The 144,179-nt window shown below is 35.8% G+C and overlaps 1 protein-coding gene across 1 annotated transcript; it reads right to left on the bottom strand.

Annotated features, from left to right (window-relative positions):
* Nucleotides 1-13,958: 13,958 nt before the first annotated feature.
* Nucleotides 13,959-109,454, bottom strand: VPS13A (vacuolar protein sorting 13 homolog A; the record flags this gene model as incomplete). The annotated part of the gene is made up of 73 exons (XM_079548343.1): nucleotides 13,959-14,009; nucleotides 16,629-16,703; nucleotides 17,544-17,667; nucleotides 18,335-18,420; nucleotides 27,893-28,007; nucleotides 31,844-31,967; nucleotides 32,167-32,212; nucleotides 32,546-32,709; nucleotides 32,819-32,894; nucleotides 33,275-33,388; nucleotides 34,034-34,115; nucleotides 34,233-34,378; nucleotides 34,906-35,019; nucleotides 35,505-35,610; nucleotides 36,079-36,148; nucleotides 37,481-37,562; nucleotides 38,079-38,225; nucleotides 39,058-39,211; nucleotides 40,714-40,949; nucleotides 44,226-44,355; nucleotides 46,287-46,420; nucleotides 47,053-47,181; nucleotides 48,208-48,246; nucleotides 51,069-51,215; nucleotides 51,310-51,414; nucleotides 52,011-52,406; nucleotides 53,561-53,858; nucleotides 55,155-55,258; nucleotides 55,691-55,851; nucleotides 56,738-56,999; nucleotides 57,115-57,273; nucleotides 57,694-57,795; nucleotides 58,570-58,926; nucleotides 59,430-59,522; nucleotides 60,958-61,190; nucleotides 62,282-62,502; nucleotides 63,139-63,308; nucleotides 64,167-64,291; nucleotides 65,903-66,050; nucleotides 66,807-66,954; nucleotides 67,809-68,116; nucleotides 68,763-68,930; nucleotides 69,395-69,498; nucleotides 69,593-69,709; nucleotides 71,621-71,777; nucleotides 71,856-71,915; nucleotides 72,143-72,222; nucleotides 72,478-72,634; nucleotides 74,100-74,272; nucleotides 75,405-75,483; nucleotides 78,128-78,266; nucleotides 80,851-80,968; nucleotides 81,772-81,904; nucleotides 83,903-84,039; nucleotides 86,286-86,400; nucleotides 86,487-86,688; nucleotides 88,881-89,023; nucleotides 89,807-89,901; nucleotides 90,629-90,764; nucleotides 94,107-94,169; nucleotides 94,549-94,720; nucleotides 95,030-95,136; nucleotides 95,343-95,470; nucleotides 97,462-97,519; nucleotides 97,962-98,042; nucleotides 98,271-98,330; nucleotides 99,493-99,552; nucleotides 99,831-99,940; nucleotides 100,491-100,592; nucleotides 100,868-100,963; nucleotides 101,965-102,007; nucleotides 102,557-102,600; nucleotides 109,355-109,454. The coding sequence occupies 73 exons, from the start codon at nucleotides 109,452-109,454 to the stop codon at nucleotides 13,959-13,961; spliced, it is 9,618 nt and encodes a 3,205-aa protein (XP_079404469.1).
* Nucleotides 109,455-144,179: the final 34,725 nt, after the last annotated feature.

Raw genomic sequence — 144,179 nt, forward strand, 5'->3', positions numbered from 1 at the left:
TTAAAGGGGCAAAAAGTGGGGAAATCTAGAGTAGGAAGAAGAAAAAGGTTTCAGTTATGTGCTAATTCATTCCGTTTTGGACGGAAAAGGATAAGAACGTACTACACAGAATATAAAAATCTGCCTCTCAAGAGAAGATGATGATAATGCAAACATTGTCTGTATGAAAATTATAATACGCTTTATAGAAATTTCATCTGCTTCATGAGACAAACATTATAATTAAACCCATCCTACCAAAGGTGAAGGCTATCATCTGTATTCTGCTTTTGTTGGGATTGGTACAACAGAAGTTCGTTCTGCTGTCTTGTCACAGGTGGGATCTGACTTGTCAATTTCTACTCACCAGATTCTGAGTAACAGCATCACTTGTAAGAAACAACCAACCAACCAACCCCCCAGAACCACAAAACTATTTCATGTAACTTGTGTTGAGTAGACTAAAGAATTCCCTGCGCATTCTGGAGCACTCTTGTTTGTACTGAAAATCCTTGGTTCACTCGCAAGCAAAAAGAAACAATCACATACCTCTTGCCTCCATTCCCAGAAACTTTGTTTCTGCATCTACCAAGCAAACGATCAAGTAATTGAACTCATGTTCATCAGAGATAACAGGGAGATTATTCGTATTTTATGAACAATGAGAATTTTGTCAGTGTAACAAGGAACACGTTCTTTTCTTGTCAGCACTCAAGTTAGAGAACAGTCCTTGCACTTTCTAAGCCAAATGCAATAAGGGATGACTGTGACCATATTTTGATTTTACCTTAGCATCTTCTGGACTTCTAAAGTTAATAATTGTTCCAAATTCTTTGGCATGGAACACAGACTTTACTCGTTCCTTTAAAAAGAAAAAAGGAAAGAATGATCAGTTGTTTTCTTCAAAATCGGTAGGACAAGAAAGAATGGTTTTAAATTAAAAGAGAGAAATTAGATTAGAAGGCAGTGGGAAGTTATTCACATAGAAGAGGTGCTGGAACAGGATGACCTTGAGGATTTCTGCATGCCTCATCTCCAGAGGTATTCAAGACCAGGCTGGACGCAGCCCTGGGCAGTCTGATCTAATTGGGAGGCTGGATCATTTTTGAGGCCCCTTCCAATTAAGCAATTGTGTGACTCAATGAAAATAGGTAAGAACTCCTCACCAGTTATTTAACACTAAGGCAGATATGGTTCAGACAGTACCATGTGCCTCTTATACGAATCTGAGTGTGTCACATCTTATGCACACACCCTAAAAACTTTATTTTCTGCATAAAGGCATAGTAGACAGGAACTGTCCAGTGGTAACAAACTTCTTTATGCCGTGGAGCCACCAAAGGTTTACCAGGGAAATAAGTATTTTCTTTTTTTTCTTCCTTTTTTTTTTTTTGTTTTTAATAATCTTATCATTTACCATCATAACTCATCATTTTTAAGGCATCACTGGTAAGTCAGTATTATTTTAAGGAGCAAGATATTTTAAAATTCCTGTTGTAAGCAACGTGGTTGGAAGAGTCGGGTAAGGGTAAGGGTAAACCTGCTGCACTTTTTGGGAGCGTATCTTGGTGTTTTTAATAATGCCAAAACCCACGGCATGTTCTAAGAAGCATTACAGAAGCTTATTTATTCTGATTTTTACATAGCCTTGCATTTCTGTTTAGGTGTCTAATAATTGTAGTAGCGTACCATTCGTTGTTAAAGACTGACAGATGTGTGTCTCGGAGTTAGTTACCCAATGGAATTTCCCATCTTGTTGAGGGAAGAAGGGTTTCAGCAGTAAGGTATGTAATAAACGTTGTGAACGTTCGCTGCTGTAGAGACCGGTGGATCACCCACACGACTACCTTGGGATAATCCAGTCCTTACATGCCTTCTAATCTAAGTCCATGTAATGCCTTCAAATCAACAAAGTAACTTGCACTATCTGCTTTGCCAACATTGCATTTTCCCACCGCTGAGCTGCGCAGGCCGTTTTGCATGGATTGGAGAGAAGTCAAACCTCTCATCCAGACATTTCCAGCCACCCAGCATTCATTCTGCTCCAAAACTGTGCTCAGATTCTCTTGGACTTCTTGTCTTGAAATCCACAGATACTGAAGTTTTAGGTTACTTCAAGACTTCCAGGTATGAGAACAGAAAAGGACTAAAATGCTAACTTTTTCTGGGGCAGCAGATTCAGTGGAGGAAGGCACATAAAATATCCAAGTGAATGAACTACTTGATTTTGGCAGAATTCTGGGGAAAAGAGTCTACTTAGATTCTCAGCTTCATACCTCAGTCAAAGTTTGCTGTCCACCTGACGAATACGCCGATGGCAGGAAAGCAGGTGTTGGCTTTTGCTGGAGTGCAAGCAAGGCAGTGAGCTCACATTTCACAGGACCCATCAGTATGAGCTCTTGTTTAACACTTTGCAAGCAAGGCTGTAGGGCGTCTTTAAGGGCACTAATGGAGACGTGAATCTGCACATAATACTCAACATGCACGATACAAGAAATGAAAACCCATAAAGGTTAATAAACTCGGGAGAGAACCAGCGAAATGAAAATTCAGAAAATTCACTCCCTTTTGGCTGTCACAGTCCTATCATTATGCCTGTTCTAGCAGCCACATTTGTTTCAGCCTTTGTGCATTACTCAGGAGATGAATGAACAAAAGCAAACAGTGGGGACGTTCTTTTGCTCCTTTGCAGTAGGAGGAGGACACTTAAAAGTGAATTTACTCCTTTGAAGTATTAAGACAAAACTTAGAATTCTTTTACCAGCTTTGCCCTGCAAACCAAACTTCTGTTTTAAAATCTGGTGTCTGCTGCAATCGGAATTTGAGACGCTAAGATCTCACTTAAGAGTCACAGAAGCAAAACCTGTGACAAAGATTGAGATTGCACTTCTTGTGCCAGACAGTAAAACTTAAGCTCTTAGGTGATGCGTGTATGCACACATATATGACCAGGAAAGTCCAAAGGAATGATATCAACAGTCAAATCTTAAAGGGGCAAAAAGTGGGGAAATCTAGAGTAGGAAGAAGAAAAAGGTTTCAGTTATGTGCTAATTCATTCCGTTTTGGACGGAAAAGGATAAGAACGTACTACACAGAATATAAAAATCTGCCTCTCAAGAGAAGATGATGATAATGCAAACATTGTCTGTATGAAAATTATAATACGCTTTATAGAAATTTCATCTGCTTCATGAGACAAACATTATAATTAAACCCATCCTACCAAAGGTGAAGGCTATCATCTGTATTCTGCTTTTGTTGGGATTGGTACAACAGAAGTTCGTTCTGCTGTCTTGTCACAGGTGGGATCTGACTTGTCAATTTCTACTCACCAGATTCTGAGTAACAGCATCACTTGTAAGAAACAACCAACCAACCAACCCCCCAGAACCACAAAACTATTTCATGTAACTTGTGTTGAGTAGACTAAAGAATTCCCTGCGCATTCTGGAGCACTCTTGTTTGTACTGAAAATCCTTGGTTCACTCGCAAGCAAAAAGAAACAATCACATACCTCTTGCCTCCATTCCCAGAAACTTTGTTTCTGCATCTACCAAGCAAACGATCAAGTAATTGAACTCATGTTCATCAGAGATAACAGGGAGATTATTTGTATTTTATGAACAATGAGAATTTTGTCAGTGTAACAAGGAACACGTTCTTTTCTTGTCAGCACTCAAGTTAGAGAACAGTCCTTGCACTTTCTAAGCCAAATGCAATAAGGGATGACTGTGACCATATTTTGATTTTACCTTAGCATCTTCTGGACTTCTAAAGTTAATAATTGTTCCAAATTCTTTGGCATGGAACACAGACTTTACTCGTTCCTTTAAAAAGAAAAAAGGAAAGAATGATCAGTTGTTTTCTTCAAAATCGGTAGGACAAGAAAGAATGGTTTTAAATTAAAAGAGAGAAATTAGATTAGAAGGCAGTGGGAAGTTATTCACATAGAAGAGGTGCTGGAACAGGATGACCTTGAGGATTTCTGCATGCCTCATCTCCAGAGGTATTCAAGACCAGGCTGGACGCAGCCCTGGGCAGTCTGATCTAATTGGGAGGCTGGATCATTTTTGAGGCCCCTTCCAATTAAGCAATTGTGTGACTCAATGAAAATAGGTAAGAACTCCTCACCAGTTATTTAACACTAAGGCAGATATGGTTCAGACAGTACCATGTGCCTCTTATACGAATCTGAGTGTGTCACATCTTATGCACACACCCTAAAAACTTTATTTTCTGCATAAAGGCATAGTAGACAGGAACTGTCCAGTGGTAACAAACTTCTTTATGCCGTGGAGCCACCAAAGGTTTACCAGGGAAATAAGTATTTTCTTTTTTTTCTTCCTTTTTTTTTTTTTTGTTTTTAATAATCTTATCAGTTACCATCATAACTCATCATTTTTAAGGCATCACTGGTAAGTCAGTATTATTTTAAGGAGCAAGATATTTTAAAATTCCTGTTGTAAGCAACGTGGTTGGAAGAGTCGGGTAAGGGTAAACCTGCTGCACTTTTTGGGAGCGTATCTTGGTGTTTTTAATAATGCCAAAACCCACGGCATGTTCTAAGAAGCATTACAGAAGCTTATTTATTCTGATTTTTACATAGCCTTGCATTTCTGTTTAGGTGTCTAATAATTGTAGTAGCGTACCATTCGTTGTTAAAGACTGACAGATGTGTGTCTCGGAGTTAGTTACCCAATGGAATTTCCCATCTTGTTGAGGGAAGAAGGGTTTCAGCAGTAAGGGATGTAATAAACATTGTGAACGTTCGCTGCTGTAGAGACCGGTGGATCACCCACACGACTACCTTGGGATAATCCAGTCCTTACATGCCTTCAAATCAACAAAGTAACTTGCACTATCTGCTTTGCCAACATTGCATTTTCCCACCGCTGAGCTGCGCAGGCCGTTTTGCATGGATTGGAGAGAAGTCAAACCTCTCATCCAGACATTTCCAGCCACCCAGCATTCATTCTGCTCCAAAACTGTGCTCAGATTCTCTTGGACTTCTTGTCTTGAAATCCACAGATACTGAAGTTTTAGGTTACTTCAAGACTTCCAGGTATGAGAACAGAAAAGGACTAAAATGCTAACTTTTTCTGGGGCAGCAGATTCAGTGGAGGAAGGCACATAAAATATCCAAGTGAATGAACTACTTGATTTTGGCAGAATTCTGGGGAAAAGAGTCTACTTAGATTCTCAGCTTCATACCTCAGTCAAAGTTTGCTGTCCACCTGACGAATACGCCGATGGCAGGAAAGCAGGTGTTGGCTTTTGCTGGAGTGCAAGCAAGGCAGTGAGCTCACATTTCACAGGACCCATCAGTATGAGCTCTTGTTTAACACTTTGCAAGCAAGGCTGTAGGGCGTCTTTAAGGGCACTAATGGAGACGTGAATCTGCACATAATACTCAACATGCACGATACAAGAAATGAAAACCCATAAAGGTTAATAAACTCGGGAGAGAACCAGCGAAATGAAAATTCAGAAAATTCACTCCCTTTTGGCTGTCACAGTCCTATCATTACGCCTGTTCTAGCAGCCACATTTGTTTCAGCCTTTGTGCATTACTCAGGAGATGAATGAACAAAAGCAAACAGTGGGGACGTTCTTTTGCTCCTTTGCAGTAGGAGGAGGACACTTAAAAGTGAATTTACTCCTTTGAAGTATTAAGACAAAACTTAGAATTCTTTTACCAGCTTTGCCCTGCAAACCAAACTTCTGTTTTAAAATCTGGTGTCTGCTGCAATCGGAATTTGAGACGCTAAGATCTCACTTAAGAGTCACAGAAGCAAAACCTGTGACAAAGATTGAGATTGCACTTCTTGTGCCAGACAGTAAAACTTAAGCTCTTAGGTGATGCGTGTATGCACACATATATGACCAGGAAAGTCCAAAGGAATGATATCAACAGTCAAATCTTAAAGGGGCAAAAAGTGGGGAAATCTAGAGTAGGAAGAAGAAAAAGGTTTCAGTTATGTGCTAATTCATTCCGTTTTGGACGGAAAAGGATAAGAACGTACTACACAGAATATAAAAATCTGCCTCTCAAGAGAAGATGATGATAATGCAAACATTGTCTGTATGAAAATTATAATACGCTTTATAGAAATTTCATCTGCTTCATGAGACAAACATTATAATTAAACCCATCCTACCAAAGGTGAAGGCTATCATCTGTATTCTGCTTTTGTTGGGATTGGTACAACAGAAGTTCGTTCTGCTGTCTTGTCACAGGTGGGATCTGACTTGTCAATTTCTACTCACCAGATTCTGAGTAACAGCATCACTTGTAAGAAACAACCAACCAACCAACCCCCCAGAACCACAAAACTATTTCATGTAACTTGTGTTGAGTAGACTAAAGAATTCCCTGCGCATTCTGGAGCACTCTTGTTTGTACTGAAAATCCTTGGTTCACTCGCAAGCAAAAAGAAACAATCACATACCTCTTGCCTCCATTCCCAGAAACTTTGTTTCTGCATCTACCAAGCAAACGATCAAGTAATTGAACTCATGTTCATCAGAGATAACAGGGAGATTATTCGTATTTTATGAACAATGAGAATTTTGTCAGTGTAACAAGGAACACGTTCTTTTCTTGTCAGCACTCAAGTTAGAGAACAGTCCTTGCACTTTCTAAGCCAAATGCAATAAGGGATGACTGTGACCATATTTTGATTTTACCTTAGCATCTTCTGGACTTCTAAAGTTAATAATTGTTCCAAATTCTTTGGCATGGAACACAGACTTTACTCGTTCCTTTAAAAAGAAAAAAGGAAAGAATGATCAGTTGTTTTCTTCAAAATCGGTAGGACAAGAAAGAATGGTTTTAAATTAAAAGAGAGAAATTAGATTAGAAGGCAGTGGGAAGTTATTCACATAGAAGAGGTGCTGGAACAGGATGACCTTGAGGATTTCTGCATGCCTCATCTCCAGAGGTATTCAAGACCAGGCTGGACGCAGCCCTGGGCAGTCTGATCTAATTGGGAGGCTGGATCATTTTTGAGGCCCCTTCCAATTAAGCAATTGTGTGACTCAATGAAAATAGGTAAGAACTCCTCACCAGTTATTTAACACTAAGGCAGATATGGTTCAGACAGTACCATGTGCCTCTTATACGAATCTGAGTGTGTCACATCTTATGCACACACCCTAAAAACTTTATTTTCTGCATAAAGGCATAGTAGACAGGAACTGTCCAGTGGTAACAAACTTCTTTGTGCCGTGGAGCCACCAAAGGTTTACCAGGGAAATAAGTATTTTCTTTTTTTTCTTCCTTTTTTTTTTTTTGTTTTTAATAATCTTATCATTTACCATCATAACTCATCATTTTTAAGGCATCACTGGTAAGTCAGTATTATTTTAAGGAGCAAGATATTTTAAAATTCCTGTTGTAAGCAACGTGGTTGGAAGAGTCGGGTAAGGGTAAACCTGCTGCACTTTTTGGGAGCGTATCTTGGTGTTTTTAATAATGCCAAAACCCACGGCATGTTCTAAGAAGCATTACAGAAGCTTATTTATTCTGATTTTTACATAGCCTTGCATTTCTGTTTAGGTGTCTAATAATTGTAGTAGCGTACCATTCGTTGTTAAAGACTGACAGATGTGTGTCTCGGAGTTAGTTACCCAATGGAATTTCCCATCTTGTTGAGGGAAGAAGGGTTTCAGCAGTAAGGTATGTAATAAACGTTGTGAACGTTCGCTGCTGTAGAGACCGGTGGATCACCCACACGACTACCTTGGGATAATCCAGTCCTTACATGCCTTCAAATCAACAAAGTAACTTGCACTATCTGCTTTGCCAACATTGCATTTTCCCACCGCTGAGCTGCGCAGGCCGTTTTGCATGGATTGGAGAGAAGTCAAACCTCTCATCCAGACATTTCCAGCCACCCAGCATTCATTCTGCTCCAAAACTGTGCTCAGATTCTCTTGGACTTCTTGTCTTGAAATCCACAGATACTGAAGTTTTAGGTTACTTCAAGACTTCCAGGTATGAGAACAGAAAAGGACTAAAATGCTAACTTTTTCTGGGGCAGCAGATTCAGTGGAGGAAGGCACATAAAATATCCAAGTGAATGAACTACTTGATTTTGGCAGAATTCTGGGGAAAAGAGTCTACTTAGATTCTCAGCTTCATACCTCAGTCAAAGTTTGCTGTCCACCTGACGAATACGCCGATGGCAGGAAAGCAGGTGTTGGCTTTTGCTGGAGTGCAAGCAAGGCAGTGAGCTCACATTTCACAGGACCCATCAGTATGAGCTCTTGTTTAACACTTTGCAAGCAAGGCTGTAGGGCGTCTTTAAGGGCACTAATGGAGACGTGAATCTGCACATAATACTCAACATGCACGATACAAGAAATGAAAACCCATAAAGGTTAATAAACTCGGGAGAGAACCAGCGAAATGAAAATTCAGAAAATTCACTCCCTTTTGGCTGTCACAGTCCTATCATTACGCCTGTTCTAGCAGCCACATTTGTTTCAGCCTTTGTGCATTACTCAGGAGATGAATGAACAAAAGCAAACAGTGGGGACGTTCTTTTGCTCCTTTGCAGTAGGAGGAGGACACTTAAAAGTGAATTTACTCCTTTGAAGTATTAAGACAAAACTTAGAATTCTTTTACCAGCTTTGCCCTGCAAACCAAACTTCTGTTTTAAAATCTGGTGTCTGCTGCAATCGGAATTTGAGACGCTAAGATCTCACTTAAGAGTCACAGAAGCAAAACCTGTGACAAAGATTGAGATTGCACTTCTTGTGCCAGACAGTAAAACTTAAGCTCTTAGGTGATGCGTGTATGCACACATATATGACCAGGAAAGTCCAAAGGAATGATATCAACAGTCAAATCTTAAAGGGGCAAAAAGTGGGGAAATCTAGAGTAGGAAGAAGAAAAAGGTTTCAGTTATGTGCTAATTCATTCCGTTTTGGACGGAAAAGGATAAGAACGTACTACACAGAATATAAAAATCTGCCTCTCAAGAGAAGATGATGATAATGCAAACATTGTCTGTATGAAAATTATAATACGCTTTATAGAAATTTCATCTGCTTCATGAGACAAACATTATAATTAAACCCATCCTACCAAAGGTGAAGGCTATCATCTGTATTCTGCTTTTGTTGGGATTGGTACAACAGAAGTTCGTTCTGCTGTCTTGTCACAGGTGGGATCTGACTTGTCAATTTCTACTCACCAGATTCTGAGTAACAGCATCACTTGTAAGAAACAACCAACCAACCAACCCCCCAGAACCACAAAACTATTTCATGTAACTTGTGTTGAGTAGACTAAAGAATTCCCTGCGCATTCTGGAGCACTCTTGTTTGTACTGAAAATCCTTGGTTCACTCGCAAGCAAAAAGAAACAATCACATACCTCTTGCCTCCATTCCCAGAAACTTTGTTTCTGCATCTACCAAGCAAACGATCAAGTAATTGAACTCATGTTCATCAGAGATAACAGGGAGATTATTCGTATTTTATGAACAATGAGAATTTTGTCAGTGTAACAAGGAACACGTTCTTTTCTTGTCAGCACTCAAGTTAGAGAACAGTCCTTGCACTTTCTAAGCCAAATGCAATAAGGGATGACTGTGACCATATTTTGATTTTACCTTAGCATCTTCTGGACTTCTAAAGTTAATAATTGTTCCAAATTCTTTGGCATGGAACACAGACTTTACTCGTTCCTTTAAAAAGAAAAAAGGAAAGAATGATCAGTTGTTTTCTTCAAAATCGGTAGGACAAGAAAGAATGGTTTTAAATTAAAAGAGAGAAATTAGATTAGAAGGCAGTGGGAAGTTATTCACATAGAAGAGGTGCTGGAACAGGATGACCTTGAGGATTTCTGCATGCCTCATCTCCAGAGGTATTCAAGACCAGGCTGGACGCAGCCCTGGGCAGTCTGATCTAATTGGGAGGCTGGATCATTTTTGAGGCCCCTTCCAATTAAGCAATTGTGTGACTCAATGAAAATAGGTAAGAACTCCTCACCAGTTATTTAACACTAAGGCAGATATGGTTCAGACAGTACCATGTGCCTCTTATACGAATCTGAGTGTGTCACATCTTATGCACACACCCTAAAAACTTTATTTTCTGCATAAAGGCATAGTAGACAGGAACTGTCCAGTGGTAACAAACTTCTTTATGCCGTGGAGCCACCAAAGGTTTACCAGGGAAATAAGTATTTTCTTTTTTTTCTTCCTTTTTTTTTTTTTTGTTTTTAATAATCTTATCATTTACCATCATAACTCATCATTTTTAAGGCATCACTGGTAAGTCAGTATTATTTTAAGGAGCAAGATATTTTAAAATTCCTGTTGTAAGCAACGTGGTTGGAAGAGTCGGGTAAGGGTAAGGGTAAACCTGCTGCACTTTTTGGGAGCGTATCTTGGTGTTTTTAATAATGCCAAAACCCACGGCATGTTCTAAGAAGCATTACAGAAGCTTATTTATTCTGATTTTTACATAGCCTTGCATTTCTGTTTAGGTGTCTAATAATTGTAGTAGCGTACCATTCGTTGTTAAAGACTGACAGATGTGTGTCTCGGAGTTAGTTACCCAATGGAATTTCCCATCTTGTTGAGGGAAGAAGGGTTTCAGCAGCAAGGTATGTAATAAACGTTGTGAACGTTCGCTGCTGTAGAGACCGGTGGATCACCCACACGACTACCTTGGGATAATCCAGTCCTTACATGCCTTCAAATCAACAAAGTAACTTGCACTATCTGCTTTGCCAACATTGCATTTTCCCACCACTGAGCTGCGCAGGCCGTTTTGCATGGATTTATTAAAATAATTAAAAGTAATATTAATGTATTACTTAAACCCATCCTACCAAAGGTGAAGACTGTCATCTCTATTCTGCTTTCGTTGAGATTGCTACGACAGAAGTTCACTCTGCTGTCTTGTCAGAGGTGGAATTTGACTTGTCAATTTCTACTCACCAGATTCTGAGTAACAGCATCACTTGTAAGAAACAAACAAACAAACAACCCCCCAAAACCATAAAAGTGTTACTGCGTTGTATAAGGAATAAAAGAAATGCAATAATCACATTCCACTCAAAATTCATTTTGCTTTATTGAAGGTGGAGAAGAGACAGGATCGGGGCAGCAGGAAGGCAGGATAGAGGGCAGAAACCAAAAAGGAGTCATGCTCTGGAAAATGCATGCAGCTGAACAAAGGAGATGCAAGCATTTATTAGACTGTTGATTTTAGAATACTGCATAACCCAGTCACCTGCACTGTTTGTCACCATCTTTGATTCTCAGTTTGGTCACTCCTTCCAGATAGGCAATTTAACCAGTAACAAAATACTTCTGAGAATCTAAATGACATTTTGAAAGGAACTAAGTTTGAGTAACATTTATGTGGAATAGAAATGACTCTTCATTAAAGGCCATGGGATTCTTTCATGCACTACAGTGGACAAACTTAAACGCCTATATTTTTATTTTTGTTGAGATTCTCATGTATGTTTGCACATAAGTGTTCATTAAAAATTAATACATCTGTACTACATTCTTATTGGAAAAAAGTACATTTTGTAATATGTATGAGACACACCAGAGTCATCTCAAATAATCTGCAAAAAGCAACCCAGTAAACTACACAGTAACATAACTGAATACCTTTCTCCTCTTCCCAAATTGGTTTACAAAGAGAAATTGAAGTCTACTAAAAAATGGCAAAATTCACTCCTGACTGTATGGAGAAAGCATAAGGAAAAAAACAAAGGAAAGAGATAAAATTAACAGAGTAGAAAAATTGTGCTGTAGAAAACCACATTATCATAACGTGCTGAGAGAAGGAGGGAGGCGTGGAAGGCTTCTGCATTGAATTTTATACATTCTGGATGCTGATTGTACCAGCACACTTTGAGGTTTCTAATTCTCTTCTTAAAGCTTTCTGTTAGCACAAGAACTCAAAATAATTTATACCTTATGGTAAAGTTGAAAATGTGGGGGAGATGTTATATTTTCCGAAGCGTGATCTTAACCACAGACACGCACACCTAGGATAACTCCTTCAACTTTAATGACTAAATTGTTCAAATACCCCCGAAGAACCAGCTGCAATTTTAGCAACAGGAGTTTGTGAACAAAATAAAGACAACCATGCTAACAAGATGAAACATTGAAACAGAGCCTCTGTGAAGAGATATTAGAGTAAATTAAAGAATAAACAGATGGGAACGTACCAAATGCTTGCTTGCAAGAGGCATCAGAAGTGAAAGGTCAGATACAAAAGAAGCATAAGGGATATGTGAGAGGAAGAGGCAACTATAAGTACCAAAGAACAAAGATCGTAATGTGGCTGTCAATTGAACTATCACACCTACAATTAACACATATTAAAACAAACAAACAAACAACAACAAAAAAAAAAAAAAAAAAAAAAAAAACAGTGTTTTGTCAACTAGTGACAATATTTATCTAAGGCAAATTATTATTTTGGCATGATTATAACCTGAGTTAATGGTCTTGGTATCTGTTTTTTTGTACAAACAAGTGGAGTAAGACAATCATTGTCATAGTACAGAATTCAATTTACAAATTATGGGAAAAAGTACAATAAAATATGTGTTTTGTAATCAATGACATGGTTACGCAACGTCTAAGTCAAGACGCAGAGTAAACTAAAAGGTTGCAATTGCAGGTCAGCATGCTCATCATTTTAGATTTTACAATAATGCAACAACCTGGATCTCTCCAGCACCACCAGCGGTGTAGGAAGTAGAAAATCTCACACAGATAGACATTCCAAACACTTGTTAGGAAAGGATATTTTGGAAGTACATATTGTATATGCCATTAATTTTGATGACTTTGAAAATGGGAACTTATGGAAGCCTTCATGTAACACTGTGTTGCTCCCTGTATTTTCTTACAAACTGCAGTTGACCATTCATTCAGCAATACTATGACTAATACATCTGAAAAGTAAGCAGCATGGCACACATTCTGGCTCTACCTATTAAACTTCTGCTGCCTAGGTAAGAAATAGAAGTTCCAGCGGACAAGAAGAATTGAAAAAAGCAACTGTGAGATACTGTATTTGTTATTTAATATAAATCTGACTTTATTAGTCCCTTGCTTAGCACACAATATCCACAGCAAACATTTTTGGTATGCAACAGCACTCTTATCACCCGAAATCTTCCTTCTTCAGTTGCAGATCTGCTATGACTTTTATTTAGAATAACAAGCTTAAATTCATATTTCTAGTGCAGACACATATTAATTATCCCCATTATAAGTTTCTGTAAACTGTTATATTTTCTCTTAACGATAAAGGTGCGACATTTCCTTGAGTAGGATACAAAAAAGTTTACACTAAAAGTGATACTGTAATGAAAATTCATTGTGACCCGGTCTATTCATTTACAAAAGAAAATAGTATTTGGTAACTAAGTAGCCCCTCCTGTGATTAACTAAGTTCTGGTGAACAGATTCCATAGGGCTTGAGCTTTAAAACAGTGATAATTAAGTCAATACTTCCTTCGAAAGAAGTTTGAATTTCAGCACAGGCTCAAGTTATAAGAAAACATAGAAAGAAACTCAATATTGATTTTCACAATCAAATGCAAATTATTTGTTCTGAACAGAGTCATAAGAATTAGTCCAGATTTCAGTTTCAGTGCCAAAAGTCATGGTAAAACAAATTCATATAAATTTTATTTTGGAAAAAAAAAAAAAGGCTGGAATTTTTGAGTTAAAAAAAAAAAAAAGCTGAAACTTGGCAAAATTTTTCATCACTTGAGGTTTGAGGGTTTTTAAAACTTAATAGTAGCTTTCTTTTTATGATATATCTGTAGATTGGTGTGACAATTAATTTCATCAATCATCTCCCTGTCCTTTTTCATGTTATTTGCAAAATATTGCTGATATGCAACTAGTTCTTCTTGTTCAAGAGGAGTTAGAAGGTAGCTGCTCAGTTCTCTTCATGTCCGGTGCTTCTCCATTCATTATGATTTTGGCCGATTCTCTCTCACTTCTTCCAATTTAGCAAGGATCCACTGTGTGGAGGAAAAGAAAAAAAAATGAAAATGTATCCTTGGTAAAAGCCGTACAGAGCAGTTGAAAATGTGATTAGGATGACAGACCCTCTATTACCTGGTATATACTATCTACTATCTCTACTATCTGTTCTCTTCCTGAGTTTTAACGTTTTTCCGTTGTAGATGCTAAATCCTGATTTTAGCACATGAAAAAGATAACGTTGGCATGGTGGCACTGAAGCAGTGTCACTGAAGTGATCATAGAATCATAGAATCACCAAGGTTGGAAAAGACCTAAAAGATCATCCAGTCCAACCGTTCACCTATTCCCAATAGCTCCCACTAAACCATGTCCCTCAGCACAACATCCAGCCTTTCCTTGAACACCCCCAGGCTCGGTGACTCCACCACCTCCCTGGGCAGTCCATTGCAGTGCCTGACCACCCTTTCTGAAAAGTAATACTTCCTCATGTCCAGCCTGAATCTCCCCTGCCGTAGCTTGAAGCCATTCCCTCTGGTCCTATCACTAATGACACGAGAGAAGAGGCCGACCCCCAGCTCACTACAACCTCCCTTCAGGAAGTTATAGAGAGCAATGAGGTCTCCCCTGAGCCTCCTCTTCTCCAGGCTGAACATTCCCAGCTCCTTCAGCCTCTCCTCATATGGCCTGTGTTCCAGACCCCTCACCAGCTTTGTTGCCCTCCTTTGAACACGTTCCAGGGCCTCAATATCTTTCTTGCAGTGAGGGGCCCAAAACTGGACACAATACTCGAGGTGCGGCCTCACTAGTGCTGAATATAGGGGAACAATCACCTCTCTGCTCCTGCTTGCAACACTGTTTTTGATGCAAGCCAGGGTGCCACTGGCCTTCTTGGCCACCTGGGCACACTGTCGGCTCATGTTCAGCCGAGCATCAATCAGTACCCCCAGGTCCATTTCCTCTACGCAGTCCTCCAGCCACACCGCCCCAAGCCTGTAGCGTCGCCTGGGGTTGTTGTAGCCAAAGTGCAGGACCCAGCATTTGGCCTTGTTGAAACTCATCCCATTGGCTTCAGCCCAGCTCTCCAGCCTGTCCAGGTCCCTCTGTAGGGCCTCGCTACCCCCAGGCAGATCCACGCTTCCAGCCAATTTGGTGTCATCTGCGAATTTACTGAGGGTGCACTTGATCTCATACCCATTACTGAAAAAGACACCAGTTTCATTTTTACTATTACTAAAAGGCTTGCCTCAATTTCTTCTCTATTTATCAAGCATAAGTGTAGCATTTGTAGAAGTGACTATAGGCTCAATGGCACAGAAACAACTCTCAAAGACCTTTTTTTCTTTCTGTAAGTTAGCCTCCAATACTCCAATAATTTTTGATGTATCTGTAAAGCATTCCTTCACTATGATAGAACCACCATTCATACCAAGTCATACTTGCAGTCCTGTTGCTTTCCTGAAGTACATGGGCATTCCTAAAAAGGGCAAGCCTTTTTTTTTTTTTTTTTTAAAGTACGCTCAGCTTTTTCAGCTTCTTGTTCCTTAAGTTCCTTGCTTAAGACTTACAATACACATGAAGCAAAAGTTTAATTTTTGGTATTCTTCCTCGCACAGCTGGGGCACAGTTGGGACTCCCCTCCCACACAGATTCCTGGTCTCAGTTCAGTGTGGGCTCCTCTGGGATCTTGAAAGTATTTGTGATGCTTTTTGAGGAAGGGGCCAAATGATATGACTCAAATGTGGTTGTAAGCTACCATTGTGAGAACAAAGGCTACTTAAACTTGTTGAGAAGATGGAACTTTCACAATATGCTTCATATCCATATCCCACTGATGTACACACATGCAAAATTAATGTATTGCTTGTGAAAATAACAATTCACTCTGATAGAAATAAGAGAACTTGAGCTACTAGAAATAAGAGAACCTGCTACTATGGAGGTCTGGTAGCAGACCTGAACCACTCTTCTGCAGTGAAAGTTAACAATGACAAAATGAAGAGATCTTGTAGAACGTGTCCATTAATAACATGATGTATCAAATAAACTCCTTTATTTTCAACAAGGATTCTTGCTCATTAGTCTGGGGAGAGTTCACCAATAATACTCTATCAAAACTTACTGTTTTAGTTCATATTCTTGACTGTTTACTTTTGTTGGCAATACTGTTAAATCAGCTGCCTGGTAGACAGTAGTAATTCCTAAGATTTCAGTATAGAAAACTTTAGTGTTTGGATCAAGTATTTCTGATATTCAGTACTGAATAGGCTATTGCATACGGTTAATCTGTACAAGCTGTGTGGAAACAGAAAGCCATTTCATGTAATTTGTGTTGAGTAGACTAAAGAATTCCCTGCGCATTCTGGAGCACTCTTGTTTGTACTGAAAAACTTTGGTTCACTCGCAAGCAAAAAGGAGCACATACCTCTTACCTCCATTCCCAGAAACTTCGTTTCTGCATCTACCAAGCAAACAATCAAGTAATTGAACTCATGTTCATCAGAGATAACAGGGAGATTATTCGTATTTTACAAATGATTTTGTCAGTATGACAAGGAACACGTTCTTTTCTTGTCAGCACTCAAGTTAGAGAACAGTCCTTTCATTTTCTAAGCCAAATGTAACAAGGGATGATTGTGACCATATTTTGATTTTACCTTAGCATCTTCTGGACTTCTGAAGTTAATAATTTTTCCAAATTCTTTGGCATGGAACACAGACTTTACTCGTTCCTTTAAAAAGAAAAAAAAAGGAATGATCAGTTGTTTTCTTCAAAACTGGTAGGACAAGAAAGAATGGTTTTAAATTAAAAGAGAGAAAATAGATTACAAGTCAGCGGGAAGGTTTTCACATAGAAGGCAGTGAGGTGCTGGAACAAGATGACCTGAGAATTGCTGCATGCCTCACCTCCTGAGGTGTTCAAGACCAGGCTGGATGCAGCATGACCTTGAGAATTTCTGCATGCCTCACCTCCAGAGGTGTTCAAGACCAGGCTGGATGCAGCCCTGGGCAGTCTGATCTAATTGGGAGGTTGGATCATTTTTGAGGTCCCTTCCAATTAAGCAATTGTGTGACTCAATGAAAATAGGTAAGAACTCCTCACCAGTTATTTAACACTAAGGCAGATATGGTTCAGACAGTACCATGTGCCTCTTATACGAATCTGAGTGTGTCACATCTTATGCACACACCCTAAAAACTTTATTTTCTGCATAAAGGCATAGTAGACAGGAACTGTCCAGTGGTAACAAACTTCTTTATGCCATGGAGCCACCAAAGGTTTACCAGGGAAATAAGGGTTTTGCTTGTTTTAAAGAAAAGTATGAAATTTGGAAATGTTAGACAGACTGGCATATGTTAGCTAGAATATACCTGAGACTCAAGGAACAATTTCAGGTGCAAACACCAAGTCAGCATTTTGCTTAAAAATAGCCAGAAAATTGTAACGTAAGGGTTGCCAACACCACGTTGAGACACCTTTGTCTAAGTACACCTCAACTTGGCGAGAGATCAGGAATTCAGTTTTACAAATAAGCACTAAAAGGAAACAAAATGCAATCAGGTTAACATACCTTTGCTTCAATGCGTAATCTCCTGCCATCAACAATGAATGGTTCTTTTGTAAATTCGTCATAAGTGTATTGCCACTCACATGTCAACTGTCCAAATGTCCCTTTTGTCACAAATAAGACGCCACTAGGGGAAAAAAAAAAAAAAGAAACTCATACATTAAAAATGAACGTGAAAAATATCTGAAGTTATCAAGTTAACTCTAAATCTAGCGGCATCCTATATTTGTTCTGAAACATGTCATGTCTAATCAGATGTGACAACTACGCTGGATTGTTTCTGAAAGTCTGAATTTTGAATGCTCTCTCTTAAATGAGTTTCACAGCAAAAGCAAAACAATATTTCTAGCTGTGTTTCTGCAAAAAGTCACAGACTTAATTTATGAAGGATACTTGATGCTTAACCATTAAACATACATTGCTGACCCTCTGTTCCTAGATTTTCCTTCATTATGCCAACATCTAAGAGAATCTCTTAGATTAATTCCACTGACCACAGCCTTATCAGATTTATTATCAATCTTGCTGAGCTACAGAAATCACAAAACCAACAGTCTTTTAGTCTCCTTAAATAGGAAGGTTATCATGACACTCAAATAACATACTCTCATGCTGAACAGTGCTGCTGTGAAAGTGATTAACAAAAAGCACACTAAGCATGCCTTCCCCAGTACTCTATCCATATACGTAATGACCCATGTCAAAGCAATGTTACTGATTAAGAATTACTAGGACATGCCCATTTTTGATGATAGAGGTTTACTTACTTCTTACTCACAGTCAAAACTGCTTACCTCTTTGTCACCATTAACAGATCTGTACTGTTGACCATAGCATGTGCAATATATCTGAGTTTTGCAAATCTTCCATTTTCAATTTTCTAAGAGACAAAATTTTATAGCGTGAGTATGCAAGTATAAACTGATGTGTTTATTATTTGTTTAAAATGTATTATGTCCCAGAAGAATAAGCTGTAACAGCATTACCGCATACTTTTAAGTAAAAGGCTTCATTTATTACTCGGAATATGGCTCACAGATCTGTGACAGCTAAGAATTACACTATGCAGAATTATTTGGTCCTTAAAAATGCAAATATGCAAACAGAAATCAATCCTAGCAAGAAGTGGCAAGGAACAGTGTAATTGTTACATATTGTTAGCACACTCCAAACTATCGCTCATACAATTCAAAGACAACGCAAGAAGTAGGTATAGGTTAAGATATACCTAAGGAGACTCATTTTTTGATTTTTGCGAGGACTGAACTCCAAAACATTGGAGTCATTAACCCTGGGTTCAATCCATACTTGACTCTACAAAATCCTACTTGCCATACATACAATGAAACCCAAATATGCATTTGAGGTAACACTTATCACTTCCATCTATTCCTTCATTTCCCTCTGAACTTGCTTAATTTAAAAAACAAATAAATGAACAAAATAACCCCACAATGGCTGTGAATATTGTAGCTGAATATTCCTTACTAGGCAACAAATTTACACCACAGTGACAGCAGATTAGTGGCTTGGGTTTTGGTTTTTTAAACAGAGACTCTGCCATTTTAACAGAACTTGGCAAACAAAAGAGTTCTGACTTTCCAGGCAAGTACTGATCAGGTTATTGATCACATTAAGATCAGTGCATCTTGTCTGAGAGAAACAACATCCTCAACTGCTTGTCTGCTTTCCATATGTTATATTGGATGTAAAAATAGATCAGTATAAACAAGTATAATTTAATAAATAGCCAACTGTAAGCACACTGAAAACATAGGTTAGCTGTCACAATAGTTAAAATGCCAGAACACTTAACGATTATTCTTTACCAGTGACAAATATTAAAGGCACTTAACTAAGGCTACACTAAGACTAGAAATCTGACAGCACAGATAATTCCACTTGCCTAGTTTTCTAAAAATGATGCCTTCCCACAAAGATGCTGAATCTTTCATTACTGAAATACAAGAACATTTGAATAACAGGTTCCCAAAATAGATCTTTCCAGAATGAACATGAACAGTGAATCAAAATTGAGATTATTTTCCTATCCCCATGCATGTTGGGCTGCAAAATCATGACTATCGATCATGATTTTGCGCCTCCCTTTTTTAGTCACTGCGCAAGTTCATTAGTGTTAGCATCAAGGTCAGGGAAAATACATAAAAATGAATGGCATAATAAATGTAGAATTAAGAGCTTAGTAAATGGGAAATTTATATTTTATTTTTTCTCTTCTAGAAAGATGTTTGAAAACTCTTTAGTGAGGCTATGTATGCCTAGTTTTGTCACCAGAGGAATCAAGTTTTTCCCTGCATCTTATATGATGTAGAAGCTTGGACCACTAAGTAATTAAAAAATTGTCTCACAAGACAGTTCCTATGTTATTCCAGCAATGCAGAAAGAGAAAGGATAATTGAACTGAGGCAGTGGCATTTAAACTTGTAACAGTCACAGCACGTATTCTGAATGTTGGCCAGCAATTTCTCTTGCTGGTCTCTTGATCAGTATCTCTCTTCTACTAACAGCAGTTACAGAGGAGAAGCATTTAGAAATTTAGTCTCATCATGATGATCTCCAGTCTTTCTCTCGCATCAAAACAAGACTTCCTTAATTTTCATGTAGCATTGGAATAAGTCCTGACTTGGACTAATGAGAACCAAGTTACCTCTTTTAGACTTCTCACTACTTTGCTAGGCAATTTTTGACAAGTCATGTTGCTCCACTGTAACTCATTCAGTTTACTGATAATGTACTGAGAATTACGATTTATGTAAATGCAGTTCTTAAGCATCACAGAGGTTGAAATCCTACAAGGTGATTATACATACGTCCCAAAAATTCCATAGAAACTACTAAAATTCACAAAGCAGTGACTCTCAGCGCTGAAATATTGTTAGCATATGGTGCACAAAGCTATTTAGATAGCTGAACTGAGATTAAACTACTACTCATTGTTAGCTGTAAGTCAAAGACCATAAATTCACAATATCTATGTTCCATAGTTTTGTAGACAGCAGATGTTAACTGGGAAATTAACACAGGACAAGTGTTGTGCAACTACAAAATATGCATCTATACCAATGCCTATGGTTACTTAGGATAGTTCATTTTCTACCTTTTTTCTTTTTTTGCAAATCTCTTTTTGTATTAGACGTGCACCCATCCATCATGAAATATACCATAGAAGGATAGACCAATCTACTGCTGATAATTCTCACAGAAAAAGCAGTACTATGCTCTGCCTGCCAAATAGCTGATAGAACTGAAGCATACAAGGGTATAAAATTTATCTCTCTAAAAATGTATAAATGAATTTTAATTTCACTGTACCTAGCTATTAATTATCTCATACCAACTGTTTGATGATGCAAAACTACAAAACATTGGTTAATCCCTGTTCAATATCAGTTGCACTACTATAAGAATCAAAACCTGATTTTTAAAACAAAACTTCCATGCTTCAGTTTAAGAAATATTGAATACTATGAATGTTCTGATTCATGAGTCCACTTTGAAATTAAATGAAACAGTTGAAAAAGGGCACTTGAGCAGCTGTAAAATGCACAGCAATAAAAGCATAAATGCACTCTTTAGAAAATTATTCTTACCTGCAATTCAGATAATTAGATATCTCTGCAATAAACTAGTAAGTAGTAAATTTGATCATCTGTGCAGGGGAATGCAAATATGCCCAGTGTCTACAAGTGGCATCTCTGAGTTTAGAAAGACTCTAAACCACAGTACATGCCTTTAATTCACTGGAAAAGAAGCACAGAGGCCTTTGATTATGTTAGAAATGAGAAGAAAAAAGAAAAAAGTAAGCAGGAGAACAAGATTTAAAATCTATGACACTTCTATTATAGCTCTGCAAAACGTAGTAGCAGTATGTGAGAAAAAAAGTTGCAACGTCTGACATCATTTTTGAACTCCTCAACTGAACAAAGTTTGTAAAAAGTTTGTAAAGCCTTTCTACTTAAAAAGTAGTTATGCATATGTTACCCAATCCTACTGATGTTCAGATCAACTTTATTTTTTACTAGGTTTTTAGATTGCCAGTCCCTCACTGTACTGAGTCCAGCCGCGATTCCAGAGAGGGCAATAGGAATCCCAGGGAGAGGGAGGGCAATTGCCTTAATACCCCATTCCCTTTCCCTTTTTTCTCCCAGCTTTCATTCCTGAGCACAGTGTATGATGTTGTGCAGTCTCTTTTTGATCAGTTTGGGTCAGCTGTCTTGGCTGCATTCCCTCCCAGCCTCTTGTGCATTTCATGGTGGGACAACATGAGAAATCGATAAGACTTTGTCTAAGACTTTCTTTGACACTGCAAGTGCAGGTCAGGAAGAACTAAAACATCAACACTTTTGATCACAAATCCAAAACATAGCATCTTGTGAACTACACAAGAATATAAAGATATAAATAATTCTACGCAAAACACTTGAGTAGAGAAAAAAGCTTGGTTGTATTTTTGCTAGAGACTTCAATGTCGACTTCATCTTTCAGCTCGTCATAAACTGACTTCTTCAGAACTTGCAGAATTACCATTTTCAGAAGGCTAGCTTGATATGACTATATATCCAATATTCCCCATAGATATATTAGTTCTAAGCAGCATTTAGGTTATTTGTTAGATTTAGCTTAGTTGTTTGAAGAAAGAAGAAAAGTTGTTAACCGAAACAACACAGAATAAAAGCATTCATTTTTCTGTGTGCAGAATTCTCTCCTCATCCTGTATTAATGACAACTAAAATTAATCTATTATCTTCTCATTCCAGCTGTCTGCTGTCTACAATGCCTCTTTACTGAAAAACAAACAACAAAGCTGAGGCTTCTGTACAAGATCTATTACCTGTAAACTTTAAGATTCCACTGAGGCATGCTGAGCATTAACCCAGAGCTCAGTGTGCTTCTCTTATGAGAAATCTTTGGTCAAGGTTAACATTTTCCCCTAAGGCAGGATACAACAAATCAGGACAATATCTTTCTTTTAGGAATGTTTCCTTCACAACAGAAATTTAATTTGTCTATGTAAACAGAATATCTTAGCATTCTAATCAAAAACTGACCAGGAGATTTCTTTTCATGCACTGAGCAGAGAAACCATACCAATCTATGAGTTCACTTTGATGACTGCATCCAAATGTTTTTCATGCTTTCTGCCAACACAACCCAAGTCCTTCAGTATGTAGCATCTGAAGCACTTGAATGGTTCACCTGGTAATCAGGGAAAAGGACTGCAGTTCTCTGCATTTTCTGACAGCCAACAAGGTTGTATATACTTTGCTTAGGACACTTCAATTTCCGCCGTATGTACTGCATATATATATAAACATATATATGTGAAGCGTACACATAGTTTTATTTTAGCTTGAGATTGAAGCATAAGCCACACAAGCTTCCATGTTATTTGTAAAGAACTAGTATTAGCTTCAGTCTCAAGCAGCTTGTAAGTATATACAACTCATCTGACTGGGGATGGGTAATGATTACATGATTATATTTAAGCTTTGTATGTATAGGTGGGTAAAGTTTCTCTTTAATCTAGACACAAAAGGCTTTCCTGGAAAGGAAGGAAATCTCTCAACTATGGGATTGCATGATAGCAGATGCCTGGGAAGGTTCAGGACAATGTAGGGAAAAAATAAGTTATTTTCAACCTCGGGAAGTATTTCTGCCTATAAGTTTAAGAAATAAAATCTCAGTTTTAGGGTACCAATCTACTAGAGGAAATGGAAATTTTTATTTGATGCAAACTTAAGGCCAGTAGACATGACGGAAAGAGAATAAAGGAGTATGACACTTTCTTCCACCCCTTGACTGTTCTTTTTTGGCAGATTGGGCTTTGAATACTAAGATGTGTTTGGAGTCTTCAATAACAGTACTGGAATTCAGATTCACAGAATTGCAAACTGGCTGTGGTCGGTCCAAATCCTCCTGCTCAGATAGGGCCAGGTGGCTCTTGGAAATCTCCAAGAAAAGAGAAATGTGCAAATACTCCACCCCCACCCAAGGACATGAGTTCAGAGCAGAGGGAAATGTAATTCTAATATAATAAGTGATACAGTTTGCTGTGTTATATATTTTCCCTATATATATGTATATAATATATATATGTATGTGTATACAAACACATTGCTTAAGACAGAAAAAAACTTCTACAAAACACTTGCTTTCATTTAAATAAAGTTTTTGTAGTTATTTCAAAAATACAACTAAACTCTACGAAGGAAACAAAATAATTAAAAGTATATAATCATGATTTACTAGCTTTTTTTTTTTTTTTGAGTAGCATTCTAAATTTTGCAATTCACACTAAGTTTAATTTTCACATTCTATAATGATTTATTTGTAGTAGTCTATATTTAGAAAAGCTAAAATGGTCAACTTGAGATGGGAAGTGCATAATCTCTAAAAACCAAGTTCTTTTTTGGGAGGGATGTTTCTTCTGTCAGAAATGTTAATCTTATGGTGTTCTGAAATGCAGAAAAATGTTTTGTTATAAAACTGACGTGCTATTTTGTTAGACAGATCACTAATGAAGACACAATTTTACAGGATATAAGAAGAAAGAGCTCTAAAAATCTGAGAAGAAGGAAACTTTAGATAATATATTTAAGTTACTAAACTCCAGTAAAGTTACTAAAAGGCGTCAGTAACCATTCCAGAAATTTGAGCCTAGAAATGTCCTCAACTTTTTGTCATGACATGGTTTTTTTTCAAGATTGAAGATAATTTCCAACATTCTTCAAGCATTTATATTTCTGATATCCACTGATACCTAAAAAATTCCCAAACTTTCCAACAGTGTTTCAATCAGTAACACAGTCTTTAATCTATTTCTTCATAACTTTGTGATGCTATTATTACAAACTAAATAGATACACAATATAAATAGTGATCTTAAGCATCAGTAGCTTAAAATAAAAAAAGCTCTCAAGTAGAGTTTTGCCTCCTTGGATCAAGGAGATTACAGGTAAATGTATTTCTTGGCCCACTGCACAAGAATCAGCAGCCTTTAAAGGCACAGAGACAGAATAAACACACTTAAAAGGTTTTAATAATTCTTTCCTCAGAATTTTGACAACTGAAAGACAACAAACAGTGAAACACAAAACAACATGGAATAAATTTGAAATCATCATAGAAGCTCTTTTGCTTGAGAGCAGTTTTAGCTGAAGAGTTCTTTCTTGTTATGGTAATTACAGTTATAGAAATATCTTTTGCAAGGTACCTTTAAAATTCAACACAAAAATATAATTTTGAACAAATGAACAAATCACATACAAAAAAAAAAAAAAAAAGAAAAAAAAAAGGAAAAGCCTTCCAGTGAATTCAAAATAAAACAATTCTAGAGAAACAAGTAATGCTGTTATTTAGATTTTACAATGCAAAGTTGTTCAGTGTTCTTATTTAGTGCTCTTCTATCTAGCTAAATAATATTCAAAAGCATCTACTTTCTTCTTATTTACGCTTTTATGCACAAAGCCTTATAAAATACAGGCATTTTCTGAAGTTATCACTGATTTTACATAGGGGTTTTCACTTTTTATTAGTGTTGCTATGAAAGGAATATAGACATTAAATTTATAACCAAATCACTTAAGGTTACAATTTAAAACAACTAATCAAACCCTTATATTTCATACATCTGAGGATTCCACATGACACATAACTTAAGCACTTAAGAGTTATGGTAAAACAGATGATGAATGGAAGTATAAAAGCATAAGTTAAATGTCACTTTCAAAGTAGATGCATTTTGTTTTTAAATACTTTTGTGGCTACTGTTTAGTCATAATCTAGTTTCTGGAAACATAAACTGTGATGCTGGAACAGAGCAGATGAATCCATTTTAGAATAGTTTAGATGTGTTTATTGTTCAGAAGAAAAGCAGACAAAATAGTTTTGAAATATGAAATAAATAGAATTTTAACCAAACAGTATTATAATACTGACTATACAATACTGACTGTACAACTCAATGAAGTATTACTAAGCATATTTATGATCCTCTACCAAGTTGTAAATAAGAACGCAAAAATATTAAATACATATTGTAGAAACACGTGGAAATAAAAGCTAAGTAGTGATATTACCACATAATTATAACTTTCAGCATGATTTTCACCTAATATCCGGTTATATATAACAATAAAAATTTCTAGACGTAGATTTTTTAATATATATTTATATATGCAATTTGTGTAGCACTCATCATCATACACTTCATTTAAGTTTCCTCCCGTCCCCCCACTTTTTTTTTTCCCCTCACAGTTTTAGAAGGAAGTTAGTATCAGTCAACCCTGATTGCTCAGTGGGAATTGTAGCAACAACATTTAATACTGAATGATCAAAAGAATAAGACAAAGGCCACTTGTATCTATTACAGTACATATTATCCTAACTGTCATCATCATCATCACTGCTATTGTGAGTCTTAGTCCATTCCCTGTAGGCCTGTCTTTTCTGAAAGCATGACAAGAGAAGAAGAAAGCAGTATTAGTTTAGATTGATTTGTTTGGCTGGAATTTTTTTTTTAATTTAAGCAAAATAATAAGACAGTAATTCTGAAGTGACAGTACATGGCAAAGTACAAGCATGTTGAATTGCCTCATATATTCTATTCATTTCGGCCAGCATTTACAATCACTAAAAGGAGTTTTATTCGGATCTAACATGACATTATGTTGAAAACACTACTGCACATTAAGTGCACTACCAATGCAGATCTATATGCAAAAAATAAATAAAAGGGATGGGGTTACTACTCTTTTTCCTCATAACAAGACATTATGCTATCGAAAATGTTGCATACAGGGTGGTTTGTAACACAGTCTCATGCAGGAAAGAGGCACATCTCTCGAATAAAAAAATGTTAAGAATCAAAAATCCTGGTTGAAGAGAAATAGGATAAAGGACTGAATACATATTCTATGCCACAAAATCGTCAGTAGTAAATTATAACATGAAACACTGAAATCTTTAAATTTTAGTTACTTTCAATGGTGGCTGCCATCACGAAATTTGACAAGCTTATTAGTTACGCACTTATAAGACGGATAATTAAAGGTGGTACTAATGTACTCAACAATACAACAGAGAAAAACTGGCGTTACATATGACATTGCAGAATTTCTTGAAAGTTCCTTAAAAAAAGAAAAACCAAATGCAAACATGTAAAAAAGATTAAGAAAAAGTAAAAATAATGCGATGTCTTTACAAATATTTCTATGTTAGAGCTGAATCTGTTAGCCTGTTAGCATTTGTTTTAATGATAATTTTTAAACAGAAAATCAGATGTTTTTTGAAGTCCCTTCTCTTGACAGAAAGAAGAGGAACATTAACAACCTTACACTGTTCATTAGTGGTAGCTTCCAGCTACACTATACTTAAGGTATTGCTTTTACACGCTGCTTTCAGTTACTTCTCAAAATCTAAAAAGCCCCAAAGTCAACTCAATTATTATCTAAATCTCCCTAGAGATTATTCTTGTACGACTGCACCAACATTTGCACAGTGAGAATCCTTCAGTTATTTAAAAATAAATTTATTGAAAAAATCTATTTATATATTAGATATAAATTATATTATTAAAAATAAATATAAACTGGAGATGCTTACATCTCCAGTTTCCATTAATGCAGTTTCTAAATACTTCCTTATCACTTACGTGCAAGTATTTTTTACAATGCGATTTTATTTATAACAGAGGAAAAAAACATAAACTTTGTATGCTGCATAATAATGGAAATTATTTTCACTTTTACATCTAGGTCAAATTTGCTTCAGTGGTATCTGAATGAAAGAATAAATTCCCAAACCATTGCTCAGCATGTTCTTCATGCAAATAGTATTCCACTTCAAAAGTGTTTACATTCTTTTAGTGGCTGTAAAGTGACATAAATGCAGCTATTTCAAGTACACTTATTAAGTATATTTAATATGTTATTTTATATAAAACTGTGATGAAAAAGTCACCATTTAGAATTTGTATAACAAAGTGACAGAAAAATATATTTTATATTTATCCCCGCTATTTATCAAAAATAAAAATTTAGGACAGCTTATTTAGTTATACATACAAAATATTTTCTTCTTTTAAAGTATTCCATATCTTCCACAAACCTCTACAGATACATTGGCATAAGTTATGATGTCTTTTTCAAAACTTACATCATGGATATTAAGTCACCACAATAGTCATAAATCTATGAAATTATATGGAACTTCCTTAACTACCGAATTATTGGGAAAGAGGGTGACAGGATTTTTTTTTTTTTCCCTAAGGCTACTTCTAAAAAATACTTAGTTTAACATATTAAGAGTTAAATTTTATGCCATTTCTTCACCTGTAACATTTGACTTCCGGTTCCATCTCTTAATCTGTAAGGTCTAATAACACCATCTTCACCAAAGAAGCGAGGTGGGCGTAGGCTTACCACATCTTCTGACGAATCTGCAACTCTGACAATAAATCAGATTTAAGTTAATAATCAAATTTAAGTTACATATCAGTATAGGTACTTAGCTATAATATTTAACCAAAGCGTCTATTTTATATTCAAAATATTGTAAATTCATGTACAACAGCTGTTGTTGTCTGTATAGACATTTGACGCATAAACAGAAAATAACCACTCTGTGAAATAATTAAAAGGTTTCTAATTAATACAATTATTTCAGAGAATGACTTCTAGAACATGAGATAACTCAAAGCAGAACACAACTGGAATAATTCATTGAAGAAGAGAACAGTTGAGGTTGGAAGGGAACTGTGGAAGTCATGTAGCCCACTCCCCTTCTCAAGAAGGGACACACAGAGCAGGATGCCCAGGACCACAGCCAGGCAAGCCTTTGGAGATCACCAAGAATGGAGACTCCACAACATCTCTGATCAATCTATGCCAATACTTCATCTCCCACACAAGGAAGTATCTCCTGATGTCAGACAAAATTGTTTTCTAGTTTGTGCCCATTGCCTTTGGTCCTGTCACTGGACACCACTGAACAGAGCTAGGTTCTGTCTTGTTGGTACTCTCCCTTCAGGTATTTACAGATACTGATAAGATCATCCCACTAGTCCTTCTGTTCTTCAGACTGAACAATCCTAGCTCCATCAGTCTTTCCTCAGAGGAGAAATTCTGCAGTTCCTTCATCATCTCTGTGGCCCTTCGCTGGATTTTCTCCGTGAGTCACTTATAGCAAGTAGCGAAGATGACACAGCACTTCAGGTATGGTCTTCTCAGTTGAGGGAAAATCACGTCCTTTGACTTGCTGGCAAATACTCTTCCTAATGCAGCTCAGTATGCCATTAGCCTATTTTGCTGCAAGGGCACCTTGATGGCTTGCATTCAGTTTGGTATCCACTTGGATTCCATTGGGCATTTACTGCAAAGCTACTTCCCATCTGAGTGGACTAGCATGTACTGGTGCCTGAGACTCTTCCGCTCAAGTTGCAAGACTTTTCACTTCCTGAACTTCAGGAGGTTCCTATCAGCCAACTTCTCCAGCTTACCGAGGGCCCTCTGGATGGTAGCACGACTCTCTGATCAATCAGACACACATCCCGATTTTGTGTTATCCAAATGTACTGAGTGCACTCAGTCTCACCATGCAGATCATTAATGAAGACATGAAATGTGACTGCACCCTGTATGACCCCCAGGGTACCTTTATTCATTGCTGGCCTCCAACTAGACTGTATCACTCACCACTACCATCTGGGTCATTCAGCATAGTTTCTTCCCACCTTAATGCCTGAGTTTCCAACCCATAATGCAAAAGCTTCTTGGTGGGCAGTGGTGCCAATGGCCTTAGTTAAGTCAAGGAAGATAATGCTCTCCTCTCATCACTTAGCCTAGTGCTTTCATCACAGAAGATTATCAGTTTGGTTATACATGATTTTCTCTTCATGAATCCACACAGATTATTTTTGGAAATTTGCTTATCTCTCGTAAGTCTGGAAATTGTTTCCAGTATGACTCCATCACCTTCCTAGGAGATGAGGTAAGATTGACTGACCTCACTACAGTTCGCCTGGTATTTTTTCACACCTTTTTTGAAAACAGGAGTGATATTTGTTTTCCTCCATTCTTCAGACTTGTCTTAATCATCAGAATAGATGAAAGATTATCTAGAAATGCCTATGACAGTATCTGCCAGCTCCCTTAGCACTTGTGGGTGCATCCCACCAGGGCCCATAGGCTCATAAATGTTCTGTTTGTTTTAAGTATTCCTTGATATGTTCCTCTTCCACTGAGATTCTTTCTTGCTCCAGCATTTGCCCTGGTCTGTGCGAAGTGGAATTCCTGAAGGCCACTCTTGCTGCTAAAAACTGAGACAAAGAAGGTGTTTTGTTCATCAGTTTTTCACTGTCTTATAATCAGGTCTCTTTCTTCATTCCACATTTTGTCCACTTTTTCCCTCATCCTCCTTTTGCTGCATACATATTTATAGAAGTCTTTTTTTTTTTTTTTTTTTTTTTTTTTTTTTTTTTAAATACCCAGATTCAACACCATTTGGGCTTTAGTTTTCCCTAGATTTCATCCTGGATGCTTGGACAAGGCGTCTGTACTCCTCTCGATTTACGTGTTTTTGCTTCCACCCACCATATACTTCCTTTTCTTGTGTGCAAGTAATATCAGGAGCAACTTTTTCATCTCTGTAGACTTCTGTCATTTTGCCTGACAGATTAATAATATAATTACTTAATTAATGTCTGAGTATTCTATTTAAAAACTTGATGATTAAAGACAACCAAGCTTCTTCTGTTTTCTTTGCATTTCTCTACAAAGAAAGTCAAAGGGTAAAATACACAAGATACAGACAAATTTATGGTAGCAAAAATTAACAACTGTTATCAGCAGGATTTATGAAAAGCCCTCTCAAAACACATTCTCCAACTTACTTACAAATTGTAAATCTGTTATCATAAGCCCATTTACTATAAAGTTGAAAGGTGGGCCCTTGTAAACCTAGTAAGGTCCAACAAAAAGTGCATAGTTTTTCACTTGGGTTGAAGTAATCCCAGATATGTTGACAAACTGGGAGAAGTCCTTGTGAGTAGCCCTGCTGAGAAGGACTTACGAGTTCTGGCAGATGACAAACTCATCCTGGGTTCCATCAGAAGAGGGGTGACCACGAGGGTGAAGGAAGTGATTATCCCCCTCTACTCTGCTGTTGTGAGACCCCAGACCCCAGCTGGTGTAGTGAGACCAAGTCTGGGGCTTCCATCACAGAAAAGATGTAGACCTTTTGCAGAGGGATCAGAGGAGGGCCACAGATGTGATCCAGAGCTTGGAGCACCACTCCTATGAAGGCTTAAGGAATTGGGCTTGTTCAATTTGGAAAAGATAATGCTGTGGTGAGACCTCATTGTGGCCTTCCAGTACTTAAAGGGAGTTTATAGACATGAGAGAAATCAAATGTTTATACGGGCTGAAAGTGACAGGACAAGGGCAAGTAGTTTTAAACTAAAGAAAGGGAGATTTACATTAGATGTCATTTTTTTTTACTGAGGGGTTCATGAGGTTCTGGAACAGGTTGCTCAGAGATGTTGTGGATTCCCCACCCCTAGAGGTGTTTAAGGTCAGGTTGGATGGGGCCCCAGGCAACCTGATCTAATACTTGATCTAGTAGCAGGCAACCCTCTCTCTGGTAGGGGTGTTGAAACTTGATGATCCTTGAGGTCTCTTCCAAACCAAGCCATTCTCTGATTCTATGATTAAGGCTAATTATAAGGGAATGAGATTATCACATTATTCAGCATGCAATTCTGTCAGAGTTCTCAACTGTAGACTGCATCAAAAAAGGGGTGGCCAGCAGGTTCAAGAATGTGACTGTACCCCTTTAATCTGCCCTTGTAAGGCCCCATCTTCAGTACTACGTTCAGGTCTGGGGCTCCCAGAAGAATAAACACATGGAGCCATTGGAAAAGGTCCAGAAGAAGCAATGAAGGTGATCAGAGGGCTGGAGCACATGTCCTGCCTACAAAAACAGTCTGAGGAAGCTGTGCTCGTTCAGCTGGGAGATGAGGAGGCTCTGGTGAGACTGGCTTTTCAGTACTACAGCCTTAAACTGCAGTTGAGAAGATATTAAGTTCAGAATGAAGGTGGTGATGCATGGGAACAGGTTGCCCAGAGAAGCTGTTGATACCCTTTATCCATGGATAGGATAGATTTTTCATCTGCATTAATATTCAAGATTTTAAAGAAACACTAACATAGTGGTCATACAAATAATCAACATACCCCACATTTTGATTCATGCCATATGCCATTCTTCATATTAATTTTACTTACTTTTTGATACCCTGAAATGTGCTGCTTGCCATGTCTATGATTCCTCCAGTAGGCCTAGCTACTGCTCCCACTAATCCTTTTCCAACACCTTTGAAAAAACCAGCTGCTCCTTCTTTCTGAGCTCCTAGAAGGATCAAGTTTAGCAAATTGTTAAGAAAAAAAGACCATTTTACAATATTATTTGTAATTACATTTGTTCTTATTTGATGCACAACTACAGTCACTCCCACATTTAAATTAGAAGTCAGTGAGAACAAAGTCTTGATAAATGCAAAATCTCATCAAATATTGAGATTTTGAATCATATGAAGACCTAAACTTACCTCTTATTGGTTTTGTAACTATTCCAGTTATGCCACTGACAAAACCCTACCAAAAAGAAATGAAAGAGTTGTGACAAATGTTTCCACATTGTGCTTTTTATTCTTCTAACATTTTACTTATTACTTCTTCGATGAATAGTCAGAAAGTGTGTATTTTGTAGTATTCTAAAATCCACTCCAATTATCAGAATTAGAAGCACCTTCTTCGCCATTCTTATCATCTTGTCAATCCGCATATATTTTTCTTCAAAACTATCATTCAGTTGTGGCCATGTATTGGCAAACCAGAATTAAGTGGAACAGCTCTACAGAAACCTCTACATTTGCTATTTTTACCTCTATAAAAATCATTAAACTTTTTATCATTTTTTATTCTTACGGAAACTAATCCTTTTCCTCCACGAGTGATACCCTCTCTCAGACCAGTGGGCTGTTTATTCATGGCTTCTCTCCTTTTTTGCTGGTAATCCTCATCCATAGTTATTGCAGCAACACCTTTTGCCATAGCACCAGTGATTCTTGAGGCAGCACCTGCTAATCCACCTATGAGAAAAAAAACAACAACAACAATGTAAGTAAAATGCCACTGCAGCTTAGAAATACCTACGTTGCTTGCTACTGAGCATGCTGCTGTGATAATGTTAAAACCTACCAACAGCTCCCCCTACTAGTGCTTTAAGTCCTAGTGCCATTCCTTCTATAAATTCTTCAGGACCCTGGATGGCTCCCTGAGGAGGGAAAAAAACAAAAGAGAGCATTTATGCTATTTATATAAGTTGCAGATGGTATATATACTTAAACACCTATGTTTTTATTTTAATTCATATATATTTAACAGAGAGTAAATTAGATCTCTATTAAGTTCATTCATGCAGCATTAATTTACAGTAAGTACTGCAAGGAAAAGTCAATTGTGAATTAAGGGAAGTAATTTGTTTTTATGTCACTTGAGCTTTTCAGTAACTTTCCCTAATACTTTCACTTTGATTTTTTCAACTCTAGATCTCACCTTAAAATCACAAACATTATTTGTATACCCAAATTTTCAATAGAATTTATATCTAGCAGTTTTTGCAACATTTCACAAAAAGCCTGAAGAGATTGTTACCTGATAAGGTTCATAGAAAAATGCTTCTACTCCTTCGGATAAGCCTCTTATGAATCCAAATGGATTGCCCAAGACATCAAGACCAAGAATAAGAACATACATCTGCTTAATAGCCTAAAACAAAAATGGACATTCAGTAAAAATATTTCAGAAAGTATACTAAAAGCATTAAGGTATTGCTGCTTATTCAAAAACACAGAAGATGAATTTAATATGAAGAACTCAACATTTGGAAAAGTAGGTACAGATGTTTTAAAAATGACTGTATGGTGAGAAAAACATACTAAAATCAGTCAAATAATTCTACTGCTTGCAAGTATTTCACAAATAATTGAGATTTTGAGATTTTCCAAGGCAAGCATATTACCCAGACTTCACTCATACTGTGCAGCTACAGGACAAAATTTGGTTGTATGCATAGTGTAAGAGAATTTTGTTCACAATGACTGCAGAACAGTGAGGTGTAGCAGAGCTGCATTGTGCTTGCTTCCACTGCTGATTTCTGAGTTGCTTTGTTATGCACACTACTTTTCTTATTGTAAGTTATAATTTAGTCAAACATAATCACAGTTTAGTAACATAGTTGCCTTAGTAAAGGCAAGAGAACCTAACTAATAATTTTTTATGTTTCTTATGTATTTAACCAATCTACAAACATACAAGACTGCAATTAGTTATTAATTTTCATAGAACCAAAGCACACAGTAACACTTCCAAAATATAAATTTACTGGAATGTTAAAATTTACTTAATTCCAACCTGTTTTGAGTAATGCTTTGTCACTGCTGATTGGAGCTGCTGCGTAGTACAGAAGTGATAACTGAGTTCAAAGAATGCCAACCTATTAAGAAAGATTTTTAGAAAATCCATGTTATTCAGACCATAATACAATATAACATTGATTTATAATGTTGAACTGTTCTTAGAAGTAGTTATTACAATAATATTTTGAACCTACTTAAAGACAACATCTTGCACATCTGTGAGGGAGGCACCTATGCTCTTCAGAAGGAGATTCAAGGACTGAAGTGGTATCAGTTCTCTCTTCCTTTCTTCTTTGTTACTATCTTCACCACCAGTACTGAGTGAAAAGCTTAAGTGTAACTAAAAAGAAAGTTTAGAAATTAATATGAGTGTATATTAGAAGTACCATATTTTGTATGACACTTCTAATTGTGACTGAATTCAGACTTAATAACACGAACACGCATATACCATATATATATACCATGCATATAACTATAGCTCATTTCAAATATATGTTGATCTAGCTTTCTTTGCACACTATTTTTTTTTTCCTCCAGAAATGGTGCTGTTTCTCAATCCACAGCACACTGCCTGCACATGAGAACCATAGCATTTTGCAAAAATAAATAATACAAAAGAATTACTGCACATGAAGAAATTTGTGGACAGAAAGGAAATAATGAATATTTTAATATTTATGAAGAGTTTCATAAGTGTATACCACAAATACATCAGTGTTAACAGTAAAATCATTATTCCAGAACATTTTTATGTTGTTTCTGATTGCCTCAACATTTTCTCACTTCACAGAATGTATATTCTACAGGAGACAAAAAATCCTTTAATTAGAGCATAAGCACAGATAATAATATGAAAAGTTTTACCTTAATTGGAGAGATATGGAAGTATTCATACAAGCTGATTTGTGATGTATCCATGGATGACACACTCATCAGTTCTTCCTGAAGAGATTCTACATCCTTTTTGAAAAGTTCCAGCTATGAATGCATTTTCAAAAGTAATGTTACTTTAAAATGTAGAGTGTAAAACACAATAACATAATCTATCATGACTCCACTGTATTTATCTCAAGTTTTTTTATTACTACCCAAGCAAACCACCTTAAGCTTCATACAATTAAATCTTATTTCTGTTCTTCCTATATATAAAATCCTTGCATTCTCCCTGTATAATGATTCAACTATCTTCCACTGCCCGTGGCTTTTCAGAAAGTATTAGAAATCTTTCTTGTACCTTATACAATATGAAGATAAAGGAAATTTTACTCTATGCCTCAGGAAAAAAGCTTTATGTTAGTTTCAGGCGCAAGACTTGACCATTACCATAAACACCTAACATTACTTTTTTTAGTGTTTGTTGTTCTGTTATTGTTTTTCTTCTTGTTTGGGTTCTGTTTTTAAAAGCAAGTTGAATGACTAGAAATTTTATATCTACTCATCTGCAAACAACAGAAGGATTCTACCTGTTGGACATTTGGTACATCAGTCTGTGTAAAAAATTCAACCAGCGCATTCAGAAAGCCAAGGTCTAATCTGAGATCCATCTCTTGAATCAGGACCTTAAAGTATCTACACATGAAACGAAAAACTATTATTAAATTGTGTTTTTTTTCAAGTATTTTTCAAGTAAGGTGAGTAATAAAACTTAAACATCTACTTATATAACTTATTAAGACACTTTTTTTATTTGACAAGTTCATTATCAGTCATAAAATGTTTCTTATGATGGGCAAGACAAATACATTTTCAGTAATCAGAATTATTTTAATAAAGTAGTGACATTTAACAGTATAGACAGCTTTTTCCGCAAATTGCTACAAAGACAAAAAATCTACTTTAAAAGAATTAAGGAAATTCTTTGTTTATTCTGCATTGAAGTAAGTAAATAAGAAGGGCACAGTTTTCAGCTGTCCTAAGCACTCTTATCTGGATAAATTAGCTGGGGTAAAATTACCCTGACTGCATGTTGATTTTAACTTTTAAAGCTTGAGTAAACATGATAAGTGGCACAGAGATGGAACATGTAAAAATACTTACTTAATATGAGATATTTGTGAATGTCCTGCAGTTCTCATAACAATACTGACATCAGTAAATGGTTTTGGTGCTATGAAGTTGTAAAACAAAAAGAGATAAGCACAGATCTTTATGTGATAGACATAGCTTGCCATTTTTAACATGAAAATGTCATATATGTTCCAGATTTTTTCAATCCTGTGGAGTAGGATTATATAATGGATGCGACTGGGAAACAAAATCATGGAAAAGGTCAGGAACAGAAAGTCATAGGAAGAGAAGGATGAAATGGAATATCGAAATTCTATTTCACTTATCTCCAAAAATGTATCATTTCCACTTAAAAGCAAATAAATGCTAGCGATGGAATTAATTTTTTTTTTTAGGGAATAAATTCCCTAGCCATGGAATAAAATTTTCAAACAATGATACAAAAATATAAATTAAAAAAGTCCTCATATTTTTGAACTCTAGCTCAAATTTGACTCTATTTAGGATAAATAACCGATATTTCATTAGCTTTGTGAACAAATTTGCAGACAGTCATTGTTGTATCAACTCAGAATCTCTCCTGTCATTACTCTGATGTTCCAGATGAGTTTGACCTAACTGAGAGAATGGAAGATTATATCTCAGCACATAGTATACAGAGTTGGAGGTCTGTACTCCATACCATGGAGAAAATGGAATGCTACAAATTAAATATAGAAAGCACAATTTCTTAAGGAGCTGGTATATAATACGGTGCTTCACTTGGTGAATTTGAGTTTAGTCTAGCACTGATTTATGTTTTTTTCTCATTATTTTTGATAAGTCAACTAGGCCACTGGCTCAAATACTGCATACCAGCAAATAAAAAAAATAAGCTCTTTAAAAAGTTTGATTACTATGAACAATTTATTTTGGGCCACAGAAAAAACTGGGCTAATTAAGATGAAAAGTGAGTCTTATGAAAACTCACTGTCCCCTAAAAAAATCCAAATGTGAGTAATATAGAAAGAGTGCAATAGATTGACTGTCACGAGGACTAGCAACTGTTTGAAGTTTTCTTCTTTCAAGAGGTAAAAGAGATAAGTACTTTGCTTTAGATTTGGTCTCAACGCAATTTTTGAAAGCTCAACACAGATTTAACTTACACCGTATAATCTCCAAGAACACTGTATTAGTGTCTCAGAAGCAGGTACTTTTAAAAGGTATATTAATGGGTGAAATAAGTTCATGTTATTATTGTGATTTTTAACTTTAGATGGCTTTATCTGTACTCTCTTTGCACAGAAAATTGCTTTCTGATCTGTAACATTAGTACTTGGATTCTTTATAGTCAGTAATCATACACAGTCTTCAGATGATAAAAGTGGCAGGGTTCACTTTGTTAAAAGTAAGTTAGCATAAGTAAAGATTATTTTAAACTAGAACTACAAACCTGAATCCAAGGTGATGGACTTTGGAGGTTTAATAGGATAGAACACAAAGGGAAATATGGCTCCAGGAATCTGGTTTTGAATCTAATAGGGGTAAGGACAGGACAAGGTGCAGCACATTAGCTTTTCAGTAGTGAAATATTTCACAAGTAGGACAAACACGAGAATTATGAACCACCAATTCAAAAGCAGGAGAAGAAGCCACCACAGTAGTTCAAAATATTTCTACTGTCCAAATGAAACTATCCAAGCCAAATAATCTAGAAAAGGTGGAAAAGGTTCTCCTAGTTGGTGTTCATAAGCAGCCCCCCAAAAATGTTGCAAATGTTGCTTATAACAAATTGACCATATACCTTGCTGAAAATAGTCAATTATACCTAATTTTGAGTTGACTGTAAATAAAAGACACACACACAAAAAAAAAAGCACAGAAGACGAACAGCAACTGCTTCTCCTCAAGTCATGGGTGACTTTTTTTTTTTCCTTTGAAATGAAGTAATTTCAAATGAAGTACTTCATTTCAAAGGCTGAGAAGCACTCAAGAACGTGAAAAATCCAGACAGTTCCAAAAATATATCTAACTTTACATAAAAAACTTACTTGTATCCTGTAAATTTGAATTCTGAAAGATTTCTGATGTGCTGATGAGCTGTATTCCACTTTCACAGCTGGCAAGTAATTCCTTCTGATAGGAATCTCATTGGGTTGTTGAATCTTCATGTCATTTCCAGTAGGAGTTAAACACACCTATCACAATATTAAGAAAAAGTTGTTATTCTACATGATATAAAAGAGGGCTTTTTATAATAGACTTCAAATTAACAATTTCCACTAACATTTAAATGAAAGCTTAAGGATAAAATCTTTGTCTAATTGTTAAATTTCAACACAAGCAAAACAACATAAGGAATCTGTACATTTCGTTATCAAGAGAATGTTTAGCTTTTTTGAACATGGCTTTCCAGAGGTCTATGACCAAGATAGAAACTGAATGAACTACATTCATTTAACTACTACACTGTTCTAATGAGTATGTGGAATTAATCTATAGACAAGAAAAGCAGCATGCAGAGCACAAAATGCTTTTACTTCTCATAATTATTTCAGGAATATGTATTTTTTTAATATTTATGTGGTTGAATGGCACGGCTGAATTTTGTGTGACTACGAGATATCACAGTCAGATAAAACACAAGACTTTGCGTCAAAACAATCTCCCAGTCTCAAAATAACATCCTTCTTCTCTCTTGATATGACATAACATATTGTAGCTTTGTGCATATTTAGTCCCATGATCTGTAAAAACATTATAATTCAATTTCAAAATTAGAGACAAACAAAATCAGGCCTTCAGCAAGCTTTTAAATATTTATGGATTATATATTTTTTTCTAGACAGCAATGATTTTTTTTTTTCTAGGCACAAATATAGAAATGAAATTTTAAATGGATTGTGTAAACTAATCATCTCCTAATTTTCATTGTTTTTCAGAGACTACAAAATAATAAATGATCTGTATACACCCATACATTCCTGTATACACCGATAAGAAATAAATTTATAGAATGATTAGTATTACCAAAACATTTGGTTCCAATTCGACAGTCTTATTTTCTGATGGAGTTAGCTCACTGTATTCTTTGAATTCTTGTTCTAGCTTATCTGTTTGCTTAACACTCAACGGTTTCCATCTAGACTTCTTTTTGGGTTTCGTCTCCCAGACCACATCAGAACTTTGAAAAACAAACAAAAGATCAAGAGAAAATAGTTAGCTAGTTCAACAGAAGTGTTATGTATCTAATTACGGCGTTTAATAGGTAATTACTACATAATGAGGAATAAAGCCATAAAGCACTAGTGTGGTAAATAAAAATAAATCACCCACTGCATTCTTGATAGTAAGTGGAAGTTACTGTTTCTAATGCAACTGAAGAAAAGTTAACAGAGTTATTTTTAGTGAGGTTTTGCATGTAAGAAACCTTTGTCAAGAAGACCGAGTTTCAATAGTGCTGACATCCAAAATCATACAAACTCAATGCAGGGTTCCACACATACTCCTCTGTACCTTGTGGCACAGCTGAATTTACTAGAATTTGAGAGCTTTTCAAGTCTACAGGAAGTGCCTGATGAAGTGCCACTTATTTTTGACATTCTATTCACTAAATCAGTAGAGTACATTTCAGTTTGTACATTTACTTTACTGATTTGATCCCTTAGGGCTTTGAGTTCTCGTTATTGTTGTTTATGTGTGTGTGTATGCTTTTCTTTTAATGGTATACAAAATCAGGAGTTTTTCTTTTATTCTTTCTTATTTTTATTATTAATGAAACAACATCATTTATCATCTTTAAATGGTGCCAGATTATTTTCTGCTTTTCTGCTTTGTTATACTGCTTCTACAAGAAGCTCTTACATATGATTTCATCTTACAGTCCAATGCAATACATGATATAGGACACAAAGTGAGAACTATCAGCCAAGTGGAAGATATTTTTTCTTTACACAAGTTATTACAGTTCATATATACACAGCTAATCAGATGCAGCTCCCTATAATCCAGTTTGTTTTAGCTGCATTTGTGTTCACACCCATCAGTAACAGAATGATCTTAAAGTAAAGGTGATCTTAAAGAAGAGGGCAAAATTACCACAATAGCTGATTTGTTCATTAGGGTTGTTTTATTTTTGTTGTTCTTAAGTTTGTTTTCCCTTTCTTTTTCCAAATGTTTCTGCAAATTAGATACACTGTCTACTGCAGTATTTTTGCAAGACACTTATGAATGGTAAATTTCCAAGTAACAGTCTTTTTGTGTGTGTATTTTTCTCCAAGGATTTATCTTTTTTCTTGGGAACTGCTTTCAGAAGTTTGATACCAACAACAAAATAGTACCAATTTGTAGCAGTGCTAGATTCCTAAGTACAAATGACCTGTTCCTAAAAACACTGATTCACTGAAATATCTACTTTGAATTTGGACATTTAGCTGTCATTTTTAAAATAGTTATTTACACTGTCTAGATAATCTTCTGAGCGCAGCTTCTCAAGTGAAGAAAATTCTATCACTCTCAGGAATGGCAAAGGAGGTTATGTGAGGTATACAGATACTTCAACTTTCTGCTTGTTTTGCAGCACAGTACAAAGAATTAAGAGAGAAAAAAAAAAGGAAAGGAAAAAAGAATCAGCAGCATGTTTCTGTAACAAAGTTAGAAAAGTTAGTTATGTTTTTTGTACATTACCTTGTAATTCCTATGTATGACACCTCCTGCCTTGTATAATTATTAACCAATGAAATTCCAACATCTTGTAAAGACAGAATAATTTCTTGTTCTGCTAGTTCTGCCTGTACACTTTCATAAGCCAATTTAAATACATTCTTGTCTTCAGTAATTAGGACAATACGCTGCAGACCTTCAAAAAATGACACTAAATAGACCACCTTTCTACAGTCCAGGCTGAGTACTTCTATTTTGTCCTGCAAACAAGAGAAGAAAGGTTTTTACAAATCTATTCGTGAATAAGCAAATGCAAGCCTTAACAACAAGAATACAAACACGGGAGATCATTTTAAAAGGTACAGGAAAATAAGGTTTTTAAATAGAAAGTTATATTGTAGTCTCTTTCTCACATGCAATCTGGCAAACACAATTGTTACTGTTCTGTTTGAACCTTGTCTTTGAAATTCTTACTTATTACATAAAGAATTATGCTAATACCAATTACAGACAAAACAACAGTTCTTGTTCTTTCCCCAACAGAAGCTAACTAAATGGCAAAAATACCTAGCACTGTCTTATCCACCGAAATCCACTAATGCTATAAAAGCAGGACTTGAAAAACACCTCAATTTTATTTGATGTGCCTCTAAAGTATATATATATACACAGTATTTACCTAGACATTGAGGAATTACATTTTTATGGCAATAACTGCAACCATTTTAAAATACTTCCCTACTTCTGAAACTACATAAATGTGTTCTGTACTTTATTCACAGATATAATAAAAAACAACTTCAACATATATTGTCTCAGTTTTTACTAAGAAAAAGTCATCACAAAGGGAAATTCTTCTCTCAGCCAGATATCAGACACCTCCAGGCATCCACCAGGTCCTTCACAAACAGCCAAAAAAAGTTAACTTAGTTCTTTATCGCAGAAAAGATTTAGAAAATAGAGCAGCTCTCTGGAGAAGGACTTGGGGATTCTGGTAGACAAAAAAAACTCGACATGAGCCAGCAGTGTATGCTTGCAGCCCAGAAGGCCAACTTCATTCTGGGTTGTGTCAAAAGAGGGGTGGACAACAAAGTAAATAAGGTGATTTTCCCCCCCAGTTTGCCCAGATGAGTCCCCACTTTTAGTGTTACATCCAGATCGATGGTTCCCAACACAAGAAAGACATAGAGCTATTGGTACAGATCCTGCGGAGGGTCACAATGATTATCAGGAGCACTTCCTCTACAAAGAAAGGCTGAGAGAGATGGGCTTGTTCATCCTGAAGGGAAGACTTCAGGGAGGTCTCATTGCTTTTTTCCAGTAGTCAATTGGGAGCTTATAAGCAGGCAGGAAACTAACTTTTTACATTGTCTGATATTGACAGGACAAGGGGAAGTGGCTTTGAACTAGGAGAGGGGAGACACAAGTTGGATGGAGGAGCTGTGCTGGTGGGCAAAGTAACCATAAAACCATAAAATGACTTCTCTGCTCCTGGTGAAGCAAGGAAGGGAGGTCAGCAGAACTGCTACCTTGGACATTCAGAGGACAGGTTTTTGTTCAGAGAATCTCTTGGGACTGAGTTTTGAAGGACAAAGGTGTCCAGGAAGGCTGGTCATTCATCAGAAAGGAAATTTTAAATGCACATGGTGTCCCCAGTGCTATAAGATGTGCCACTGGGAAGAAAGAGCAGCCTGGCCGAGGAGGGAACTTTTGCTGAGACTCCCAGGAAAACAGAGTTTATGAATTTTGGAAGAAAGGACTGGCAAATTGGGAAGACTATAAGAATGTTGCTAGGATACAGAGTGAAAATGAGAAAAACAAAAGCCCACTGAGAATTTCATCTGGCCACTGCTGTTAAAAACAAAAAGTGTTTTTACAAATATATGAACAGCAAGAAGTAGGTCAAGGAGAATATGAATACTTTATTGGATGATGCAGGGAACATTACCACTGAGGATGAGAAAAAGATGTAGACTCTCAATCCCATCTTTATTTCCATCTTTAATAGTCAAACCAATTATCCTGAAGGAACATCAGAAACTGAGCTGGAAAACCAGCATGGGGAGCAGAATAAATACCCAACAATTCAGAAGGAATCAATTAGTGACCTGCTAAATCACTTGGACTGTCACAAGTCCATGGGATCAGATGGGATCCACCTGAGGGTACTACTGGAGCTGGTGGAAGTATTCAGCAAGCCACTTTCTGTTATTTATCAGCACTTCTGGGAGGTTCAGAGGTACTAGAAAGGACCTAGACAACTGGAGGTACACCGAGCTACAAGAAGGGTTGCAAGGAGGATACAGGCAACTACAGGCCTGTCATCCTAACCTCAGTATTGGGCAAGTTTATGGGACAGATAAGATGATCTCGAGTGCAATCTCACAGTATGTATGGAACAAACAAGGGATCAGGCCTAGTCAGCATGGATTCATGAAAGGCAGGTCCTGCTCAACCAATCTCATCAACTTCTATGACCAGACAACCTGTCTAGTGGATGAGGGAAAGTGTAGTGATAGACCTTCTATCTGGATTTGAGCCCTATATAAGGATCTGGACAGGGTAGATCAATAGGCTCAGGCCAACTGTATGAGCTTCAACAAGACCAAGTGCTGGGTGCTGCCCTTTGGTGGCAGCCCCATGCCAGATCGGATGACCTATTGAATGTCAGGGCTAATTGTGTGAGTAAGGTCCCTTTGAACATACGTGATTCTATGACTCTATGTACTCACAGGAGAAAACCCCAAAACATCTAAAACACTTTACTTACTTTTGCTTTAGTTAAAGAATTAAAATCTTACTAAGAAAGTGATGAACATGAAAAAAATATCTTCAAGTTCCCTTTTGAAGTAAGATAGCACCAAGGAATATCATTATTTAGCAGTTATAGCGGAACTGTATTAGCTTCAGTAGTTAGTGATTCTAAGATCAGTTAGTCATAGTTGTACAAGTCAGTACATTTCACATACACATCTAAAGCAACTCTTTTTTTTTTTTTTAATTTATTGAGCTGTTCCTAGTAGACTAAAATGCAGTAGGAAATGCAATGTGATGTGATGTGACAGGCAAAACAAGTCTTGATTCAAAGAAATGAGATTACTCCCACATCAACTATCCCAGAATTTAATTAAGTCTACTACAAGACTAAGTTCTGGTTCTGAAGGTGAAAATCTTATCAGTGCTGCAAAGGCTGGCAAATACATCATTATCCAAACTTAGCTATTATTCTAATCTTGAATATAAAAACCTCAAGGAAATCACAGTTCCTCCTTTTCCAGGAAGTTCTATGTGTGAATAACAAAAACATGCATACAGGTACATCCAACAGAAGCATCACTATGAAAATGAATATTCCTGGCTCTTGAATATGGAGCTATGGAACATTCATCTTTACTGTGATTTGAATCTCCTCTGCACAGCACTTGTGTCAGAATAATGCCTAGATTTGTTAACGATGTAGGAGAAGAAAAAAAGAAAAGAAAAGAAAAAAAATTGTACAGAGAAGAATAAACAGCATTAAAAGTAGATCTACATACTTCTTTTGGTGTGATTTCCTCAGTTCTTTTTCCACATTTCCATGTCAATTTTCTAGAGCCAGCTGGGTCTGCCCAAGTATACAACACTGCCTTGTTTGGCTGAAGACAGCCTTCTAATTCTCTGAGGGAACTAGAACAAATTTAAAAAAGCAAGAATATTTACCTTTTCAAGTAATGAAAGTGAAAGCTGGAAACAACAACAAGCAGGTAGAAAAAAAACAAAAAACATACCAAAAATATATTCAGCACTATAATAAATTCACTAAACTTCAAAAATACATATTAATACTTATTAAAGTATGCACACTAGATTTGTAAAAACCAATTTCTTTCCCACTTGTGAATGAAAACAATTAAGTATAGAAAAAGTAGACAGTGGTACTTAGAGATTGAAAAGAAAATTCAGGACTTGTGCTAACAAAATTGTTCATAATCTTTTGTTTAGGAAAGTTCTCCTTTATATGATTTGCTAAAGCGAAAATAGTTCTTGGATACAATGAGTATTTTCAGGCAAGCCAATTTTAAATTATATTACCCTCACACACAGTTGAAACAGGTAGACTCTTTTTCCATAGCTTTCTGGTCTCTTTCAGGAGCCTGTCCATTGTCATGTATGTAACAGAAGTTACATATATATGTATTAAATCACAGTGGGGAGGCCTAAAATCCCACCAATAAGATGACTGATTTTTACAGATAAAAACCATTCCTTAACTTCAAACAACATTACAGCAAGAGTTTAAGTGAAATCAAGACAAATTTCCAGTGATTGCAGATACTCAATCTAGCTTAATTCTTACACAACTACCTGTTAGTCTATTAGTCTCTGCTTTTCTGTAACATTTTAGCTCACAAATTTTGCTAAATCTTCACAAAACTTGGCAGCAGAGGACAACTTTGAAATCTAACTACATTTCCAGGTCAACTATTAGTTATTCTCTGACGTAGGTTCATGCATGGTTCCAGAACAGCTAAATAAATCCTTTGCTATTAGAGAGGAAATGCAAGTGTCAAGGACATAAAATTCTTAAGAAGTGGGACCATTGCCTCTTTAGCTCAGAAAACAACTTAATTACTTCCAGAACCAGGTGCTTTGTGCTACGTAACATAATTATTGATATTTATGTTCAATTTATAAAGCAAAAAATCTTAGGTACTCTAACAAAAACAGATATTCAATTTCTAAGAAATACGCTTTCTTCTCCATTATTTCAGCTTAGGTAGTTGAAATGAAAAGAGAATTCTAGATACAGAAGTCCATCTAGACCTTCATAGATTGCTTATACAACTAAAAAAGCATGTCCCTGTGTAGGAAGATGAAAGTGCTTTATAATCCATCAGATAAATGCTTCTCTGCATGGCACTTATTTATTTTCTCCATTATTAAGCAAAGAATGTTGATGTGTATATTTTAATTCTGCATGTAATTTAGTAAATGTACACAACTGCCCTAAAAGCTTGTAATGGAAGGCTAAAAGCTTGAAGTGCAACATTAAAACAGTTCCATACGTATATAATATACACATGCGTAATAACAAGCTATCTGGAGAAGAGAAGGCTCACTGAAGACCTCACTGCACTCTACAACTTCCTGAAAGGAGGTCATGGTGAAGAGGGATTTGGCCTCTTCTCCCAGGTAACAAACAGAACCCGGGGAAATGGCTGCAAGTTGTACCAGAAGAGGTTTAAGTTAGACATGAGGAAAAACTTTGTCACTCAGACAGTGATCAGGCACTGGAATGGCTGCCCAGGGAGGTGGTGGAGTCTCTGTCCCTCACCGTGTTCAAGAGGCGTCTGGATGAGGAGCTACAAGATATGGTTTAGTGGTAGCAATGGTGATGGGAGGATGGTTGGAGTAGATGATCTTATAGGTCCTTTCCAACCTTGTGATTCTACGATTCTATGAAGCTAGCCTGAACTATCATCATCACAAAAATCAAACTGCAACAATAGTTACTGTTGCTTATTTACCAGTAAGCAGACATGGTTATAATACATTAAATAATAAGTGGCATAACTGCTTGTAGACATGCACAGTAAAAAAAAAAAACTCTTACACACCTTTGTCCATACTCAATAATTTCTTCTTCAGTATGGTTTATTAACAGAAATGGTGCTGCACCATCATGGTAATCAGAAAAGGTAATCACTGTAGAATGTTCAGTCAAGTTGACATCCACTGTAATCCCTCCAAGCTATCAGATGTAAAAAATTGCATAGTAAATAACAGCAGAATTCTCTTCTAAAAGCAAATATAATTTAAATATTTCTAAAAACTTGTATAAGATGAAACCATCACACGATAAAACAAACAGTATGTTTTAACATGCCTATTATATATTTTCCTAACTATAGCATTATTAGAAAACAAGCAATGCATTCAGTAACTAAAACTATGGAGAATTTCTATAATCCCAAAATATAGGCTACTGGTAGCACAATCTTCCTTGAACCACTCATATGAAATAATATCCCACAAATATTCTACTAATAAATATCAAATATTTTAAATTGGTGCTAGATGAGGCTAAATGTAAATTTAGTCACATCTAAGTCACTTTTCAAGGTAGCAGTTTCATTTTACAACTAATGTAAACACTTCTCAGTCTTTGCTAGGGAATGTTGACAAAACCTTTTAGCTTCGATAGTTCATTTCTCAGAGGAAAACTTATAATGAAATATCTACGTATATCTTCGTGTTACATACACACACACATATACATACAATTTTTCCCTAGCTAAACTTTGTAATACTTCATAGAGTAGAAAACATTGCAGAATGGAAGTGGGACATGCCTTTATGTAGTTTTCAAAGGTAACTATTTACCTTGTTGTCTAAATGCAGTAAAAGACAGTTTTCTTGCTTATCAAAATTTATCTTCTTTGGTGGGAGATTTGAATTTTCAACTCTAACAAGCAGTTTGTTGGCATCATTTTCAGGCCAAAAGGGAATACACTAAACAAACAAACAAAAAAACCCAAATATTTTGAAGTAAATGAGAAGACAAACTAGGTATTAGAAGGCATTCCACTTCAGCCCAATGTTCTTTCCTAAAATTTCACCCAAAATTGTAGTTGAATTTGATCAGAAACTGTTACAACACCTGAAATTAATTACTTACCTGAACACAATGAGCTGATTCACAAATAAAATGGATAAAATAAAATTCAGACACGAAATGGATAACATTTTTGAAATCCCAAGTATAAAGCAGAGCAGAGCTAAAACACTAGTGGCCTTGCTTGTTATAAAAATAAAAAAATAAAATAAAAAAAATGCACAATCACATTTTTTTCATTAAAAGATTTTTTGTTAAATAAGTATAAATTAATTACAAGGCAATTTCATAATGACAATCAATGACAAAATATATTCACGTAAATATACTGCTACAAAACTTGAGTAAGCAGAGTATTGGCTCACTTTCTAAACTTTTGTAATATATAATACATATACACACTCACATATAAACACGTGTATATAAAACAGAAATAAAATATGAGCCTTAGGCAATTAAACCAAAGTGTACATTCTGCTTTTTTCATCCACAATTGAAATAATCCCCTCTGGATTTAAAAATCAATAATGAACAATATTTTAAGTTTACATTCTAGGTAGATAAAACAGGGAGAAATGAAAGAAAAAAAGCTTTAATACTAACTAATGAAAAGTCTGCAGCTGATTAAAAGATTCCTGCAAAAAGAAGAATTTATGAATTATTCATAATCTCAAACACGTTGGAAAGCACTCACAGTATTCATATAAAGTTTATGGTGGTTCTGGTGCCCAGATGAAATGACCAGAATAAGTCAGTGTCAAGATGCACCATCTTTCCTATCTGCCAAACCATTCACCTGTAGCATTCAAAACTGCAAATTCATCTCTTTCCAATGCAGATTGAGATACCAGATGTTTTTGTTCAATTATATTTGAATCCTAGAGTTGAATCATCAGTGGTGAAAGACTAGTTCACCAACTTACCATGCCACTAAGTTCCCTTTCCCATTGTTTCTCACACCACAGGAAGCAGGAAAACAAAGGAAAAAAATATAGTTAAACAGCAAGATTGAAGATATTATCTACTCCAACACCAAAGGAAACATAAATTTTGTAATATACTAGCATAAAGTATAGCAAGTAAGTCTCAACATAGGAAATCTCAGAGGAAATTCAAAGAGAATCAGTCAACAATAAATGAAAGTTTTAAAGAAAAACTAAAACAAGTAAAAAGGCTTAGTTAAGAAATAAGTCACAAAAGTAACCACAGAGCATTACCTTCCTGCAAAAGTCTTCAGTGCTTTAGGCACAAAGTGGTACTATTTCCAAATGTTTTGCTACACGATTCGTTAGATTGGTTATTAAGAAAATATTCTTCACCAACAGGTGGTAGGATACTGGAACAGGTTTCCCAGGGCAGTGGTCAGAGCACCAAGCCACTGCAGATCAGAATGTGCTCAGATAACACCCTCAGACACATGATTTGATTTTTAAGTAGTATTGTGTGGAGCTGTAATTCGGCCTTGATGATTGCTGTGTGTCCCTTCCACCTGGGGATATTCTATTCTAAGTGCTTCATCAGACATCATACCTGTACCTCTGTACTTTGAACACTAATTTGACTTTCTATTCTAGCATAACTGTGTCAATGGACAAGGGAAGCACCACTGACGTCATCTATCCGGACTTTAGACATGGTTCCTCATAACATCTTTCTCTCCAAAGTGGAAGGATATGGATTTGATAGGCAGACTGTTTGATGGACAAGGAATTAATTATGAGATTGTACCCAGAGTAGTGTTCAATGGTTCAATGTCTGGATGGAAATCAGTGATGAGTGGTGTCCCTCATGGATCAGTACTTGGATCAGCACTCTGGAATCAACAGTAGGATCAAATACACCCTCAGCAAGTTTGCACATGACACGAAACTGTATGGTGTGATTGACAGAACTGATGGACAGGATGCCATTCAGAGAGACCTAGACAGGCTCAAGCAGTTGACACAGATGAACCTCATGATGTTCAACAAAGCCAAGTGCAAGGCCTTGCAAGTGGGTTGTGGCAATCCTCACTATCAGTACAAGCTGGAGGATGTAAGGATTGAACACAGGTCTCTTGAAAAGGATTTCAGGGTACTGATGGATGGTAAGCTGGACATAAACCTGCAATGTACCCTTGCAGCCCAGAAAGCCAACCATATTCAAGAAAGAGTGCTCAGCAGGTTGAGGAAGGTGATCCCAACCCTCTTCTCTCTCTTGAGACATCTCCTGGAGTACTGCGTCCAGATGTGGGGTACAGGAGAGACAGGGACCTGTTGGAGCATGTCCAGAGGAGGGTCTCTAAAAGAATCCCAGATACAGAACGCCTTCTCTAAGACAACACACTGAAGGAGCTGAGGCTGTTCAACCTGAAGAACAGAAGTCTCCAGAGAGACCTCATAGCAGCCTTTCAGAATCTAAATGTGGGATATAAGAAAGGGACAGGCTTTTTTGAAGGGTCTTTTGTGAAAGGACAAGAGGAAATGTTTTCAAACTCAAAGAGAGAGATTTAGATTGGATGCAAGAAAGAAGTGCTTTACAATAAGGGCTGTCACAGATTGCCCAGAGATGTAGATGTCACATACTTGGAGACATTCAAGGTCAGACTTAAAGAACTCTGAGCAACCTAATCAATCTTTTAGATGTCCCTGTTCATTGCAGAGGATTTAGATTTGATGACTTTTAAGGGTTCCTTCCCACTCAAATTATTCTACAATTCCACACTTAGCAGCAATCTCAAGCACAGATACGGTCAACATTTTCTTTCTCTAAGGATGCATGCTGGGTAGCTCTCTTGGAATAAATATAATTTAAAGAACTGTTTGCCCTTGTTAAGCCATTTCATGCCACTCAAAATCTACCAACTCCTTCCTATTGCAAGACTTGAAGAGCAATTAACTTCTCTTAAAAATAGAAATCGAAGTTTAACAGATCAACTCCTTTCCTGACAGGACACATGCCCAAGACTAGAGGGGCTATACTCAAGCACTGCTTTTTCCCTGAGAAGACAGCCTATCGTTAACAAAGTTCGCATAAACTGAGAAGCAGAAGGAAAAACTCTGCTTAACTTAAGTGGACAAAAGTGAATGAAGAAAAAAGGGGAGCACTGTGGGGAAGTGAACTAAGCTGAGATATGAGCTTAACACATTAGTAAGCTTGTCTCTATTCTAGATATTCTCTCTTCAAGACCCATTGGAGAAGGAAATTGAGAGATCATTCTTCCTAAAAAGCAGCATGCTTTCAGCATTTACATTATTCCATATTAAACCCAACATTACCCCCAAATACTTTCCTTCTCCTATGTGTTCTGAAGAAAGTTCACAATGTGAAAATTGAGATGTACTGAACTCAAAACATACACACAGAATTCAAGGCACATACAGAAAAAAATTGTATCAGACACACGAGATATTGCAGTGCCAGAAGTAAAGCTGCATGCCTAGTCTACCACAGAGCAGACTTTGTCAGCACAAAAGCTGCCATTTCTGCACCACTTGTCCTAGATGCAAGCACCAGGTCAGTCAAACCACTGAAATAAATGGAACAGAAGTTTCAGTGCCATATGGAGAAACATAATAGAGTAACAGCCCTCATACTACTATGATGCAAGTAAAAGAGAAAATATTCCACTTATTGTAAACCTGGTTTACATTTATATTTCCAAAAGTTACACTGAGAAAAGATAACACAACACAGGAAACTTACTAAAAAAGCAGTGTATTCAGACATAGTCACAGAATACTGTGCATATCTTTTAAATGTTTTAACTAATTTACACCTGAAAGAGTTTCCTTCGTAAGCTTACCTGTTGCAAAACAATTGGTATCCACTTTTCCTTGCCTTCTTCAGCTACTTCCAAAATGTATTTGCTTCTATTTGAGATCATAAAAAATGGAGTGAAAGTTACAATTCTAGTAATATTGAAACTGCTGTTGTTTATAGTGACACCGACCTATGAATAGAAAAAAAATAGTTAGATGCAGTTCTGCTCTGACTTCATTTATATTTCCTGAAAGTATTGAGTTCAAAAGATAAACTTCACTTACTTGATAATCTTTTTTATGACTCTTGCATTTCACTGAACCATGACTTCCAACAGTGTCCAGTGAAAACTGATCAGACAGCTCACTGTCCGTTACCATAAGTTGAACCTATAAAGAAGCAGCTTGTATTAATTTTCACTTCACAGACACTGACCTCTGGAGTCACATACAGAGTACACATGTATACATACAAACTTAAGCACATACTGAAAACACCAATATTTTTATGCATAAGACACAATTGCCAGTATTGATTCATTCCTCAATTAGTAGTAAGCACCATTAACAGTCTCTTAGCAAAGTCAAATGGTAAATTACAATTAAACCACAACTCACTAACATCTCAGACAGAATCTGATAACCACAAATGCAAGTATTCAACTTCCAAGTACCACAGCTTCACATTCTTAAACAACTTCTAAGCATTACTTAGAACAAGGACTTTATTGGTGTAGCTCAAATGAGATAAAGGATTGTTTCTTTTTCAGAGAACACTTCTCAGTGGTTTTCCTTCCTGATAAAAGATGAGCATCTCTTTCTTAGAATATCTTTGATAAATTTCCTCAAGTATATCTGACAATATACTTTAAGGTTGTCTTTAGACAGAAGTGCATTAAGTTTCATGATTTTTACAGAACATGAAAGTGTAGATAGCTTTCAAAGTAAAAAAGATAGAGGAGGTCAGATTTTACTAACTGTAATACCTTGTTATTTTGGAGAAAGTTTTTGGGCTGGAAAGAAAACAGCAGCGGCTTTTTGCAATCTGGAGGATGCTTGCGGTGAATGCCATCAGCTTTGTACTGCAACATTCGACCAGTTTTATTTACCATCCAGTATGGGCTGTGAATTGCTATAACCATTTGCCCAGTTGTGTACGTCACATGGACAGCAATGTCCAGCTCAGTCTTATCCAACTCTGTGATGCAGTAAAATGTTGTGAAGCTGATATCTGGTAAGTTACTTTTTATATGGTACTCGCTTTTCCAGTTTTGATCAAGATAATTAAGCAGCTCTAAATCTAGTTTTGTTTGATCCAAGACTGCATTATGAATCTGGGCTGAACATCCATCTTGCAAAGTGTCATATTTGTTCCCATTTCCCTTAAAAAAAAAAAAGTCACAGTTAAAACCCATATCAATATTGATATTATATATTTCTAATATATTTCTATATATTTCTATTTTTAAAAATCAACATGAAAGTTATTTGAGAAAAACAATAAAATGTTTGTTACACTATTTAACTGTGTTACATTCTTTAATGTCTATCTTAATACCACATTTTATAAAAAAATATAACAACCACATATTGTCATTAGTGTTTAAGACAACAAATCTGTCATCAGGTTTAAATCAACATGACAGACTTCCTCAACTCAGAATTTATTTCACAAGATTCATAGGAGAGATACAGAAAATAAACTGTTACTTTCAAGCATGTGGCAGAAATCATAGTCCCTAGCTCCAGTAATCGTGCATTTATGATAAAATGCTATGATGAGATTATTCTACTATTCTACTTCAAATACTAGTCACTAAGATCATCTGAGAAAAAAAGCATTTCAGTGTATTCTATAACTGTATCATTAAGTAGTAGGACATAATCTAGACATATGCACAGACTAGGACATTTAGTACCACAGAACTAGTGATGATATTGTACATGTCTTATGAGTTTTAAATGAGAGCTGCTGGTGCTCAGCTTTCAAAGGCCCACTAGCAGTCAAAGGGCACTTAATTTCACCTGGAATAAATATTCAGTTATGCTGTAATTCAAGGAAAAACTTAGCAAAAATGCAGCAGTGGGGTAATTCCTTAGCGTGGTACTGCTAGAAGTTAATGACAGTCTGTGAAAGCACATAAAACATTATGTAGGATGACCTAATTGTAATGCTTGAGGCAGTCATAATCTCTAGGAAAAACTAGTGTTTGGTTAGGACCAAGATACACTTGGAAAAGAGAAAGCAGCTCTCTTACAGAATTAAGTTTACATAGCATAAATTTCTCTTTGCCTTTGTATCTGAAGTATGAGTTAGTACTGACTATTAAAAACACCATTTTCCCCCATTCTGATGTCACTTCATTTCTGTAGATACAGACTTCCCTGCAATATCTTTAAAGCCTGCTTCATAACAACAGTAAAAGAAGCAGTTTATTTAAATACAGATTTCAATTAAATACAGATTTCAATTAGCTAATCAGCTTTCATAACAAAAATAGGCAACGTCACAAAAACTGGAACACTGAAGAATTACCTCTACAGAGTAAGTTATGTGATAAGGAAGAAGATTGTGGAGAAGCACAGAAGGCCATAAATGTACGACATATGGAAAATCCCACTCATCATCTGAACATAATGAAGATGTCAATGTGTCTTTTACAGCGACAATATTGATGATAAATGAGTGATTAGTCGACCTCACAGACTGGCATTTCCTTTGTAATAAGCTGTCAACATTTTTCATAATTTCGTCAAAAGTAATTCCTTCACACATATCATATTCTCCATCCACTCCATTTTCATTTGCTATGGGTAGCAAACTCAGTTTTGATCTGTAAATGAAAGCATTTTTAAACAATCAGTATGAGATTGAATATTTTAATTACAAAAAAGTAGGATGTATTAACACTCTAGTATTTGGATTTTTGAAAATTTCTGGCAGTAACTTATTGCCTGCCTTTGTCTCATTTGAGTATGGAAGCTAAAGGTAGATTAGGTCACACAGGTTCCTGGAGCATCATGCCAGTTGTAGTTTTGTGCCTCACATTGCCACACACTTTATTTAAAAAAAAAAAAAAAAAAAGGCTGATGGAGGTTGTTAAGGAGGTGCTACTGAATTCATTTACAAGAGCTGCTATATTCCTTTTCCAAGGAAAAGATCAGACTAAGCAATCCAACTCTTACGGATCTGCAGGAAGTGCCTTTCTTTCTAGTCACATTAGGCACTAGATTTATGGATTTTTTGTAGTCTTGGCTTTTTTAAGGCAACTGCTTTGACCCAGTCAAGATGCTTCTTGACTAAGATTCGTCAGTTAATGTTGCATGCCTGTACAAAGAAACTCACCAATGTATCTGTGCAAGGAATCAGAAAGTTGCAAAACCTTCTTAGTAAATAATCTTATTAAATAGTCTTATTTAATAAGATACAGATAGTTAGAGACATTCATGAAAATAAGAGCACTTTCAGTGCACTATAACTTACTCAACTAAAAATGAAATTGAAACACAAAGACTGCTGTCAATGCCTTGTGACTAACATGGAAGCATTCTATAACTTTTATGACTGCTTTGCAAACTTCAGCACATAGAAAGTTATATATACTAATACTTGCCAGTACGTGCTTATCATCATCAAAAAGAAAAAAAAAAAAAAAGATGGATGTTTAGGTGAGAAGGAAGAAGCCTTAAAAACTGTCAAAACAAACATCTGTCTACAAGTTAGTAACAGATTAGATAAACAGTACACGCACACACTGCAATTTCAATTGGGTAATAGTTTGCAGGTGTTAATAGCAGAGATACACTGTAAGACAAGTCTTTCAAAAATTGACAAGCCCTATTCTACATCAGTGATGTAGTTTAAGTGTATTACATTCAATGTTACATTTCAGTATCCCTCTCTCTAAAAAAAAAAGGGAAAAAAAAGAGAGAAAAAAGAAAAAGCAGCTGTAACTTATAACTAGACATCATTCCATCAAAAAAAGGTCTTTTGTGTGAATATTAGGTAGCAAATGGGAAATGGACTTTTATTTTTTAACGCAGTTACTTGCATACAACAATCAGCAACATATTAGCATATTATTGGATAGCAGAATAATCTAATAATCTAAATAATCAGAATAATCTACCTGTATGAGGACAATGGTATGTTGAATTCATTCTCTGGTGATGCAGTCCCTAGACATCTTCCTTCATCAAAAATTGTGAAAGGGATTGAAAAATGATTCCTTATCTAAACAAAATAAAAATCCAGCAATATACATAAGGAAATACTTGTTAGACAAACTGTTGAGTCGAACAGAGCACAGAAGTACTTTCTCACTATTTATCTTACCCATTTCCCATTCAAAGTCAAGCATTTCAAAAGGTTTCTCTAATAACAGAAAATCTAATTGAACAATGTTTTGCAATCTGAACTCCAGCTCCCTCACATCCAACGTTTTAGTAGCTTTGAAAAAGCTTTTTATTTTTGAAAATCTCTTGTAATCTATTTTATAATGCAAAGCATTATACTAGCAAAGTTACATGAATTGTTGAGATCAGTTTGTAAACTGCTTTTTGAAATGATTTTTTAAAGACTATAAGGTCATCTACATACATTAAAAAACAAAATATTTAAAATGTAAATGCAACTACAATGCAGAGAAGGATCCTGGTTATATACCTGGATAGGAGAACGAATAGTTATCATCTTGCTTCCTTCAACAGTATCAATTTGGCAGACAATGGACCTTTCAACACCTGACTCCTCATGTCTTACTCTGTAAATACACCGACCCACTTTGGTCAGCGGAATCTTCTCGACAGTAGAATGATTATGCGGACCTAGAATTTGCAAAGCCAGAAACAAAACATTCAAAAGGAGAATTAACATACATTTAAAAAAGAGAAAGAGGTGTTCAAGAGTATTTTCTAAAGCATTCAACCTGTAAAAAAATAAAAAAAAAATTAAAGCAGATTGAAAAGTACAGCTGTCCCTTCTGGTCTAACTGACAATCTTGTGGTGGGACCAAACAGGAAAGATTCCTTTTTTCTCCACACAGGAAAAGGAGTAAATGAACATGTAACTTAAATACACTGCAGGTTTGCCTCTGCTAATAGTATCAGTGCCTACAAATAAATGTTTACAAAATATTATGGCTTATTAATAAGGTATTGCATGTATATATTGGAAAAAATAATTCAACTATAAACAAATAATCTGTCACAACTGGTTTGAGAGATCAGTCTTGAAAAACTGTCAATTGGTATAAGAAACCAACATATATGGCTAACTCAAACCATCAAAAACAGTTAATTTTAGCTACAACTATATTTAAAATACTTAAAACAGTTTTTCTTGACTTTTTCCTTAAGGAAACATGCATATATACAACCCTCAGTACTGTTATAAACTAAAATGTTGTATAGACAGCTTCATTATGTATTAACATATGAATATAAACAAAAAAAGTAATTGCAATAAAATTATGAAATAACGATTAGTAATCTAATAAATTATTATAATAGCAAGTTTATGCTACAGAAATTAACAAGATATGCACGACTTTTAGCTAAGAAGGCCATATAAGCATTTCAAACACTAGCATGCATCTACAATCCAAAGAAACAATGCTTTCATGTCAATAAACACTGGATGACCACGTGACAAATACAAGGTGTATCACAAAGTATTTACAAAAAATGATGGTTTATGAATTTTGGAACTTACAGATCTGAATATAAAACCTTTTGCTACTCAGGGTTGTCATTGCTGTGAACTGTTCACTCTCACTTTTAGTTCTGACATATTCCATATTTAAAGTATCTCCATCTTGTAAATCGAATATTTTTGCTCCAAATTCAACATTGAGGACACTGAAAGAATCACTAGGCAAGACAGTGATGGCAAGTCCCAGAGAATTTATTAGTACAAATGGCGCTCGGTCTTTTTTGAAGATATCTGAAGTTTGACTAGCTGCTTCAGCAAATGCCTGGAAAGTAAAGATACAAATCATAAATATATGGAGTAAGGCTTCAACAAGTGAATTTGTGCAAACATTCACTTAACAGAAATCTGAGGCTGTACAGTAAAGTTATCTTTCTTACCGTTCCCAAGTTACTCAACATTTGCAGTCCACATTTGGATAATGTGATATTCAGCTGGTCTTTTGAGGAAACGCTTATTACTGTTTTATATTCTGGAACTTTATAGTTTTCTTCTTCTGCATCTGATTCAACTAATGCTTTTTTAGCTTTCTTCTTCATCTGAAAGAAGATATATTTTAAGAATTCTTATCTGATCATTTTTTCTACAGAGGAAGTTTCATCTCATGACTTTTTATTTCCTCTCCTCTTCCCACTTCTATGCTCTGTACTGATATTCCTATTTCATTCATATTTCTACTTTCAAGTTAAAACAAGAAGAGAGAAGGAATAAAGAAGAAAAGAAGGCAATAGGCAAAGAACAGATCTCAGATGTGAATGAAATTCCCGTAAAAGTACTAAATAGATTATTTTTCATCCCTTTTCCTTAGTAATATACTTATCTACTTTGAGACCAGAATTGACATAGTCTCATTGCTAACAGGTGAAGAGTTATGATTGCTTGTTTGTTGCTTAGTTTATTTTCCCCAAAAAATAATTTAAATGAAAGATTTTCCCAGAGTTAAGCTTTGGAAAACATACCTTGATTTCAAGAACCCATGGTTTAAATAAGTCAGTCTTCTCTATTTCTAGTGGCTCAAGTAAAGGTTCCCAAACTCCAAACATCTCATTAAAATAGTGCACCTATGGGAAATGCAAATGTCAGTTAGGAAATTACACACTATTTAAAATACTGGAAGACCTACATATATTTTAAGGAACATAAAATTCTGATTTACAGGTATATTAATTTCTTCAGAACAACAACAACAACAACAACAACAACAAAGTCAGGTTAGACTTTTAGTTAGCTCCCTTCATAAAATGAAGAAAATACATAATGAAATAAATGATGCATCTAAGTCTCTACTATAGTTTCTCTTTGCAAGAAGGTTTCATATGCTCTATCACTTAAAATATAATTTTAGTTTAAATTCTAGGTACTGAAAGCCTAAAGCTCTATAAAATAAGGAAGAATCTACCTACAAGAGCTACTTAATTTTACATTTACATTTTTACAAACAGCCAGTTTGGAAGACTCACATAGGATACTGATACCACGTAACATTTGAAAGTAGGACACATTAATATACTCTGTAGCAATCTTAATTTAACATTGTTCATGAGTTTTAGCCTGTGGTTCTTCAAAACTTAATATTGTCACAATAGGCATTTGGGAAACTATATAGAGTATAAATGTGAGACTGTGTGACATCAGTCACTGCCATTAATACAATAAATCTAATGTATTAGATTTTCTGCTTTCACTACTTCAGCATCTTATTCCTCTCCTGCTCCTACACTGGGTGTCTTCGAGAGTTCAATCATCAAATATACAGATCATTTTTCTTTTATTTTCTAAATAATATAATGAGGTAATATATTAAGAAAACTTTTTCCTTATCTAGAATTTCTCACCTCTAGCTCAAGCTGAGAATGTAGGTTGATGAGGGTACTCCAGTTTTTGACTTCTCCTAGAAATGAGGACTTGGCTAAGAGCATTGGTACAGTTCGGTGCCCAACCCCAGCTTCAAGTGTAAGAACAACAGATTCTATACTCATTTTCAGTAACTGCCCTGTGGGAACCAGTTCAGTGATTGGATTTGTGTCTTCACTTTCATTTGACTCTTCAAGAAACCACAGTTTTAGATCTTTTAAGTCTTTCATATTCCACAAGCCCGGAGGAATTTCACTAATCTCTTCTTCTGTTGTTTCTGCAGTTCGATAAAGGGCGGAGGTAATCGTTATTACCGTATTTATGATTATTGGTGAAACCTACAAATAAGAAGTTGGAATAATTGGAAATCAGAAGCTAGCACAGGAAGAAAAGTCAGCAACTTTCAGACAAAACAATCAATTAATTACCTTAACAAAACAGTTATGTTTTCTACAGATCTCTTTCCTCACATTTCAAAACACATTTCTTTCCACAAGCGATATTTTGATCTGTTCATATTTTCAACCCCACCTTTTTGCCAGACCAGATCTTTCAAAACTACATTATCCAGTGCCATATGTGAATGCTTCAGATGCAAAGTCAGCACATCACGCATTCTTGCAAAACTTGGACACTACAACTTACTGGTTGTTCGTCAATTTTATTTGTTTTTACATGCTAAAGCAGCAAAGTGATCTGATGAAAAACAGAAACAGTTTACCACTTCACTCATTCCTGATTTTTAGTTTTTACGTTTTTAAAGAGACATATCTCATATGTAATTTTGAAGCCATCTGAGCAGGAAGGAGTAGAATTAAAAATAAAATAAAATTCTACTTACTTTTACTGTCAGGGATTTAATCATTAGATCAGCTGACTGTGGATTATTACCAGTCTGTTTCATTTCAAAGAAGAAGTCACAAGGCTGTAATACCTACAGAGTAAAAAAGAGCAAAAATACATGTTGAGAAAAAAAATTAAAAAACATATAATTTTAAATACCACACATCAAGAACAGTGAAAATATATTGCCTATTCTTCAAAATTAAAAGTAATCTGAACAATATGTGAAACGTGTTCCAGTGTAAAGAAAAACAAGCATCAGAAATATAACCTCAGTAAAATACCAAATATCAGTTACAGCAAAATGTGTCACACTGCAGCAATGTCTTTATTTAGGTAAAGTCTGCAGATGTCTTCAAATACTCCGTGCATATCATGTTTGTAAATTTTGAGGAGAATCAGACTTGACACAAAGTAACAACATATCAAATAAGTAAATGACTTTTTCAATCATATTCAGTTCCAGCTTGACTTTATAATCAGCCCTTGCATATTCCCATTTATCAATATTAACAAAACTCACAGCTCTGTGTGATTAATAAATAAGCAGATGTAGTTAGATTCTGCTAATATTGTATTCACAGCAAAATTTGCTCCCAAATCAATTACCTGAGACAATAAGTGACTGAAAAATATAAATTTCCAGGAATGCTACTTTTATGATATTTCCCAACATCTCTATCCATATCTAAATCAGATGCTGCTAACACAGAAATATCCTGAATTAGTTTTACCAATTGAGTTTGATTTAACACTTGTTGTTTGCATTATTATTTTATCTATTGTTGCTCAAATTCATCACTTTATTTTTTGTGGTACAACAAGAAATGAAAATATTATATTCTAAAGCACATGTGAGAAATGCAGGAAAAGAACCTCATTACACTGCGCTACTCTTAAAGCAGGGGTTAGTTTATAAGAAGAAAAAAATCTACCACGTGTCCCCAGAGTTTAGGGATTATAAAAACTTCACGTTACTACAAATCTCCTGAACTTTGTGATCTTCATAAAACATCACGTCAGATGTTCCCTTTCTTGACTAAAGACAGTGGAATGTCATTTGAATTTCTAGTTCTCTGATAATTTTATGAATCATCTACAGTAAGCTATTCATAAAATTATCAGAATCACAACCAGAAACTTTCCATTCTGTCTGTGACTCATTGGTATATACTCACATAGTAATTTAATGGAAAGTTTCAGACTGAAACTGGCTGTGTAGCATTTAAAACACAGTACTCTTGCAAACTGCTAGTCATTTGGCTTACACAGGATGTAAGAAATAAATAGCATTTTTTCTCCTCTTGGATCTTAATTTTGACCTTGTCATTGAAAGAAATCTCAAAGCTACATGTTAAGATAAGATTCTTTTTTTGTCCGATCACACAAAACAGAACAAAAGCAACAACATAACCCAAACACAGAATTTTATTCATGTATACATAATATAAAATTTCAGAAATAACTTATACTCTAGTAGCATAAGTTACACAGTTTTAAATACAAACTGGATTTTTTAAACTTACCGTAGTTACATTCCCTTTCCTTTTTTCTGGAAGAAATGGGCACGCTTTCACTTGTACCTCTTTAACAGCAGCTGTCATGCTATACCTTTCAGGGTTATTTTTAATGAAGACCTCACACTGTGCTGTAACTACCAAAGCAGGAGCATCACTTCTTGTTAAATCAGCCACAAACACAATTTCTGGATTTTTAACAATAATGTTCATTTCCATCATAGAAACAGGCTGCAGAGGTGCTTCAAAAACAGAAATTCAGTTAGGTCAATTGTTCAAAGCTTAAACAGTTGTTACATACATCTCTTTTTTATTTATAACATTAGAACTGTTTTAAAGATTTACTGGCAAGATCTGCTAAGGTTGGCATCAGAAAGCATGTAGATTTCCTGCTTTTGATTTGTTCCTAGATTCATTTATATAGACATAAGACCTCTAAAGCTATAACTACTTTCAGACAAAACAAAAGACTCCAAAAACACCAAAGGCATCACCTCTGATTTTGTCTATGAAACTGGCAAATGCAACAGCTTTACTAAGTACTCATATCCGCCAGCTAGTACATGAACTTACAGAAATGCTAGACATTTTCTACTCCGCGTAGAAGCAAGATACACGTTCTTATATTGCACAGTAATGCAGAGTTAAGTAAACTCAGTATATGATTTGTGATGCCAGCATACTTTCAGGCAAGACTTCTTGATTTGTTTAGATTTTGATCATCTACTAAGTAATCACAGCAGTCCTAGCTGAGGTGGACTCAGATGCTTATGGTACAGGAAAATAAAATCAACGATGACTAGCTTTGTAGATTTGATGTGAATTTTCTGAGGCACAGAAGCATAAAAATCCCATTACCAGCTCTGGTTCTCTAATGATTATTTCTAATGTCAGATATACTCTTTATAGTGTTGGACTCTAAATTGTTTACTCAAGCTAAAAATTTTTCCTCTGATGTATAAAGAAGAGCAAATCAATGGACAAATGAAATGACAACATTTCTAGGTAGCTATTGGGCAGAATTCAACCATTCATTGAGAATGCTAAGATAATCAAACAAATTTAGGGGCTATCAAATCTGTCATTTTCACTTTATTGTAGCAACATATTTTTAGTTGTTCCTATTTTTGGGAAGGCAGAACTTCATTTATATGTAAAGGCTGAGAGACATGAGAATTTCTTTATTGCAAAGAAGGAAACATTAACGGTTAAAAAAAAGCATATACATAATGGAAATAACATGAAAAGAGTATAATAATTTTAAGAGTGTCATAAATACTGAAAGTAACTGGATATTTAAATATAATTTTTTTACACTATTTCCAGCACATACCTTGCTCTTTTAAAGGTAAGGACTGCCTGAGATTCCTCTGTGCAGCAGCACTTTCTGCATTAGCTTTTAGGAATATATCTGCAACTGTAAGTAGAAATTCCATGCTTGCACAAAGATATATCTCTTGAACAATCACATCAAGAACTGTGCCATCTCTCCCCTGCTTATAGCTTATATCCATCATAACTTTCTTTTCAAATCCGTGCTTCATTTCCATCATCCTGAAAGTCCATTAAGGCAGCATTCAGTAAGACAGTAAGGAAACATCCACAAATAACTGAAAAATACTCTAGGTTCTCACTCCAGCGGCAAAAGGACTGAATTTAAAAAGTAATACTGAAAACTTCATAGTGTAATCAACGCTTTAAAGAATAATCCAATCAATATCAACATAAATTCTATAAAACTTCAAAAATGACAGGGCTCCTATACACTGGCGATTAAAGAAGTTTATAACTTTAACAGACCAAAATGAAATCAAACCATCACAATTACTTGCCAACATATGCAAGTGTTACAGTTTACTTAAGTTTATCACTCTTCATCAAGTAAATCTTAGTATTATTTCCCCACTGCTTTATTAAATACGAAAGTAGAAGTTGTTTCCACCTGCACTGAGCTACTTCATATCTAAATTTCATTTACAGCACATATATTGGTGCCTCACAAACACCGTGGGGAACAAATGGCCAAAAGGACACAGGTCTTGTTCATGTGCACAGAAACTGTAGTGCATACATAAAGGACTATCCTTATCAAAAAACTGCTTATTTAGCAGAACACTAGATACAGATCACAGATATTTGCAGCTCTCTGGAAAACTCCAGTTAAATAGTATTTCATATTGAAACACAGACCTCGGTGTAGCCTTGTGGATTGCCTGTCTTTCATCATCTAATGTACAGTTTGCTAACTTGACTGAAGCATTCATTGAGCCATCTGACAACATTTTCACAGCGGCTGACATCAACAGTAACTTAAACTCTGCAAGCTTCAAAAGGTCATCTCTCTGATCCAAATTTGTACCCTGTTTAAATGAAATGAAAGTACATTTGTATGTCTGCTTACAGGAAATGGAAGTTACACACACTGCTTTATTTATTCGATAAGAATTCTAACAATTTAAATAAACTCACTAGTAAATAGAAAGAGGAAAAAAAAAATCAATAATATACTGAGAAAGCTCCATATAAACAAAGCTTTACTTTTCTACTGGATTGCTAGAGCAAGATTACATTAATGAAGGGGAGATGTTTAAGAGAAAGTAGAACTGTCATACACAATTTCAGATAGTTTGCCATTTTAGGTTAAAAAATACAAAGTAGACGTAAAAATGTCAAATGTGAGAAATTAAGTTTGTCCTATGCAAAAACACACTGTATAGCCAGATACAGGAGAAGTCTTCAAGCTCCAGTATAACACACTACAAGCTTACAATAAATTACTAACAAACTTCCAGTCAGACATTTGCTGACAAATTTTATAAATTTAAACCAAGAAAAAGACACAGGTGTTCATATTAAGATACAAATTCTAAATGTCTCTCTCTACAAGCTGACTAATATGTTCACACATGAATGTATAAATAGAAGAAAGCCTGGATATCCCTCTTTTTTTTTCCTCCCTGTAAATTCTTTCTATCAAGATGAGCTTTCGTTAAGCTTTAAGATATAGAAGCTTCTAGATACGATATACTGCGATTTTTTTATTCTCTATCTTGACAGGTAATTAAAATAATTAATAAAATTAATTAAAATAATATTTATATTTTGTTTGTTACTACTGCTGGAAATCACTCTCTCTGCAAATAAATTAAAATACTATGTTATTAATTTAAAAGACTCTACACATATTTTTTGTTCCATGCAGTCAAAATTATACTTACCTGTTTGGAATTTGAATTATATAACACTAAAGTCAAAGAGTCGAATCTGAAATCCAGTTTTAGTGTTGTTTTTATTTTCACAGGTGAATGCAATTCCACCACAGCTGATGTCACAACAGTTACACCTTTCAGAAATCAGAAGAACACTTCAATATTTAAGAACTTATTTGCTAACAGCAAATAAGAAAAAAAAATATATTCTCACAAATGACTAGAAGAGATTACAGCTTCCCTATTCTTCCACATTTCAATTAAATCCAATCCAATTCTTGTTGGCAAAGTCACATACGTTTGAGAAAACACTCTTTTTGTGATTTCCATGTGCAATCTTGATTATTTTAAGAGAAAGATGTAAAACATCCCTTAATGTTATACTCTGTTGTGCACATAACAGTTCCACAGAATACAATTTCTGAACCCTATTTGCTTTGTTCTTGAGTATGTGCTGAGCAATTTATGGTCAGTTATGCCTACTCAATAGGGACAACTGTAGCAATGTCATAATTAGGGTCGACATAGATCATCAGAGTGCCATGGCAGCCTGGAGGGCAAACAGCATTTTGGGATGCATTTCGCACAATATATCCACCTAGCCAAAAGAGGCAATTCTTCTGCTAAATTTAGCATTGGTGCAGACTGTGTGTGGGTTTTGGCCCCACAATATGAGAAGGATGTTAAGTTATTCAAAGGCGTCCAGAGAAAGGCAACATGACTGGAAGGCACATACTGTGAGAAGAGGCTGTGGGCACTCAGATTGTTCAAGAAAAGGAGGACAGAAAGAGAGTCTGAGAGACGACCTTACTGCACTCTACAAAGAGGAGGAGAAGTGGAGAGGGAGTTATCAATCTCTTCCTCCTTGTCACCAATGAGCGGACACACAGGAGGCAAAAAGCTGAATCACTAGAGGAAGTTCAGAGTGAACTTCAGGGAACATTTCTTTGTTGTGCGTGTAGTTAAACACTGAAATACGTTTCCTAGTGAGGTGGTAGATGCCTCAAGGCTGTCAGTGTTCAAGAGGCTTTTGGACAATACGCTGCATAATATGCTTTAACTTCTGGTTATCCCTGAAGTAGCCAGGCAGTCTGACTAGACAGTCTTTATAGGTCCCCTCCAAGTGGACTATTTTTGTTCTGTTCTACAGTCATGAAAAGACATACAGTTTAAAAATACTACTGGCAACAGAATCAGGTTACACAGAAAAAAAGACTAATTGAACAAGTTTCCCAAAGTGGGATTCTACCAACACCAAATTTTATGTGCTCACTGCATTACTGCCAGAAAAACAAGACAGTCCTTACATAAAAGTACTATATTTATATAAACATATATATATATTTATATATATTATATATTTTATATATATATATATTTATATTATTTATATTATTATATAATATATATATTATATTATATTATATTTATATATATATATATATATAAAACATATTTTTATATATATATATATATATTATATATATATTTTATATATATATATATATATATAAAAAAATATGTTTTATATATATATATATATATATATATATAACAAGACTTACTACAGTAGTCCAGTGCTCCTACTGGCTGGGTATATTTCAAAACACAGCATCCAGTTAATAAAGCCTTTCTGTTACAAAAAACTCAATCTTACCTTTTTATAAAGGTAAATCTGATAGAAAGCAAAAGTTGAAAGAAACATGAAAAAATGCTAATCAGCACTCAATTATACAAAATATTACCTGCAGAATGCTCTGAAGTACTGCGGATATCACTGCGACTGGTTGTATCTTTCAGTTCTTGTGAAGGTGGTGATGCACCTGAGCTTTCACCTATATTTTCATTAAGTGTCCTCAGTATTGTTGTAATGTCCTCCTGACTGAGTATTAGCTTAAAAAAAAGATATCGTTATTGAACTCAGAACATCTCTGTCCATTAAACTTTTGATAACTGAAATCTAAGTTTTTAAAAGATATAAATAAACCAAATTTAAGAACCAAGTAAAATATTTCTCAAATCCACATAATTCCTTAATGTAAATTCTAGAAATCAAAAGTTATTCATATATTATTTTGTTTCTTCCCACTATTTTTTTTTCTGCAATTTAAAAATTAAATGTTAGAAGGCATTCACAGTTTGACATAAAGTTGCTCAAAACTGTTAAATGTATGTAGTCACAAGGTGCTTTCCAGTAAGAGTTACTACTTTTTTTTTTTAAATTTAGCAAATTGGTTTCTTCCTTCAGCTGACATGCTTTACATCTTATGATTCTTAATTTAAATGAGCACGTCCTTAACTCAGATTGAAGCTTGTTGTAGGTGTGAATTCTGAAGATGACCATGAGATTAATAAATTCATGTTTTTTCATCCTACAAAGATGGAAACACATAAAACAAGGCTATAAAAGCATAGTCATTTTTATCTGACAATAGCAATAGCAGAAAATCTGTCTGCAGTGTCACAGATTACAGTTCTTAGATCAGAACAGAACAGAACTTTCCTATCTCCATATGAAATGACAAAATCCAATTCTACCTATGTGTCCTTAGACCAAATAATAACCTAGGGATTATAGGCTTTCATGGACAGGACAATATCTATCTTGCATAGGCATTTCAGCAGCTGTTTTCAAAACTAACTGCTTACATTCATAGGCTTGAGTCGTCCAGATATTTCAATATCAGGAACCTCATTATACCATGCAGCAGATAAATTTCGTTCAACAGCTACTTCCAGATTGAGAGGTTGCAGCAGCTCTACTTCAGTTTGCAAAGAATTCTGCTCATAGCATGACCTGCAAAGAGAAACAAAATTTTGTCATCTTGACACGTTATATTTACATATTCATACAAACACTCATTTTCCTCACCTTATTTAGGAGTACTGTAAGCCAGTCTAAAAATAATTGAGTGCACTACACTTCAAATTTCTAGGTAAGGCTTTATTCCATCAATATCAAGAAAACATGCTTTCTTGGCAGGGAGGAGTTTTCAGGCATATGTCCAGGCATGTAGCATACTAACTCCTTGCATGTTATGATCTCCTCACAGGTCTTCACTGAAGAGCAAACCATTCTCTCATAAAACTTTGTTTGAAAATCTCCTTCCTCTTTCTCTTCTGCTCTTTATTCCCTGTGTTAAGTCTCATTTTCTATTTATTTATTTATTACATCCATCTGGTTTAATTTCTTTCCTGCTTGGTACAGCTTTTAAAGAAACCCAGCATCATCAAAATAGCCATTTGTAAACAGGCTTAACCTTCTCAATACCGTGAATAATTCATAAGTCTATTATTCAATGTGTAGATTGCTATTTCTCCCAAATCATAATTTCTGGTTTGTTTTGGGGTTTTTTTGGTTGGTTTTTTTTTTTTTTTTTTTTTTTTTTTTTTTTTGTGTGTGTGTGTGTGTGTGTGTGTGTGTGTGTGTGTGTGTGTGGTTTTTTTTTTTTGTTTTGTTGTTTTTTTGTTTTTTTGGTTTTTTTGGTTTTTTTTTTACAAAATCTTTACTATTTGGCGCTGTATTTCAAGATAATTGTGCATTCAGCAACAGCCCATCGTTAATTATTTTAATAACAAATTCTCAAAGCTCTTCTACTAAAATGTCCCACAAAAACTACATGAATTTGATAAATGTGTATGCTACGTTACCTGTATAACTTCAGTTCACTCAATTTCACCGTCATAGAGTCAACAACAGGTGGGAGATTATATCGAGTCTTTGTTTTAGCAATAAAGAATCGGTTCTTCACAGTGATTAGACCAAGATCAGCCACCAGGACATTTGCAGAAACTGCTGATTGTGGAATTATCACAACAGGTGCTTTAATATTGATATCTAGTGCCAAACGAGAACTATGCTCTGCTAGCTCTTTCACACCTGTAGCTGCTTTCTCTGCTGCTTGAACTGTTGCCTCAGTAAGAGCTTCCTTGGCAGCTTGAAAATTATTTATAAAAGCCTAGAAAAAAAAAAAAACAGAAATTGTGAGGTTTATCATAGTATTTTTATCTTAGAATTTTACATAAACATATAAAATCACTCTATTTTAAATAGCAAATCATGTTAAGATAGATTTTTGCTACAGTTTTTCTGAATTCCTTCCCAGGATAACTTTGAAATCATCTGTCAAAAATATAATATACAGTATGTCTATATAAAAATAAATATCAATATTAAATATTTCTTAAGTCAGATGGCAACAGACATTACCCTACAACTAGACTTGTATGATGTTTTATTTACACTTTAGGAGTACAAAGGATAGATTTAGTTGACAGAGTTTATGGAAGAGGCATTTATTTTCATGCCTTAATACTTATTTTCCAAAACTAAACAACCCTGAACAGTATGTATATCTCCAAGTTGCTACATCACTTAAAGAAATAGAAGCCTAACAATACTAGCAGATATTGTTGCTTAGGCATCCACTCCACAAAACTAGAGTGAAGTTGATAACCCAAAGACAGTTCCAGCAAAGGTTTTACAAGATTATGTAAGAATTCTTACACAAATGGACACCATCCCATGTTGGATGCTTTATCATTCTGTAGCCTTGGCAATGGCATTTCCATGTTAAAAAATTGCAAATGGATAATTTAACTCACCAAAATAGAAGAAAAGAATTTGTTGACAAAAACTACTTGAATACAACCAACAGTTAAGTAAACACGATTGTCAACAACATCCATATTTGTGTATGCAATACCATCTGTAGCATTTACGTAAGATATCATTTTGAAGTTAAAGACTTCCTTTCCTGTGATATAAAGAGCCTGAGGAAGACAAAATAGAGCATCTTCAGTGTAAAAACTTATGCTAGAGAATACAAATTCTAGTGTAAAAGCTAGCAACTCACACTTTGAAGACATTTTTAATTTATATATCTTAACAATAAATGGAACAAAAAAAACCAATTCTGAAATAGCTAAAAATATTGATTTAGAATCTCATCATTAATAATTATATTGATTGAACTTACTGAGTAATCAGAAATCAAGGTTCCACAAAATCAATTTTGGTGTAGCTCTTACTGGCTAGAGAGACAAATAAATTTCCTTATAGCGAACAAAACTATTTTTTACGTTTATTGGGAATTTTTAACAATAACGCTCATTTCCATTGCAGATACAGGCTGCAGGGATGTTTCAAAAACAGAAATTCCCAAACAAAAATTTCACAAATGTCAATTTTGCTTTTATAAATCAGTCAGAAATCAGTGACTCATGGAAATATATACCTTGTTATACAGTGCCGTCTCATCAGAATCCACAATAACAATGTTCTTTAGTTTTGCAGTTATTTCTGTTGCCGTTTTTTTCATGATCACTTGGCTATCCAGACCTGTAAAAAAAAAAAAAATAATAAAAAACACAAAATGTACAGGCTCCTCCACAAATACAGTTTTATACCTCTGTGATTTAAGTTTTGTTCCTACCTTCGATGTGAATTTCAGCTATTCTGTGTTTTTTCTCTCTAATAAAGACACGCAAACAGGATAAATCCGCCCAGATATTGAGGTCAATAACATCTTCGTACTTTGATTTTTTTGATGCTGTAGGAAATTAAAAAAAAAAAAAAAAAAAAAAAAAAAAAAAAAAAAGCAGTTCTTGAAGGAGGAGGAAAAGACGTAAAATTTAATACCCATTTTCAAAATGCTAGTAGGTCTACAGTGTTGGGAAAACATACAGCACTCACAGTAGCAAGGACAGGAGGAGAATGGGCTAAGAAAAACTACTTTGCTGCTGTCCCTTACAAGTCTTTTCAGATTTTAGCTATGCCTACTAACATTTTTAACATGAATAAGGGCAAACACTGGAATGGACTTCCTAGAGAGGTGATTGATGCCCCATGTCTGTTCAAGAGACATTTGGACAATGCCCTCAGAAATACGTGTTAACTTTAGTTCAGTTCTGGAGTGACCAATCAGTTGAACTACAGGATCTCTATAGAAAGATTTTTATATGGATGATAATGATTTAATCTTGCCTGCAATAGTTTTATAAAACTACAAGCAATTCAGTATTTGCTTGCATTGCAAAATGGTTCGAAGATAGAGAAGTGCTGTATCTTCTGTTCACAGCTTAGTAAGTCACAGAACGGAACTTTAAAGTTTGCAGAACACCTTGTGTACACAAATCTACCTTGTATCCAAGCATGTCTTGGCATAACTAAAATTAAAAACCATCACAAATTAAAACAATCTTACACAGAAATAACAAAAAATACAGTTAAATGGAAGAATTTTTTTGTTTGTTTTTACACCTTTTCTATCTATTTTGTTGTTCAATAGAGTCCTACAAAACACCTTCAAGGAATTAGCTGAGAAAATAGACGTTTTAACTAGTTGGTTGGTGAAACAATCACTAAACCATCAGCTGACAGATACCGTATGACTTTATTACTGCTTTTCCTCACATTCCACTCCAACTGAACTCTCATCTCTCCTAAGGCAAGTATTCTCTTCTTTGCCTGCTTCCCTCAAAAAATAAATATTACAAAGCTTATTTTCCTTTTGTTATGTTAATATCTTGTTTTGCCAGAGATCATTATTACCTCCCGTTTAATAATGCTTAAACCATTAACAAAGCTAATTTCATTTGACAGCATATGGGAAACAATAATGCAAACTCCATTAAATGATGTGCACCCAAAAGATTGCCTTTTCTTTGTCTAATATTTACCATCGCAATCTAATCAACTGATATAAGTGAATTATATTAAGAGCAACTCATAGCAAAAATTTTAAATCTCCCAGTAAGCTTAAATATTTTTATAATGGGAAAAAAGATGGTGTGAAAAGTCATGAAGTTAAACTACTGAGGAAGTACAACGTTGCCTAGAATACACTCATGAGCAAAAGTTTTTATGTTCATGCTATGTTTTTCTAACTCAACCAATTCTTTACTTCCCTGCTTTTTGAAAGAATCTTTTATGTGTACGCATTGCAATGCAAAAATACATATCATATGTCAGAACACCAATGGAAATGCAATAATTATCAATTAGCTATTCAATACAGATTCTCAGAACTAAGTGAAATTAAGAAATTTAAGAAATATGCTTAGTACTTCTTCCTTCTCAGAAAGTGTAAACGGCTAAAGCATCTATCTTCTTTAATTAATTAATTATTTTTTTTTCCTCCACTACACTCTTCCAGCCAAGGATCACACAGAATCACAGAATCACAGAATTGTAGGGGTTGGAAGGGACCTCCAGAGATCATCGAGTCCAACCCCCAAGGAATAACAGTATAGTATTGCTAGTCTGTAACACTGCTGACCTGTTATCACCAACAAAATTAGAAAAAGCTGTGGATAAGTAAGAATAACTTAAAACAAAATTTCTCATGTCAAAAGTTTCTGACAAGTTTAAAAAGATAGAAAATATGTTTGTTTTTTTTCCCTTGCTTAAATGAAGGAAGAGAAAGTAGCAAAAAGACCCAAGAAAGAATAAAGAAACGTACTTAATTTTTTAAGAACATCCTTTTTATCCTCTGTTTTTTCGTGGACCGGCTCTTCTTCAACTTTAGTTTCTTGTTTGGGTAGAAGACTATTCAGATAGTTCACAGCATTCAAGAGAGTCTCAGTATGCAAATGAACATCAAGAGATGAAAAGTTTACCTGAAAGAATAAATTATGTTTATCCAGTGTACTCCTGTTTTAGGAACATTTTATTACATTTTTAAAAGGATATCATACCTTTATTTTCTGTAGAACATTCTGATAGGCAGTCTTCAATTCTGGTCCATTAATATCAGCCTATTTCACCAAACATACAGATAAACAGGTGAAATAAGCAGGAGAGGTTTTCAAATTTCAATTTACAACTCATGATATTCAAATTAATCTGTTTAGGGACTAGAACGATTTATGTATACAACACTCAATATATTAAGAAATGAGTAGGTAAGGAAAAAAAAATTCTCACAAATACTGTAGTTTGCGATTTATTTATGATTCAAGAAAGTAGTCTGCTGTTTTCCCACCTTTGCATACTCCAGAGTGAGAAGATCATCTTCTACATTATCCAAAGTAGTAACTAAGTAAACTGGTTTCTCATTATCATCTTAAAAAAGAGAAAAACATGCATTACTTTTTTCCTAAAGAAATTTTTAAGTTATCTAGAAATCTTTTAACCACTCGAATTACCAAACTATTAGTGGAATTATTCTTTTCATTTCTTTCCCCTCTTACCTTTAATCAGCAAATGAATTTTCCTCAGCTGACAAAACCATGTCCTCTAGGCTTTCTAAAGACACTTTCTCAGTGTTGGTTATTTACGAATCTTTTTTTTTTTTTTTAGCAGTACATAAATACTTACCCATATACTCTGGACACAGTAGGCAAATTTCATGCAGGAAAGCACTTGCAGTCATGTCAAATGTTCTTAATTTAAGTTCAGTGCCTAACCCTACAACCTCAAGCTGCAGCACTGGAGTCTCAGTATTGTCAGTAAGACGGCATAATTTTATTAAGACCTATGAAAAAATACATTAACAAATTTAAGGAATTATCCATTTATTATCACCTATTTACATACATTTTACTGATAGGCATGTTGATCATTAAACTTTACGTAGAAAATGATCTAAAAAAAGAGTTCAACAAGGAGAACTGATAGAATACAGTTTTCTGCTATTTTAAGAAAATCTTCAAATGTGCATATGTGTAATATAAAGACATGCAATCTTCCTTTCCATATAACATTCTCTGCAAATAAGAAAAATTGGAACCAAATCTTTTTGGACAGTTTTAAACAAAAAAAGCCAACGAATGGAGAGAGAGGCCATTCTTAACAGATCCATGCTGGTATCACTTTCTCAGAAATTATGAAATGCTAGAAATGTTTCTAGACGAGAAGAATGTGAAGTACAGCATCTTAGACTAGCTCTTAAACAAAATGTTATTGTCATGTAAAATATATATATATTAAAAATTGAAGATTAGTATATTTATAAATGTAGTGCCTAAGACAACATGCTAGTTACATTAAAGCCTTTCTGTAAACCTTACACTAAAATAGAATTTGTAAAATTAACTGATTTTTTTATAGTTTTCTTGTGCAGCAGCAATAATATTGCCATAGCCAAGATGGTCTAAAGAAGCAATGTTTGTCATAAGACCACAACTCTTTATTAAACTAATTGCTTCAGTTAGTTGTCTTGCAGACAAATGTCTTACTTTTAGGTAAAATACTCTTTTTTCAAGTCTGGACATGTGAGAATAATACATAAAAGAAAACACATCATAGTGAATTCATGTTTGAGTTCAACAGAAACTGAGAAAAATTAGGGTAAAAATAGGGTACTTCTATGAGAGAAAACTTTAATGCGTCTTTCCTTCTGACCTCAGCAGCATACGGAGAAAAATAGATGTCAAGAGATGTCAAAGCACCTCCAGAAAACTGCATAGAGTACAACACTACTTCCCCCCACACATTCCACTGATAGTTAGGAAAAGGAAGTTCAATGACAAAATGAATTGGAAATTAAAGCAGCTAAGTCACAGAACGGCCAGGGTTGGAAGGGACCTCAAGAATCATGAATCTCCAACCCCCTGTCACATGCAGGGCCACCAACCTCCCCATTTAATACTAGACCAGGCTGCCCAGGACCCATTCAATCTGGCCTTGAACACCTCCAGGGATGGAGCATCCACAACCTGTCTGGGCAGTCTGTTCCATCACCTCACCACTCTCTCTGTAAAGAACTTCCCCTGACATCCAATCTAAATCTTTCCTCCCTCAACTTGAAACCATTTCCCCTTGTCCTGCTAAGTCAAAGTCCAAGTCAAGACAGCGCAGACAAAGATGAAGAAAACAAAACTCTGAGTGCTCCAGAATAGAAACAGGGAGTCAATACTCCTTCAAACAGGAATTCATGAATACAGCAACAGAGGAAGAGTTACAGTTCAGGTGTGCTTTGGAGAAAATTATAATTTTACCTCTGCTACTTCAAACCTCAGCTGGAGTTCAGTCATATTTTTCAAAGATTCTTGTTTATTTAGTTTTTTTCGTCTTGTGCTGCTAGCTCGTTTGAGGGATCCAGATGGACTTTCAAAAAATGGCACATCTTCCACAGGACTGCTTAGAGCATCATAAAATTCTTCTTCTGATTCTAAAGATTAATTGACAACAAAGTTACATAAGTATTTTAGATAACCACCATGACCTAGGATTCTTATGTTTGCATCTATAAATATTTAGATGTTTAAGTATGGGAAGACCACCTGCCTGTCACTTGGCAACCAGCTAAGCCTGTTTCTATAATTGTCTCTGTTCCTGCCTCCACAACTTTTTACATGTGCAGCTCCCACTATATAATCATAAATCACCAACAAGTTCTCATCAACTCCTTTGCCTGCATTCTATCAGTACTGGATATGCAGAAAAAGCACAGTGTCCCACAGTGTCTTCAGTGTGCACTAAAAGCTTAATATGCCTTCTCCTGAAATGAGTACTGGTTTCATGCAGTTTGAGTGAAATAAGAACTACTAAATCTTTAATCGGTTTGACTTTATTAGGGAAGTATTACAATGACAAATTACAGTGATGGACTTATAAGCCTTTTTCCTTTCACCTAGAAACCATAATTACTGAAATTTAAGACACCCATGGAACAAGTATCTTTCTTTTAAAAAAAAAAAAAAAAAGAATAGAGGACATGGGGTGATAACTTTTACACTTTAAAAATCTCCTGTAGTCTGGGAGACGGTAGAAAAATACGACTCATTTAAAATGATCACGCAGATGCTTGCATAGTATAATATACAAACCGAAGCTGATTCACTCAAACTGGTTATTACTTTATCAAATTAACTGTTGCAGTATTCACTCTCATCACATTCTAATTTAAAGAAGTGAGGCACTTTATATTTGGGCGTTTAAAAAAACTCGTACAAGAAATGTGAAGAAGTTTCATATGTGTACACACACTGTACAGACACTGAATATAAAGTAATTACATAGCAGCAGAAACAATTTGCTTAGTTGATAATTTTACTAGTGTTGCAAACTATAAGGGCAACTTCAAAAGTAGTGCCTCCTATTCTACTTTATTGGACCATGATGTCAGAGGTGGATGCTGGTGGTACATCAGTAGAGGTTAAACTTTGCTGCCAGTATCCTGCTACATTTTGTTGCTTTGCAACGAAGCCTGACAGAATCACATCTGACACGGAATCACATATGAACTTAAAAACTTAATTTGAACTGTTTGCTAAATTGGACGTTAAAATAGACTGTATTACCTGACTCTGCAAATGAATGAAGATCCAGAACAGGAAGCTGTGATAAATGTGGTGCAGAAAGCACAGGCGATATTGCAGCCTGAAATGAGAGACACCATAACATTTTCTGCATGAATTCCTTATGTATGCTATACATGCACATATGCTACTGTGTAGAAAACTTATAAAGAAATTAGTCTTACTTTACAATGCAGTCTTACAGTGCAATAGAACATGTTATTAATAATTAAAAGGATGGGAAAGAATAAGGACTAAAGGTAGAATCAGTGGGTTTTACATATTAAATTGCTGCAGAAAGAATATATCTGAAAACAAAGAAAAGAGATTCAAACATCACATCTCACAGATCATAAAATAAACAAAAAGAAGACACCACACAATAAGTCAGGAAAGATAACACCTAGTACCTCACAAGATTAGAGAATGAAACTCCAAAGACTCGCTGCTCTTCATAAAAATCACATAATACTAGTGGTATTAATAAGAAAAAAAGTTAGAGAAAACAGGACACCAGACAGAACGCGTTGCCAAGTTTCTTTGTGTATCTGGAGAAGCAAATTCTATCGGTATGAAATTGTTAGATACAGTTGCCTACAACCTAGAGAAGTAACTGAAAATATGTGAAATGTCACTGTTTTGCCTCTACATGGACAAACAGAAACAAGAACCTTCTCTCTATTTCTGAAAAGGAAAAAAAAAATAATGTTAGAAAAGATAATCAAGCAGTTTCCTCAAGATTTCACACAGAGCCTTAGAAAGTAGAACCACTGTTTTGAGTTCATTAAAAATGTACTCCTCTGCATGTTCCACATGCTTAACATAGATGGACCTTGCACTGACTATTAAAATAAGGAAGACATGTTCACTGCTTGTACACTCACACTTGATTACTTTGGGCTCTTGATAGTACAGAGGACAGTAGTTCTGATACATAAGACTAGTCATACTTTTTAGTACATTTAGTAGCTCTCAGTATCTTACAGAAATGAAGTGCTGTGCCAAATAAATTCATATCTTTGAAGGAACACTGTTTTCAACAGATTAGCAATGCCCCATTTTTCATCTTACTCTTCACACTTTAACAGTCTTTCCAGTCTTTCCTCCCAGTCCTCAACCTACATAATTTAGCCTTACTCAGTGTATTGTGAATGATACGTGCATTGAGTCTGGCAATTGCGTCTCATCTGTAAGATTCTGACTTTGTAAAGAGAGAATAGGTTGTAAGACTTAACTCCACGGTATCAAAATAATAGAAAAAGTCTTTCACACCAAAGCAGAAGAACTTCAAAAGTGCAAAACTGTAGAAAGATTTGTTCAGAAGTGTCACCTCTTTTCGCACTGCAATAATAATTCCTCTACTATTTCAAGTTTCACACCCCTTATTCTTGAAATTTTTTTTCAGTGATTAGTTGTACAAAACAGCAGAGATTATCATAGCTTTTAACTGAGGATACCAATAGCACATGAAGAATAAAATAGTAGGTCAGATCTAGCTAGAATATTCATGTTACCACTTAAAAGATTGCAGGAATTACAGAGCTCACTCTGCATACATTTTCAATAGGTATGTATGGCTAGTCATGTGTATGTACTGCTACTGAATGTTATGTGGCCATCAGAAAAAAAAAAAAAAAAAAAAAAAAAAAAAAAAGTAGAATAATTTATATAATAAATAAAGATGGAAAGATAATTTTGCAATAATCTCCAAAAAAATATCCCTTGAAGTAAACCATTATTCATTCAGAATCAAGTACACAGAAGATTAAACAGTAATAGCAAGTAGTATTTAAAAATCACATGATCATAGATAGCCCGGTTTTGTCTTTGATATTGATATGTCATAATAGGACTGCCTTAAAAATATATAAACAAAGCCAGATCATGCAGATTAGAGTGATGATAAAAATTAGCGATTTTGAGTTCATTTTCTAATATTCTTAAAGAATGTCAAAAGTTAAAAATACACTCTTGGCAGTCTTTTGACTCAAACAAACAAACAAACATAAAACACTGATTCCAAATGTTTTCACTAAAGGAAGGAAGGGAGGAATTAGGGGCAGAATTCACTCCACATTTCTAACCCTTACAAAAAAACAAGACAGAACTGACCCTAACACAAGAGTGTTAACTGAATAAAGGAAAGCTATGAGGGGCAGTGAAGTCAGCTAAATTAAAGGATTAAGAGATAAGACCTTCATTAAGCAAATACTGTTCAGCCAACATTACCCGCAGTTAGGTGTTACTTTTATTTTTGTTTTAAAATTGAACTGCTGCTCATTCATATAAATTTGCAGCCTTTTAAAAATTGCAAAGTTTTAGCTATTTCTTTCTCAAAACAAAACAGCTGAACCCAAAGTCTGTAATACCAAAGAACATTTATAAGTTTGAAGGTAAAATTGAACTAACATTTAACTAAAGTAAGCACATACACTCATGACCAATCAGAATTACAAAGTAATTCCCAGAGTAGTAAAAGAACGAATTAGCTGTACATTTTTTAAAACAAAACAGCAACTTGACAGCTATTCAATAACTATTAACTAAAGATCATAATAAACACATACTAGATAATAAGAAAAATTTCTATGACTTCATAGAATTGGTTATGACCTTTCAAGAGGTGCAAAACAAACACTTGATCTCCACTTCATTCTGCTCATTTGATAAATGTAGAAATTTATTTTTCCAATTAACATCAATGAAATAATTTTTAAAAACCTTACCTCAGTTATTTTTGGTGGAGAGCTGGTAGCAGGAGTACTTTCTGCTTTAGGAATGCTATCAACTAGCTCCAAGATGCTTTTCAGCTTTTGGTCTGATATTTGGACAGAAAGTAAAGGCAACTGTCCAGACAGCTTGAACCTATTAGACAATTAATCATTGAAAATTGAAAAACATTTCATTGACATTTCATATTCATTTTCTTCTGAAATATACTGCATGACTTTCTTAGCCAGCCTATTCCAATGCATTACCACTCTGAGAAGAAATTTTTCCTAGTATGTAATCTGTACCTCCCATGACACAACTTGAGGCCATTACCCATCTTGTCACTGGTTCTTGGTGGTACAGTAGTAGAGGCTGAACCTTCCTGCCGATATTGAGACATTTTGTTGCCATGTAACAGATGGCAGCAGAGGGCAGCCTGACAAAACGGCATCTGACATGGAAGTGCATATGAAACAAAAGCGTGCATTTGAAGTTTTCCATGTGGAAAAAATGGCACCCACTAACATTCATCAACACTTGCTGAATATTAATGAGACCGAAGAGTGGATGTGAGCACAGAGAAAGTTGGATGGCATGGGCAATGTTTTCTGAGCAACGATGCTCTCATAGAAGCTGTGAAACAGTGGGTCACTTCCACTGACGCAGATATTTATGAGAGCAGTATAATGCAAGCTGTTGTTTATAGACTGTGAAAACGTATAGTCAAGTTGAAAAATAGAGTTACATAGCTGAGAATCTGCTCTATTTAATAGTATTATTGTGTTCATTGTATCTGTTGTAGTTTCCATGGAAAGAAATAGGAAATGTTATATGTAGAGCAATCAACATAGTACTAATATGTTTGAATTGTGAGAGTTAAAAATTAACCAAAAATAAAACATTTGTAGTTTCAAATGATTGTAAAATATATAACCAATATGTAAAAGCTTATCATGCAACCAGAATAGGATATACTTGTACAGATGGTAATCTGAGTTCACTTTTTTTTTTTAAATGAAGCTTTTCTAGAGCTTCAGGAAAGAAGCAGCAGCAGTGAAGCTCTTAAAGAAGAGAAAACTTCCACAACTGGGTAAAAAGCTGCTGTCCTAGTCATTCCAGGACTGGTAGGTTACCTTAGACTATTGTAACATAATCTACAGAATCCATCTGGAGACAGAATTAAGCACAAAATGAAAATCTAAAAAATTTTAAAAATCAGTCTTTATGAACTCCTGGTATCGATACGCTAGACTGATCTTTTGTTTTTGTTTATGGTTAAGAAAGTAGTTATGATCAGTAGCTCACTATGGTATATCTTATTGCAGCCAAACATTTGCACACAAAATAGTCACTCAGAAAGAAGCACTAACTGATTTCTAAAATACACCACTTCAACAGCAGAAGCAAAATTTTCAAATTTCTAGACATGGGAAGAAACCACATGCTGTCATGTAAATGATCATATGAGAATATGAAATACAGAAATAATATTCATTACGGAAAAAATTTTTTGAATCATCTTTAAAAGAGACAAGCAACCAAAAGACTTATCTGCTAGTCATGACAGATAGGTGGTAATACAATATGACACTCACTAAGAGCAGATGCTTTGTAATCTACTTCATACCATTACAATCCAATTATAAAACTACATTAAAACAACAGTTTCTTACATGACCACAGAAATGACAACTCAAGCTTGCTTCCCATCCTTTTTGTTTCCCTTATTGCACCTTCTCCATCAAGCAGAGAAAAGGTATAGAGGGAAATAATAAGTTATTTTATCATTTCAAGCATCAAATTTTAGAAACTAGCCTCACAGCTTTCCAGGAGATGGCACCATACTACCATAAAAATCAATGCTCTGTTCACAATACACAGCACTTTCAATGTAGACAATTTTTAACTTTTTTTTTCTGAGTAAACAAATCCTAAATTCTTCAGATTCCTCTTATTTCATTGTTTGCCTCTTCACTTTGTTTAAAAAAATTAAAAACTACAACAGTCTATGACTATTTCCATGCCATTTAATGCCTAACTACAACTTAATTTCTAACAGACATAAGAATGAAGTGAGCGTAAGCTAGTTTGATGTAGCAGAAGGTAGTGATTCTCGTTAATGACTAAAAAAACCAAAATCATCTTGAATTCACTGTGTTGGTTCATGAGTCTGTCAAAAATGATTTTCAGCATTAGTGAAGATACTTCTTCCAAAATAAAAATTTAATCTTTGCCCCTTTGACTCAGTGGTCTTAGATATCCAGTTTTTAACCTGCACCTTCTGAGGTAACTTAAGGAACTACTCTTTTTTTTTTTTTTTTTTTCCCTACAAAAGCCTATGTACACGGTCAATACATTAAGAAAAGTTTTCTAGAGAAGTGATCTCCAACAAATAAACAAACTTAACAGATAATCTAAATGAAAGAGAAGGAATAAGACAGTATTTTACTTTTCAAACTATTTTGTGATGTTTATAACATAGTTATATGTTAAGAATTGAGTATTTCCCATTAAGACTGAAATGTGGCTATCAGAAGGACAGACTGAATTAGAATAAGCGTTAGTATATTTAATAAAATATTTGTTGTATAATTATATAACATCCTTCCTCATCTATATCTGGCAACTTTGTAGATCTATTCTCTACTTTTCTCAATAAAGGCAAACTTGATTTTCTTTTAGTCCCTCCTAAAAAATTTAAATTACTGTAAAATTTGAAAATAGGAAAAAGACTTACTTGGGCATTCTTGCATCAGTGACAACCATAGCCCTACCAAATTCCACTTTCACATCCAGAGGCTGCAAGATATGTTGAGATGAGTATTTCAGCTTGCGAGCCTCCTGCCAGTTCTCATCTAGAAGAGCAGAGAAATCTTGTGATTTAAACATTCCAATGTATTTCTTCTCACTACAATTTTTACAGATTTAACGATCTAATGTTAATATATATTGTTAAACATTCATGTCATATAGCCTCTTTTACATCTCTTCAACATATGTATATTACAAAGGATGAGGACACTCAGGAGTACTTAATGCCATCCATTATTCACATCAAGACACCTACCCAAACAATGGTGCTTTGAAGGGCTACATTCTTAACATTCATTGTACTCAAAGCTCAGGCTTTAGATTCCTCTCTGGACCCAGAGGGCTAAGAATTAAATGCTTTTGATTTCTCTGGTTCTGACTCACTCTACATTGTTAGTTCCCAAACTACTAATAGAAGGCTCCTTCAGTAAAGGACTCTAATCCGTTCTTTACCCTCACACAATGATCAAACCTATAGCTACTCATGGTTTCCTCTTTTAATTTAGAGGGAAGAAAGGAAAAGGCTCTGAAGAAAAATACCACAAATGAATTAAACTGTTGGAATAGGAGCAAAAGTACATATTTATTATGCACAAAAACAAATAAGAAACCTTGGAGTATTTAAAAAATAGGGGGGGTTAGTATAAGTTTATTAATGCTCTTAGGTTCATTCATGTTCTTAGGTTAAAATCTAAGACCTAGAAGTCATAATACTTTCTCAGAACATGAGTTTAAAAGTTCGAAGTTTAAAAGAAGCACATCCCAAAGATTCTTCATTGCTGTAATTAAAAATACAAAAAGGCACATCAACTACTATCAAGGAAGATTTACCTTTATGAATACTTACCATGTTTGCTGTAGAGTAGTTGTATACTGGTGAGTTGGATATCAAAACTATCATAAGCTCTTGACATTATATCTTCAATACTACTTTGTCCCATCTTAAGTCCTGATATATCGGAACGACTTTTGCTTTTCATCTTAAAAATAGCCACAGAAAGAAGAAATCATTACCAAAATATTCAAAGCTACAGTTCTAGAAATACTTGATCCTACCACAATAAAAGATTAAATTTAAATTTTTATTATATCAGCACAGAGTCTTAAAAATATAACAGGAAATAAAAGAAAGAAAAATATTAACATCATTTCCTCATCAAGGAAAGAAAGAAAATTAACCTCATGAAGTTCCATATCATATTTTTTATGGAAGGAATTTAATTTCCTTTAATACATAAATTGTTTCCCAGAGCATTAGGTGTCAAACACTTTATAATTAGTAGAATAATTATTCACTTTTCTGTATGTAGAATATTATTAATTATCAGAGATAAACAATCTGCTTTAAAATCCTATTCAGTTTAATCATGGCTTCATCCTGTTAAATATGAGTTAAATTCAAGGTAAAACAGAAAAGAGGCTTTAAGCCATTGATATAAAGTGTTTAGTGTCCTAACTTTAATGTCAGAAAATATCCCTTTGACACCACTTTGGGATGGCTATACCTCCCTGGTATCTTATGTTTGTATGTGCCCTTTCTGACACTATCTTCAATGACATGTGCCTGTCATCATCCTTAAAACGTTTGCATTGATATCTCTTTGTGAGATCTGCATAGTGCTCAAGGCAAGGTTGGTTTGTAAGAGTGAAATTCATTTAAACATCTGTGTCTAAGAAAGCTTTTTCATTTTCAGTACTACTGAACTATGACTACTTCTACAGTTAAAGTTGTGGATTGAACATTCAGAATTATCACATTAATTTTGCCCCAGTAATCTCGTTTAAGTCTGGGTACATCAATGCACTGAGGCACAGTTTTAGTTTCATGAGATATTTTGCCTGACAGGCCTTGACTGCAAAACTGAGGGAAGAAAACTACCAGACTCGTATTAAGTATACCCATCCAACATACATTCTACATCTTAATTAAGCATTTATCACTCCAAGTGAATAGAGGATTATTAACCCTAATACAGTACCTTATTGTAAACAGAGTTTTCACTGTGTTCTCTGTCTGCCATCCTTTTTAGAAAACATTCAGACATGTTTACTGCAGTCTCATTTTGAAACATAACTTTCCAGCTATCACTGTGATAATAGTTTCCTATGGTTGGAGCGGAGAAAGATGGGCTGTTCTATTAAACTCCACACACTATTTAGTCTAATAGGGTGTCTCGAGCACACAATTCATATATACATCAATTAGTGAATGCCATAAAGTCTCTATTAATGACCAGCATCCAGAAGGGCTTCCATACCACTTGGTAAAATCACCACTTACTGAATTCTGTCCTGGAAGAACACTATTCAATCACTGAGTAAGAAGACTAAGAATAACATATAGGAGCAGTGTCTTCCTTGATTTTAAAGTATTAAAGTATCATTTTGAATACTTTCTCTTGCATATTTCTCTTGCATAAAGCATCTCAAATATATTTCATCTCCAATTTTAATCATTAGTTTAGAAATTGCTAGTATGTTTGCATTTATTTCAAAAGGAAAACTCAACTACAAAAAGACAATTGGTAATAGAAATGATAGTTACATTAATAATAAAACATTTAATCATGTAAATAAAATGTTTACTACTTCATAGTATAAGATTTTAAAAATGCTAGACTTTTTCTACATAGTAGTTCAAAAGCATAAACAGTTTCATTCCAGGGGAGGAGTATTTTCACAGAATTGATGAGGTTGGAAAGGACTTTCGGAGGTGATATTTCCAACCCTTCTGTTCAAGTAGAGCCACCAAAAGGAGGCAGCCCGGAAGATTTTTAGCAGTTACTGTGGATTGAAAAAATCTGTTCCAAGGAGTTCAATAATTTGTCTTGACTAGAAAGCAGTTTTAAATAAATTTCATATACATAACAAAAATCACATACATAAGAGGAACGTTTACTTAGTCAGTACAATGAAATACAAATTCCAGAAACAGAAGTCACAGAAAAATCAAACATCTTTTGTAAATTACTTCATACCTTAAGACTACCAAGATCCAAAAGAAGTAGATTAGAAGTACAGTCATAGAATCCCTTTTGTGGAACAATGATGTATGAAGCCATGAGGTTAATTTTGAGATCAAGAACTTTCTGGGTCTCAATAACATACAACAACCCTAAAAAATAATACAGTTAGTTAATACAAACAAATAAATTGATCTAAAAGCCATGGAACTAGAAGAAGCTGTGAAAGAAACTCAAGCTTCACTTTGATTGAGCTGGGAAAACCACACAACTTTCTTTTTTTCCAGTAAGACCACTGGTGCCTGTAGTTGATAGCTGAACTAGTGTAAATCTACCATCTGCAAGCAAAGTGTGCATGTACTTTCTCCCTACCTGTACTATCTATACAAATAGTTTGTCATCCCTTTCAGCAAACCACTTATTTCTGCATGAAGAAAAATTTTTGTTTCCCTTCATCTACCATACTGCTACAGCCATCTAATTGACAAGTTTAATTACAGATATTGAAGCTCTTCAAATTTTTTCAGGGCCAACAATTATAAGCAACTTTCTAAGATGTACCAAGTATCCGACATGGTGATGATAAAAAATGCTAACGCACAAGCAGAAGCTGCAACATGATGTATGCAATTCTGATGAAACCTCATAATGAGCATAAATGAAACAAGAGCTGTAAAGCATACTGCAACTCAGCAGCTGCTGAAATGACCCATTGTGCTCTGTATATTGAGAAATTAAATCATTCCAGAAAGTCTAAATGAGAGTATCAAACTGGCCAAACTGCCAGCATTATTACTACTAAAATACTGAAGTTTACAGTGATTCTGCTGACAAGCATAACCACATGCTGAAGAACAGCAAGTAAAAGGTCTTGCAAGAAGTCTGTTCAAAAATGATGCAATTGTCAGAATATCTATGATAAAATTCTGTTTTCTCATCTGAAGAGGAACCAGTGATCTACCTGTGAGATTAGCACAGTTCCTTACAGCACAGTACTCTGCAGATTAATCTTCTTCCACTGCAGTTTTCTGAATCTCAGTCTAGATTTTACAAGCTATGCACAATATGTTCTTAGAAATTAAGATTTTCGTTTTAGAGTAGAACAAGCTTTTGGACCATAAGCAATGGAATATTCTTGTAAAGAGTCTTTAATGGGGATACATCTCTGAAGTTATGCTATGCCTATTATAACAGAAGGATCAGAGAGTTCAGTGGTAACGAGTAGCCAAGCATATTGCATCTAAGCAAATTTCTATCAGAATAATCTCAGAAATGGCCTGTGACATCAATATATTCAGTACTACTGGAGAAGTCTCTCTTACAAAAGACAAGTATGATGATCTACCCAACCGTAAGTTGGTTAATTAAGAACTGCTGTCACACAATATTCAGTCAAAAAAGAAATAATGAATAGAGATAGAATTGATGCTTAATGTCATTCCTAACACTAGATACATAAAAATGACTCATGTTATATACACTGTGCTTGCTTGAGGTTTTTTTTTTTTTACAGTTCCTTTATTACTCAATATTCATATTTTAAAAGGATATGATTTAAATAGGAATATATTACACATTTAAAAGATACACACTCATGCATTTTTTTCCATTGAAATGAATTTTTATGTGAAAACTTCCCTATGCATCCTCTCCCAACCGCAGAAAAATATGGACATCAAGTTGTACATGCCTCTAATCTAAAGAGCTTAAGATACTTCTACTCAAACAAGTTTAGTCCATATACCTCATTCAAAAGCATATTTCAACATGGAGATGAGAACAGTGAATAAGATCTTCAGAAATCTAAAGTTAAGATGAAACTGAAACTATGGGAAGGCCTTTAATCCTGAGTAACTAAAAGACAGATTAATACAGTTTACTTGTCTTGATTTGAATTAATCCAGATTGTAATCAACATTCATCTGAGAATGAAGAAAGCATGTGGAAAAGCAACAACTCTGAAAAGAACTTCAGTGTTTCTTTAGAGGACCAGTACCTCCATATTGGCTTTCTAGGAGTATGACACTATTAAGGGTCTTTACCCACTCAGATGGAGAAAACAGAAAAGCTAGAAGTTACAGATTTTTTTCAAATTCTGCATGAGTTCAGTGATAAAAATGTTAAATATAACCTCAGAGTGTGGGGTATATTTTATAAAGAAAGTTGTAGAAGTTATATACATAAAATTCTTCAATTCCTAAAGCAAATTCTTTGCAATGATATCAAAGATTTCCATCTATTCACGTATTTTGTTGGAAATCTATGATGTTGGTGAAGGCACCTTCATATGGAAAGATATATATATATATATATATATATATATATATATATATATATATTCACACTTTAAAAATCTAATATTTGTCAACATCAAATCAGAACAGAATGCAGTACTTGCCTGTTGATGTTTTTTCACGAAACTCTTCAAGCTTCATCAGAGTTGCAGATGTCAGTTGCTCTAAATGTACATCTTTTGGGGGCCTGAAGAAATCCACCAAGCTGTTTATTGTTCTCTGTTAAAATAATACAACAATACATCGAAAATTGTCTGTTAGAAAAGATTTTTCAAGATAAATAGCTTATTTAAGTATTTACTTACTGCATCGTATATAATTTCCAGTGGCTGAGATTCTATTCTAAGCCTCTGATCTGCCCCCTCATCCAAAGGATTAGTCTCAAACATTATGCTTAAGAGCGAGGTACTATTGTCTGAATAGACTGTTCGAGAAGACAGAAGACAGGGTGTACAGTTTTCTTGGCACACACCTGTAACTTCAAGTGAAGTTATTTTGGTTTCAAATCTGGAAAAAAAAAAAAAAAAAAAAAAAAAAAGGGAAAAAAAAGGTAGGTCCAGTTAGATAAAAGTTGAATGAATGAGCCAAAGGGAAGAAAAAACAACAACAACAACAAAAAAAACCAGAACAAAAGGAACAATAAATAAACCACCTTTATTAACCTCAGATATAAATAGTTTAGTCTAAGGATACAGCATACATAACCAATCTGATATCTGTTTCTAATTTCACTATCTTTTGCGTTGATTAAACATCTGCGAGTAAATAAGAAGTGAGATCCAAAAATACATCTCAAATACTTTTCATGAAGAGGAGTGTCGGGGCAGGGAAGAGAGATGCAAATGGAAATTCAAGTAGAATTAAAAATTAGATGGCACATATTTAAACTTAAGAAACAGATGTAGATGAAGGAGGGAAGGGTTTTAGCACAGAAAAATAAAAAGAAAACCAACAAGATTAAAGGCTTCATTACTCATGGATCATCTCAAAGGAAGTACTTTTATATTTGGGATTTTTTTTTTTCCAGTCATTCTGTCCACCTCTCTTATAGCTCTTCGATGAAAATGACTTTTCAAACACTCAAAGAAAAATGTTTCCCTCTAACATTGTAATAGTCTCTCCTTTTTTTCAAGATAATAACATTCTTATGGAAAACATTAATTAAAAATCCAAGAACTCTTCTGCCTGCTAAAACAGAATAGTCCAATTGGAAGGGACATACAAAGATTATCAAGTCCAACTACCTGGCCATTTCAGGGATAACCAAAAGTTAAAGCTTATTACGGAAGGCATTGTCTAAATACCTCCTCAACACTGATAGTCATGGGTATCAACCACTCCGCTAGGGAACCTGTTCCAGTGTTTGACCATCCTTGCAATAATTAAATGTTTCCTAACATCCAGTTGGAACTTCCCCTTGAGTAGTTTTGTATGCTTTATTGTCAGGAGCAAAAATTTGCACCTCCTTTTCCCATCTGGACTCCACGAGCAATTATAGGGAGAAAAGAAGTCACCATCTCAGCCTCCTTTCCCCTAGACTAGGTAATTCAACTGTCTTCAGCCTCTCTTTGTAAAACATGTATTCCAGACCAGCTTTGCTGCCCTCCTCTGGAAACATTCAAGGACCTTAACATCCTTTTACATGATGGTATTACAGAAACCAGTATGCAATACTCAAGGTGAGTCTGCACCAACACTAAACGTAGCAGGAGAATCACCTTTTCTGACTGGTTGGCTATGATGTGTGTAATGCATCCTAAAATACAATTTGCCCTGCTAGCCGCCAGGGAGCACTGAGCCTGCTCTCAACAGCATTTCCAGACCCCTCTCTACAAGGCTGTTCTCCAGTCTCTCATCTTCCAATCTCCGTCTGTGGCATTACTTCATCCCAGGTACGTCACCTGGCATCTTTCTGAGTTGAACTTCATGCCATTGCTGACTGCTAAGTGTTCCAGCCTATCTAGCTCCTTCTGCAAGACCTGTCATCCCTTCTGGAGGTCAAGAGCAACTCTCAGATCAGTATCATCAGCAGATTTGCCAAGGACTCACTCCACACCATTCTGATCACTGTTAAAAACATTGAACAAGACTGACCCTAGAATTGAGCACTATGGAACACCACTGGTTACCACAAACCAGCCAGATGTAGCCCCATTTACTACAACTCTAAGCTCTACCATAATGCAGTTAATCACACAGCTAAGTGTGAATGTTTATCTTACAATTGGATAATCTGTCAAGAAGAATGCTGTGAGGGACAATATCAAAGGCCTAACTGAAATCCAGAAAGAATACATCCACTGCCTTCCTTCATCCACCAAGTAGGTGACCCTAGAGAAGATGAAAATAGCAAGGTAGTATTCCTCCATATAAGCAATTCTAACTTTGTTCAGATTAAGTTTCAAAAGGAGCAAGTGAGATATTTATCAAAGAAAGAAAAAGTAATAGGACTGCTTGTATATAACAACAACGGACTGGAAAATAAGGATGAAAATCTGTTTTGGTACAACTTTTGAAAATACAGAAGTTAATTTTTAAAAACTATTCGCTTTGTCCACTGTTTGCAGGATGATGCTGGTCCCAAACTGCACAAGTAAAAATGAATAAGAAATAAAAAATAGTTATAGAGTCTTAAAATGCCTGCTAGCCATCATCAGCACTGCACAAGAAGTAAAACCAGCTTGATAGAGAAAGCTTACCTTATTGCTTGTGCACCAGGTCGTTGCGTAAATACTGTACTCAATTCATTTAAAGAAAATTTTACCAACTCAGGAGTTTGGTTGTTTTCTCTTATTGATGCTGACATGCTTTTTAAATTTACAGACAACTTCATGGCTTCATACTAGAGGAGTGGAAAAGCAATAAATTATAACAGTGAATTATAAAATACACATATAAATTTCAGTACAGTTTATGAAGAGCCGAACACCCAAAATAAAATTCTAAACTACTTTTCCAGTGCTATAAACATCCTGCACCACTACAGTACAAAAGTAATTCCCAAACAGCCACTATGAAAATGCAAGGGTAGAAAAAATGTAGACTATGCTTGCAAATCTATGACTTCAATGCAGATGCCTGTAATACATTTTGAGAAAAAGGGCTTTTGATGAAGCTGGAAAGCAATCCACTGTATTGTGCAAGGTATCTAACATGAAGATGGCTTAAGATTACTTTGAATGATTTAAAGTTGTTCTTCTCTACTATGTTTCTTCCATCATCTCATACATTATCTACTCATCTATTCCATCTACCTTCACTAATTTTAAGAGTCCACTGAAGTAGTTAATCCCCTTTCCTTAAAAATTTCTGAGTATTTTAAGATAATATACCAAATATTTTGTAATTTGAACATTGTGCTACTTATGTGAGTTAATTCTACTTTAATTAGACAGTATTTCATTTGGAACTTTTTCAGAATATTCTAAATAAGCTCTTCAATCACTCTCTTCAAATTAAGGGTGTTCTGTTCTATGCAGAGTAACAGTAATAAAATCTAAAAGCAACATGACATTACTCAAACACTTTGGACAAATGTAATTTTAAAAGCAATTCTTTACCACTTTCAGATTTTGGCTTCTAGTATAAAATTACTAATTGTTTTATGACATAATTTGCGACTTACTGATTTTGGAAGTGTTGGGTCCACAGCCGTTTCACTATATCCAATTGCTGCATATAGTTTAGCTTTCTCTTCACTCGTCATAAGACCTCCAAGACCTGTTGCATTGTAATAGGTTAAGCACAGTATAAGTATCTTTAACATGCAGATACTATTGTGTGGTACCCAGTCCATGGCAGGATGATTTTTAAGGTCCCTATCCACGTAGGCCTTTCTAAGATACACTTTTGAGTAAAAAAGCATTAAAAGCAAAAAAAAAAAAAAAAAAAGCAAAAAAAAAAAAAGGGTCAAAGCAAAGTCTTAAATTTGAAAAACATTGAGCTTTTAAATAATTTTATACATTTATTCTCAACTACTTTATTTCCTAGCTTGCTAACAATGAAAACATGTTTTTCTGGCATAATTTCTGTGTTCTAGAACATTTACTAGATGCCTTCATATTTTAGTCAGTCATACTCTAAAGCACTGTATGAAAAAGCAAGATTACAAAAATAATGGAAGTAAAATTGCTTACATTCCATTAACTGACACTGTTTTCCTAGCACTTTCTTCAAATCCCCATACACACTACACTGTGCAGACAACTGCTAGAACTGGGAAAGAAGAAAGCAGAAATAAACTTCAGAAAGTCCTACAGAAAGAATTGTAAGATACCCTAGAACATGCATTTAACAATCACATCAGAAAAAAAAAAAATAAAAAAGTCTAAGGGAAAATGTAAATGCCAAACATTAAAAAAAAAAATCTGAAATTTCATTTTTAAGGGCCTCTTATTTTAATAACTAAGTCTCTACAATAGGAAAAAACACCAATAAATGAACATACTTGAAGCCTTTACTTCTTGTTTCTGTTCATCCTTATCTTCCCGTGACCAGCCCCATATCCAACTAAACCAGCCACCAGAATTTTCATCATCTTGTTTTGTTCCTGGTTTGTATATTTTGCATCCAGATTTAGTGGCCTGAAATGAACAAATACATATTAATTAACTTCATGTTTCTTTCTTCTCACTTGGATAACAATTAACTACTTTTATTAACAAACAGAATAAGCAAAACTTAACCAATTTTAAAACAATAAAGGTTTTTTATGTAGATTTTCCAGCTAAATCTCACTCCTCATCTCCTCACTCCCTCCTCTAAAAGAAAAAAAAAATAAAATAAAAAAAGCCACAAAGAACCACTCCACAACTTTATGTTCTGCTCTGCATAGAAAAAATTAAAAGAGTCATTAAAAATACACACATTAGCTATGAAGTAACCAGCACAGGCCACATTTTAATTCATCTTTTTCATTTATTTATTTATTTATTTATTTATTTATTTTAAATTTCAACAGAGATGTAAAAAAAAAAATCAAAAAAAATCCAATGTTATTTGAGTAATAAGATAATTATTTTGAGAAAAATAGGAAATCATTCCTGGATCTGATATGTAGAGCTACAACAGTAGATCTTCCTTTCTTCTAGTTGCATCATTTCAACAGCTAGGACACATACCATGAGATGCCAATCATGACTTCAACACTGTTCTCAGAGAAAGTGAAACCTATATCCATATTTGACTACATAAAGTTTGGTGTAAGTGATGGTAAACGCACATCAAGCAACATAAACAACAGAGGAGTTCTCAAACCTGTAGCAGACCACATAAGCCAAGTATTTTCGTAACTGATACAACTGTAGCAGACATAAACCCAAGATAAGCCTTGACTTTAAAGATACTTAGTGAATATGATACCCAAAGTAAGAGACAAATTATGCAGAATGTCAGTTAAAGAACACACACGCTAAAAAGCTTTGAAAAGTCATCTAATGTTCTTTTTATGAAGGATGTCAAATTATCAAGCAGTTGTAGAAAGCAAGTGGTTTAATGAAAAAAAAAAATGGACAAAGCTTTAAAATAGAGCTGTCAAACCTCCAAGATAAGAGGTTTGTGAGACACTAAGAATTATGAGTTGGAGGACAACTGCCATTCTTGGCACGTCTGAAGCGGCAGCTGGCACCATAGACCAACGTAAGAAAGGCTATAAGCAGAATCAAGGAAAACCATAGTTGTGCAAAGATACAAAAAATAAATAAATAAATAAATAAATAAATAAATAAAAATTTGCATGATAAAAAGTTCACTCTTTCTGAATAAATCCTGCTGCCCTTTTTCATTTGCAGAGGTCTAGAAATCAATGCAGTCTACAGAAGGATTACTTCGCAAGGTACATTTTCTGATTAAAAGAAGGTACATTTTCTCATTAAAAGAAAGGGAGAGAAAAAGAGTATCATCATCTACTCTCAGTTCAGGGAATCATTTATGAATTTTCTCCAGATTGAAGGGATAAAAGTTTCTCAAGCTATCTGATATTGGAGTTGATGCTTGGCTTATTGAAGTTGAGTTTTGTTATGCAGGGCACAGTGATGAAGATTAAAAACTAGGTGAAGGTATGGGATAGAAAGTTATTGCTACTAAGTTCCAAGAGGATCAAATGGTTCAATAATTGTAGCCTCCTGGGAGCTTGAATTCAAAGCCTGAAAAAATGCAAGCCCTTGAAATTCAATTGAGGTATGTTGAGGAAAAGAAAGAAAAAAAAAGAAACATGAAAGCTTAACAAATAACAGGATTTTTTATTTAGCTTTACTCAGCCTACTCTTAAAGGATATTCCTTTAAGTTCCTGGTAGACTTAAAGCTACCCATCAACAATACAAATCTAGTAATAGACTACGCTCTTGCAATATCCTTTTTGGGACTGTTTTGTGAGGTATTATTATTAACTGGTAGTAAGTACAAAAGGCTTCCAGCAGATCAACAGAGGTAGGACACAACTTAGAATCATTGTAACCTGATATTTAGTACTTGGAAATTACTCCAGAAAATTACTTACGCATTGGTCTAGAGAATCATTAAAGATTCCTTCCAACTGAACTACTCTATTTTGTCTTTCAAGATACTTCTCCAACACTATCAAATGCATTGCTTAAGGTACAACGAAATAAAAATAAATTTTCTTGCAACCCTCACCTAAGCACTACAGAAACTTGTCTTAAAAGTAAGGACTGGAACATGATCATTATAGGAGTGTAGTATGACATAACCTTCTATAAGAATTAATTTCATACTTATTTTCTCCAGCACAACTGTAAGTCAGAGGGGAAAAAGGAAGAACAAAGACTACAAATTCTCCAGGATCTTCCTCACCTCACCAGTGCCAGGAGGAAAGAAATAAAACCAAAGTAACTCCATGGCACAAGATTAAAATAAAGAAAGAATAATAATAATAAAAAGACAAAAATTAAATGAGAAATAAAACAAAAACTGCTAAGGAAAAGAACTCCAGCCAAACAACTGAAGAGGAGGAACATGACCATGTCTTCCCCTGTTAAAGTCTGAATAATTATTATACATGCTCCTTAATATAGATTTATGTATAAACAATTGTAAGGAAAAAGAAACACATTTATAGATTCCTGTTTTGTTCTACCAATACATCATTACTTCTACAATTGCATTCACACTGCACTTTAAATACACTACAAAACAGAAATTTGAAATGTCTCATTCAACTACTGTGATAAAAAATGACTGCAATAAGTGAACTTTAATTATCAACCATTCTGAACTTCATGTTTTGTTTCTAGTCACAATGATTATCAATGAAGAAAGACCCTTTTGCAGATTTCAGAAAAACTGCAGATTTCACTTCAGTATTCTGGATTAATGTTCAGACACTATGTTGAGAACTAAGGAGCATATTAACATAGTTATACAAGTTTCTTACTTCTGAAATCACATTATTTTACTTCATTGTAACCATCTATTTAGGTTTTATTCTGCATTAGCTATATTCAAAATAACATTTTCAAAATAGTAACAAAATGTGAACATACTAGGTATATAGGTGTCAAGACTACATTCATAGGGTACTAGGAAGGAAAAGAATAAAACTAATCAAGTTTAGACTGTTTGAGTGAAAAAAAATAATAAAAGCCCGAAAATTTCCAAGCTATGGACATAACCACTTTCAGTTTACCTTAAACTTTCATCACTTGACCAAATTTCACAGATCTTCTGTAAGAATTGTGGGAATAAATTTCCCCTCATCAGTTATTCTAGAGAAACTATATATGAAACTAATTTCTGCTTAATTGGAGGCTGAAACTATGTATTATAATAACAAATGTGAAACATAAGTAGAAGAAAAGACTGTATACAGCATAATTCAAACACCAGAACTAAAATGCATCTGCCTAATGTATACACACAATCTTATGTTGTTGAAGTTCTCCAACTCAATTAAATGATGAAATTTTACCTCAACTTCTGCTTGTTGCCTTGCAAGTGTGATGTTAAAAATATCCAGGACCTTTTCAAATTCCTAAAGGAGAGGAGAGAAATTATTTTTGGACAGTCTGATTTGGTAAGATTTCATTGCTCACGGTCTTAGAGAAAGTGACAACAAACTACTCTTTTCAGAGAGCTCAAGTAATTTGCTCAAGTTCAAAAAGCAAAATGAACCTGGAGGAAAAAAGGTACATCAGTTTATGTTTTTCTTCAGTGCAATTAGTAATTTAAAATGAACTCATATGTTCATAGATATTACTCACAAAGAAAATTATTGATGAAGTTGTAAGTCAGGTTGCTGAAGTTATATTCTAAATCAGTACTTACAAACACATAATGTGTTTACTTCAAAAAAAAAAAAAAAAAAAAAAAAAAAAACATTAAAATGAAGCTGTTAGCAGAAAATGGCTGACCTCTAAAGATTTTAAGATTTCTTCAGTAGGTTTTTTCGATATTATCTTTGTTCTATACAACTCCTTGTAGTTCTTCACTTGATTCCTATGATGCCGAATATGTTCCCATGACCACATTTGGAGCTTAGGTTGAACATTTACTTCAAGGATGCCGTAAATAACATATTTCCACCTAAGGACAAACAAAGTGTAGCTTACATTTCTATTGGCTTACTGAAAAGATGACTAAAGCTATGCAGACACCCACTTATAACTAGTTGTGAAAGCATGAAATCCCTTGTTTAATACTACACTTTGGTTCAACAAATGATTAAATATGATAATCTTAAAAAAATTAAAGCAAACAACAACAAAAAACACAGAGGACTTAGTTTTAGGAGGAAGTGAGTTCCAACATTCTTAAATAAGAGATTATATCTGGATTTATGTTTCAAATGAGTAAATAACTAACAAATTGTTTTCCAAGCATGAGGAGGCCTACCATATCTTGGCATTGTTGTGCAGTGGAACATCAGGCCTGTACTTCCTATACGGCAAATTTCGAGTCATCATATCAATAGATTCAAGAAGTTCCATGACACTGAAGTACTAAAAGATCAAAAAACAAAGAAAGTCCAACTTGAGTGTTAACTGGTTCTCTGCAAACAATGTAAACCATTTATATTTCCTTAATGACAGAATAATTAGCAAAGAAAAGCAAAACATCACTTTATGTTTAGTATAAAATTACATACTAACCTTTTCACTACCGTATATAATTAAAAAAATAGAGATAGATAGATATAGATATATACCTGTGGCTTATTGAATTCAACAGCAACGTCCTTTATATTTATATCTAGATCCATTTTTGGAGTTGAGAAGTCAATGTCAGATCGAGGATTCATAAGAAGCTTGGCCTCAGCAGAAATTGGACGGAATACTGAAACACAGATGTTGATAAAAGGAAAAAAATAAAAACGACATGAATTCTTTAAGATTCACATAAATAATATGTAATACCTATCAGCTCAAGTTACAGTAGGTCATTTCTTGGAAAATGCTTGATTCAGAACATGAAAACTTGATCAATGCAGCAAAAAAATGCAGTATAAGCTATACTCAGTTTTCCAGTTTTATTCTGATGATGTGAGCCATAAATCATTTTGGTTTAATGACTACACTTTAACACAGACTTGCCCAAAAGGTAACAGTAAGGACAACTCTTTGTTGGTTTTTTGTTTGTGTGTGTGTGTGTGTGTGTGTGTGTGTGTGTGTGTGTGTGTGTGTGTGTGTGTGTGATGTTACTGATACATTAGACTCTTTGATTAGTTACACTCACACTAATAAATAAATAAATAAATACTCTACATTTCTAAATCAAAACCTGAGTAACCACAGGAAAAAAATCAATGTGGATGCTAAGTAAAGCAAAGCACATCATACATTAAAATTAGCTCAGAAAATAGATGTTATTCCTCAGTTTGGCAATATCAAGCATTCACTAGAGCCTTCAGAAGCTATGCTTGATTCAGTTTTTCCATCTGTTTCAGGAAAATGATCCAACAGTATTACTTGAAATCATGTAGTTCACATCCCTATAAAATGAAATTTCCTTTACTATTAGAAATACTGATACATCATCTACATAAAAAATATTCTAGATCTACTGATAAGTTCATAAGTGTGGAAAACATCTTTGCAAGAAAAAGCAATGTTTACACCTATTTAACGTGGTTTCACTTTAAGCTCATTACTCTTTGTGAAGTTTTGTTTTATTCTATGTATTTTGTGGTAAATTTTGTATTCATTTTCTCCCTGTATCCGGTTTGATATATTTATTTTTCCCTCCTTTCTATCTGCTGGTATTACACTTGTGTTTACAGTTCAAAATACAAAAGACAACTTTTTACTTACTACCTTCCTATCAAGGTCTCAGCGTAGAGCTGCTATGCAACAGTCAGAATTTTCACATGCCACCGAACATTGGCATGATATAAATCTTAAAATATCTGTGTTTCTGTGGGTACTGATGGCTTTTAAGAGTGTAAATCCCAAATCTTGGAATTTTCCACTTAATCCTTTTGAACTTCTGTGTAAGGATTAGATAACAGATGATATTTACACTTGCTTTCTTGTAAAGAGAGTCCAAGCTAGCAACTGAAAATCATAGATTAGAAAACAGAATAAACTAAATAGTACTGAGGAGCAGATGAATTGTGTCAGACCCAAAAAGCTTCCTCCTTCAGGCAAATAAAAATCTGTAAATAAAATAATGCTGCCTTTTTTAATCCTTTTTATTGTAAACTACTTGCTCTATATAAGACCATTTCAAAAGCCATTCTATTTTGTGAAGACTTACTAAAGAAGCACATGAGAAATAAAAATGAATATGGAAAGTACACAACTACCATGTTTGAATGGAACTAATGAGGTGTTTGTAAAGTAAACAATAATGAAACAATAATGAAAGCAGCGCAACTTATGATAAGGTAAACTGGTGTTTCAGAATTATGTAGGTACTGTTTTCACCCTAAGAAAAACTGAAAAAAAAAAAAAAAAAAAAAAAAAGGACATTTCCCATAAGGTAAGTTACCTCAAAATCACAAAGCAATCTCAAAACCATAAATTATTCAAACCACCCCTAATTAACATGACTTACAAGATGCACACATTATTGATTCTTAAAATAAAGAATTATCAATGGGTGTGAATGAGGATTAATGTCACTGGGTTAGAAAAACTCTTGACTGTAATCAAAATCTTTTTAAGGGTACAAATATGGTAGAATATGAAGGCACAGTTCTTCCTACAAAAGAACAAGAAACGCATGGAATAAAAAAGCAGCAACCTCTGAGAAGTGCTAAAAATAAAACAACTATGCATATTATTTTATTTCAACCTGTAGTATGTAACACTTCACGTAGTACTTACCAAAATCATAACCAACTGGAATCACATTGCGGCAGGCAACTCCCTGTTTCAAGCTAACCTATAATGGAGTAAAATTAAAAAGTCACAATTCTATTACATTGTAGACTTTTAAAAATAAAAGCGATTGACAGTTTGATATGTTTCAGATAATCCCTCCAAAAGACAATTCAATTTGAAATAAGCATCCATTTTTAAACATAACTAAATTGATATATTAGAGGACTATTGTTTTTAGCTACTAAATCACTGAGCAGTGAAATACCCCCTATTGTAAATATTTTTCTAATCAACAAAGGACTTTTTTTTCCCCAAAGTTTCTCAGATGACTGTTGGATTTCCATCACATAAAAAGCATAAAGCTTAGTATTTTCCCTGATGCTTCAAATACTATCAAGACATTTCTTGAAGATATTGGCATAAATGAGAGTAGAACAGAAAGGGAAACATGCTCAGTTCTTCACAGTATGAACTACAGTAGCAGACACTCATTCTTTACTTACCAGTGATTCATTATACCCATAATGATAGAACATCTCAGATTTCACATTCCAGTAAGCAAAAAGGTTATCCAGTCGTACAAGCTGAAAAAACAACAGAATATAAATATTAATAAATCTAAAAGTTTTAAATGTAATTTGTATTTCACAAAGTCTGGATTAACAAGAATATTCAGACCATTCAGTGCACATTGCACATTTTTGTATTTCAAAGTCTACGCAGTTGTATCTTCTTACTGTAGAAGAAATTCAAATTCGTAGCTAGTTTGTACCGCACCTAGTTCTTTCTTTGGCATTCAGATTATACTGTACCTTATAGAACAACTTGGCAGATTCATCATGTAAACATGGATTCCAATTCTTGTCTGAGGTCTGAAATGAAAAGTAATGATAGTTTTTCTGCTCTTTACTCAATACCAGCATTTTATCATCACTGGAACAAACAAATAGAACAAACAGGACGATCATCATAATTAAACCCTCTGCAATTGGAGCGACACTATCTTCTGATTTTGGACTATCAAGCCGTGACTTTCTTAATCAGAAATTTCATCAGACTTCCTTACTGAGAAAACACATATGTATATATGCAGTGATTGGCATGCTGTACACAGGAACCTAAAGATTCCAGTTTTGCAAACAGTTTTCCTTTAGTATTATTTATAAGGAAGCATTTTCAAAGGAGAAAAAAAAAGGGACTGGAATTATTCTGTTATTCCAGAAACAGAAATTCTGTTGGGCTTGAACTAAGCTGCTATCTGCTTCTATTCACTCTTAAGACCGACATGATAAGCACTTCAAAAGTGATGTAGTAAGATTATCAGTTTTAGTTCATTATACAAAATTGTTTGTGGGAAAAGGTTAGAAAAGAGCTATTTCTCTTTCTTGAATCTGCTAGAAAAAAAAGAATCAATAACTAATTAATTCAAGAAAGTAGAATGGTACTTAAATACCATTTCTTTATGATTATTAGTTATACAGTAAAAGCTACAAAATCAGAGCTATTCAGTATATTGCTTCTACTAGCTGCACTTCCAGAGTGAATGTATACAGTCCAAAATAACTAATATCCATACCAAAAACTGAAGCTTGTAGATTAAAAAACTCAACTACGATTTGAAACAAGACATCACTCTTTTTTTTTTTCTTTTCATTTACTTCTTTGGAAATGGGTCTCATGTCAGTTTCAATAAAACACTCATAGATTATGAATAGCAGGTATTTATGAAAGACTAGTTCCTTGCAACAACAAATTGCAAAGACAGAATAAAAATTTCCTCCCAGAGATCTTTTTAAAAGGCAGCATTTTATCTTTAATGGCAATATCCCCACTCCAATATTTGTGCTTGATTTGATAAACCAAATAGTTTTGAAAAACAAGTACCATTGTGCTTAGCCCATGATTAGAAGAATTCTTCCATTACACAATATGTTACCAGATAGAAAAACTTTACTTATAAACCAACATAACCTATATCATATATGTCACCTTAACGTATGCACCACATGGTTTTCAGATGAAAAATAAAATTACCTGCAAACTTAGGTTCTGAAGTGAAATCCCAAATGACAAGGGGTTACTTCGATTTGTGATCTAAAAAAGTGAGGGAAATACCAAAAGAAGATTATCTTGTGCTTAACATTTAGACTTGGAAATAAACAGACAACAGTAAATATACACACATATATCTTCATGCTTTGGTACAAGCTTTTTATCAGTTTTCATTTTTTACTTTAAGAGCATGAAACTTTAAAACCTTTAATAGCATTCTGCCAACATACAAAATAACAGGGGAAAAAAAAATCATGCAAGTTCCTTATTTAATACACTTTTTCACATCCCCTTATCTTCTGATAGACAAAATCACTTACATCATCCTCATAGCGAATGTGGATGTTGGAAATTTTCACTTGAAGATTTTTGATGACCTGAGTGACCAGTTTTTCTACAAAAGTGTCTTGTTTCTCTTCTTTCACTTGATCTAAGTTTAAAAAAAAAAAAAAAGAATTTAATATTCTGTTCACATTTAAGAATGTTTAGACCTGAACCAGAATAAAAAGTAGGAGTCATTTGACAGATGCCTAAATTTTCTATTACTCTGTTCTCTCATTTCTTAATAACATTCTCTCTCAATATGACCTGTAACATTTATTTCCTCAGCCTACAAAGTTTCAGCATATGATATGATGCAGGTGATTCAAAAGCATGTAAGTACGAGATGACAACCATCTCATATTTCCAGGATGAACATTTTGCAGTATTGATGCCACCTACACACTCAGATTTCAAGACAGTATCTGTTTTCCAAAGATGAACACTATTTCAACAAAATGTCCAACAGCTAACAGCTAAGTTAAATACTACCTAGGACAAACCTGCTGGCACATACCTCTCTATATGAAAATGAAGATCTCTAACTGCAGTTTAAATATCAGGACAAAACAAAATAACTAGAATATTGAGAAATTCAATATATTTTTTAATTAAAAAATAAAAATAGCTATACTTTAATTAGGTGGTCTCACTCTTACCTTGCTCAGCTATTTTCTGCTTTGCTTCCTCTATCCTTTGCAATTCCCTTTGCCTTGCCTCCATGAGCTGCTTGGCCTCTTTTTCAGCATCATATTTTATGCCTAGATGCACAATATTAACAGGTGAGATACAAACTATGTTTTTGGATACTTTCACAAAAGCAATTTTTCTCATATTTTGTTAATAACTCTACCACAACAAAAAATTATTTGACTGAATCTAAACTACCGAATAACGCTCCACCGACATTTACCTAATTTGATTTGGTAGGAGTATCTAGCAGAAATAAAGCTTATGAAGTCAATATCAACCAAGTACAGAGACTTCTGAAATCCCATCCACACATTTTTACATTTTCTTCTCTATATTAACTTACTGGCTGTGGGCACAATAAGCAAATAAACTCCATCAAGAACTGCCTCAACAGGTTGAGTATAAAGGTTTTGCCATGGAATCTGTAGGTTAAGTTGACCTACAAACACAAAAGAAAAAAAATGAGCTATACTGTCATACACAGCTGACTAGAAAGAAATTATTAAAAAGATAACTGACATTAACTGCAAAAGCTCTAAACAATTACTTTATAGAACATAAGAAACAGTGTATCTGAGGTGGATTTCCTTTGGATTGTCTGTCTTAAGTAGCACACAGATGAACATTCAGCAAGTTTTCTGCATGAGCCAAACACTTATGTCTGAAGTCCCTCTCCTTACTCCCCTGAATTACATTCACTCTTCTTCCCCTGCCCCTTCTTCCAAATCCACTACAGCACCCTCACATGCACAAAAGAAGACAACTCATACATTACCTGTCAGCAAAACTTTGCCAAAACCAGATTTTTTAAAACATACATATTTTTCTTTTTCCATGGAAGAGACCCTTAAGTATGAATACATGTGTGTAAGCATGATGATCCTGACATTACAGCATCCCTCATTCTTCATATATGTGTCATTTTTAATAAAGTATGAAGCTAGCCGCACACAAAAATAATTTCCAGTGGAAGTCTATGGGAAACAGTATGGTTTTAAGCTTAGTTCACTTTAAAAAATGATTAACTTTTAAAATGCAGTCAACTAGCGGTGAGAAAATATTTCATAAAAGGGAAAAGACAAAGGGAAGGAGGTGGCGAAATCAGAGATGAATCTTGCTGAAACAACAGATGAGACCTAGTTCTACTCAACTGTTCATTTGCTACACTGTGTTCTTTTTTCATTAATGTTGATATGAATAAACAAGATTCCACACGTTTTAACTTCACATTTCAGCTCATTTCAAGGTCTTTAATAAAACAGGGTTGTGGGGTTTTATGTTTGTTGGTTTGTTTTTCAGAACAACAACAAAAAAAACAAACCCAGAATGTTCAAAGTATGAAAATCAAGAAAACTACTTGCTTACAATGTCTAAAGACGCTTGCAAGGAAAAGTAGTGTTTAGTGACTCCAGCAGGAATGCATTACAAAATGTAACTTACCAATATGTCCTGCTTTAACTTTAAATGGCACATCCAGTTGACTCTGAAACAAAGTATTTTAGAATATTTCAGCAACTTGTGAAACCTTGTCAAGTAGGACTATGAGACAAAGATAAACTTAACAACAAATACATCACTTAACCACTGAAGAGGAAAAAAAAAAAAAAACACCACACACCAAATAAATAAATAAAGCCAAGGTACTAAATATAACAGAATGCACAAACAATGAGCTTCTGATTTAGACTGTTAAGCCATGCACACTCCCCACAGCAAATTTCTACCCCATATGCTACAGAAAAAAATACAGCTTCCAGTATTCTTACTTATTTATTTAAATACATTCCTACATGAGTTTTCTCTTTGCAAAATATCTGAAGTGAAGCCAGTAAGTATATAGGTTCATCTTCAACTTAATCTCAAACTCACTAGATAAGTACTAAAAAAAAAAAAAAAAAAAAAAAAAAAAAAAAAGCGAGTTTTCATATAAGTTGCTGCACATCCTATAATACAAACCAGAAAAAAAATCAACCAAAAAGTGTCCTGTTATAATTTTTTTTGCAAGTTTGTGTCTTTACTTTCATTGTCTTACCAGTGCATTTTCTTTTATTTCAAGATTTTTCAGCGCTACAGCTCCTAAAATCAAAAAAAGCCAATAAGTAAAACTACAATAAGCAAAGTAGTAACAGTGCACATTTAACAAGTTTTATCCATGAAGACATCCATAACCCACATCTCAAATATTCACAAAAGACTATTAAGAATACACTGCCCATTTCCATTACGAAGCAATCTTTCTCTGAGATTTGCTTGTGGATCCTGCATGGAAAAGAACCCAAGATTACTCAAAGTAAATCAATGGAGATGATCCTAGAGGTTTTTTTCAGCCTTGATTTTATGATGGTTGAATTTCATAAGGACGTATCTGAAATTAAAAGTTTGCTTCTTTTTCTTCGACCATCTGCTTCTCAGGCTTGTGGAAAGCCATGTTACAGCTTTAGCTTTACTCTGAATCTTTTCTCCCTGAGAAAATCTGAGATTTGCAAGTTGCTTTTAAGTTTTATGACAGTTCACAGGAAGCACTGCAGTACATCCAATTTTTGAATGTCATAAGACAAGAAAACTTCAGTGTCCTGTAAACACAGAAAATTCTAATTGCAGAATATGTTTTTACAACATGCTCAGTGTCAGACACTTGACATCATAGAAGAACATCAGAAAGATGCACAAAATTCATCTTTTGAAAGCACACATAGTTTGAAGAAACATCTGCAAATTCTCTGAGAAGAGGGAACATCTGCAACTGCTATCTTTGAATTAGTTGTATATTCTTAACACTTGCACATGGAACAGACACTTGATATTACCAAACAGAGGCATGAATGAGATTCAGAAAACAGGAAGTAAATTACAAACCCAGAAGGGAACACAGCCTGAGATAGCAAGTAAGATTTGATTGACCCAGTAATATTTTCCTTTTGGACACCCAAGTTAAAAATGGCCAAACACATCAGGAGACTGGGCCTCCAACTACAGTAGGTATTCTTGCAGTTAGATGGTGATGATAGCTTTGGACACTACTCAGGGTAGAACCAATTTGGGGAAACGATATCAGAATTGCACTCCTTGGAATTGGTTCCAGTCACTGAATTGCTGTTGTAGAGATTTTCAAGTGAACTTAAAGCATACTATGGTGCTTACAAAATACTAAGTTTCTAATTATTTAATGTGGTCATCAGAGTAATCTATACATAGCATTCTTTGGCAGAATTTTATACATTTGATACATGGTACTATCAGCCTATCAAAAGAGATACTTTATGCAGAAAGATGGTTTTGAGCTGCAGGCTCACTTTTATACCTTACAATACAAAGATAGTGGCCCGAGCATCTAAAAAGAGGAGGGGAAAAAGAGGAAGCATTTCCAATGGTACTCCACAGCCCATCTAGTAGCTATGACAGCTTTTTAGTCTTTGCAGGAAATGACAAGGAATCGCTTTTATTTACTAGAAGGGTCAGTTCTAAACTAAGTCTATTTCCTATCAATACTCATACTGCACAGAGCATTGTAACACTCAGTAACAGAAGTTTCATTTCATAAGCGGAAACAAAACAAAACCAAAACATGCATATTTCTTCTCCATGAAGGCTTTGCTGATTCATGGTAAGTAATGCTACTGGTACAGGTTTGTGTTTGTGATCTAATTACTGCAGCTTAGATTTTTGCCTCCCAATTGAGGCAAGTCTATCAGCCATCTCTAAGACTACATGACACATGAAATAGTTTAAATGGCTTTCGTTTCTTTCACTTTCACTGAGAGCAAAGTAAGCATTACATTGTCTTTATGAACAGCTTTGGTGCATTGTGCATTTTCAGCTGAGACACACTACAGTAAGCTGCAATAACAAAAAGCCCTAATGTTTCTGAATACAAACCACTGCAAAGCATGCAAGGATTATCATCCTGAGCTCTTAAAGAATACTTTTTCACAAGGCAAGCTATGGATCATTTTGCCTGAGCCCATCATACTGGCAGGGAATAAAAACAGCATCAATACTGCTTAAAAAAAAATTTAACAGCTCCATACAAAGAGTTGGGATGGGGAAGCCAGGTAAATTATTCTTCTTCACTGTTTTTCCCTGTATGTATGATTCTTAAGTTTTAATGCTTCAGTATAAGTAATTAGAATAAATTAGTAAAACTGTGATAATTTCATTTTAATGTGAATTTACTAAACGTTTACTGAAATATCACAACTTAAAAAAAAAAAAAAAAAAAAAAAAAAAAAAAAAAAAAAAACAACCGCATCGATTGAGGGTGTGAATGGACCAAGCTAACTACAGAAGCATGCAAAGGGCTACTGAAGCACCCTGTTTTGTACATATTGGCAACATTTACTTCTGCCCTTGACAGTGTGAAGAAGATACAAAGTAAACCTGAACTATTTCCCAGGTGTCAGACCTGATCTGGTTCCCAATTTCAGCACTCATGAGTTGAAACATAGTAACTAATCATACCCGTATTCCCTATGGCAGTCCACTGTTACACTTGGGAGAGAACATGAATGCAAGTGGACGGTATTAGGACATTGCAACTACATATATATTTAAAGCTACTCTCAGAAACATAAGCCGAGAAAGATAAAATAAAACTTTGGTGTGGGACATAACATAGTTAGTGAATTTCACTGTCCTGGAGTACAGCCAACAGATTTTAATTGATAAGATTCCAAAACACGTCAAGATTTAGGGCTTGCTTTGGGTGGTTTTGGATCTGATCCGTTTCCCAATGAGAAGCAGTTGGCTGTTTCTTTGCATTGAACATAATAATACATCCAGATAAAAAGAACGGTTAAAAACTTGCTAACTAAGCAACCTGTAAAACTGTAAATACAGATAAGTTAGTGTTGTATAAATACCTATGGTTAAATGCACAGGATTACAACCAAAACAATAATGCAAGCTAAAACATTCACAAATACCTATAGTTTACAATTCACTGGGCCTATAAAAGAAGAAAATTCTTAGCTTCACTGATCTCTGGACATTGCAACTGATTAAACAGAATCAAACATTTGTTAAAATACTTTAATTAATTTTTATGAAGGTTTATGTTTTAATTTCAGACACTCAAACATCAGCGTAATATTTAGTAAAGCATTTCACTGAAGAGGCATAACTGAAATTTTGTTATCTATCTCAACAACAGCTAGGCAGGAGAAGGAAACTGATCTTCATAAAAGTCCTGCTCATTTAACCTATGAACTCTAACTTCAATACTGTCCTTGTAAATAAGAAGGGACAGACGTGAGACAGACGAAGGGAAGAGATATCAAACATGACAGACATCAGGAACTTAAAATATCTCTGCTGATATCTGATCTGTATCAAACTGTGCTCCCCACACTTTAATAGAATTTCTGCTTTTTTTCCAAGACTATCCCATTACTGATAGGATCATAGCTTATGAAACCCTTTGATCACTTCCTACCAATGGCTGCCTTGCCAGTCATTTCCCACTTGTGTTTGTGCTGCTACTTCGTTGTGCTTAAGCATACCTTCCAGATAGAAGCTGGAAGTCTTTGAGGGTTCGAGTGTCTGCCAGATACCTTCTATACTGACACCTCTTGTAAAACAGATCACAAAAGGCAGAAGAAACTACTGATGTATCCCCCATCCAGTCCAAATGACTTTACTACAATGCAGAAACCACACCTGCTGCATGGTATATGAAAGCAGTACATATTTATTACACTAATACACATGACAGAAAATGTATATTTAAACTTGTGTCAGATATCTGCCTCCATCAGAAGGCCGATGCATCTGTCCCAGACAGAAACACCAGGTATTCAAATAACAAGTTAAGTAAGATATGCTTGAGACATTAGCTAATAAGTAGGTGTGCCCAAGTCAAAAGGGAGTTTTGAAATGCAATCAAAACATTTAATAAGATTCCTTAGGCCCAACCAAAAGAACAAGTAGCTCAATGGACTTCAGTGTAACAACTGTTTGGTCTCTCATAGTGGTTGGAAAGTTCAACAGTTTTTCACTTTCTCAAGTGAAAACCTTCCTCAAGACAAAAAGCAACACGTCAAATGACTTCAATAATTCCTTCAGGTATTAAAGTATAATTTCATGAACTGTGAACCACTTAAAAAACCTAACTAGATATCTAACCTGTTCTTCTAAGAAAACTGTATTAACATGCAATAACTTGCCTAAGTGCCACTTTCTAAATGAAGGCCAGGACAAGACAAGGTTTACATCGCCAGCTTTCCCAGAACCATCCATTAAATAGCATTCCTTGGTGGCTGCCAAGCATGGTAAGCAACACTTTATTCAGTTGTTCTTAAGGAAATCTTTTCTCAAGGGATAAAAGGGCTTTTCTCATAATATTTTTTTTTTTTTTTTTTTTTTCTGAGCCATTCCAGTGTTGGCCTTACACATTCAATTAGCCTTTTTAACTTATACAGTCCTTCAACCTCCTTCCTGAATTTCCTTCTATATTTCAGGTCACTGAAGTCTTGCAACTCTTTCAGCTGTGAGCCTGCTTCTGGACATCTCACCTTATGTTTCAAGATAGTTGGGATTTTTACTCTTCAATATGAGTTTTTTGATGAGCAAAAGAAAACATTTTAAAGCATTTCTATTTATTACTGTGTACATGTGCATTGGTAGAAGCAGTGTCATCATACAACTTTTTGACACAAATTGAACTTCAGTGGCTTTCATATGACATCCTGACTTCTCTCATTACGCAAATTTAAAATGAATGATAAGCACGTTCCTAAAGGTCATGAATAAAGCTCCCAAATTCCCAAAATACGGAGGGAACTGTTTGTACATGTTCAGAGCCTACCAACACAATGTTACCAGTCTTAATGTTAACAAGCTAGCTATAAAATACACAGTGACGTAATTCCTTCAACACAACATCTGAAGGGGAAGGTATTTATGATTGGGTATTTCATCCAACAGTCCTGAGAATATACAGACTTTTTAAGATTTAATAAAATAATACATGCAGTGACATGGCATCCAGACGGTACACGGTTCATACAGCAAGTGGGAAGTAAAGCACTTTCACAGCAAGTAGAAAAATCTGCAAACGTACTAACCTAATACAAAATTTAAAGAAAAAAAAAAGTGCTATTTTTTCTATTAAAATAATAATAATAATAAAATCTAGTTCCACAACTTCAGTTATAAGAAACACAGTGAAAGTAACAGTAAACTTCATAAGGAACTATATATATATATATATATAAGGAACAGGGACAGTAAAAAAAAAAAAAAAAAAAATTCTGCTACCCCTACTAATAGCTACTGCCTTTTAGTTGGAAGAATGTACTTTCTTGGTCCTCCAAGCTCTCTGGAGTGAAAAAGATAATGCAGAACAAAACACCACTAAGCACAATGGAAGTTGCACGTGCATCAGACTTCATCCCTGGTAGAACACAAAAAAATAACATTCTTCACACGACCATTCAAAGATGTTACACAGCAGTTCTCTAGGCATCTCAGAACAAGAGGTAATCACATAGCTATTCCTACATGCAGCTAGTATACAAACTGTGTATAATATGCACCTAATCTGCTAAGAGCTGCCCCACAGAAGCATGAGCTGTCAGGACAAACCACCAGTCATATATGGGGCTGGAAAAACAAGTTTTGTTTGTGACACATAAGCATAGCCCAGAATTTGTACAGAAATCCTGTATTTTACAGTGAATATTTTTCCTGCCTTCCATGAATAGAAACTGTGATAACTGAATAACTTTGTTTCACAGACAGTGTGACTCACTTCTGCCAAAACATGCAATAATTCAGTTCTTTCAAAGAAAGCGCAATCAACAAGCATGCAACATTCATCCTTAATGCCACAGACTAACTTTCTCTGTGTGCTGGTGCAGTTTTAAGGTTCCATACAGAGTCTGAAGTTCATGGAGATCCTATTAAGACTTGAATAGCTGATGGCATATCACTGCAGAGAGGAAACCAAATTAAAAAAAAACACCATTCCAGATAACAGGAGAGCGAAACAAAAACGTCCAAGACTTTTTGCGTCTCCAGGAGAAAGCCTGAAGGAGCTTCAGGAGAAGCCTCCAGAATCTGACCTACGTATGTGAAGGCCTAATAATGGAATTAATAGGTAAGGAACAGACTGGGGTGCTTCATACCAGCAAACGTTTTAAAAAAGCTTTACCTCCACTTGCTTTTGCTGGTGTTGCAGACACCCGGAATGCATATTCACAGCTGACTCAGGAGTGCCTGCACACGCACCTGTTATGCGTGGGCGTCTTCTTCTTTCACGCTTATTTTTCACAACACATAGAGGCTGCCACCGCTGCCTTGTCACAGCAAACTGCAGGCGGAGCACCGCCCGGGACACGCCGCTGTTCCGACGCCTCGGCGCAAGCAATGGAGCGCCCCGGACTCCCGCACCACGGCGGCTATCGCGAAATCCTGCCTGCGCCGGCACCTCCACCAGCGCACTGCCGATATGAAAACGCTACTACCGAAACCGACCCCGTTTACTTTTAGTTTCTTACTCCCGGACGGGAGCAGATCGATGGAACCAGCGTGCGGCGAGTTTCCACCGGGGAGGCTTCCCCGCAGGCAGGGCAGAGACGAGGCCGCGGCGCGGGCGCGTACAGCCGGGGCCGCTCCCCGCCGGGCGCCTCTCCCTGCCGCCCGCGCGGTGCCTCCCCGCCGAACCGCGTCCCTGCCGAACCGCCCCGGCTCCTCGGCGATCGTTCCGCACGCTAAAGCCCGAGCAGGTCGTGGGGACGGTGGGGACGGCGGAGCGCGGCGCGGCGCAGCGCGACTCCGCACGGCCCGAGCGGGGCACGCCGCCCGACTCTCTCCCGAGCGCGGCGGCTCGTACCTCCCCAGATGCCCAACTTCAGCTGGGAGCTGTCTAGGTTCACCACGTAGTCTCCGAGGAAACGGTTCAGGACGTCCACCACCAGCGATTCAAACACCATCCTGAGACCCCGCCGCTCCTCCGGCCTCCGCCCCGGCGCGGCCCAGTCACGGCCCCGCCCTGCCCCCCGCCGCCCTTACTGCGGCTCCCCGCTCCGCCCCGCCCCGCCCCGCCGCCCGAGAGGCGTGTCCCTCTCGCCACGCCCACCTGCTGTCCGCTTTCCTGGACACCTCCGCGCTCTCGAGCCGCGCGCAGGCGCGCTGAGGGTCTCTCGTGGGCGCGCAGGCGTGGCGTAGGGCGGGTGGGCGCGGGCGGGATGAGGGCGGGGGCGGCGGGCTTTTTTCAGGGCTCGGGGTGGGATTGTGGGGAGCGTTCGGCTCTCGGAGTGTCGATGAGATTTCAGGCGGAAGTGGGAAGTTATCTTGTCGGCCATCCGGCGTGGGGTCTACTTTAAGAGATGGAGTACCTTGTCCTCGGAGCTTAAACGTTGTAGTAGTTGCGGTTTTTAATACTTGAGTATGTATGTATTTCTTTAAAGAACTCCATTTTTCTTCAGGCTGGGCAGGGGTTGAAGCTACTGCTTCTCTTCACCCTTTGCAGTGGCTGGGCTATTATTAGCAGCGTGACTAAACCTGGTTGAATTTCAGATGCATCTCCAGAAGTTGGCCGTCTGCAGTCTGCTGGGCTGGGATCTGCTGAATGGAGCTTGGGAACTGGGTCACAGGCACCCTCGGCAAAGGTTCTGGTGTGCCTAGCTGGCTGTGTGCATTTATTGAATGGGTGGACATAATTATTTTCCGGCTTTATCCTGTAATTGCGATCATTAGGCTTAAAATTAGATCTACGAGTAAGATAAACCCTGGAGTTTTTATGCGTGTTGTATTGCGTTAATTGGGTTTTGGCAGCATGGGGACTCTGAAAAAGGACCAGGGGCTCCTGAGTGAGGCAAAGCTAGCCCCAGGCAGCAGGCTGTCCCTCCTGCTGGCCAAGGTAGAGCCCATTGGCAGCACTGGTGATGCCTCTGTTATACGTTTAGAAAAGGGAAAGGTAAGTATGCAAATGTGAGAGGGCAGCCCTCCAGCCTTCAAGGTCACTGCAGAAGAAGGAGCTGTAGGCCTGAAGCAGATCTTCCTGCAACCCAGGAGAGGCCTGTGGAGGAGAAGCTCTCCCCTGTAGCCTGCAGTCACAGCACAGAGCACATCTCTGCATGCAGTTGTGAAGGAGTCCGCAGGGCAGCAGTGGCTGAAGCGAAAAGGAGACAGTCCATGCAGAGCCCTGCAGGAGAACCTGTTGGAGCAGTCCATCATGATATGGACAGGACTCATGCTGGACCATTTTATAAAAGAGCCACGAGCTTGAGTGGAGGAAGAGTGCAAGGAAGGGGTGGCAGAGATGACATATTATGATCTGACTACGGCTTTCAATTCCCATCTGCCTTCCAATGCTTAGGTAGGGCAATGGAGGAGGCAGAAGAGCGCAGGGCAGACAACTGAGGCTGGAAAGAAGGCAGGACTGTGGAAAGGTCTTAGCTTAGCTTCTCAATGTCCTACTTTATTTTTTAGTTGGCAATAAATTTAATTAAGATTCTCCAAGTTGAATCTGTTTTGCATATGAGGCTAATTGAGGGGTGATATCCCTGTCTTTAACTCAACCCAGAAGCTCTTCCATCGCATCTTATCCATCTGTCTAGTTGAGATGATCTGGTTGAGATGAAAGAGTAGCAGGGTGAGCATCTCACAAGCAGCCAAGGTCAGCTCACTGCAAATACCATGGGGAAAGAAGAAAATTCAGGAACATCTCTCTGTCTCCTGTCATTAATGACACTTGTCAGTTATTCATTAAAGTGAAATGCAACGATGTAAGCAACAATGAAACATGCTTATAAATATTTTTGAAAGATAAAATGTGCTGAAGTGATGTCAGCTGCGGCACGTTTGTTCGGTGTGGGCTATTTTCTTGCTGAAATCTTTAGGCTGGTTTCTGCTTATCACATCACTCGCAGGGCAGAAAGAGAGCATTGTTCTTTCTCTTCTCTTACCAGAAGTGAATTAAATATAACTATACACTTTCAAAAGCTTATTTTGATATATATATGACATATATAAAAATATATTTCAGAAGTTCTGTCATGTTAGAATCAGAGAATCATAGAATTGCTCAGTTGAAGATGAATGTTTTGCTTCATTTTAACTAGGTGAAAAGTCCCTTCCAAGCCCCAGCCCTTCTGTGATCTCCTCTTCACAGTACAAAGAATTAGCATTAAGTTAAAGATTCATTTCTCTCTATGCCTATAAAGCCTTTGTGATAAGAAAGAGGTGATAAATATTTAAAATTTGAGAAGAAAAACCCACAAAATGAATATGGTAGACTTTTTAATTTGATGAAAACTGTAGGTAGATTTGTAGAAAGAAAGACTTACAGAAGATTGATCCATAAGCAATAAAGCAAGGAGTCATGCCAAAACAGTAGGCAGAGGCCATAAATATCATAAGTTCAGAGAGTGAATAGGAACTTGATGGGAATTCAGGTTATGTGCAGCTTTTAAATAAGGCCTAAAAATTTAAGTAGAACTTAGGATGAATTAGTATCTCGATTTAGTTGCAGACTGTTATTCCTTAAAGATCAATTATCAAACAACCGTTTTAGAGTATACTTGCACTATGTTTGGGCACTTCCACTTTATATTACGTAAAGAAGATATTATATATTATATATTGTCTGTGTTCAGATAGCTACTTTGAAAGAAAATATGTTCCCTACTGATAGTTGTAAGATATTATTCTGTAAGATATTATTCTGTTAACGTCTGTGTCTCAAAGCTCGCTGGGGACACAGACGGACTTGTTCAAGTCCCGAGCAAGGACTGTGAAATCCTTTGTCTGAAGGACACACAGATGAACAAGGCCAGGCAAGTCCTGGGCAAAGGTTGTGAGATCCTTTGTCTGGGGGGATGCAGATGGACAAGGCCAGGGGCAACGAGAGCGAGATGAGCTGCAGCTAAATAGCTGTGAAGTGCTCCTTTGTGCACCTATCTCAGGATGACGGCCATCTCAGGGGGTACTCAGTGACTCTTGCTTGAGGCCCATCCTTGTCAGGTAGGCAGGAGAACAAGGAGGACAAAAGAGGAACTGAAAACCACGAGGAAGGTTTCTGGCAGCAGATTCCCCTTGAAGAAGAACGGAGGTTTCTGGCAACAGATTCCTCATGAAGAAGAAGAGGGATTCCTGACGATCAGATTCCTCGTGAGGTGACTCCTGCATGTTGTCGAACTCTCCTGTGCCTGCTGCCTGAGCGCTGCTGCTGCTTCAAGGATTGGCTCCTCGACTTCCTCGTCTACCTGCTTGCTATCCCCTCCTGCGTCTGCCTGGGACCTTCAAATGCTGTGCAACGGGGCGCTGCTGGATCCTGCTGGTGACTATCCTCGCTAACTGCAACTCTTGCTTCTTTCCCATCTTTTCTATCGCCCTCCTTCCCTTCACCGTCTCCCTGATTAGGTTTGGTAATAAACTGGATGGAACAACATATGAGCCGTTGTTTCTTAATCTCACGCCGGGTATACAGATATTAAAAGAACCTCATCTCCCTCTTATAAATTGGAGTGAGACAATAGTCTCGCTGAAATGCTTTATCTAAAATACTAAAAGACTGACAGAAATGATACAATTCCTTTATATATTAATACATGAATACTACGTATCATGTTTCTTGACCCTTGCTTTTACTGTAGCATGTGTTTAGGTACTTAGCCTCAGCCTGCCGCCTTTGTAATATGTCAACCCTCCAACATACAGAATTATTTATGAAGCAGCAGCTTCATTTAAGGAAGCACATTTTTATCATGGGTATTGTTGCTGTTCTTTGTTTATCAACACAAGGAATGGGAGAGAGGCTGAAAGAAGTAAACAGGCAACTTTAAAAAAAAAAAAAAAGTTATGCTATCATACTGGCGCTTAGATTCCTTCAAAATGCATTATGTATTGTTTGAAGAAATTGCAATCTCTGCATTTCCTATTCTTAGGTTTAGCACTTTCTTCTCTTGAGAAGCAACAATAGCAAAAATAAACATTTCAATAGTAAAACTATAACGTGGTGAGCAAGGTGGGTGCATCAAATATAACTGTCTGTGCATTAATACATGTATGTAAGAACACACTACAACAGTCTTTCTGTAGATATCTTACACAAAGATATAAATATCGTAAGAGGTCTTTTGAGAAAAATATGAACATAGGAACTCCTTACTTTGTGACTAATCTACATGCATGTTTTCATGTTCAGCTGTGAGAGAGCTGACTGTTAAAATCATCTACATTTTCTTCCTATCAGTTTACTCTTCCAAAGCTGGGCTTTGGTGGCACGTATCTTCACATATCCTATTCTTTTGGCAGTCAGTTTTCCAAATTATCTTCCCTTCATCAGTCTGAAGCTACATAGATTATAAGTAAAGCACCTTCTTCTTATTCACATGTTCTGCTGAGGGCATTCTTAAGTTAGAAAAACAGAGGTGTCCTAGGTTGAATTGCATTCATACTCATGGAATCATGTAACGGTTTAGATTGAGAGGACGTTACGGATCACCTAGTTCTAACCCCCTGCAATGGGCAGCGTTGCCAGCCACCAGCCATGGATGCTTGGGATCCTATCCAACCTGGCCTTGAATGCCTCCAGGGATGGGACATCCAGAGCCTGTGCCTCACCAAATTCTGTGTTTAAAAAAAAATAATAAATAAATAAATAAACAAATCCTAATGGCTAACTTAAATCTCCTCTCTTTTAGTTTAAAATTTTAAAATCTTATCCCTCTACTGCAATCCACTGTTCATGAGAGAAGTACATCTCTACAAGGCACTCCAATATGAATTCCAACGTGACTCACAGAGAGCATGGTTGAGTTGGAAGGGACCTCAAGGTAAAATTTTCATTTTTTTACTGCAGCATTTTCTTTTTTGTATTCTGTGCACTCTACTGCACAAGACATTTGTGAATCTTGACAGCAGGCAGCTAGCATTGAAGCTTTGCTGAAAAAACTGCTTGCTGTTGATGAAGGGGTAAGTCTAATGTGGAAAACCATGCATAAGAATATAATTTAACCTAGTTATTTTAACTAAATCCAGAGTCAGAAACAATTGCACATTTGCCAAGGCAAGGAGATTCAATCTATTTTCCTCTCATCCTTCTTCATGAGCTACAGTTCACAGTACCAACAGGTGCATGATTTCAACCCCAGCTGGGCAGTAGCTGAAGATTTGGGAAAGAAGTACATCAAACAGAGTAGTACCCAGTAAGTACCTGTCCGATCAAATTAACCCAAATTTCTCCATGGGATTTCCATGAAATCTGAGAGCCCTGTCTGTATATATGACACAGTCACAAACAAGTGGACAGCAATTGTTCTACTTGATCTAGTGTTATCTATGTTCCTGGAGACCCTATAGGAATCCATTAACAATCTTTTTTCTTTTTTTTTCTTTTCTTTTTTTTCCCCCAAATTTATAATTAAAGTTGCTGATACCATGGTAACTCTTCTCTCCCACAGCAAAACTGGATGAGTTTTAGCAGCCAGGTTTCTGATTCAAGTTGTGCTTGGAAGTTGCAGCTTTCTTTGTGCAGACTGGGGATCACAGGACTATAGCTTTCTGTTGAGTGCTGCATTAATGCCACTCAAGTTCTACAGAAATGACTCAACATCCCACAGGCCTGCCAGGATGACAAGTCACTTGCAGGATACAGTGCTGGCTTCGCTACAGAACAACTACTGACAGCCTTCTTAATCCCATCCTGAAGTTCACACAAGTAAATCTACCAACAGAAAAGATGTGAAAGATATTTCTGATTATTTTTGTCGTCATCAAAAACATCTATCTTCCAGAACCAAATGAAGTCATGTAACTGGGCATTCTGACATCATTCCATTTATTTTCATCTTCATGAATACAAAATGTTTAATATTGTCTCTTCCACATTGCAGCCAGCACTTTGAAAATGGCTTAGGTTCAAAGAAGCAAGAAGAGTGGTGAGTAAAACAGGAAGGGCTGTGAACCTCACTTTATCTACCAAACCAGAATTCCATTAATTGTACAGGGATGTCAAAATTACTGAATTATTTTAGAACGCACTCATAACTGCAGTGAAACCACTCACTGCAGGGAAGTCTTTTTTCTAAGTCTCTCAGAGCTCTATGATTTTAATCTCTTCAGAATCAGCTGAATCATGGTGCAACAACAGACTGTTGCACAACCATTTCCCTCAGGAAAAAGTGTAATGTATATATATCCTAACCTATTTCAATTATGCAAGCAGCAATGTAGTAAATACTGAAAAGTGTAGTAATCTTATGTTATAAATCCACATTACTGAGGAAAGTGTGCAAATTGCTTAAGTTTTTTGAAACTCAGAGTTAAAACCACTCCTGGATTTCCCTTCTGATCACTGCATGCTATAAAATCTCTGGGGGCTGATTGGCAGTAATACATTTTAGCTTAATTTTGAACCTAGTTCTTGCAGTTCTGTGAACAAACTAGAGAATAAATACATTCTTCCTGCCGTCATCAAATAAATATGTTCTGGTGCTTTGGAAAAACAGAAACCTTCAAATTCCAGCAGGCTACTGAACACATTATTTTAATGGGAGTGACTCTGATCTTCAGGTTTTATTCAGCAGATCCCTAATGCGGACTGCATCTCTCTCCCTGTTAGATGAGAACTGCCCTCTCTAGCTGATGCTTGCTGTATTTGACAGCATAATCTGGAGGTGCACCGCATACAATGTAAAATACAGTCTTGAATCTGACTAAGGTAAATAGTACTTGAAGTAATAATTCATGGATGTAATTATTTCTATTTCAGATGTTATTTTCAAATAGTTAAGTCTGAAGTCCTTTTTACATTCCTTACTCATTCTTTATCTCGCAAACCAATAGCATTACCCTAAAATAATTAATTTGCAAACCTTTTCCTATGATTTTGCCGTGAGGAAAAATCTGTAGTGGATAGATCACTTAAAACTGTAACAATCAGTTAATTCCAAGAGAGGTACAAGTTTTTGCCAAAGATTGTGTCAGTTTTCATTGTAATTCCTTTATTAGGATCCTTAAGTATCAAAACCTTTAGATCTTTAGATGTCATTAAAAAGAAAAGCTCATTAAAAATAAGAATTTTTCCTATTTTTAGTAACTGCATTCACTGCTTTTGGAATTTCCCTGGGACTTCAGGGAAATGGGAACACAGGCATAAAATTAATGCCTTCTGCTTTAAATGCAGTAGCTAGCAGGAAAATGCTTCTTGTCAAACTGCACAGCATTCTCCTTTTCAAGTACATTCTTACACTGGATGAAATCTGGAGCCGAAAACAGCAAAATTTTATCAGACGCTCACAGCTGCTGATGGTAGATCAGCATTTTTCTGGAGATGATACACATTTGTTTTTCCAAGTTATCTAGGACATCATTGAGGAGTTACTGTGACTAATAAATTTAATCAGTGATGAATTTGAAGCTCAGTTCATTGCAAACAGAACAGTGTGACATGTTCTTTTCATAATGGGCAGTACTTTCTTGTGAGAATGTACCATAGTTCTTACCTGTTTCATGCGAACTTAGTGAAAATGTCTGCACATCATTGTTTATAAAAGATTTCTTATGCATTTACTTTGAAATTTCTTCTTTTTGTGTTGTTAAGGCCAAATCTGTGTGGAATAATAATTCCTTTGCGAATGTCTCAGGAATTCAGAAATGCCATGCTAAGGGTTTTGCTGTGTACTTAATCCATGTGATTGAATACATTTTTTACCTTTAAGCTGATGTTTTCCTGGTTTTATTTTGGTAGTGTAATAATTTAATTGCAATTTTAAATTATTGTTGCTATGTTTTACTTTTCTTCTCATTAATAATAATTATGCTTTTTGTTTCATAACCAGCAGGCAAGACTTTTTAACATTCTTCAAAGATATCTTAATTCATGTAGGACATTCCCACAGATGTTAGAGATACTGGCCAGATTCTTAAAATATTGACTAGTCTTGATAGTTTAGGAAGATTAAAGATTCTGTGAGCCTTTTCTGAACTCAAGACATCTCTTGGGAATTCAGAACTCCTGTCCTATGAATTTCTAATTCTGTTGAAATTCTTTTGTTTTCACTAGATGTGCTTATTGTAGTGCTGACTTAACTGATTTTAATATTCTGCATAATTTTCTGAAATATTATCAGTGTTGATAGAAACCTGTTTAGAAATGTGTGAAAAACAGTGACAAATACTGTTGTAAGTACTGTTTTTATTTTCACTATATGTGTTTGAAGCAGACAGCACAAACACCATATAGTCAGCAGGAAATGCACTAAGTGAAATTGAAGTCCAAAAAGCAATAGGCAAGAGACATTTTTCTAATATATTTGGCTTACTGACAGATCTTCTAATTGATTAAAAGAACTGATGAAGTACTATATTTAAAATCACCAGTACTCTTTTGATATAAATAAATGCAGTTTACAGCAGATTTCAAATGTTTGCATTTCATTTAAAAATCACTAAATCACTCATAGCACTGAAAAGCAACATGACTTGGAAGAAAAAATAGAATTGAAAATACTATATTTGCATTTACAAAATAGTACAGATTTGTCTTACCAGCTGGAAATTGTAATATAGCACTGTTGGCAGGAAGAATTTATAATGTCACATTGAACATATTTTGTTTTGCTTTCTTGTCTTGCTCTAGACTCATGAAAGTTCTTGTCAGGCAATACAAGGCATCACAAAAAAAGCACAGTTTTCAGTTAAAGCCAGTGGACTGATTCAATAAATTACTATTGATGGGAATGTGTAATTTCAGTAAGAGAGTACCATCTTGCCTTTGAGACTGAGAAGCAAAGTACATCACTGTTGTTTCTAGCTGGCCAAGATTTGTTTTATTTCAGAAAAGTTAGAATTAAGCCCAGATATATTTCCTACAGTTACAGGCTTTTTGGTAAGTGCATAGGTTGTCACTTGGATTGATGAAAAGTAAATAAACTCTAAATATAGCTTAGATTCAGAATTGTGATATATCCTTAGCTAATTGATGGGCACTTGCTTATGTTTCTGCATTATGGGATCCAATGTTGTTTTTAAAATCAGCATATCGTTCAAATGTCTTTCATTTATATGATTCCTAATGCCTACTATGTTGAAAAAAATTAATGTTCATTTTCAACAAGAATTTTTTTATTGTCTTTAAGTGGCTTGAACTTGATCTTTAACTATTTCTGTTTCATTGTAATGCGCACCTTACTAGCTAAAAGTAAATTAACTCAAAATATATCTGTGCTTCTCAGAGCAGACGTATAGCCAGGTTTCAGAGGTGATAAAAAGAGAGATTTTTCTTATTTAAGGAATCTGTATAGAGTTTCTTGTAAATTCAGGAACTACAAGTTTGCCTGGATTGACAGCAAGTTTAGAGGAAAAGATCTGAGAAGGCAGTAAACTGATATGGAGAAGTCTTGTAATCACGTATCTTTTAAAATAAAAAACAAACAAAAAAACAAATGTTCCAAATCTATGGATTGCATTTTCAGGCAGACGAAAGCCTTTTAATAATAGCAACAGTTCTTTCCAGCAAATAGACTTATGAGATTTCCAACTTAAAATGTATATCATGGAAGACCATTGACTGACCCCAAAGACTGCCAGATAAATAATTCTTTCTTTGTTTTTAACTGTTTGAGGGGAAAATTTTCCACCTTTAATTATTTCCATATTACTTTTCTAGAATTTTATTGCTGGGGCTGATCAGAAAAATTGTCAACCATTTGTAAGAGTTCTGTAGAAATGCATGGTATATGAAGTTTGTTAGGGGAAAAAAAAAAAAAAAAAAAAGTGAGATGTCAGAAGAAAGGAAAAGAATGCATGGAATACAAAGTATGAGCATGTACTATTACCATGACTTTGCTGTAAGTGATCTGAAACATTTAAGCTTTTTATCCTTTGAGTTGTTAGACCTACTTCAAATGTACCTATGCTGTATTTCTACTATAACTTGGAGAATTTTGAAGCTCATTGCTGGCTTTTACTTTTTCTGTGTATAAAACGCAGGAAAAGATCTGCTCTAGGAAGAGTTCCAATTAAGAAGAAAGAGCAACAATAATAACAACAGAAAGAATGGCAAACTTTAGAAACTGACCTTAAAAGTGGCACTTCATGGACCATCCCATACATGCTGAGGCACGTTCCTGAACAGATAAGTTTTGCATTTGTTTTTGCTATCTATTTTCAGAGAACAGCAATAGTGTCATTTTCATGCTCCTGGCAGTGAAGTATAGAGAATATTACCACTGATTCCAGCAGGAATGTCATCAGTACACCAGTATGGTAATTTTGAATACTGGAAATATAGGTTATATTCATTTGATGTGATAAATTTACACAAAATAAATCAGCATTAATAAAACTGTTGTGGAAATGATGACGCAGGGATATACCAACATGTCAGCCTCACAACTGTGCCAGGGAAGACAATGGAACAGATCCTTCTGGAAGCTATGCTGAGGAACATGGAAGATAGGTAGATGATATGAGATAACCTGCATGGCTTCATCAAGGGCAAGTTCTGCCTGACCAACCTAATGGCCTTCCGTAACAGTGTAACAGCAACGGTGAACAAGGGAAGAGCCACTAATGTCATCGCTCTGGTCTTCAGTAAGGCCTTGGAAATGGTTCACCACAACATCCTTCTCTCCAAATTGAAAATATATGGATTTGATGGGTGAGAAACTGGTTTCAAGATCTTAGCCAGAGAAGATGGTCAATGGATCCTGGTGGAGATTAGTGTGAATGGTGTCCCTCAGAGGTCAGTACTGGGACTGGTGCTCTCTGTGATCACATTGCCAGTGGGACTGAGTGCGTCCTCAGCAAGTTTGCAGAGGACACCAAGCTGTGTAATGCAGTCAATATGCCTGATGTATGGGATGCCATTCAGAGAGTCCTAAACAGACTCAAGTAGTGGGCCCAGGAGAACTTCACGAGCTTCAACAAATCCAGGCATAAAGTCTTGCACCTGGGTGGTGGCAACCCCAACTATCAGTTCAAACTGAGCGGAAAAAAGGATTGATCATAGGCCTGATGAAAAGGTGTTGTAGTTTTGAAACAGTTTCACCATGACAGGCGTCCATCTACTCCTTCTGGCTGTCCCCACTGTGGGGAAAAAGAGACCAGCGGAGAAAGTAACATCAGTTCGATTGAGATAAAGAGACAACTAATTTACTAAAATGGTAAATGAGTGTGAGATAATGCAGAGCAATTAGGAGTAATAAATCAAATGAACAAACAAGGAGAATGAAAGTCTCCAAACTGTTCAGCATTCATGGCTGACTGGCTGAAAAAAGACAGTTCTTTTGGCTGAGAGCTGTTTTATATCCTGGAACTGGAAACCACACCAGAAGTACTGAAACTTTATGAGAATCACATTCTCCAGGAACCAGAAACTTGCAGAACAGAAACCGGAGGTCTCCCCGGCAGACCTCAATGTTTTGACAGATATCTGTCTGATGAATACACGTGGAAAATCATAGCAAAAGGACTTGGTGATAGCAGGCTGGACATGAGCCAGCAACATGCTTTTGCAATCCAGAAAGCCAACGATATCCTGAGCTGCATTGAAAGAAGCATGTCCAGCAGGTCAAGGGAGGTGATCCTGTCCCTCTGCTCTGCGCTGGAGAGACCTCACCCTGGAGTACTGCATCCAGATGTGGAATCCTCAGCACAGAAGAGACATGAAACTATTGGATTGTGTCCAAAGGAGGGACAAAAAATACAGGAGATGGAACACCTGTCCTGTGATGACAGGCTGAGAGAGCTGGAGCTATTCAATCTGTAGAAGAGAAGGTTCCAAGGAAACTCAATAGCAGCCTTTCATATCTAAAGATGGGCCATGAGAAAGAAGGTGACAGACTATTTTGCAGGATCAGTTGTGGGAATACAAGGGGAAATGATTTCGAACTAAAAGAATGGAGGTTTAGTTTGGATATAAAGAGAAATTTCTTTTACAGAAAGGATGATGAGGCACTCCAGGGCAGGATGGGCAGGGCTCTGAGCAGCCTGATCTAGCTGTGTGGAGATCCATGTTCATTGCAGGGTAGTTGAACTAGGTGACCTTCAGAGTCCCACCCAACTCAAAAGATTCTGTGATTCTACAATTCTATGAAAATTAGTTATATGATATGGATCCTATTGGCTGAACTGCCTGGAGTTTATTCTAACTGCGATTTTATATAACCCAGACCTGTTCTCTACTAGAGATAGATACATAGCTACATAGCTAGATACTCCTAATTTCCAGGAATTATTTCATAGAGCTTATTAGCCATCCTCATCTTTTTCTTTATTTCAAGTTCCTGCAAGTGGAGCACAACTCCACTTATTTAGCAGCTGTGTGCATTCCTGCTCTTTTGCAGAGGCAGACACCCAGTATGATGCATGTTTACAATGTGTAGCATTTTGCTTCTCCTTATACTTGTTATATAATTACTGAATATATCTGTGTTTTAACTGAACTCTAAGCATAGTCTACAATGAAGCCTGCACTTTCTGTGTTGCATTCACACTTCAATTGTGCTATTGAATCTTGCTGAAAAAAAATAGTTGTGCTACCGCACCTGTATGACACAATGCAGTGGTGGGTAAGGGTAGTAGTCAGATTCAGCCTGTAAGACTGTTTAGTCTGCTAAATGAATGTCTGCATAAGTTTTTGGTGTGGGAGAAAGTTGGAAGAGAGATGAGAGAAATGAAGTGTGTGGTGACAGATCTGAAGGTCCCTGTATGGATGCCTTTCTTCTATGTCAGTTAGCCAGAAGGAAAATATGACTTCTTCTCATAAAGAGTGCGTTGCTACAACTGTCTTTTTAGTATTTTTAGGTTTACAGTTCTCATGTGGTTTGGAACAGCTGATAGGAATGTGTTATACAAAAAAAAAAAAAAAAAAAAAAAAAAAAAAAAAAAAAAGACATTAAAAAGCAGAACTGTCTGTCTATCCATATAAAACAAGTGGTTTGATAAAAAAAAATTGTGACAATCTCAGGAACAATTAAGAAGCCTTAACCATAATGAATCCTCTGAATTCTGAACTTGACACTTCGAAGGTCTGCAGAAATCGGAATGGATGAATGATTTAGCTAGCAAACGACACGCAGAGTAACAGGTCAGCTGCCTTCCTTGTCAAATGACTGTGATAGCACCATCTGGTGGATGTTTGCAGATTTTTCTAGGTTTGGATTTATGGGAACATGCACTTTCACTAGTGTATATTCAACAAATAATTACAATTAACTTTAATGATTTGAAAATATTTTGAGTATTTTAAAGGAAATTCAAAGGGTAAATATAAATTCTTACAACACGAAGGCAATTTTATTTCAGGCAGAATGGATCTTTGGAGAGCATTTTTGGCAGTGCAGCAATCCTCTAATAGCATGCGTATCAGTTCTTTCTTAAAGTAGGCAAAGCAAGTCAGTGTGATCTCCTCATATTGCTAGTGTCCACAGGTACTATAGAAGGAAAAATCGACCTTGTTTACAAACTATAAGACATTGTTACCATGTTTGTCTCTGTCCACAGTGTAAGGAAGCCAACGTAGACTGATAATAAGTTACGGAAATCCAAACAGTTAATGCCACGTATTTCTCCCTTGTAAAAAGCCATTGATATGGTAATCTTTGGAGAGGTTCCATGGAGAAGTTCTGGAAAGCAATTCTTTAAAATATTGTTTGGATGTGGATAGTGACTACCACTGCTGTGCTGGGGTTTGGACCCAGTCCTATTCAGAGAAGGACAAGAGCTTCCATTGCCATTCTCATTCCATGATCATTCTGTATTGTTACTCATTCTTCAATTGTAAATGAAGATACTTGGACTCCATGGCTCAAATGGCAATTTAGAATACAGTAGCTCCCTATATGAGCTTTTGTATAGTAAAAGGTCATATCATCAGTTGAACTCCTGTTCAAGGAAGTGACAGATACCTGTAGTTAAAAACCATGTGACACTAGAGTTCAATTCATTTTAAAACACCTGGATTGCATATTCTAATGGAATGGATGGTATCACAGATTCATAGAATATACCCAAGTAGGAAGAGGGCCCTCATGGATCATAAAGCCCAACTCCTAGCTCGACACAGAACCAATCAAAAATCAGATGCTACGTGTGAGAGTATGGTCCAAGCACTCCTTGAACTCTGTTAGTTTGAAGCTATGAACACTGTCCTGCAGAGTCTTTTTCATACCCACTGCCCACTGCTGAAGAACCTTTTCCTAAGACCCACTAGACACTCCCCTGGCACATCATCATGTCATTCAGACTCTAGGCCTGATGCATCCCAGGATATGATTGGCCCTTTTGATTGTCCAAATACACTGCTGACTCATTTTCAAGTTGTTACTAATCAGAACATGAATAAACAGATTATAGAGAAAGACAGGTTTCAAATCAGATTTGCAGTTCAAGTGAAAATAATGAAAATAATGAAACTTCAATTTTATTAGCACTTGTTTCTTTACTGAAGTCTGTTTCCAAAGGCAGGACACTATCCTGCCAATACACACTTTCTGAAGGAAAACTCTGTTTTGGCCTGTGCATGCCTTCAGATATCCTGAAAGTATCTATCATTTAGTTGTATATTTTTACTACGATAAAGCACTGTGATAAGAAGAAAGCTGAAATATACTAAACATCATGTTCACAAAGTGTGCTGAAATTTAAAGCATACATACTTACTGTAAAATAATTTAAGGACTCTCAGAATAGTGATGAAGTGCAGTCTCTTTAAAATATGATACTTTCTAAAAATTGTTATTTGCTTCTTTGCTACATCACAGACTGTATCTCTGAAGGAGAGGAATTCTAAAGAAATGCAAAAACATTTTGAGGGTTTTCACTTGTTTCTGCTTTTAATGTCTATTAAAAGTAAAAGGAAATTTTAGCCTCCAGTTAAAATTTCATTTAATTCAAAGCAGTTGTTGTAATGAAATACTCTTGAATATCATATTTTTGACATAATGAAATCAGTCCTATAGGTAATATTTTAGAGATAGTTGAAACAAAATTAAGAAGTAGAGAGGGGAGGGAAGGGGAGGTCACAGAAGGACAATGCAATTGATCATCGCCCTGATGCAGACTCATGCCAAGCCAGTCCCCCAGAAGCAGCATTTCCTTTAGCCAACATCCCCCACTTTCACTGCTTACCATGATGTCCTATGATATATGTTATCCCTTTTGGACATTTGAATCAGCTGTCCTGGTTCCAACCCCTCTCAGCTCATTATGCACCCTAGCCTCCTTGCTGACAAGGCAGCACAAAAAGCAGACAAGTCCATGACATTACGTAAGTACAGCTCTGTAACAGCTAAAATATTGATGTGCTGTCAGCCTTATTTTCATCCTAAATCCAAAACATAACGCCATAGGAGTACAGTGAAAAGAACTTAATCTGTCTCGACCAAAACCAGGAAAAATGATTTAGTGAAAATGACATTTACAAACTGAGCAGGGCAAATCTACCTCTGCCACTGTGCTAAAGAAATTACGTACTTATAAATTGTGGTATGGCATCATGCATGCATTTGGGATTATTGAAGGATTAGTATGATCATGTATCTGTAATTGACCTCTTTTTTTAGATATGTTGGTCCTTGCTCACTTCCAGAATTAGCTTATATGTCTTTTGATGTTTTAAACCTCAGAAATTAGGAGCTTGTCTCCAATTTCATACCTTTACTGAATTTCTGATGATTTGTGTCTCAGAAGTTGGTTTTAGAATTCCTCTGATTCCACCTCCGACTTCTAATACTGCATTAAGTTTGATTTTTAGTTTTCAGAAAGAAATCGTGTTCCCCATATCAAAAGGACTTAAGTCCAAAACTTCCTTAAACTTCTAATTTTGTGGGGGTTGGGGGGATTCTTTGTTCTTATGCAAGCATAAAATTTCTACACAGCATAACAATTCAGCACACAATACATCAATTCAAATTCATCTATGTATCATACAGACACTGTACTACATTGTAATATAGGTTTCTTGTAGCTTTCACTGAAAACCTTCAGCAAGTCTTATTGTCTATAAAACAAAACTACATGTATTGTAAGGAGACAAATATATTGCATTTTTGTTCCAATTATTTACTTCATTTTGTCAAAACTCAAAATATACTCAAAACATAGCAACATAAATACTTCTGTAAAATTGAATAGTAGATTTTTAAAGAAGTGTAGTAGCTCATTTTGTATCTGTCCCAAAGGAATATTTTGGCTTGAAGAAAAGGTTTTTTTAAAACGCATTTGTCAGTTTTTATGAAACCAGAAGATGGCAGTAAGTGTTGTCTAGAATTTTGTGTCACTACAAACCACTTCACACCTTCAGAGTAAATCAATATCCTTTGTAATGCAAGAGTTCGCTTTGAATGTGGTGTGTAACAGAAAAGAGTGATTTACATTTGCATCGGTACCGTTATTACACGGGAAGTAAGGAGGCTAATCCATTTCAAACAGATTAATCCATTTGAAAAGGCTAATGCTCTGAGAGGTTGTCAGTGTGCATATGCCAAATAAATAATGCAATGATTTGGCTAATACGCTCCCTGATAATACAAAACCATGGGTTTAACAATTAGGTATGCTTATAGGTTTTGTTTGTTTGTTATTTTTCACTTGTCTCATTGCTATTTCTGAAGATTTCCACAGCATATTTGGAAGTTAGATTATATTTCTGAATAGACTTTATCAGTAATTGAAAGTATTAACGAGGGGATACCTTGTATGTTGATTGCAAGATAGTTCCCAGTAAGTACGGTATTGGTACGGTATTGCCATGGAAGTACCATAGTGGGAGCACCTAACACTGAGGTCTGATTGTCCTCATTGCACTACACTGCTTCTAATTCTGCAAACTAGATGGCAACCCAGTTTAAGCCTTGAGCAATTAACAGGCAAGTGGAGGTGCAGGAGCAATGATGCAGTGATTGGGGTGAAGTTCGTAAGATGTTAGACAAGACAGACAGGAGACAAGATAAAATACAGAATTAATACTTCGAGAATGCAGTTTTGAGATGTCTTAAATATCATAAAATTGGTCAGCAAAGAAAATTAATGGCTTTGCCTAGATTTCTAATGATCACTGAATATTACTGAAAAGTGAATAGAATTGTTTTTCTAAAATTACATTTAATTTAGAAAATCTCACAGCATTTTTAAGTTTGAACCTAGATTCTATTCATCATTCTGAATCAGAAGCATGTTAGGTGGAAATCAGAATTTAGACAAGAAGCAATTACATAATTTTTCTGTTAAACTATCTGATTGGTTTAACTGACTGCTTCTTTGGTGAAATCCACAAGAAACTTATTAGATTCCTATTAATAGGAACACACAGTAGTATTAATTTTAAAACAAAGTCGTTACTTCAAATAAATACACAGATTAGAGAAAATATTGTTCTTGAACTTTTAAACACATCGTACCTCATTTTCCAAGTCTACCAGAAATGATAAGTGAAGAAAGGGTAACAGGGCAATTGACACTGTGTTAATTTCACTTTCAGATCTGCTACAGAAGACATCCATTTCCAATAGTTTGTGGATGCTGACAAATATAAATTTAGATTTAGTACTTCACTGTCTAACTCAACCTCTTTGAAAAGTGAAGCATTTGTGTACCATAATAGGTATACAACATGCACTCATTTATTTGAGATACTTTGTAGTGCTGCTGTTCAATCGACAGGAGAAACCTGAGCTTGGTAATTGGGAATGAATGTCAAGCAGTGTCAAGACCCCTCTGTTCATAAAGCTGATAATACACTGTGTGATTACATTTGTCTATTTACAGCTGACAAGGTCTCCCTCTTTACTGTCCATTGACAGAAGAACATTTATTATTCAATTGCTAGCACAACTACACTTAAGAGTCGTAGCATTTGATCCTGAGGATGAGTGACTCTTCGCAGTAATTGAATTGATTTTGAAGAAATATTACTTGTATGAGAAAAAAATAATGTAATAAATGCAAATCACTGAAGCATAAGAACATTTGGATTCATTTATTTAATATATGAGTGGTGAATTTTCATTTCTACTAATGCTTCATTATTTTTTCTCTTTCTTCTATTTCCTAGTATATCTTGTCTATCATTATCGTTGGTAGTCTCTTGCATATTTTTCTTAATCCAACTCCAGCTTCATTGTAAGCAGAGGAAAATAGATACTCTTGACATTGATTGACTGCTGTAAAATCAAAATTTCTTGCTAAACTGCTTAACTAGTAGGGAGATAATTATAATATAAACATATAAGCAGCAAACCACATAACCAGTAAACTATTTTAAGAATTTTAACAGCCTGAGAAAACTATATTTTTTATTTTTAAAAAAATTATTATCAGATAAGCATGTCAGTTACTTTGACAATGTTTTTTTTGTCTCTAGGAGAGCTGCTATAAAATACTGTAAAAGATTTACATCTTTATATATTCCATCAAAGCACTATGAATTCTGAAAGTCATTTCTGCTAGTATTAGAACACTTCCAGATTTTCTCAATACTGAATCTATCACTGGAGGGAGGTAGAGTTTAGAATATATATATAAATACTCACATGCTTTTTTGTTGGCTTGAGGAAATCTCAAGTTTGCAGCCCAAAGCTGCTTTAAAACCTGGGCTTAGTTTTGCCATCTCTTTAGTAACGTACTTCTTCATTTTAAATAAATTTCAATTGCCCACATCTCAATAATGCTCCATAGCAATCCAGCAAAGAATACTCAAGAATACTCAAATACTCAAGCAGGGTTCAAGAGAGCAAGTAGAGTTCTGCTTTATAAGTCTGTTAAGCCATCTCTAGCTTCACTGTGGCTTTCTTCATCCAGAGTGAATAAACTACCAGTGCACAGCCTATTAACCGCAGTAATTAATCTCAGGTAGATGTGAGACTCATATAAACATAGTGTATTTCAAAACAAAATACATTTGAATTGATCGTTTTGTTCAAAATCTTGTATTTTTAAAATGGAAATAGATGTGGGGGAATCAACTATTATTTTTGTAGGAGGATCACAGTAAAGTCAAACTACTGAATTACATCATGAGACATGTTATGCTAGTGGAAAATTCATCAGGCAAGCACCTATTTCTTGGCTAATCTCTTTAGTTTTGAGCACCCCCAGTTTTCAGACATTTTCTCTGTTTCCTTGCGTGCTTGGCAGTTCCTAAGATCAGTTTCTTGAGTAAGAACTTTGTTTTGTTTTGTATTCAAAAGCAAATTCTGATTAAACAAATTTGCAAGAATTGCTACTGAAATGCATTAAGTGGCATGACTTAAGACATTATAAGACATTATAAGACAATAATAATTTCACAAAGATATTGAAGATGGCTGTTCTAAAAGTAATGCCTCCTATTTTATTATGTTGGCCCATGACATCAGAGGTAGATGTTGGTGATAACACAGTAGAGGTTGACCCTTCCAGCCAATATTCCTTTACATTTTGTTGCCATTAGAGAGATGGCAGCAGAGAGACCCTGACAAAATGGAGTCTGACTTGGAAGTGCATGTGGAGCAAAGGAATGGAATTGAATTCCTCCATGAGGAAAAGATAACACCTATTGACATTTAGCAATGCTTGCTGAATGTTTATGGAGACCAAAGAGTGGATGTGAGTACAGTGAGGCAGTGGGTGGCGCATTTCAGCAGTGGTGACAGCAACAGAAAGACAAGCGATGTTCGGATAGAAATGCACATGTGTCATATAATGGAATGAAGAGTTCCAATCAGCATATATCTGCTGTACGGAACCTGGTGTAGGGAACCTGCTTTGGCAGGGGGTTGGACACAATGATCTCTGGAGGTCCCTTCCAACCCCTACAATTCTGTGATTCTGCGATTCTGTGATATCTGCAATCAGTCAGCTAATGGTAGTGACTTTGTTAATGAACAGTGTTTCGTAGCTGAAAATTTGCTCTACCAACTAGTGTTATTGTGCTCTTTGTGTCTGCTGTGTTTTCCATGGAAGTAAACAGGAAGCATTGCTTTGGGAGTATGTACATACCTAGATCTATGTATATACATACCTAGAAGTCGTATCACTTATCTTTTGAAATAACACCTGTTATTCATAGTGCTTCTTATGTGGAAACTTGCCATATTTGTTAGCTAATTCCAAACTGAATACTTACTATTCCATAAGAATAAGGAAAACTGAACTATGGCATTGATTACATTAATTTTCCATAGCTATTTGAGCAACTTTCAACTTTTATTGTAAAGTAAGAGAGTGAGACAAAACTAAAGAATACTTCAGTTGTTAAAAATTGTTTGAGGCCCATTGAGCAGAAACTAGGCTGCGGAATAATGCAGACAAGATAATGAACTGGAGATAAATGATCCCAAGCGGGCCCCTGCTGAGTGCCAGGAGAATATGTTTATACGGTAGATTTATTATCTTAACATCTTTTTGCAGTGACCTCCAATTTAGATAAAATACCTGAAACATTTATAATCTGTGTGGGTTTTTTGTAACTAAAGGAAAAATGCTTTGTTATATCTGGAGCAGCTGTGAATATTACATTGAGAACATAGAATTGGCTGCTAAACTCTTCTGTCAGGTAAGTAAAAGTAATTAAAGCTGATTCGGGGTGTGAATCTCTGTCAAATCTGTTATTGGATAAGTAAAGCTGCTTGTTTGTCTTTGGGGCAATAAATCCACTAACTTCTGAAATGTTAGTTCTTTGAGGCTTTCTCTCTTTTTAATATTAAACCTTTCTTTGTAAATGCTGTTACTATTATTTGTTTCACATTTGCATTTATCATTTTCATAAAGAAACAGAAGTTATTGTAAAGAGTTTAATTCAGATTGTAAAGATATTAATATAGAATTAATAGGTGTTTCTATGCTTGAATGTGTTAAATCTTTAGCTTTACAATTAGCTACCTGAAGATTGCTACATCAGAGGCACAGGGGCAGAAGCTTCATTTTCTGCAGGTTCAGTGTAAGTAATTCTCAAGAAAGATATTTTGTATTTGGAAATCAGTTCTCTTTATTTCTTTTAGCTCCATAATCTGCTTAATGTCCACTGCTCTATTTCATTTTGCTTCCTCAGAGAATTCCTAAATGTAGACCACATTCCTTGCACAGGAAGTCCTCTTCAGTTCTCAGAAAGACTTTCTTTCCATCAGCAGGATTCTTGGCAAAAGTAAATAAATGAATAAACGAATGAATATAAAAATTGCAGTAATATCTTTTTGCTAAATAATAGTTCATCATCAAAACAGTTGGACTTGAATATTTTCAGTGGGTTCAGAAAAAAAATATTTTCCTAGTTCTGTTTTATGCCATAGTTACATCTCTGAATGTAGATTAGCTCTATGATTTTAGAATTACAGAGAAACCACGTTGAAGAAAGTCTTTTAACAATATGATTTAAATTTTGTACTTTTAATTTTTGATTCTCTTTCCTACGTTCAGAAATATGCACCATAATCAGAGGATATATGTAAGACCCACAGTACCATTGTCTTTTCGCTGGCATATTGTTCTGCTAGATCTCCGAAAAGCAGCTGATATATACATCTTTCTTGGATGCTTTTTCTGCTTTCAATGAAAACTGTAAGCATTTAACATCCAGTTTTGTACTTCTGCAATTAGCAATGCAGTTTGGAATGCCAGAATAAGGACATAGAACTATGAGAGAGTATCCAAAGAACTACTGTGAATATGATGAAAAATCTAGCGGCAGAATACATAAGAAGCAGCTGAAGTCCCTTGGTTTGTCCAGCCCAGCACAGAGGAGACTGAGGGGAGGCTTCAGGGTGGCCTACAGCTTTTCATGAGGGGAATGGAGGGGCAGAGCTGGTCTCTGCTCTCTCGTGAGAGCTACAGGACCCAAGGGAGCAGCATGAAGCTGTGTCAGGGGAAGGTCAAGTTGGGTGCTAGGAAAGTTCTTCACCAGAAGATGATGGGCATGGGACAGGCTTCTTAGAGATGTATTCACAGCACCAAGTTGCTGGAGATCAGGGAGTGTTTGGACAACACTCCCAGGTATGGGCACTGAATTTTAGGTGGCCTGTGTGGAGCCAGGACTTTGACTCAGTGATCCTTGTGGGTCTTTCGACCTTGAGATATTCTATGTTTCTTTCATGTGATAAGATACCTACCTTGGTGGATGAGGTAAGAGCAGTGAATGTTGCCTGCCTTTACTTCAGTAAGGTATTTGACAATGTATCTCATCACATCCTGATAAATAAGCTGACTTAGTATGGATCAGATAAGAGGGCAGTGAGGTGCATTGAAAACCAGCTGAATGGCCAGACCTGGAAGGCTGTGGTCACTTTTCCCAAAGTACAGTAGCGTTAAACATGTCATGAGCCTAAACCCAGAGAAAGAGTGCATCCTCAGCGTATTTGCAGATCATACAGAATGGGAGGAACGGCTGGCAGATTCCACACTGCCATTCAGAGGAACTTTGGCAGATTGAAGAAATGAGCAGACAGGACCACCCTGACAGTCAAAAAAGGGGGTGATACAAAATTTTGCCACTGATAAGGAGTAACCCCATACATTAGTACACACTGGGGACCATTCACCCAGAAGGGGGCTCAGCAGAAGGGACCATGGGAATTCTATTGAACACCAAATGAACACAAGCTAACAGCCATCAGAGCTATAACAAGCAGAGCACTGTCAGCAGACAGAGGCACCCCTTCACCTCTGTACAGCACTGGTGAGACACACCCAGAGCGCTTTGTCTAGTGCTGAGATTCCAAATACAGGATAGATATGGACATACCAGCATGAGCCCAGCAAAGGGCCATGAGGATGAAGTATCTCTTCTACAAGGGAGGCTAAGAGAACTGTGGCTGTTCAACCTGGAAAACAGACGGCTCGGTGGATGTTATCAGTGTGTATAAATACCCGATCAGAGGAACTGAAGAAGAGGGTGGCAGATTCCTCTTAGGAAAGCCCAAAGGCAGGACAAGAGGTAGTGACACCAACTATGAAATTCCTTCTGAACACAAGGAATTAATTTCTACTGTGTGGGTAATCAACCCTGGTGCAGGTTTCAATGGGACCCTATGGAATCTCTGTCTGGTGAGACAAGGAAACTGACAGGACACAGCCCTGGGCAACCTGCTATGGCTGACCCTTTTTAAGCATATGGTAGACCTAAGGAAGTCCTTTCTAACCTCAGTTGTTCTGTGAGTCTATCATTCTGAGTAGTGTCTGGAAAAGGAGGATACAGCACTCTTGCCTAACCAATATGTAATGTGCATGTATTCATGTTACTTTTTTCTGAAGATGAAGTTTAGCCAGTAATTTATCTAGGGAATAATAATAGAGGTATATATAAGGACCTGGTCTGCTGGTGAGAAAGAGGGAAGAGGAAAAGAGGGAAAAAGAAGATACATTCTCAGTTCATTTTTTGTTTTTTCTGCACATGATCATCCCTGGTTCTCGCTAACATGACACACATTTCAGCAAATTAAAGATATTCCACAAGTTCACATGAACCTGTACATACTAAACAATTTCTGGATTTTAGTATTGAAATGAGATAGTGTTATTTTATATGGCACTTAACATATATTCATAAATAATCATGCATACAAACATATTAAGTCACTTAGAACTGTAATTAGTAATTTTCAAGTCCTGGCAACCAGCAAATTTCAATTGGAATATACCGTTTGGCCTACTTGGCCTTAATAACATTTTCAAAGAAGGGGCAGCATGTGCTTTTTAATCTATTTCTCGATGGCTAGTAGTAAATAAATGAATATGAGTTTGGTGGGTATGATAAATTAATATGCACACTGACAACTTATAAACACAGCATTGCTTAGGGAATTAATATATGAATATACACAAGCAATTACATGTTTTAAATGATTTATTTCATTTCCTGAATAATATACCACTGAAGTGGAAACTGAAACAAAAGAGAATACAAATAAAAATATTATATCAACTTTTTACTGAACTTATTAAATGGAGGCCCTCTTAATGAGGAAATTAATGAATGAAGCAGCTCATTATGGATAAGCATTCCTTGTGGTCGTTAAGAATTTGTCACCATAGACCCGTCATAGTCAGTTTAATTATGATTAATGTCTTATCTTGAATTCCATCTCCATTCATATCTGAGAAATAAATGAAAACCCTATTATATGATCAAAGTTCATAAAAAAGGGTGAGCTGCTGATGCCCTAATATTTTATTCATCTTCACAGTCATATTTATCATTTTTATAAGAATGAAAAGCAATATTATAACATTTTTGAAAGTATATTAAATACATACAACCTCTTGCTCTTCCTAGAACCAGGATTTGCGTTCAACATTAAACGTATTAACAGCTTTTTCAGATACAGTTGCCACTATTTGATGTCAATTTGAATATAGAGAACGACGATTTTGGTCTCTAAATTTCACTCAAGGACTTGCTAAACTGCATAATTTAAACTGTTTCTATTTATCCAAAGCTCTCATAAACACCAGTGCAAATTGTACATGAGCTGTAATCAATGTTTAGTCTGTTACTTGTGTTGTTTTTACTCTGTATATGTATGTGAGGTGAATATGGAGAGTGTATTTTAATAAATTTTTATTTCCAAAGGCCTTTCAGGCATCAATAGTCCATGTTTCCCATTATTTGCATTATGTTTGATCTATTAAATCTTGTCCATACTAATAGATTAATCAGAAATAGTGCAAACACTGTGTTGGGTTGTGTTGTTCTGGTTACCTTAATATTATGAACTCAATCCCTTATTTTCTTAATGACAAAAAAAAAAATAAAATAAAAATCAGGCTGCCAGTCCATATTTCCTTTAATTTTTTTTTTTATTTTTTATTTTTTTTATTTTTTTTTTTTAGTACCTAGACTAATTTCAGGCAAATCTCTGTCTTGGCATAGTAACAGAGATGTCAGAAGTATGAAATCTGTTCAGTATTCATGATGATTCATAACTGAGTAAACTATTGAGCTTCTGATTAGGTGGAGGTTTGGGGACCATAGGGTGGAAATTTACTGTGCCCCAAAATTACTGTGTTTCCAGTGTTCACAGATAACTTTATCTCACTCTTACTAAAGAAATTATTTTGTCATTTCTAAGAAAAAGACCACGGCAAAATATGATATTTCTTAAATAATTTAATATGAACTTTGTTAAAGTAGGGGTATTTCCTGATCAATGTTTCCATAAATGCCAATTTTGTAACACGGTAGTGCACTTATTTATTTTCTTCCACTGCACTAATGGCATGCTCCAGAAATTAATCAGTGTTATGCAGTCTGGGTATGGTAGACCTCGTCCTCTCTAGCTGCAGGACAGGAGTTAAGCAGATCTTCAGGAGTAGAGGAGAATGTTGCTAAGTGAGAGAACAAAATTTTTAGAAGAGAGGACTATATTCCACCCTGTTTCTTTTTCTCTGTATCCTCTGAGGTGATGCTGAGCTAAAGTACTAAACCAGCTTTGTCACTGATGGCCATTCTTTAATGGTTCCTGATACTAGAGATACTTCCATATTTAAACTGTAATTGAATTGATATCAGAAGAGAAGATATGGGGTAATTTGGAAACACTAACAGATTTTTCATCTAACTCTCATCCATATCAACATAAGCTAGCAGTTTTATGAGCATAAAATCGCAGTATTTTAGACCCCTTGAAAGAGCCAGACTCTACTTGTAAGGAGAAGTAAATGTGTAATTTCGTTTTCCTGTAATTTCTAAACGTTCCGAAAAATTGTTACCGAAATGAAAATAACGAATGGGTAGAATCACATCACGTCATTCACTTTAACAATAATGACTTTTTGAAGTCAGTATTTTAAAAAGTTGCATTATTTATCTAACTGAAATCTGCTTTATCTTAATTAGTCTATACAGGTGAACTTAAACTTCAGTTTCAAGCTGTTATGCTGTTCTTCATGATTTTTTGTCTTCTTTGACAACACCAAAATGTTATGAGTTCTGTTCAACTAGAACAAATATATGAGTCAAGGAAGAAAAAAATCCTAAAATCTAATGAGATCCTGGAATACATCCTTTCCTATGTATTTTTTCCATAAAAATTAAGAATTTCTATTTTCCTCACCCTTTGAAGTCAATCTGATCTCACTTCAAATCCCAAGAATAACCAGAGACAAATTTACCTCATCATTGCATAAGCCTGTGAAGTTAATATAAATAGCCTAAGTGAAGGATTTGAAAGCCCACGTTTTAATTACGATTTCCCATAGGTATTTGGGGTCATATGTTTAAGAGTGTGTGATGTTCTTAAAAGCTATGTCTTTCAGCAGTCTCCACTACTGACTTCATGAGTCTGCCCTTTAGAAAAGCACCCTCTATCATATTTATGATGTTGTCTTACTTAAAATGGATACTAATCCAAGTCTACCCAAGGTTTAACTGTACTCCTATGACTGTTACAGCACTGAACCCCACGGGGACAGAGTGGGTTTGAGCAGCAACTTCTGTGCTGCACTGATACCTCACTTCCAGATCACAGTGAAGTCTTGGCACTCTTTCCCTCTGTATTTCCAATTCTCCAATTCTCTTTCTCTTTCTATGGCTCTTTCTCTATTCTTGTTCTTGTCCCCTACTTCATCTTTAGTGTCTGCATGGTGTTGTCACTGACTGCTCAAAGAAGTTTAAACTCTTTTTAAATTCTCTACATATTTTTCTCATTCCACTGAGAGTTACCACACTTCAAACCTCTCATAGCTTGCTGTTTTCTTGTGTTGTTCTCACTTGCTTTAATTCTGGCAATGTTCACAAGCACTTCTTTTTGTCAGGTTTCTCCTCCTATTCTCAAATGCATCCCCTTGTGCACATGATTCAAGCTGCCTGTCACAACCTGTAAGAACTACTTTATTCACGTTGCCTTTAAAACTCACTTCAGCTATTTGGCTTATTGTGACTTTTAAATAAATTTTGATTATGTATTTTAAAAAATAATTCAGATATTTTTATTTGTATGTGTATAAATGGTACGCAATTTGCCTATTGTTATTCCCTTTCTGATCCCTTTCCTTAGACAATAGGCTCCTCACATCAAGGTTGTATTGAATACACTGCAAGCGTTATACATACCAATGCTGGAATTATTTTAATGTCAAAGTAACAATTATATAACTGTATCCCCACGACTTTACTTTTCTGGAAATATGAAAAACATGGAGTTTTTTTTTTCCTTCTTTTTGTTGGTTAATTCATGTAAGTTTCATTCTGAAGACCCTTTCTGAGTAAGTGGATAGGAAAATAAGAAATAACAGAATGCAAAGGGAGGCTGCACAGTTACAGCCACTAAGGGAGATTTTACTGTACTGCCAAAAATAGGAGTGACAGTTCCTGTACGCCTCACTAGTTTACACAAGTTAGGTGATTTTTTTACCTTATGAATAAATAAAACAAACTGCATCCTTACCTTTCAGTCCTCTCTCAGGCAGGATCACTGTTTTTCTGTTCCATGTTTGCTTGGGCTGTGACTAATTTCTGCCTTGCTCTTGTTTTGCACTGACACCTCTCTACAGATTTCTGTGAACACAGAAAGAAAAGGAGAGAGAACTGAGTATTACTAGATACAGGTATATCATTATTAATTAAATTTACACAGGAATAATTTCACAGAAGAATGTAAGTGCCTGGGTCACGTGCATTCAGGTTTTAGGTGTTCAGGGTCCCAGTAGAGGGGACATTAAAGTCTCTTCAAGGAGAAGCTTGACATTGCCAATGATAACTGAGGGTGAGGACCCAGTCCTTTATTCAATAGCTGGAGGTGATGTGCCTCCTGGTGCCTAGCAACACTCACTGAGGTCATGTAAAACCTAATTCAGTTGCCGCGTAAGGCCAGTGAGAGTGAAATCCTCATTTTTCTAGAGCGTACTCTACAGTGCCATAGTCGGCAAGAGAAGACTCACTGGCTGTCTAATTCCCTGTTAGCTATGAACTAGAGCAGACACCTGCAGCGGTGCAGCAGAGCACTCAGTACCAGTCTTTGCCATTTTTAAAGGCTGTGCCTTTTCCACTGTGAGCTTAGGGACCAAAACCCGAAACGTCTCCATTTTAGGCAAAAGATTTCCAAACACAGGTATTGTTAAAATCTCCAGGTAGGGAGAGCAAGTGGCAGGAGCAGAAGACTTTGGTGAAGATGACATATTCAACCATTAAGTGAGAAAGAAGGTAGCAGTCCTGTGGAGGCACTAGCAGCTCTCAATTGCACTGCTACAGGGAGAAATCAGAAGCGGTGCACTTTTCTGCCAATCCACCCCTTTTCCTGAGCTGCCACCCCATGCATGACAGACAAGGATCCTGTGCCATGCTGACACAGTCCCTAACCAACAGCACTGCAGGGGTTGCAGCGTGACAGTGTGCCATGGTTTTATGATTTTTGGTTATCGGTATTCCACATCATAACGTCATGTAGTGCGCTGGGAGTTAAGGTGTTAATTCTCAAGTTCCGGGTGCCTGTCTGGAAGAGAAGAAGAACCACATTCCCCAGGGGGCTGGGCGGTCAGAGAGGAGATAGAACTCCTGGCAAGGTCACCTGACGCGCTCTTCTTCATCTGCTCTTTTTTGTCTCCCTGCTGCTCAGCTGGACTGTGCATCTCACTGCAGTGTTACGGTGAGGCCTATCCACCTTTCGGACATTCTCTCTCATTATATTTGATTTATTAGCTTCAACTCCAATTATATTGTATTACAGTGTGTTATCTTGCATTCCGATACTGTATTCAGTAAATTAGTTTGTTTCTCCTCAGATCGTTGCCGCTATTTTTAATTATTCTGGGGTCCCCTGTTTCCCTTTTCTGGAGGCGTGGATTTTGCAAAATCCCTCGGCCCCGCTGGTCGCAAAACTGGGCCGGACCAGCCCGTAAACCACTGACACGGTGCCTGCAGAGCTGTTGGTTTTGCTGCTTGACCATGTTACCTTATCTCATCAATTACATACCCTAGTAATTACAAATAAATAATCTATTTATTACAAATAAATAATCTACATACAATGTTTCTATTTTCATATCAGGATCCTGGGTAGTTGAATGAATCAGAACAGTGCCGCTGCTAATGTTTTCCTACACCAGTGCATATGCAGTAACTCTACTCCTCATTGAGTGTCTAGCCTATTTTGATATGCTTGGTCTCCATGAGACTATATGACAGATGTGCAGAGCATAGCAACAATTCTGCATTTTTTTTTTTAGAACTGACAGATCTACAATTTTTACCCAAATGGGAGACAGATCAAACTGCTGGTGAAATAATCAGGGTTTTGTTTTTGATTTCTGTGAAATAATAGTAGAGCTTTGACATGGCTTTGTCTTGAGTTTTATTTATTCTATTATGAGGAATTTTAAGAAATATCTCTGTTCCAGAAGTCATAGAATGACTGATACAGATTGTCACAGATGGGCCAGTGCTCCAATCTAGACTTCCTTGCATCTAGAAAACACGACGGTAAAAGAACTGCAGATATTGCCATGAACAGAATGTTGTGTTGTATTAGAGAGCCATTCCTCAGTTTTACGCAGAATTTCTTTAGCTTCCTTCATTGTTCAATATTTGTTTTATGATCATCAGGAAGGTTATTGTAGAAGCCAAGTAATGTTTCTCATGGGAATGTAGTCAGTACCATAACCCGCTAATAAATGTGAATTAGAGTATAGCTTGTTTTAACCTCTCACTGGAAAGCATGAAAAAAGAAAAAACCCAGAGAATATATCTCTTGAAATAAACTTTAATTGCTGTAAAAAGGACTGTAAAAGGAGAAATAATATGTAATTGAAAGAGCTTATGAATAACTTTTATTTGTGCTGGTAACATAAAATATATGTCAAGCAGTGGAAAGAAAAAATTATAACAGAAAGATTTCCTGCTTCAAGCTAATTAATTGACAGTGTAGAATTTAGACTGAATAGCACTTAAAAGCGTGATAAAAAGAGAGTTTGGGTACAGTAATGGAGAGCAGTGATAGTAGAAAGATTATAGATATCTCAGTAATTAGTGTAATTTTAAGTCTTTTCTCAAGTTATTGATAATAAACACACAATACATCATATATTTTATTTTGAGAGAAAGAAAGTTTCATGTTCGTGGCTGTGAAGAATGAATTTGAACCTTTCTATTTAATACTTATAAAAGGCAAAAGAAAAATTTGTGTGTTGGGGCAAGACAGAGTTCAGTCTTGCATGGCTCAAGTTAAGTTAGCAGTATTTGGCTTTGTATACTCTGTGCAGTGCTAAGGCAATAGGCAAAATGGAATGTTTAGTCTTGTATTGTCTTTTGAGAAAAGAGAAAGACCAAATTGCTCCTCTTTCTGTTGATGCCATTGCTCGAGAAGCATGAAGATTCTCAAATCAGTAGGATAGAAATGTTATACTTCTGAGTAATCCCATTTTCTTTTAGTGAATCCATTCCATTATGAGATGAAAAGACTTCTGTGTGTTACTTTCACCTTAACAGGCTGTTGTACATTATGGTTTTTGTTTCTGCAGCACACTTCCACTTCCATCCACACTTCACCCACAAGAAAACTCACGCACACATGCGCACAGAATTATTTTTTCCTTTATGAGAAGTCTATAAGTTTGGTGGACCAAAATGGTACAAAATTCTTACATTAAAAAAAAAAAAAATCATTAGAAAATAATATGCATGGTGTGCTTGTATATAATTTAGGGTTGGTTGTTTCTTAAAAACTGAATTTTGACTCTGCAATACAAGGTATGCAGAAACAACGTCCCACAGTCCTTCATGTAGGCTTCAAAAAGCTTTTCATCCCATTGTCTATGGTTAAGGAAACATAACTCCTGATAGAGCTATTGCTCCAACACTGGTTCAGTGAAAGCAGTTGTCAGTGGTGCCTATCCATAAGGTCAATCCCTGTTAGTAAAACTCTTGCTGTATTTATGAGAGGGGGTTTTTATGAGAGTTGTTTATCTTTATTCATTTTATTCTCACAAAACAGTCTCCATGCTACAAAGCAATCTTCCACCAGACTATAGAAATTTAAGGTATTTTAACTGCAGTTCTTCTTTTTATTGAAGGCATACACAAAGCACTGTGTTCATATTTGCCTCTTGTCTCCCGTAATTTACCTGATTGTTTGCTGTTAGAGGGGGTGTATTATGAATACTCATTCCACAGGGCAAGTGAAAAAGAGTCTCTTGTAAGTTCAGTAGTGCCACTGGGAATACATTTGACCCCACACCTCCAGTCCTGACATTGTTTAACCATATCCCACAACTAGTGAATTTCAATTATTTGTTCAGAAGAGCCATTCATAATTGCCTGGTGTAAGCCTGCCTTTAGGATGCAAAGCAGAAAACAATGAAAATGCTACACAGACAAATTAGAACAGCAGCACTTAAACGTATAAATTAACTGGGCCTCTTTTCACAGCTTTCTCTTTCTATTCTGAGAGGCCTCAGTCTGGTGACATCAAAGACAGGATTACGTGAAAAGATAAAAACTTGATCTAATATCCATGTTTGAAGTCAGGAAAGTCCTCTTCTCTTGAAGCCAAAGTAACCCTCCTTATAGCACAATGAGCAAGGGTCCAGGTGCAGGGGGGGAAGGTTTAGGCAAGGCGCTGGGGATATCTCAGACGCCAAGGAGTTGTACATTTAGCCATAATCTTCCCAAATGTGCTGAAGGATTGTATGTAGACTTTGGAAGCCCTGCCCTGCCAATTAATATGTTAAATCTTTCTTTTAAGTGTAGAATGTTATTACTCATGTGGCTGGATTGGCTTTTAATGAGAGTTTAACCTGTTTCACCCACTTACAGGGAAATCTACATAATGACATGTGTGGAAGGAAGAATGGAATACATTGTCATCTAAGAGTATACTACAATCACAGCTTATTAGCTTCCACATACACAATACTTCCAATACACTTACTGCAATGTGGGACAAAATGATGGATTTACATTTGTTTCTCTCAGTGAGGAAGTCTTCCTCCATTCAAATGTTATCTCATACGAAACAGTCTGCTCTGAGTCTCTAAAAATTGTCTGCAAAATGCAGATTTATGTCTTCTGAAGATGTACAGCCTCATGCAAGAAGACTCTTATTTTAATATACACACCTCAGAATACATGCCCTTAGTGATTCTTTCTCTTAAAAGAGTGAAACATCCATTGGGGCCTAGACATTCCCCAGCAAGTCAAAAGAAGTGCTTCTATTCAACTTATAATGTATGTCAGTTTCTAGAAGAAGATTTTATAAACATCAGGTACTAGTGAGAATGTTTGCCATTTGTAATGTCTATGATTCTGTGCCATCTATAATTCTAATATACAATTTTCTTTTTCCTGGATTTTCAGCCGGTGATTCTTTTTCACTGGCAGAAAAGTTAGAGAGATATCAGTGTATCAAATCACAACTACAGGCCATCAAATGGAACAATGCTTGTAAAAAAAGAAGGAATTAAAATGCCACAATCTGATATTCCTCTCAGTCTCAATTCTTGTCTTGAACAAATTGCAATAATTTTATCATGCTTAATTCTACTCCAGAGGTGAGAGAAAATTTCTCAGCAGATTATTTGCAATGACTTTGAAAAAATATATGTATTAAAAAAATATTACTACTGCTTATGTACCTTTAAATTATATGCTTCCAGGAAAAAAAAAAAAAAAAAAAAAAAAAAAAAAATTAACAGAAATATTGGGGAAAAATATTGTTCCCTTATTCTGGATTATGACTACAAATTGAATGGCCTTTAAGATCGTTTTATTTTTTCTCCTACTGAGTCCCAGTCATTAATTACATCCTGCCTTTTCTCTATTGTAAAAGGTTTAGAATTGGATATTCTGTTGAATGGAAAGCTTTAATACTACAAGCTTCATGGAAGAATCATCAGGACCATCTTTGGTAAATTAATTTGTGGCAGACAGGGCTGTTTTGAGTGCTTCTTCTTGATGTACAACACAAAAATCAGTGCTTGTCTTATAGGCAGGTAGGATATTAATTAGATTTCACTGGATTCTTAAACCATTAGAATATGTATTTTATAATGGTCTTACTGCTGAGACGGAGTGTTTATGCCAAGCTGACCTTACAGATGTTTTTTTCTTTTTTCCAGTCTAGCTTTCAGGCAGCAGAGTGATGCTAAAATGATTGGAAAACTACAAAGAGAAGTTTTCATTACTTGTTGGTGGTGGGGAGGCCCTCATAGAAGATTTTCAAGATGTTAAAGGGGGAGCAACTTTAATCCTGCAAGAGGCCCTCGAGGCTTCTTTTGGCATTTGCAGCTCTGGGTGGTCCAGCTGAATCCTTTGTGGTCATTAGGGTCCCCCTAAGCATTTTGATGACAATGCAATTTGTGAAAATTCTTGGAGTGAGGGCCTGCTGGAGTATTTAACAAGCTCTCAGCATCCTCTATGGCCTCTGTGCTGCTTTCATGCTCCCATCATGCTGTATTTTGACTGTATTTTGTGCACTGAAATCTTCTCTACCAGATACCAGAGCAGGAAAGGTTTGCTAAGCAATTTTATAATAAATGAGATTTGGCTGTTGGACAGCCCAGAAGAACTGGATAGTGCCAGTGCTAGAGTTGAAATCAGTTGCCTGATTGGTTTGGTGAAAAGCAACAAAAAAATGACATCATCCCTTTATCCACGGGACAAGACACAGACATCTGCCAGCATCAGGACCTCCAGGCACAATATTACAGTTCTTCCAGGGAGCTGGAGCTTCATGGCCCTTGGAAATGGATAATGCTAATTGGAAACCACAAAGTTCAAAGAAGTGAGGAAAACTGATTACCAGGCTTATATTAGTTTAAATAAATAAATAAATAAATAAATAAACAAACAAAGGAAATATTTGGGTCATACGAGGCTCAAAGAAAAATAGGAAATTTGTCTGCATTCAGACAGTCTCTGAGGCAGTGCTGGGCCCAAACCTTATTTTCAGAAGAGTACAAATGGATTTTCCTACTGTTCTCCAAGTACAGTTGCCAGAAACACCACAGAGTTTTATCAGCGCCATGCTTCATTCCACAATCCTTCAGTTGTTCTCATCTGCACATTCCTGGGATTTAAAAGAAAGTTAACAAAATGACACATTCTTCCTACAAAAGAGAAGAGGAGCTTGCTAGAAAGCTTTCAACCAATACATGTGAGATTTAAATACAGACTCTAAAGCTGCTACCAGAAACCTATGCAAAGTTAGGTTTCCTTTATTTCTGCTCACCTTTAAAATAAAACTATAGTGCCTCTTCTCTTGTATTTATCTTGTATTCTCTTGTATTTAATGCCAAATGTTGGATTTTGGCATTAAAAAAAACACTTGGCATTAAAAAAAAGATCTAATTTCTTTAGTGAGTAGACTGAAAAAATACACTTCATATCTTCCTTATAAGTTCACAAGAAGTGAAAATGTTACAGATGTGTTTTATTTTGACTTCTCCCTTTGCTATGACGATGACTTTCTTTGAGGAGATTCAGCACTGTTTTCATCATTTGGCCTGGTGGTCTTGAAAGTGAAGTGTTTCTATAAGCACCACATCAGTACTGAAAAGTTTGGGAACCCTTAAAGAACTCTCTGAATGTCCTTGCTGTACTGAGTAAAAGTAATAGAATCCTTGCCTTTTGTTATATCCACCAGAAAGGTTTGAATAGAAACTGTGTCAATCCACTTTTCCTTCCAGCTTTTCTGTGTCTACTGAGGGAATTATCACCTGGATATCAACATCCCGGTTATTTATTCAATAACGATTTAAAATCAAAGAAATTTTGATTGTAAAAACATCTTCATCTGCCGCAATAA

This window comes from Tetrao urogallus (assembly GCF_951394365.1).
Source record: "Tetrao urogallus genome assembly, chromosome: Z".
NCBI classification, from domain to species: Eukaryota; Metazoa; Chordata; class Aves; order Galliformes; family Phasianidae; genus Tetrao; species Tetrao urogallus.